Here is a 144,179-nt window from a genome sequence, read left to right as displayed (position 1 = left end):
AATGTTTGTAATTTACATTTAAATGCTTTTTCTAAAACAAACAGTCATGCAATTAATACCTTAGGGAATACATCGTCATAGATACTTTACTCAGATAATACCGGAGTATTTATAATACAGAGGCTACATATTTTATTATCTGCTATCAGAAGAAAAGCAAAAACAATACTTTTAATAATAGTTTATTTATTTGGTTCCCCAATTTCTTAAAGTTTCGTTTTGGAAAATTCTTATGGAATTTATCTGGGAATTAAGTCAACAGGGTTTAATAACAAACAAACATGATTATTGTAGGTTTCCCAGGAGAAGTGGCAAACACATGTACCTAAAATATTTTTTATTCAAAGACCTTGAAAAATGTAACAAAGAATGCTTATCTTTTGAATGGAAATTTGAATTTTACCATGAAAGTTATCTTCCTGTAGAGATTTCTGCTAGATTGTTTTTCATGCATAAAAAGTTTATATTTCTCATTGCAAGACCATGAAAATACATTTAGGAGAAGGGATGTGACTGGGTGAATTTGGAACCCAGAAGTAATTTATCTTTTTCATTGCTGAAACATAATTCATACCTCCAAAAAATACCACAGAAGTTCAAAGGAGACTTCCTAGATGCTAATTTTTTAATATGGAGAAATTGAGCCTACTTATTATTTGCCATCTATCCTGACATAATTATAATGAACACTGGAAACTAGGCTGTGATGGATAATGTTAGGTCCATGTAGCTAGAACATTCAAAAATTATTTTCTTTGGAAAAAACAGCTGTATTCTGGGCTAGGCTTTGTTCTGTTATTTGAGAGAAAGCCTCAGACAGCTGACAGACTAAAAAGAAATAGTAACTGTGGCCACTGCCTTCAGCCAAGCTTTTCCTCTGGGAGATGTTTCACAATGAGGAGAGGCTATCTGTCTCCATAACTGTTTGCTAGTATTTGGGAGGCAGAAAAGAGGGACATAATGGCTTCTAGATTTTCTTGCTGCCAGAAGATTTTGTAAAATGTTCCAATTCCCCTAAAAGATATGAAGAAGGAAAAGTGACCATTCTCTTTTATTCACAGTGTGAGCTGTCAGGATTGACCTGTGCTATTCTTGTCAGCTGCCTGTGCATATGTGTGCAAAGAGCAGTGCACTTGTGTCGTCAGTTTTCTAATCCCAGAGACTATAATGCCTGCATATTCTCAGAAGACCCCAGCATAAACCCTGTTTTGTGATATACTGCCACACGTTTGATGGAAAGCAGTTGACCAGATTTATTGTGTAGAAAGCATCTCCCTATTGTGGTCATTCTAGCAAAGTGTTAATACCTGAATGCCAAAACAAGACAGCACAAAACCCTTTCACCCTGCCGATAAAAAGTTCATATGGTTTCTAATTCCCCTTGTATACAACAGGCAAAACAATTATATTACATTTGCATCCTGGACTGGATGTTCACATTCCTTAACTACTCCCAGGGCACTGGGTTGCCCCGTGCTTAGTAAGTCTTGTTCCCATTCTGCCAGGCTATGCACCTGTACACAAGTCATAGAGCTTGCCTACAGGCTATCTGGTGATGCTGTTCTTACCCTCAGCTTAATCAGGAGGCATAACTAGATCTGAATATAGGAATGCACTTCAGATATTTATCAGAAGCAAATAGCCTTTTAATCACAGAAGTGTAGACTCATTCTCAGTATTTCGTAAACTCTGGTTTCATAACTATTCATTTAGTAGCTGTAGAGCACTAATTTATGCATAACTGTCTTATATAAAGTCAGACTTTCTACAGAAAACATGCAATAGTTCTGGAGAAAATAAAAACTTGTCAGTCTATTCCAGTCACGTCATCTGGAAATTTATCTGTAAATACAGTTCAAAACAGGGTCCCCAATGCTCAAGATGTTTCATTCTTCCACTTGAAATTTTTCTAACCTGAATAGTCATCTCTCCCCAGGTTTGACTTTAATGGACAATAAGTTGATGCAGAGAGAGACTAGGCATAATTAAGCTCTGCATTTTTAACAGTTCTCCCCTTCATATCTTCACTTCCAAGCCATTCTTTTTCATTTGTGGTGATTTTCCATTTCATTGCTGTCTGGCTGCAATTTGAACATTATCTGAGATAAGAGTGAAAGGTTTTTCTTGTGATAGTTCCATGAAGCCAAACACTGACTCATTCCTTCTGTATATCAAAGTCTGAAATAGATCAAATAAAAACAGTCTGAGAAATATTTCACTCTCTCTTTTCTCCTCTCTTGGAGACACTGACGTATGTCTCCTGGGAAAAAAAATGTCCTGCTCTCCCGTCCACGCTGCTGACACATTGGCCTTGTCACCACAGAGTGACTGATAATAATGATGGTTGAAATCACTTTCAGATATACTCATGACCAAATATGGTCTCAACTGAGCTTGAAACAATGCTCATGCTATAATTGCCAGAGGAAAATTTTCTTCATTGTCTTCTACTGTTCCTTTTTTTTTTTATATATCCCTGCCCGAACTGTTCAGTGAGGCAGAGACAAGACTATACTAGTGACAACCATGTCAGAAAATTAGTGTCTAGTGCAGATTTATCTGCCATTTTGAGATAGCAATATTTCTCTATATATCTATAAATAGTTGTACCTATGGATATAGCAACTATATTCAGATTGTTTCTCCAGTCTCTAGAAAATCATCTGTGATTTGAGCCTTTACAAGGTCCCATGTTTGTTTTCTGAGTAAGCCATACCAAGCTCCAACTTTTTTTTTTATGCCTTTGGTAATTGCAGCATTGCTGGAGTGCTGATTAATGTGCGTACAGAGGCTTTAGTAAAACATTAAGACAGATCTCCAGAAGCTGACCAACAAGGTACTGGCCAAAACAAGACTTCTTTAGGAGGGCTAGAGGTTGATAAAGGTGCATAGTCTTTCAGACTGTTAGGACGATGATCTCAAGACAACCCCTGGCAAACAGATTTTCAAGATACTATTGGCATGAAAAGAAACCTTTTAAATAGCAGTTGAAGTGCCAAAGCCTGAACAGACATGGGGTTAGAAGTGCCCCTTAGTTTTAATACTAATGCCAGAGGATAAGGGTGCTTTGCTTTTGAAAAAGTGGAGACATAGAAACTTGAGGTTCAACCCCTTCCAGATATGTGTCTCAATTCTGAACATGATTTAAGGGTGCTTTTCTAACAGTAAAATGAAAATAACAGTACTTAGTCTTTGACTTGAAACTGGAACTGGCTATTAAGAGAATCGGAGAGCCTGTCTCTTAAGAGGTGGCTTGAAGAGCCTGGTTTATTCAGAAGAGCAAAAGAAAGGCTCAGAGAGAATATGACTGCTTTCTGAATAGCTTTCTGGGCTAAATGGCAGAATGAGGAAAAATGACTTCAAAGAATATGTTATTGGTACAAGAGCATCTGGGCACTGGAGTGAAATAGATTTAGGCTGGAAATACTCTAGCCTTTATAGCACTGAGGTTGTGGAACAATGTTCCAGTAGGAGGAGCAGTGAAATATTTCATAAGCTCTTAGATGGCATTTGACTGATTTATGAAAAGGAGTATAGAACATAATTTTTCACCATGACAAAGAATGGGATTTGCAAACTTTTCTATTCTTGCACCTGTGGTCCAGGCAGAGCAGTGCAGAGAAGCACTTGCTGGACATCTCATAAGGAAGCTTTTGTCACCACCCTCTGTGATATTGCTGTTTTGGGGACAAACATAGTGTTTCTATTTCTAGTGCTGTTAACCTGACATATTTTATGGATACTAAACTGTGCTTAAAATAAAACAGCATATGCAGAGCTGAGATCAGCTGTTATTCCAATTGCTTATGAGACGAAGAGGTAACTGTAGTCTTGGAGACACAAATATCCAGGAGGCACAAGCAGCCATGAAGTTAAAATTAAAAATAACACACCATTGAAGTGTGATGAAGTTGCAACAGGTTTATGGCCATTTCTCCAGTAGTCTGCCTTTGCTTTACAAGTCTTGGTGTACCATTAAATTCACTATAAAAAGCAAGTTGGAAAAAAACCCAGAGAAAGTTAATGACAATAAATATATGGGGAATTAAAATTGTTCCTTTTGTGGGAGCCAAAGGATTTGGTTAATAGCAATATTAATCATTTTCTAATTCTGCTTTCTTCTTTTCCAGGGAGCATATGGATGTGGTCTTATTTTGATGAAACATTTGCTGTCAGTAGAAAATTTAAAGAAAGCAGATTAGCATTATGTACTGCAAATACTATGTTTTTCGGTGCTTTTATACCTTAAAATATCACTGAGGGAAAACCAAACCAGTCTAAACTCACAGACAGCATGGTAAGGCCCAGATTCAGGAGAATCATTAAGTCAAAGATTTTCTGTTAACTCAGACGTATAAAATTAAATTTTGCCCACACCAAAGATACTATATTTTTTGCTGTTGAGACATACCAGTTTTTCTAATATATATACAGAAGGACTAAGGACAAAAAAGAAGGAACAGTCCCAGTCCATCGCAAGGTGAATAGAGGATAGGTTGCTTCTGGTTATTAATAGAAACTGAAAGAAGAAAAAAAAAAACAACCAACCCCAAACCTGTAGGCCCCAGGTCTATGATCATGTTCCGTGGTCCTGGTTCGTTACTGCCTAAGCATGGGGATTTGCCCTGGGACCTTAAGAGTGGCTGACAATTTTTCAGCTTGACTTTAATATTAGCTTAAATCACTGAAATAATTAATTTTAAGAAATTCTTCATGCTTTGTTTTTGCTGGAAGGGATTTTACTAGACAGGTTTAGTGAAGCTTACCAAGCTTTAGTTTTCAAGAAGAAAATGGCAGTCTGCAAGCAAGGCTTTGCTGCATATCACAGACGTTTTTCACTGGCACTTGACAAATGAGAGTGGAACTGAAGGCGGCTTAAGAACAGGAGGGTTTTTTAAGACATACAGCTAATTGATAATCCAATTTGCTCGTGCTCAAGAGAGATTTTCATCAGGTAGTCACTTTTTTTGCACAAAGCTTGTCATATGTTAAGCCAAAAGATTCCCAAGAAATATAACTCATTTATCTTATTTTATATTACTTTATTGATTTTATGCTGTACCATATCAAATGATATGATTACTGCTTTGAAAAGTATCATAGCTCCGTGGCTTGAAAAAAAAATAATTCTTGAAAGTCCTCCAACAACAAGATAAAGTACGCAGTTGAAACTATATCTGTTACAAAAGATTTCTGATGGCGAGATTACCAAAGTTAGTAAGCAATTTAGCAATTTAGGGTAAAATTACAGTGGCCATCTAGATTAAATCAGTGTGGAATTCTGTATTATAACTGGGATTGCAACACTGCTTTATGTTCTTGTAGTTTTGACCCTTTGAATGATCACCTACTCATATGAGTACAGTTAAGACAATGTTGTGTCCTTGTGAGATACCTATTCTGAAAGGGGACAACAATGCTTCCTGTTAGTATTCTTCACCTATTATTAGTTTCTACACTTCTGTGAATAGTTTCTACACTTCTGTGAATGAAAAGTTATGATTAACAGAGGTCCATGAGTTTATAGTCCACTGTGTAAACCAAGATGCAGTTAGTATCATCTGTGGTATGACAGGTCTTTGTCAACAGACCTTATTGCCTTCTTCAGACATGAACACAGCTGAAAGTGGGTGAAGTTGTCTGTGATACCTGAGTGAGGCAGCTGAAGTCTGTGAAATCGCCTCTTGTACTGCAGAGTGAGAGACAGGAAAGATTCATATTGAGAGACAGCCAATTTCTCTCTATTTGTCAAGAAGGTTGTTAAACAGTATTGATTAAATGTATTTTTAGATGGCTCAAAATAATGCTAATTTCAGATTCCTAAAGCAGCTATAGTTCATGGTAGACACACATCTGGGGTTCAAGGTGATGGTAATTTATTTATAAACAACATAGATGTTCATCAATAGACCAGAATTTAGAGTATGTAATGTAATACTTGTGTCTGTATTACATTTCATTTGTGATGGCAATGTAAGAACTTTGGATATCTCTGCAGTAAAAAATATAAAACTGACCAGCATGACTCTTATAATTATATGCCAGAAACAGATTTCAGTTTAAAAAAAAAAAAAAAACAAACACAAAACCAAACCCCAAAACATTCTGGGGAGAATGAATTGAAAACCTGGTGGTGTTCTTACAAAAATGAAGCAGTTGTGGGGTGAAGGAGATTTGAATCCAAGACTTTGCCATGATTGTGGCACATATTTAAAATAGTCACATCACTATTTCACTACTTCACTGTAAGACAGGACCTCAGATCAGCAGACAGCTGTGATATAACGGGCTGCCTGGAAAGAGATAATTTAGTCATGTAGATTATGGTTTTGTGCTGTGCCACGACTCCCAGATGGAAATAAAGCCATACAGAGCTTTTTGCTTATGGCATGTTATTGGTTGGCATCACATTTAACAAAACACTGCAGTCTCCTTTTAAATTCAATATATGCAATTTCTTCATTGCCTGTTCTCAGACATAGAAACTTTTACAAATTTTTAATGCGATATAGATGATCATTTAATGTGAAGTTAATGTTTTAGTTGATATAGTTAGCTATGTGTCCCCACTAAGTGACAATTAAGCCAGCATATTGCATATTTGGTGTCTTCCAGTGTTTGCTGTGAATGACAACTAATAATAAAGAGGAATAAAGTACTGCCTCTGTCTCCGTTCAGTATTCTGTTTTGCTACAACAGACATGGGGAATAGAAGACGAATTTTAATATACCTACCTGAACAGTAACAATAATTAAATAAATGATTTTTTTGTATTGGAAGGATCAATTCTATAACGAAGCAAAATCCTCCTGCATTACTTATTGATCTTCTCAGGGTTTTTCTGTGCCAAAAATAAAAAAGTTTTTGTTGCAAATTTTCTTCGCTTGCTTTTACTGGGGAATGTTTTTTCCTCAAACCCTTAAATTTTTCTTGGCTGGTCAACAAGTAACACAATCTATAATAAAAAGCAGAACAAAAAAACCACCAAACCCCAAACCACTGGAAATGATGAAAACATAATTTTTATTGTATCTATTATCTTTTCTATAAAAACTATTTTATGCAAACTCAAACATTTCTTAAGTACAATTTTTGTTTGGTGGAAAAAACCTTACAATCTGTCTTTTTGGAAATATAAGTTTTTTGATGACAATCTTTTCTAATTCTGGTCTTTTAGTCAACAAGAAAAGTTCCCTCAGAAAAATATTTTGAGTTCAGCACAGGAAAATATGACCTAGAGGGAAATGATTGAAGCTCAGTGCAAGACTTCTACAAGTGGTACCTTAGTCTTATATCCTTCCAGGATTATTACAGAGATGATGTTGACTTAATCATAACTAAATTTACCTTGAGATGTTTTATTTCAAATAACAGAATACAAGATAGAGCTTAGGCAAAGCTCCTTGCATATCGATGCAGAATTTAGGGGCAACCACTGCTCTGTAAATACGCCTTTTAGAAGTTAGCAAAATACAGGCTCAGAAAGTACTTAGCTCTCAGCCTTCTGTTCTCTCTTTTAAATGTACAAAGTATTGTAGTATATAAAATCTTAAACGAATCTCTATTATTTGGGTGATAGTACCTAATGGCTGTAAAATAGAAAAAATAGTACAGAAAAGGGAAAAAAAGTGATCTAAGCAGCAATGGTCTTTTAGGTTGACTTTAATACTCTGCAAAATCTTAAAACACTTTTTGAAACAAAGAACAATGAAGGACGCAGGTAATTGGGAAGTGGTAGAGTGGGATAAATTGCAATATTGATCATCAAAGATGAATTGTGTCTGACTAATCTGATGTCTTTTCTGCTAAAATGACTAATTTCTTAGATGGAATTAATTCAGAGGGCTTCGTCTGTCTCAAGTAATTCTTTTGCTATAAATTCTATATGAAATTATAATTTAAGGTGGAAATTACAGGGATTAATAAAAGAATTAGGAATTTTATGAGAAACTGGCTAAGGAGGCTATCATAGGTTATGGCAAAAGCCAATTATCAGGAATAATATCCCTCGGAAGTCTGTTCTGGGATTGTCCCTATTTCATATATTCATTACTAACTTCAGGATATGAACTAATACATGTGCCTATGACTTTTTGATTTGGGAGTCCTTGATACTGCCAAGCAGGACCAGAATATTGTACAAGAAGGGTGAAATGTCCTTTCCAACCGAAGGGTTACAAAATTAATGACACAAAGTGCAAAAATCTCGTAGTGCAAGCACTTCTATTCCAAAGTAGAAATTAACTAGCTAGATATAAAGGAGGGGGAAAGAGTCCTACCTGTTTTGACTGATCATATAACAGTTATGAACCATCACAACGAAACAGCTTTGAAAAAGTCTCATGAAGGATGAAGCAGGTGAAAATACTTTTAGGGTCAGCGCTGGAAACAGTATTTCTACAAGACATTGGTTAAGCTTCATCTAGAGCACTGTGCTTCAATGTACCAGAGCAATTTGTAACATTCTAAAAGAGACTAGTAAAATGATTAGAACACTGAAATGACTGCATTATGGAGAAATATTAAAAGAGCTTGATTTATTCAGCCAAGTTCAACTAAATAAAGGCTAAGAAATTATATGATGACTCTTCATATTTGGGGAAAATATCGGGGAAAATATACAATTATTTAAATTAAACTTAATGTTGTAGAAGATCAAATGTTTGTGTATTAGTTGAGAATTAACTTTGACGGAAAGGCTAAATATGACTCCTAAACTTCCAAAGAGGAAAATTTTGAAAAGCAATTTCTCATTTTCCCTTTTTTTTTTAGATTAGTTCATAAGCTTATGGAAAAGAGTACGTAACTAAATGGCATACCTAAATATATGCATTGGATTTAGTAAATCCAGTTTCTGACATGAAACTAAGGGCATCTGATGTGTTGGTATCTCCAAGGGGATCTGAAAGAAGACTAATTCATTGCCTTTTTGTGTTTGTAAGAGTTTCATATTTCAGAGCTTCTGATGGTTGCCTCTGTGGACCAGCAAGGCCCTTCTGACCGTGGACCATCGCTTTGCCCTTCAGCTTTGTTGGTTGTGCTTTGCTTTCCTGGGAAACACAGGAGAGAGGTTATAGCTCAGGGTAGCAAATAGATAGAGGAAACTTACTTTCCTATGCACACTACATTTTCTCAACTGTCTGATGTTTACGTGGTCTGTTCATACAGTCATGACTACACCAAACTGATAAAAAGATTGTGTTAAAATAGAATAGTGGAGATAGATATATTTAGAAAGGAGAAATGGAATTATTCTTTCTCCTTAGTGTAGGACATACTTTGTATTCAAGGATTATCTGGGAATTTTATTTAAAAAATCCCTTCCTATTGCAGAGACCTAGGACATTGGACGGTGGTTGAACATGCCTTTGAATCCAACTGATACTTTCCTATGTTAGACAATGGCTGCAGATTTTGATCATTTTGCAGGAGCTTGAAGTTAGTGAACTTGGATCTTGGAAAGCATTTTGTGGCCAGTGATTTCTGTCATATTCTGTGGACTTCCTGAGGTAGCCAGCTATTACGTGACTACTCACAATGGCAGAGGTCTGTGGCAGAGGACTCGAGTGCCCCCTTTCCATTTTGGGACATATTCAATTCTGCTTTAAAGATACCAACTTGCTTTTAGAGTCACGAACCTTAAAACTGCTGTAGTGGAATCCAGCTCCATTACTGTCTTGTAACCTTTTACTCTTCTTTCAAGGAGTTTTCAAGAGTCTAGAGCAGGTCAGAACAATACCTAGTGAAAATTTCCAAGCAAATTGTAGTTCATGTGTCAATTCAGTATGGTGACTATGATACCATCAAGGTATATTCTCATTTATGCAGTCAGATATGTAAAAGCTTACAAGATTATTTTTTTTTCCTGAGAAATCTTATGCTCCACAGCATGTTCATGACAAATACCTCAGACACTTCCAGAAAGCCATCCTACACTAAGACGCTGCCGCCTCTCTACACTAACTGCAAGGTGGATGTCAGACTCAAGGCTTAAGTTAGAGGACTTAGAGGTCTGTGTCTCACCTTTAGTTGCAGCAACTCAAATCCTAAATAAATATCACTGTTAAAAGTTGATCTCATTACAGAGGCCATCAGGTTCAGTGTATCAAGTCAGCACCATTATTAAATCTACATAGTTTATTATGACAATACCAATTACATTTTGTATTCTTATATACACATTTATTTATAAACTGTATTCACACTGTACCTAAAATAAAATGTAATAGCATATAACAAGCATGCTATATACACAAAATGCTAGTAGACCATATCACACTGCATTGTGTTCCTGTAACAATCTGAATGGATGTTTTTTGATGATGAAAAAAGTATTTTTAAAGCATTAGAGTAATCCATTTATTAAGCACTCAGGACACTACTTTTAGTGGTTCAAATGTTTAGTTAAAAATAGGATGCGCAAATAAATAATTAAAATTAAAATACCTATGCATTCCACATATGGAGGCTATCCTCTTTACAACTTTTATCTCTGTACTCAGCCTTTAATTTTGAAAACTGACTGGCTGAGGTAACAATAAGGTGTTTGTGAGCTAGACTTTCAGGAGGAAACTGCTAGATATTTTTATCTATGTGTATTGTGGCAATAGAGATATTAGAGCTTGAAAAGTACATGCTCTCTTTGGTGGTTTAATTGCAATGAATACAAGCCAGAGAATAAAGCTGTAAGTGGTCTTACTGGTACAAATATATTCAATTTGAATGTCATAGGCCGAGAGCATTATTATTTAGCACAGAGGGTCACAAATCTGCTAAGTGACAATTCAGTCTATCAGCTCATTAAAAATGAAAACAACTACAAGTTTTGCAAAATCTTAAGAGATTTAAGAGCAATTTATTTGTACCTGTTTTTATGGTACGAGACTCAGACTAAAAGGTACAAAAGTATTTCTGTCTCCTATTGATCAGAAACCCAGTAGGTGACTCTGGGTCACCAGACTCTGGATTTGAATGAGCTGATTTGAAGTTCAGCCTTCTCTTCTTGTTCAGTGACAAAATAAAGCTCTGGGTACAACAATGAATTATATTTTACCATGAATTTGTCCAAGATACCCATTCAGTATGGTGTGGCCCCACACAAAGATAAGTGGAGTTGTCTACCGCTGGAATATGATGGACATTTGCAGCTCTAGTTGAGAGTATTTTAAGTATGTTCATAAAATTACCAAAAGGCGTAAACAAAAAGCTATAAATCCATGGGCTAGAGCTTTTTTCTTGGTTTTGGGTTTTTTTTGTTGTTTTTTTTTTTTCATAAATTGCCACATTTGGTCCTCCTCATCATTGAAAAGGAGGCTTTAACTAGGAATATTATTTTAAAATTAGTTACTTCTTTGTCTTTTTGTCAAATATTAGTCTAAATATTTTGCTTTTCCTTCTTGCAAAGTTCTCACTGACTTTAACTGTAGATGTTCAAGTCCTCTTGGCTGAGAGTTTTGCACATACATGCAAAAAACCAACCAACCATCTCAGGTAAGATGAAACAATTGTGACTGTTATTATAACAGCAGTGAGAGCAGTCTCAGGGCACTGGTGGCAGGATTGGGCCCAATGACAAGCTCTGGAGGCAACTGCTCTAAAACATTGCTTCAGGGAAAGGGAAAAATCCTGCTTCCTCTAAAGTTGTTATAGCCATTTGGCTGACGAAGAATTCCTAAAGGAATTATTTTAACTGAAAGGCAAAATATCTTTTTTTTTTCTATTGCTTTTGCCTTAAAAAAAATTTAAACACTTTTTATTAAAGCAAGAGATTCCCTTTGCTTCACATTCCCACATACATACAAATATTTATTCTCCTCAGCTCTCAGGAGCTGATTGATTTCCCTAGCCTCGCGGGGTCTTTTGCTCCTAACACAAACTCTCTTTGTCTTCCATTCCATCAAAAGAAAAAACCTCTGGGAAGTTTGGCAGGCTAGTGCACTACCCCCTAGCCTACCTAGAGTATTCTTTAGGGACAAAGATATTCTGCGTTGTATTTAGACATTCTTTCTCCATACCACTACTGTATGTTAAATATTCAGTGCCTTGAGTAGCTGATTGATAGTAATTACCTGTTTAATATACACTGGGGCTTGGCTGTTGTTTCAAATGACACCTACACCAAATGTATTTCAAGTTCTTTGCTTTACTACCCCTTAATGCATATGTAACTCTTGCAGGTATTTCTCAGTGTGTTTCTGCTTTGAAGAGCACAGCATGTACTAATATGAAGTGGATGGGAGGAGGTTGCTGGAACCAACAGTAACTGAGTCCTGTCTGCTCCTTCTGTCCTTCTCTGCATGGCATTTCCCTTCCTGCCCTTGCTGCTTTTGCAGCTGAAAAGGTTGTGAGGTTGTGTTCTGCTTGTACGTCAGCAGTCACCGTTCCTAGTCTGCCATCACCTCCCTGATATGAAGGCGTAAACAGTGGTGATTGTTGATGTAAAAATAACCATTACTTGTGAACTAATAACAATCATGGTGAGTGTAAGCACAGGGCTAATTTTGGATACCTGAACAAGTACCATTGCACTCAAGTGTATAAGTTACATGGTATTCATGCTGAAAATATTATAAGGCAAAATTGTTTCAGTTTTGTAAATTATACCCTGTTCTTACTTTGCTTGAAATGCTTAGACCAGAAACCTTTTGTGTTTTTAATCATCCTGGAATTACTAACACAATTTTCCTCTCTACATGAACAATTCCATGCAGACAGAACCCTGTTATATTTTGAATTATAGACAGGTTTGGTAGAGAGAGACTGGTAGTTCTGGTCTGTGTCTTATTCTCACTTTTATTTCTTGCAACAGGAGAGAAGAGAATTGAGAAGAAGATTTCTGTTTTATTGGGTTCTTGTTTTCTTTTTAACTTCAAAAAAAGGTAGTTATTTTCAATAGCAATAGCGCTTTTCACTAAAGAAGAGGAATGGGAAAAAGATTATTGCCTAGCAGACATTAACTTGTGTCATGAGGATAATTATCTTTTCTTAAATGTAAGAAATGTTTGGATTTGTGGCTAGCTAAAACTGGCACACTGCAGAAGAGTTCAGTGTGATTTACAGGAGCAGAACACGGAGTCCTCAGAGTTCAACATCTCTTTATTTTGCTCACGATCCTTGTGGAAAAGGTGCCTTTTGAAAGCCAGCATAATCTCCATGAGTAATCTCCTTAAGAAAACTTTGGCAACTGTGGTGGGTTGACTCAGGATGGATGCCAGATGCCCACCAAAGCTGCTCTGTCACTCCCCCTCCTCTGCTATACAGGGGAGAGAAAAACATAACAAGAGGCTCATAGGTTAAATTAAGGACAGGGAGATCACTCAGCAATTACCATCATGGGCAAAATAGAATCAACTTGGGAAAAATTAATTTAATTTATTACCAACCAAATCAGAGTAGGATAATGAAAAATGAAACCAAATCTTAAAAATGCATGGAGAGCAGTTTGGAGAAGGACAAATGTTAGAAACCTTCTCCGTGGCACGCTCTAAGTCACTTTCTTTCAATAATTGTTACCATTTGTATTAAGAACCAATTATAAGCTTTAGCTTGGAATTTTTACTGATCATCCCAAGGAATTCCAATGTCCCCTGGTCGTTGTTCATCCCGACACAAACCCTGCCCAAATGAGGCACATCCTGTATAGGTCTGCCTAATCACAGATAAACCAAAGAAACCTTTAGTAAGTGAGCATATAAGCCCATCTGTATCCTGATGCTCAGCCACTGAAATATTTTCTGAAACACAGCCAGCTAGGTCTGTACTAGCTGCTGTGTTTTCCTTATCTTTACCTTTGCGGCATGCAAGAAAATAAAAACTTTTGATTAGAGGATAAAAATGGAGAACATCAATGACAAAAGATTAAACTAGAAATACCCATTACCCAATAGGAAACAGAACAGGAAAAATGTGTATTGTCTGGATAGATGATCAGAAGAAAATGTTTTAGCTGCACATCTCAAATAAATGTCTGAGCTTATAATATTCCTGCTACAAATGGACTATTTTCTTGTTTCTCAAAGGAAAATCTAAAATTAGACAAATAAAGAAATTCACTGGAATTAAAATTGTGCTATCGTATGTTAAGGCTAGAGCCAGGCCAGATATTGTCCCTTCTCTGATACCGAGTCATGGGCTGATTTTGTTTAGGTACATTGAGGACACTTTCTTTCATATTGAGAGCTTAAAGGCTACCATAAAAGCCAATGCTTTCTTATTATAACACCTGCTCCTCTTACTTTTTTGTGATATATATTGAGTTTGAAGGAGAAAATGTCAAACTGATGTCAGTTGACCATGTCCTTTATTTTATTACCAAATCCTCATAACTGTCCCCTTCTGTCCTCTAAGTGATGAAGTCAGACGTAGAAATATCAGCAACATGTTCAGAAACACAAGTATCTCTTTTATTATAGAGCTTATCTAGAACATAAAAGCTGTGTTATTTTTAGCCATTACAACAATTTTTTTCCCCCAGCTACATGCATTCATTTATCCCATTAGAGATGATAGAGATAAATGAGCATTGGGCCAGAATTTGCCCTCAATGGCCTTTTTTTTTTTTATTTTTTCACTTTCCTTTGAATCTCCTTTCCAATTGGGCTGTACATTCTGTGTTCATTTCATCTTTGCATCTTTTCAAACAGAGACTAAATACTGTGTAACACATTAATGTATCTGATCAGTGATGTTAAATACATGCTGATGTATGAATGACTATGTAGATAGAAAAGTACCAAAGAATTAGTCCTCTTGTTTTTGTGAGCATTTGATTCAGGCTTAAAGTTTATGGCAGTGAGCCAGGAAGGTGAGAAATCGATTAGAACACAATGCTAACTCCAGCAAGAAGATTGAGGATGCAGCAAAGAACAAGGTTTTGCTGGTTTCTCATGACAGAGCTACCAGCCCTATCATGGCATTACCCTCCCTGACTTATGTATGATATCAGTTTATTTTTTTATTTAAAGACAGATAATACATCTATGGTACTCAGAAAGCAAAAGAACTTTAAAACATTCTGCAGAAATAAGCAGAAATGGTGCCATATGAGAAAATTCGCAACTTTCTCCATCTGCTCTGAAACAATGAGAATACCATGAGTTATAATTTCCTGAAACAGAGCCTGTAGTCTGTATGCAGAATACTGGTACGCTCGTCAATGTGGTTCTTTCAAAAAGCTTCATTAGAAGTATTGTTGTTTTCTGTCTCAGTATCCCTCCTTCTATCTCTATAATGTGTTACATTTTGTGAGGAGGAAGAAGAGGAAAGTGTCAAAGATAGTGTACAGTAAAATACTAAATATCCTTATTTTGAGACTCTAAAATCAGGAGGAATACCAGTCAAAATACTTAAAAAAACTGCTATTTTTTGGGATATAGTAAATATACTATATTTCTCAAGTGCTGCTTTGACCTACAATGGGTATTTGGCTGATTTCAGCATAGTTCGTCATTCAGGAAAATATCACGCCAGTGACAGATATCACTACGCCAGTGACAGAATGGACTTAGAGAAAAATCAAATATCTAGTTTCCTTGTTAGGCAGGTTTGTACATGCACCTTAAAACCAGAGAAGAGGGTTAGGGCTAATGGACTTTTCTTATACTTGAATATTCAATGACTTTTTCTTGCTGGAAAAAAAAATACTCTACCAGTGGGAGTTTCTTTTATAATTTTACATATAGTAAATCACACACTTTAGCAGCCTCTTTACTTGGATCAACACAAGTCTATTAAAATAAAGTGTCATGGCTTAACCCCAGTCGGCAACTAGGCACCACAGAGTCACTTGTTCACTCCACTCCTGGTGGGGTGCAGGCAGAATCAGAAGAGTAAAAGTGAGAAAACTCATGGGCTGAGATAAATACAGTTTAAGAGGTAGAGCAAAAGCTGTGCACACGAGCAAAGCAAACCAAAGAATTTATTCACCACTTCCCACTGGCAGGCAGGTGTTCAGCCATCTCCAGGAAAGCAGGGCTCCACCACATGTAATGGTTACTTGGGAAGACAAAACACCGTAACTCTGAACGTCTTCCCCCTTCCTTCTTCTTCTCCCAGCTTTATATGCTGAGGATGACATCATATGGTATAGAATATCCCCTTGGCCAGTTGGGGTCAGCTCTCCCAGCTGTGTCTGCTCCTAACTTTTTGTGCAGTCCTAGCCTACCCATTGGCAGGGCAGTGTGAGGAGCAGAAAAGTCCCGGAGGCAAAGTAAGCACTGTTCAGCATTAACTAAAACATTCCTGTATTATCAACAGCATTTCCAGCACAAATCCAGAACATAGCCCCATATTAGCTACTATGAAAAAGATTAAATCTACCCCAGGCAAAACCAACATATAAGGCAACAGTAAAAGAATGAGATTTCATAGAAAAAAATAATTAACATTAAATTTCCTTAATTTGCCTTTCTTTTTTTCCTCGTTGTTTACAGGAGCCCGCTCTACCTGTCTTGGTACTTCAGGGACACAATCATTTTTAATCAAAGCCAGTTTAGACACCAGAAATTTCATATGAAGACAATCCTATACTTTTGCTATCAGTCAGAACACAACAAATTCAGCTAGAGTTACCCAAAGATGTAGCCTTTTTATGATAACTTTATAGTTCATGAGGTTTTCTGCCCGCAGCTTCCTCTTCTGTCCCTCTCTCGTGAAAATAACCCATGTAAAATACTCTGTGCACACCCACTTCTTAGAGTCACTGGCAGAATTCCAGTCCTGCCATCTTCTGACGTAACCCCTGGGTTCCTTTGATTTATGAAAGCCATAGCTCTTCTGATATGTTTGACAGGTGACAATTTACATAGGCTCCCCATGACTAGACTGAACAAAGAGGTTTAGGAGGCAGAGCAATTTAATAAGTGTATTTAATAAGTATGTAAACAAGCATATTACATAGCTTCACAAATGACTCTTGGGAGACGTGCATGGACAGGAGGTGGGGCTGGACCTGCCATATTTCAGAGGGTCAATCAGTGAGCAATGTCGTGGGGCTGGATACAGCTAACTTACAGTTAAATGTAATTACACTGACACATTGGCAAAGAAAAGACACGCCATTACTACACAAAAAAAAGCTGCAGTATGGGAAAATCTCCTTCCAAAGACCAAAAAACCGAAACTCAAACTCAAAAAAAACCCGACAATGATTTTGGAAATAACACTTTTTCTCTTGTTTACCTCAGTTGTATACTGCAGTAACATTGTGTCTCATCTCTGTTATAGGACCTGTTTTGAAAAGCTAACTAGCTTCATATGTTTTCTAATAAAATATATGAAACTTTTAATGAAAATAGAACGTTTTCAAATTATAAAACCAAGAATGTGTCTGTTGTCTTAATACTTCTTATGAATGTGTTTAGTCCATGATAACTTCTTAGATAAAACTTGGAAACTATACTTGAAGCAATAATGTACTTAAAATATTGATTTTTTTTCTGGGAAAGTGGTTTCCTACCAGTGCCAATCTTCTGCAAAATGTGGCAATAAATTACACTGCTTCCCAAAGCCAGACACTAAGTGGCTCCCTTGAAAGATAGATAGTTCATTGTTGATAGGACAAGACAACAGGAAGTTTACTAAAATAAAACATCGTGACAGCAAGCAGAAAGTCTTTTATTTTGCAGTCTCTTCTCATAATCCTTTATTCACCTTTCCCCTTCTCTGCAGTAGGTGAGTACTAACAGGACCGTGTAATCTGTCCTTTGAGCTCATCTGAATTATCTTCTAAAATTCACTGCACTTCAGGGCTTATCTGTATTTTGCAACACTGTCGGCATCGCAGGAGTGAAAAGTCTTTTAAGGAAAGATAGTAACTGTACAATTTTGCTCTGAATAAGGAGCAGAGAGGAGCCGTGCTAGCCCCGGAGCGTTCCAGGGAATTACCTGTTATTCAGAAAAGCCTAAGTCTGTTTTTCCTTCTTGTGGTCTAGTAGGGAATAATTTTCACCAGCTTATTTATAGGAAAATATTTTTTTTTCCTCCCTTTACTGCATTTGAACTGTGACAATTGCCACAATGGGGAAACAAATTTCTGTCCTTTTAATCTTTGCTGACTGGGTTTCACCATTATTTTTTTCTTTCCTTTTTTTTTTTTTTTCCTATTATGCTTCTTCCTGAATAACTACAGAATTATCCATGTAATGAGTAGGAACCCCAGTGAATTAGTGTGTGCTGTAGTTGAATATGCAGAGGTGCCAAGCAGCAGAAGCAACAACTCTACTTCAGATCTTATATGACTTCTTTCTTAATTACCCTATCTTCCATTTTATGGTTCCTCGTAAAGCCCATGTGACAGAGAGCAGAAATACAACATATAAATCTGTGTGCTCCTGCCCTGGGTACCTGTGCTCAGCATGAGACAAGTCCTTTTGGTCCTTCAGCAGTCTTTGTTTTTATTACTGCTTCTTCCACATAGGCTTTGCAGGTAGAGGGGGGCGTGGGAAAGGACTCCATTTTAAACCGTAGCGGAACAAAGCACTCCATTTTCTCCAATAAATGGTGCAGCCTGACAATACAGAATTGTTGCTATATCTTGGCCTCCTATTTCAGAAGTGCTTTTGTTTTTAACTCCAGCAGTGGCCAGATGGAAAATAGGCACACACATTTCACATGCCAAACTCTGGACCCCAAATCTGACTCCTGGCAGCTCCCTTCGGGTCTCCACTGTATTTACGTTCCTGGCTGCACCAAGGGACAGTGTTTTGGCGTAAGAACCAGGAAACAAGAAGTCAGACCATGCAGAAGGATGCAGATGCCTGAGGCTGCGGTGAGCCCAGAAGCCAGTTTGCCTATTTTGTGGGTGAGAGGGCAGGACCCCGCATTGCCAGGCACTTCTTGTTGGAGGAAAATCTGTATGGTTTTCACAAAAGTTGCATCTCCTTAACAACAAGTCAGCCCTGCAGCTGTGGATAGAAGTGTCTAAAATTCCCTGCAATTCCCTAGGAACCCAGTGGAGAGAGGGTCAAATTGTTAGTCTTACGGAGGCTGCTGTACCTCTAGAGAGGGTAAAGAATATAACTCTTGCGCTGTTCCGATGGGCAGCTTAAGCACCAGCTTTAAGGGATTGTTTTGGCCCTTGCAGGGTGAGGAACGTAAAGCTAGACATATTTGCACCTACATTTGCTATCTAAATTCAGTGACTGGAAAAACTATATGTAGTTAGGAACCATTTGGTTGCGATATGAGCATAAAATTGTACAAAGAGAGTTTTGATCACAGTCCTCTGTAGCCCCACTGAGCCCACTGGTGGGTGAGGGCAGGATTCTGCTCCCAGAACACAGACGCTTCAGGACAGCAGCTAAAACAGGAGTCTCAAATTCCAGTTGATGGGTTGGGATCTTATCACAATTAATAGCAGCCTCAGAATATGTATATTTATTTTTTTTTCATTAGGTTCTTTTTATCCCTTAATTTTGTGACTTAAATGACTTTGGGACAGCTTTGTTCACACACTCAAATGTTCTCATATGTGAGGTTATCTGGCCCAGTGTTCTCAGGAATGTTCACATACAGTGCATACACTATTTTTACTGGAATCAGTGATTTTCAGTAGTTATTAACCTTCATTATTTCCTTATGATTATTTAAGAATTATCAGTGTTTCTAAGTTTTATGAGGATTTTTATATGTTTATATAATAAATCACAGATCACTAACATCAGGAAAAACTGATTTAGTTAAATCAGCTCATACCAGCATGTTTGTTATGGCAGGAGGTAAGGCTGATAACCTTCTTTTAATGTCAGAATGGTAATTACTTGCTGGTTGTGTCAACACCTACTACTTTTTATTGTGGGTTTTTTTTTCTCCGAAAACTTTCTCTTTTTTTATCTTATTTATCAGCTATATTTGCAAAGTAACATGGCAGCTAAAGGACCATTTCAACCTTGAGCTGCATAAAGCAGAGATATTTATGCCTCTCATGGAGCAGGGAAATAATAGACCCTATCTGTACGGTGAGACTGAACCTGGAATATTGCACTGGGAGCTTTAGGCACCTCATTTCCTGAAAAATGTAGACAAACTGGATGGAGTTCAGGGAAGAGCAACGGATAATAATCATGAAGATGGAAGGATTGCTATATAAGGAAAGATTAAAAGAGACTCAGCACTCAGCTGTAACAAACAATAAAAAACTTAGAAGATAAATGCTATAAACCTTACACAAATATAAACCCACATATAAATAACTGCCATAACATTCACAGTATTTTCCATTTAGTATACTAATGGCAAAATAAAATGTATTTTTCTGCAGACTGGAAGTTAAACAGCAGGTAATTCAGGAACTACAGTGGGCATCAGAGTAAACAGCAGGAAGAAAAAACTTCTTTCCTCCATCACTCCATGTTAGTTAACCTCCAAGGAACTATTACAGTGGTTCAGTAACTCATTCCCCAAATAATCTAGAACTTCATGTAAGCTCCACTCATGCAAGCTCTGACACGGATGTAGGCATAGCATTAATATTTCACTTAGTAATTCAGTATCCCAGTGCCCAATAACTGTTTAGAGCTCGTACATGAAGAAAGGACCTCAGGCTGGCTTTTTGAAAAAAACACTCTGCTTCTGCCCTAACATCAAGTTTAAATCAACCTGGAAGTCGAATCTTGAGTTAAGCCTAGCAAAGGTCCATGCTTTTACACAACAGCTGAGAAAGTAGGAGTAGTGAAGGTTTAAATTTGCTTTCTTACCTGTTTTGAAGGGTCTAGTCAAGTCTTGGTACCTTTGCAGCCATTGGCGTTGGCTGTGAATGGGCTCAGACTTCTTAGGCAGAACAGTTATGGGGGAATTCAGCGAGGTGTGAATTTGAAGCGAAATATATCCAAAATGAACTCCACACATACTCATTCTTCATTTGGTGTGTTTTTCCCTAATCTGCTTAAACTCATTTCCACTCTCTTCTGATACAAGAGACAAATGGGAAAATGCACTGCTATCTTGCATTGAGTGTCCACACACAAGTTCACTGCAAGATGGACCTTATGTAAATGAGACTGAGTTTAGGGGGAAGGATAGCCTATTTAAAGACTTTGAGTTTGAACTGATTGTTATTTCCAGGTCTTGATCCTAGCATCTGGGAGGTCTGGAGGCCATAACTGATACAAGTCCCTCATCTGCAGATGCTCTGTGGCATAAATCAGAATAGTTCGTTGAATTTCATAAAAGGACACTGATTTTGCATTGGCTGAGGACTTGATTTCTGCTGAACTTGAATATTCGTAATGACAAATGTGTTGGGGAAATGACTCATGAGAATCATCTAGTGGGAACGAAGCTGGTCACTGCACCTTTAAAATAGAAATGACGGTGACACATGCCGCAGGTTCTGTGATGCAGATGAGCAAGAAGGAGAGACTCAAATGAGACAGTAAATCACTTACATCCTAAACTGTGTACTGAATGCAGGGTTCCAGTGGTGAAAGGGGAATTATGTGTCAAAGTCAGTGTCCTGTGCTTTGTGCTGTAGCTAAATTGTCACTTTAAATACAGAAATCTCATTAAATCTGTAGTGTCAAAACAGTAGCTGAAGGTAGGTAATTGAAATGAAAAATGCAGACTGTTGCACGTTTGTTTGTTTCTTAAGGATTGGGAAAAAATGGTGTGAAGGAAATAGAGCGCTAAAATTTTAGATGTCCACTGGGGACATTATTACTTGGCAGTTGATATGTTGTTCATCTCCTAGAAATAATTATGTATTCAGGCCCCCTCAGTTAAATTGGCACATTAAGATTTCTGACTTAGTGTCACAACTGTAAAGCAGAAATCCTGCAAGCCAGTGGCAGGTCTGCCTTTGGGGCTCTGCCCAAATCAAAATCTCTGCAAGTACAATCCCGGGACCAGATCTGTTGCTAGTGTCACTTAGCATAGCTCCTCCACGGTCAGCAAGGCTATGATGGTTTACAACTGTGAAAGACCTGGCCCCAAAGAGATACTTTCTCACCATTTAGGTCAGATGTAGTCCTGCAGGTGTTCAAAGACACAGGGGAGCACACTGGCTGCTGTGCTGGTGTGGGAATGTGAGTCACTCTCCAGCTGTGGCCTCCTCAGATGCAATGTTCCTTGCAGGGGCTCTTGGCGAAGAGCTGGCTTTCGTGCACCGAGTGGGACAGCTTGAACAGAGGCCTCTGGGCAGGCTGAGAAGCTGTCTCACTAATCACGGCATGTGTATCTGGCACTCGGTTGGAGACAGAGTTAATCACATCAAACATGCATCAGGGAGATGATGCAGAGACTAGTGCTCCCATTTGACTGAGGGAGTGGTAAACAGTGGAGCTTTGCCATTCTGTATTCATCCCCCAGACGCTGCAGAGAGAGAAAACGGCTTCTGGCAGAAGAGCTCTTTCACGTCCTGAAAAAACAAGAGGGTACAGAAAAAACACCCTGCAAAGCAGTAGCTTGAGGGCCCTGAGGCAGGTTCTGCCAAGTCCCAGTATGAACAGCCTACTGCCTCCTCCTCCCCTGGCCTCACGCAGCCATGGAGGCAGACCCTCCTCCCAGCAGCTGCCACTGCAGGGCATGAATGTGGGTCTGTGACTCCAAGCTGGGATATGCTAAGCATGTGTGTATGTCCAAGGCATTTTGTATCAGCCGGCTGTATTGTTGCGCTGTCCTCCAAGGAAAAGGAGCTCAGTTTGAGGAATGGGTAGGGGCAGTGAAGAACCAGGCAGTTAGGGGCAGGAGGTAGGAAAATGTTAGTTCCACTGTAGAAAACATGTCTGGAATGCTGCAGGCATTCCTAGTCACTCATACCACGTAAAAATGTTCTTGAGAACAAAAAGAGTCAAGAAGGGCTGTGATAAGATAAAAGAGGAATAACGAATCTGTCTCATATAGGGCAACTGAAAGACTTAGTCTTCTTTAGCCTGAAGGCTGAGAGGAGATATGGTATCTTTTTATAAGTGCATCAGTGGAGAAAACATTGAGGAGGAAGAAGGACTGAGAATCTGTAAATTGGCTAGGAATTTAAACCTAAACAACAAGCCAGGAAGGTGCATGCTGTGGGAATAATATGGACAAAAAAACCTTTGCTTGTCAGAAATGAAGGCCAAGAAATATGCAGTGTGATGCCTGCTTCGTTAGAGCTCTGAAGTTGAAAACACAGGAGGCTGTGTAGCTTCCAGCTCATTGTTCCTTCAGAAAGAATCACTGAGAAAAGTTGAGAGAAAACAAACACATGTTGTAGAACAACATACAATTTTCTATAAGACTTCTTTCTTATAAGACTTTCTATAAGACAAAATCTTCTACCTTCAATAACATGAAACTTCTGAAAAAGCTCTGGAGGTGGCACAACTAATGACATTGCAACCTTACACAGGTGACATGTACCTTTGATAACAATGACAGAAGTTTTGCCTATGTGAAGAGCATAGAATCAAGTCTGTCCTATTCTGTAATTGAAGGGAGGAGCGTGTATTTCCATTTTTTAACTGTTTCTTTGGTTATACAAGTGATTGCTGAATGCGGAGATTAACATATCAAGCTACCTGTGCCACAGCGCAAGTTTGTGAGTAGAATTGAAAACTGAGCACACTGGAACTTAGGAATCAGATAATACTATTTCCCTGGTGCCTACTTTTTGGATCGAGGAATTGTGCTCTGATCTGAAGATGCTATGTTCATTCCAAGATTTGACGACTTATGAAGTATAGTATTGCAATAGGTAGGAGACATTTGTTTTCTTGTTAAATAATGTAAGAATTATAATCGATGGAAGATGAGAAAAGACAGCAAGTTAGGCTTCAGCTGTTTACTAATGGCCTCAGGGCCTTAGGTTTTAAATTAGTTGTTTTGTGCTAACACCTCTTTGAGTACTGAGGGACAGGTGCAATTTTGGTGTAGTTCAGACTAACTCTATTGAGGTATGGTGACTTACACCAGCTGAGCGTACAGCCCACAATATTTTGGCATTCAGGGCAGGTGGCTCACGGTCACAAGTTAAGCGATTTCTGCATAAAAATTCCATTAGCACCTGCTCATCGTAGAAATCCTGCTAATGCCTCTCTATCCACCTGTGTATTTCTGATGAAGGCTGGACTATGCTGGTAGAACAGCGTGCAGCTCTTTCATGTCCTCAAAGTGGGTCAAATCCTGTAGTCTTTAATCCTTTCAGTTCAATAAGGACCACACCTCAGTAAACTGAAGGAGTTGAACTCATTTGAATACATATTTTTTCTCTCTAATTTCCTTTCATTCACTCACCCTGAGCATTACACCAGAATCCCAGATTAGGATTTGTCAAACACCGTACACAAACATTTTAAAGCCCTTTCACTTCGCTGTGTTTCTTATAAATTTAAAGATCAGCATTTTCCTTATTTTAGTAAAGAAAGAGATTCTGTGCTTTATTCCTTCTTCCTTTTATGTGTCCTCAATATCAATCTTGGTGTTTTCTTCATCACTTCAGGTTTCTTTCCTTCCACTGACAAATTTTTACTCAGATAACCCTTCATATTCAGGACATTATAATTTCATTTATTCCCAGGAGATGCAGAATCCCTTTTTCATTCTGTTGGTAACCCAGATGCTACATTTCCATTGTCCCCTTTATTCTGTCTCTGTAAGTGTCCTGATTGGTGCCAGTGTATTTGTCAGCAATTTGCCATCATATGCTTAGGTGGTCACTCTCACTAAAAGGTTTTTCTTGTCATTCTCAGAAATTCTAATGAAATCCCACCATGTAGGGGAGGATTTAAAACAGTAAGAGACGAAAGTGTGCGGCTTGCTTTCTCATGCATACTACAGGTTCTGTGGGGACACGGCTCTCCATCTGCAGGACAAACACTGAAGATCCACTTTCATGTGACAAAAAGGTAACTCATGGCTATGCTGCCATTGGTGCCCCTTATCTCAGGTGCTGCAGCTGTAACCTACAATTATTTCCCTTTCTCTGCTTGCCACAGAAACACAGGTGCACTTTTGCAGAGATGGGACTCAGTCATCACTGGAGGAGGAAGGAGGATATCTTCTCACAGGCTTTATCTGGGTTGCCAGAAGTATGGCACAGTAGTGGAAAATAAAACTGATCTATCTTACCAGCACGTTATTAGTGCGGTTCCTACAGTGTCTTGCTGCAGAGGGAGTAATATGCTTCATACATTAATAGAGTTGGAGATATTAAGAGCTCAGCATTTGTCATTTAGAGTGTCACTTGACATTCTAAATACAGGAGGATATTGTGGTTATTGCAAGTAGTGGGGTGTTGGCTAAAGAATTTTAATACTGGCTACTATAATGTAGAAAAAGCAGCGAGCCACTTTTTTCATACATAAAACAAGAGGGATGCCTGGCAGTTTCCACATTAGACTGAGCTTTTGGAAAAAAAGATGTAGTGAAAAATGCTCATGCTGAAATATACAAAGTCCAAAATCTCCTACCTTATATTCAGCTGCTATAACTTCTTCTAATGAGAATCTCTGAGGCGTGAGAATATGTCAAGAGACTTCAATCTTGCACTTAAAAAGATAGCTGAAAAAAGCTCCCTCAGAAAAATTCTGGAATGAATCTTAACTCTCAAACAAGTCAGTATTTACATTTTTCAGTACAATGTTTGCAATAAATCAAACATTTTCATTTTAAAACTGTAATCAGTGAAATCGTGAAGAGAATTAATTCATAAAAAAGCCAAAGTGAAATTACCTGTCTCCTAGCTCTCCAGCTTAGTATCTTCAATAAGTCAGAAGTCCTTGTATGAATCCAGAAAAGCAGAAAAGAATATATATGTTAACATTTTGCACAGGAGACATTTTTCTATGGGAGTACCTGCAAGGTGACTCCCTCCTATAGAGTTTCATGTTTCATTTACCAAGGCCTTGGACATAAATTAAGGGAAAGATTTTTTTCTGCCACTCCATTTATGTGCATAATGATTTTTATTGTCTTAGCACAATCCTTACATATACCCATATGTAAAATGCTTAAAGCACTCTGTCAAGTATTCTGTTTTTGCTCAAGTGAGATCTAAGCATGGAGCAAGAAAATGCTGGTTACACAGCAAGAAAATGCTGGTACACAGAGTAGAGTAAGTTGGAGGACAAAGATGGCAGGTTCAGTCTTATATCCACTGTGAATCCCTGACATTTGTTGCAGGTCTTCACGTGACACATCTTGTATCTCTATCAGTAGCTTGTTATGGATCAACGGCAAGTTACATCTTCTGAGAGTCTGCTTACTCCCCCATTAGGATCCCTTAACTGAAAAGAAAGGGATATTCAGCGGGCATCGGAGACCTTGATACAGCTTGTCATTGAGACTGACTTTGCTCTGTTTCCCCGGTTGTTTACAGAGAGCAGAAGCTATCGCAAAAGGTGTGGGTCACAAATTATGTTGGCCACCTCTATGTTTTTTAGTTAGTCAGTAAATCTACGTAATAATCAGATAGGAACACAGCTGAGTTTAAAAAAATCAAGAAATTTTATTAGGGGAGGGCTGGCTTAATGCAGGGGGTTTGCAAACATTTTGAGTTCAGAACAGAAACTAGAAATAGTTTTGAAAACAGACCTCTGGAACTTACTCTCCAAAATGTTGAGGAAATTTTGATGGGGACCTGACAGCCTCTATTTATTTTAAATGAAACTATTCCAGGCACAGGAGAGATTCTGTTTTTACAGCTATGTAAAATATGGCAGTTGCAGCCAGTATTAAACCTGCAGCCAATTTGCATTGTGGTATCTTCTCTGAAGTATATATCGACAGCTGTAGAGTACTTATAGAAATGGCAACATTCAAGAAATCTCAAAGAGGGTGTTGTGCAGAGTAATCAAAATGATTGACCTGACATTAGATCCAAAATCAAGATATCTCAGCTTTTCTTAACTGGTTCTATCCATCTTAAATGGATATATTTTAATATCAGATACTTGAGCTATAAACTTCATTTTAGTACTAGGCTCCATTTAAATAATCTCCTCTACTTTAGAAGACACTTAAAGATATATGCATGTTTAAAGAAAGTTGTGATCGTGTTGAACTTCAATTTATATACATCTCAGAAATAAAGCCAAAGCTTCCCCCCCCCCCCGAAAAAAGGGGGAAAACAAGAAAAAAAAATAAAAGAGAGAGAGAGAAAGAAAGGGATGGTTTTTAACAAAAGATATAGATACGATTGGACAATATCAGTTTTTCGTTCCTTATAAAATCTGCTGAGTTCAACTATGGAAAAGAATAGTTAAGAATACCACACTTCTGCCAGTACTCAAACAAATACAGGGTTTAGGTGATCATGTGATTAGGTTGTTTAAGCCAAGTGAAGGCAGGAAAATTTACAAGCAAAATGCAAAACTTGGACAACAGGACAACTCAGTCTTTATTTTCCAGGGGGCAAAATGTGTGGCTAAGAATAGAGGGAAATGGCTAAGGATGCATTTGGCATTCTAAGATATTGCAGCATCTCTCTAGGATGATTGATGTTATTTATTGGACAAATAAAAAATTGAATGAAACTACAATAATGTTAATTACATGAAATAAAGCAATTTCATTTAGTTATTAGACCAAGGAGTGAAAGAATTGCTCCTTATAATAGGAATACCTGTAGGCATATCATCTAACTTGTAGGAGATTCTAAAATTAAATCTGTACCATAAATCAGTCAAATTAAAAAGCTGAACTTTTGTTTCTGATATTTAATATAGTATACAGATGACTCTGGAGGGCAAAAAGCAAAATCTGTCTCAGACATTCTCACTAAGTACGAACCGGTACATTCTACACTGGATCACTGGATCTTAGAGTACCTTATAATCCTCCTCATCATCTTTCACTAATTGCTACTGGTTTTCAGACAATTCTACTTTTCATAGTAATTTGCAAACAGCCCTTTGTAATTGAGCAGCCCGGAATCTTATTAATAACACAGTCACCACTTTATTCACAGGTACCCAAGTTTCTCCACACCGACGTGCTCCCTCTCTCCCATCCGTGCCTAGCTTACCTCTGCAGATAAAATGAACAAAACATCAATAGCAAATTAATTAAGTTATTTACTTTTACTTTTATTTACATCAGATGTGAAAGGGCTCCAAATTTCATTAAGGAGAATATGCAATTTCATGGTATTCTGCTTGAGTACCTTCAACAGGCTTAAAGAAATGCACAAACAACTATCAGTTTGATAACTGTAATGATTCCAAGTCTACCGAAACAAACAGAGATTTGTGATTTTCTAGCCAATATATTTATTCCACGATGAACAATCTAATATGAAGATCTGATTATAGGGCTCTCTTTGTTCATTGTCAATTGTGCAGTCCTTGAAATAGTAGTACTATGATGAAATAAATTCCTTCCACTGGAGCTAAGTACTGCCTTGGTGCTTCTTTGATCCTGATTCAAAATGTGATGCTCATATTGTTAATATTACTACTGTAGAAGGACTAGAGCAAAGATGGATGAATATTGCTGAAGAATATTCACAAAAAATGCATTCCTACAAAAATAAATAAAAAACCCCCACAAAAATCACTTTGACGACATTAGGAACCCTTTTAATCTATTCTCTAGAAACAGCTGTTTGCAGAAATGTTGTGGAAAGCGAAGTTGTTGTATGTACTCACTGATGTAGGCTCCCCTAGGCAAATTGGTTAACGTGTAACTCACATCACAACTTTCAAACATGTTTAAATCCATTTCTTCTCAATGATTAAGTGGGACTGCATGCTTTACTTTATATAATGCAACAGGGCTAATCACAAATGGAAAGTTACACAAATGCTTAGGAGCTTTGCTGAGTCAGGTGGGAGATATTAATGCTACACAGGGTTAAGCCAGAGCTGTGGAAGATTCCTCCCCCCTAGCTAAAAGGATCCTGTAACACACACCATTAAATAACACTTTGAACGACAGTATATTTACTGAATCGTTGTTCAGATAAATTTGACCGCTGTTTCTTTTCAAATATTGCAGAAGAAGAAAGTTAGTGCTCTTATAGAATTAATACATCATTACAGATAGCTTAAAAATTATGTGAAAAGTCACAGATGACTGAGAGCATAACTCATCCCATTCTGATAGTGGGGGAACTGTCCTTTAGCACAGAGATTACAGCCTTAAAAAAAAATGCAACAGAACATACAATGGTATTAGTAGAAGGCACGTTTTTCCACGGCACCCTGAAAGAATAATTAGCAATCAATAAGCACATGTCATATATTTGGTAAAAAAGGGTTCAAATAAACAAAATGGTGGTTGAAATGGTCTTCTAAACTCAACAAAAATATAAACCTTGAAATGACAACAAAGAGATCTCAACCTTGTATTAACAAATATATTTGTCTACTTGTCTTTCCACTATTGAGCTCTTGTACTGAATAGTTACAGAGCAGTAGCATGATCTGAAAATTTGTTGGCAGCATTGAGAAGACTTTTGGTTCCACAGTGCACATGCAGTGCAAATTGAACAATGCATATTAATATAAATCAATTTAAGAATTTACAGACAATGAATATGTGCCAAATGATGCAATAATCTATTTTACTTATTGGAAAGAAAAGAAGCAATGAAAAAATATTGCTTTCATTATGTTTTTTGAAGATGACTAATGCATTATTTCCTTTCATATTATATGAATAAAATTTTTTTGTTTAATTCAGGAAGCTAAAGAATGCTACAGACTATGTATGAGCAAAAAGCCATGTCTGGTGTGGGAATAGATACAAAATAGTGTCTTGCTTAGCATGTCTGACTTGTTTGTGTTTGAATACAACTTTTCCATAAAGGTGGACTGAGTGGTCAGGGAAACTTGGAATTTATTACTTATTCTGGCATAGGAACTGGGAAATGCACGTATGGCTAAGTCTAAGCAAGAACTTTATTATCTCCTACCTCAGCATTACCCTCAGAGAACCTACCCTCAAGACAGACTATATCTCACATACCCTCACATATCTCACAGACCCTCAGCCCAGAGTTGACTTCTTTGAAGTGCCTCATATCACCAGGTACAGGCTTTGTGTCTGTCCTGCTCGGAACAAAGGCGTACCTTGTGAGGGTTTCTCACAATGAGCAGCATTGTCAGACAGCACCACCATTGGGCTTGTTAGAAATGTTGTACATAACAACCACCCAGCCCCAGGATCCTGCTGGGACAACGGCAGACAGCAGCAGGGAGTGAGCAGATTAAGAGTTATACACTCCCCATTCTCCGTGACTTGCTGCTCAAAGATGGATGGAGTTAGGGGTGGTGTCTTCGGCTACGTCAATAGTAGTTAACAGTCGTTGAGTGCACACGCCAGGTGATAGCACTTGTCCGTAAAGCTGGGCTTTCTCTCCCTCCAGAGCAGGAGGGCAGCTTCCAAGTTGCAGCACATCTTCTCCATGTCAGTTCTTGCACTATGTCCAGGCATTGCCTGGGGCAGTTCTAGCTTTCTCAGTCCTGAACTGTGCGGGAGACCAAGTTAACAATTGAACAGTGTGAGATGTCTCATGCTGGTACTCAAAACCTGAGCTCCCTCTCTTTGTTTAGTTTACTGCTGCAGACAAAGACATAGTGTTTAATAGCCCACAAGTAGATTTATCATCCTGGTATTTGTCTAAATGCACTTTGAACACGTGCAAATTTGTAGCTTCCAGAACTGATGGGAATTTTACAGTTAATTTCAGTGAGAAAAGACTCAAACCAATGCCAAGTGTCTTCAAATCCCACCATTCATCTTCTTGAAATGTTAAAGAACTCAAGCGCTGTACGCAGATTGTTTAGCAGGTCTTTTATTATACATGTGAGAAAAATAAACAATACCTGATAGTACTGTATTAGTTAATAACGTAGTACTTGTATATACGGTAAATCAAATTTTTAAAAAATATAAGCCCAACAGTTGCTATGAAAAGGCTATGTAAACATGTATAGATTTTCACTAATTATAGAAGACATCAGTATGTTAATTTGTCACATGCCATCAGCAGATTGATATCTTACGGGAAAATGTTGAAATTCGTACAGCACATGATATTTTACAGATAATTATATAAACATTAAGCAGATTGGTTTAGATTTTAAAGCATTTTGCTATATCGTTTACCATATTTTACACTAAATTAGTAGTTATGTAATATTTAAAATATGCCAACTGCAATCTGAAATCTGTTAAATAATTACATAAATATTATCTATTAATTATTTCCGTTAAGTAAAGCATGCAAAATGCTATTTCATGAATTAGTACCATAGATTTAATTTTTTCTTGTATGTTTGCCCCCATCAAAAACATGACTTAGTAAAAGCATTAGCTTTCTAAAATATGAGACTGCCTTTGTTGTGACAGCTGCCGCATTAGCGTAACAGTACAAGAATGAATTTAAACAAGTGTTCAAATATTTGAACAGTCACAGCAAAGTATATAGAACATCTTTGTGTCTGAAGTTAAGTTGATGCCCAAGTGCTTTGCTTGATCTCAGCCTACAGATTGACAATTCAATTAAAATTATTTGCATCAGAAAACCCAAAGGTCCAGCATCTTGACACTATCTGAGGAAAGTGTGCTTGAAAAAAACCCTTACAGGTAGTTATACACATCTAGAATAGTCTCCTAGCTTCCACCAGTCCATAGCCAAGAGAATTCCTCAACGAGAGATGGTGTTTTTGCAATAAGTTTTCATTGATGGGTTTTTGTTCCGTTGACTTATCTGGTCATTTTTGGAACCTGCATAAACTTTTATCGTCATTTAATAAAAGAAAAGAAGGAAGAGAATGATATCAATTTTGCATTCTTAAAACCACCATAGTCTGTAAGGTATTAATCAAGTTGTAAAATGTTGTATTCAAAACATTACATTAAAAAATAGCAAGAACAAAATTATACAGCAGAAGGAATACTGTGCTATGAGCTTATGCTGTCTTTATTTTTCAGCAGTACTCTTTTTATTTCTTTAGTTTTCCTACTCTCCTTTCTTCTCCCAACCACGTTCTCTTTTTCACCTATATTTTAACAATCTATTGTCCCCATCCTCCATCCTTTCCTTCAGCCATCTTCAAGCTCTTTTCATGGTTGTTGATCTCTACTTCTCTTGCTTCCTTGCAGCCCAAATAGTTACTAGTTTTGGCTAATACACTTCCTTGATACAGAATTAATGCCTTAACTGTACCTTTAGGGTATATTTTTCACGCCGAGCACCTCAGGTAATGGGGAACTTAAGACCTAAAGTTGTGACTGATCCCAATTTCAGTTAATATCAGTGATGAGTATTTTCATACATGTATGACCCTTTTTAAGTTTAAAGATCCTTTTTAATGTAAGCACAACAGAACATATGATGGAGTTTCACTGCTGTAGATCAAGGGAGCCATCTGCATCACGATTCCCATAAAATGTGTGGTGCATGGTGAAGTCTGGAACCATCTGTCAGGCAGAAGACCTGAAAACGCTGAAAAGGAGAAAGGACTTGACCTCTCTGGACAACCCTTGAAAACTCCGATATAACAAAAGGGTGCTAAAAATGGCTAGTAAGTAATCTTTCACTGTTTTCTCAGTAATAGGAATGGAAGCACAATGAACAGGATGTCAAAGACTATTTTTATGGGCCCTACTAATGCCAGAAGTACTAATTTCTTGCTCTGCTATTGCATATTTAATAATAATAAAAAGGATTAAGCCGCAGAGGCTTAATGCAATCCAGCTGTTGCTACCAAGCTGTTGCTTGGTGTCCTGAGCACTGGCCCATTGCACTGTTTACTGGGTGATATGGCCACTCACTTACGCAGGCTTGCCGAGAGGTCACTTTCCCAGAAAGCATTTGCAAGGTCTGTTATAACTCTAGGTAGTTGCATTTATTCACGCTGCCATGCAGACAGGGCAAATGTGCCATAACTTACCACCAATAAAGAATTCCTTGAGGAAGTCAAAAGAATGGCTGTTGTGTGGTTGAAATCAATGCATTAGTGCATGCATGGTACTATAAAGCCTGGTGCTGCTTCATTGTTCAACTCTTTTAGAGGTTTGGGGTTTTTTTGGTTTATGTTAATTGTCATCTATTTCAGTCACAGCTTGTGTGGGATTTCCTTTCAGCAGTGAATTTATCACAAATAAACAAGTAATAATTAAGTTATTAATGGGCATGTTGATCACTGCAGACTGGGAAGCTAAATGAAACAGAAGCTCAGAACTGTTGCCTTCCCTCAATGGGTATTAGGCTTTGCCAAGAAAGGGTTTGCAGGAAGATTATTTAGACACAGAGAAACTGTAGTCTTTTCAGTTAATCCTGTCTTCTGAAGCTTTCACCTGTTTTGAAAAAACTTTCCCCTTCTTTCCCTCAAAGTATGTGACGATTTTGTAAGTAGCATTTCCAGTAATACAGGAATAGGGTGGCTTGGATTATTCTTTCAGCAAGTAATTTGCCTTTCCCCGGATCAGGGAGACACCTTCTCCTAAAATGCTGTGTCAGCACCTAAACCAGTGCCTAAATTGTTTCTGGTTACTTAGGCATCAAAAAAGAAAAGGAAACTGGGTAAACAGCTTTTGGCCTAGTACAATTTCCTTCAGTTGCATCCTCTTCACACCCCCAGACAAATTACTTCATTTTGAATGTAACTGGAAAGAAACAGGAGTATATAAGGCTAACTGGGAGGAGCTGAAAGGTCACAACTATGTGCAGCTCTACTGTGTATGATAGTGGTAGGTAAGCACTTCTCTTATTGAGAGCAGCTTTGCTTGCTTCGTGGGTGATGTTACACATTGAACAAGCAAGCCTCATTTCAGGGAATTTGGCTTATTTACTGTTTTTCAGAACTCGGGCAGCCCATTGTTCATTCATGTTATGAGTAAATTGCTCTGTTGACAACTCACACACAGTGAGTCATCTCACCCAACTTTAATCTCTTCAGTATGACTATCTAAATCAGAGCTGGTAAAGTACATTTTCTTATTATCAGTTACGAAAAATGGGCACTGACAGGTGTGATTCTTTTGCCGCTAATGAGGTCAGATGAATCCTAGAAAAGGCCATTTCTCTCTCTTGACTAAAAAAACAATTGAGGGTGAATAATTTAGCCAAGACTTAATCTACATTGTAGATATCTGAAATAAGGAAGGGTGAATGCCTTGGGCTTCAGAATGAAAGCCATGGGCTTTTTCTTAAAACACAATGCAATTCCCTCTCTCCCAGAAAAATGGTCAAAAATGCCAGACAAATACAGTATATCTACTGTTTGGTGAGGAGATCAGAGCTGTGAGATGAGAGAAAAGTCAACTGTAAAAATATGCCTTTAGGTTTTGTTTTCTATTGTTCTTGCCATGTTTCAAATCAGTATTCAGTGTTAAACATCAGTTCAGAACAAATCGTGCCTTGCAAGTCTCTACCAGGTTTGAGGAGGGTCCACAGAGAGTTCCCCAACCTAAGCTCAACCCATCTCAAATGGGCAATACAGCTGTGGAAAGAGCTGTTTGGCAGACTTTCAAATATCTTTTGAACAAGCTCCTTTATGCTCATGCACTCATTGTTTCTGTTCAAAGCTCATCATGAAAACTAATCCTGAAGGCAGCCAATATTTGTATTGATTCAGTTGTTTCATTCGACAAAGAGAGCAGTCAAGGAGAAAAAAAGACTTTCTATACCTACAACAAAATTAGCATCTTCAGTGTCTGGGAGAAAACTTCAAAGGCACCCATGCTCCAGCACTATCAGAGAATTTCTGATTTATGGTCCTACAACGCTATTTAAAGGCTTGATCCAAAACTCACTGCAACTGAATGAGTTTTCCCAGGGATTTCCACAGGTTTAAATAAGGACTTAAGATCATGTTCCTAATCACATTTTGCATTGAGAATTTAGTCTACCATTGTTTTTTAGTCTTGCAGAGACTCTCTTAGTTTACTACAGAAGTTAACACTAAGCTCATAGTTTTTAAGGAGCTATACAGTGAATAATTTGTGGGAAATCGCTGAGGAACATAAAAAAACCACAAGAAGTGTGACAGTTTAGTATCCTCATGTGACCAACTGTTTCCTTCTAATTTGATTCTTTTCTGTGCTTTTATACCTTAGCTCAGAAAAGTGCAAATTCATGACCTGGCACCTGTGAGTTATTTTTGTTAAAGTCAGGGGATCATTAATCAATTGAAAAAAGAGTTTAATTAAAGATCACATAACAATCCACAGTGATAATCTTCCTATAGAAGCCTCAACTAGCCACATCATCCCACTATTATCCAAAATGCCACCTTCAAAAATGTACGATTGTGTCTAACAGTATACCTGTTGTATAACCGGTCTTGGCAGATCAGGTCCAAATTGGGTTCACAAGATTTCCTAGTACCCTTTCCTTTCTTTCCTCTGACCAATGACTCTGAACAGTTACTGACTCTGTGACTCCCTGATAATGTTGATGACTAATTTAAACTTCAAATACAATAAAATGCAGATTTAGACCATATATTTGATTATCTGGTAGCTTTCTGGCAAAGATCTTACCTAATATATGCAAGGTGTTGCTATATTGCAGCACAGTGTTGAGAAACTCGGAAAATAATGATGCTTCATGGAGGCGATTTAAAAATTGGCAGCTTCAGAAAAAAATAGGTGATCATTTTTGTATGTAGATGGAAACGCTTTACTTAAGAATTGGAAAATAATCCTGGATTTAATGGTCCATAAACATGGAATGGCTCTAAGTTACAAGTTCCATTGGTTGTGAATCTATCCATGAAGCCATGGAGTGAGTTGGCTGGTAAAAGAGATTGGGGGAAAAAAAAAAAAGAAATATTTTTGATATTTTTATGGAGTATTACCCATTTTTTTCCTAAACTCTTTATAGCTAGCTTCTATCCATCGAAACTATGACTCAGTCACATTTGGGAACTGGTGAGCTGGGTGTTTTTCAGAAGTTCATTAGCATATATCTAATATATTGTCCCATAGAATAAACTATGTGATTTAGCAAGCAAATAATTTTCCAAAAATTCCACTCTGTAGCAGTACGTCTCTTATAATCACTGCAGCAGGAACTCACTTGCAAAGCTTCTACGAAGGCAGCCAGAGCTAAACTTGAAGCATTCCACCATGCTTCATCTAAGGGGCAGGACAGACACTGAGGCTGCTCTGTGGGATCATGCATAAAGCAATCAGATGATAGAACTGCTCTCCTAAATAACTATAACTTCTCTCATTTTACACACCCTAAGTTAAAGTCATCCTCAGTTTTCTGTTGCTTGGAAGAATGTCCAGGAAAACTTAAGGTCCTGAGGTACTTCGTATGTGTAACACAGATTAACTCATTAGACATACCTGACCATCACATTTCATACTCAGAGATTCCTGTTACCTTATGCAGGATTTGGTCCAGGGTTTTGTTTAGGCTGTGCTGCTTTGTCTATCCTTCTGTCTCTTTTTGTCCCATTTCACTGACATGCCAAGATTAGTCGTTGATTAGATGAGGGAACATGGTTAGCACAAACAGGTCCTTTCAGCAGGGTCATGCATTTACTAGTCTCTGACCCTGTTTGTTAATTCTCTTCCATGGTGGAATACATCGAATACTTTCTGTTCCTTCTTATAATAGAGACTATATGCATTTTCATAAAACCTTCAGGCAGTATCTCGGTGAAATATAAAGTGATGGCAAGACACTGATGATATATATATATATATTACAACGATACAACCCAAAGATAAATTGGCAACGCGATGCTAGCTTCACATTAGCCATTTTCTCAGAAATTGGCTAAGCAGTGATTATAGCAGAAACAGAATGTGTTCAGCGAGGGATAACAAAGAGGGAAGAAACACTAAGAAATTCCTTCATACTGCAGGCATGAAGAAATCAGGTTTGTTTAGTATAGACAGAGGCACCATTCTCCCTCCATTCCCAGGAAGTAATGCCATAAGACTGAATTAAAAACCATAAAATTTACTCAGGTGATTACAGGAGAGGTGGGCATTGGTTTTACTTAAAGTACACCTAAGTCCTATTTACAAAGTTTTTTCCACAAACAGAACGTACAACAAATCTGACGTTTTCCACATGAACCTATAGCCCATGGAAGTTAAGGAAGGAAATACTACAAATATCATTTTAAAATCACAAGGGACAGAAACACTAGAGCAGAAAATGTATCTGTACAAGGAGAGAAGGGGAAAAATAGTCAAATGAGATTCCATTTAACCTTTCTGGTAATGCATGAGGCTGGCATAAAAGAGAAAGGTTATTCAAAATGCACAAATAAGATTCCTTTCACAAGAGATATCTTTAAATCACAGGACTCATGATCACTTCAAATTATTTTATGCAAGGCATTGATTAAGTTCACAAAAGAATTAACCATCTATAGAGAAAATTAACATCTACAGCTACAATGTATTTTAAAATAAATACAGATTTATTCAGTTAGTTAAAGAGGCAGATGGTTATCCATGCTTCAGGACAGCTTCTCAGTATTAAGACTTAGGATGAAACTTGGCCTACAAGCAAGCATATACATGATGAATGCTGAAAAAATAATGTTAGTTTAGTATTCAGATGTGTGGCTTTAACATACGGACATACCATATCTGCATTTATTCATTCTGTATGGTATGAGAGGAGCAGATGTCCAGAGTAGAACGCTCACTAATGGAAAGTAGGGATGTATTTGGGTCACGACTTGTTGAAAAGTCCTGTGTAAGAGATGCCAGATCCATACAATATGGATGTGTCATTGGCTTCAAACAAAGAGTATAACCATGGTGCTTCATTCAGGCTAATTGGCTGTGCAGAAAAACGTCCAGGCTAATTAACTTTGTCAGAGTGCTGTTTGAATGTGACTACACTGCTCTGGGAGTCTAGTTAGTGTATCTATACTAAGTAGATGTAAGATCTGCTTAATGTTTATGACTCATCATTAGCCTTTCCTACTATCTGGTTGCCAAGAACTTGTCTTTTTACGGAATTTGTTTTACTGCCGTTAAGTGTGTGTACTGTGGTATGTGTGATCCAGAGGTTCCCATCACAGAACATGGGATGATCTGCACTAAACCAAGATCTTTCAAAGTGTGGTCTGACCCACCAGGCCAACTCCAGACCAACTCTGAAATATCCATGAAAGACAATGAGGAAAATCATTTTGATAGCTACTTAGAGCTACAAAAATCTGAGAAATTTGTCATGGGGCCTGAATCTTCATTGGCAATCTTTTAGCAAGCAAGTTAAATCTGGAAAAGGTTGAAATGTCCTGCTCTGGATTTCAGACCTTCTCATTTGAAAGCTGAACTTCTTTCAAACTTTCAGCACTCCTTCATTCTTGGAATATATTGCTGTAGTGATAGGCCAGTGGCAGAAGTAATTCTTCAAAACAACCATTACACTACGTAACATAGATGACAGTGCAATTTAAGATGTGAATATTCTTTTTCTTCCTCTAGTGAATCTGTGGTGTAGGTAATAGGTAGTTTTGTCACTGCCAGACAAGTGGTTTCCCCTCTAGGATATCTCTCTCTGCACTTAGAAATTCATTCTTTGAATTACTTTCTTCTTGGGGGGTGAACCCTAGTAAAACTGAAATGTCAAACACTAGTAAGAAGAGATGTTATTTTATTAGGCACTTACATCACAGTGACTGAGTAAAACTGAATCAAGTATATTATTCACTGAAGTACAGATTGTTGGCAACTTGGTATTAAGAAAGGCTAAAGATGAATCATAATTTAAACAGATCTTACAGCTACCCACAAGCTACTGCTAAGACAGCAACAAACTGGTACATAAGAGCTGGAAAAGACCTGTATGGGCACGGAGGTCATCTTTCTACCAATGCAAAATTATTCTCTATGTTGCAAAGGCTAAAGAGGTAAAATTTCAAGGGAAGATAATGGTTTACCTAGACCATGTGACAACAATAGAAGTATTACATTCATTTGTCAGGTTTCTGTCTCGGCTAATTGTATGTGTCAGTGCAGTGATCTGGTTTTATTTGAGGCAAGTTCTAATGAGGCTAGCATCAATGGAGCTCCATATATGTGTTAAGGCTAGGGAGGTTACTGCTTGGAAGTGGGAAAACCTAAATGTTTGAGAACTACTTTTTTCAAGTAAACAAAAAAAGAGGTGTGCAGCTCTGTTTCCATGTTCCTGTCACCTTCCTAATATGCTGCATGGTATCTAAAGGCCACGACTTTGATGTGACCCTGCCATGCTTATTGTTCAGAATTGCCAGGGATTCCAGTTATCCTGGTTTCCTTGGTAAATAAGCAGGAACAGGTCAGCCTTGGAGATTCTTGGCTACTGGAATCCATAATATAAACATTGTGACCTGGAAGCAGGCCTTACCCCAAGGATGGTCAAAATGTTTATTTGTGATATTTTTGACAGACATGCAATAGTTTCTGGTTACATTTCCAGGCAAATCCAGACACTGGTGGGCTGGTAACCAGAAATAATATTCTTATTTTACAAATGGTCTCAGTCAGAAGTTAAATGCAGCCATTTTAATGGCATTTTAATCCAGCAATCTGTAAGACAATGTCCTGAAAAACCAAGAACAAGAGTTAGAGCAAGAGGATGAGTCTTTCTTGGAAAGCAGGGATTCACAGAAGAGCTTAGACACCTCAACATGATCACTTTGAATATTTCTATGGCAAGAAAGGCTAATGATACTTTTTCATTTATGTAAAGAGGGAAGATGAAGTAGAACTGAGAAGGTCAGAAGTCATCTCATCAAACCCAAGTCATCCAGAAGTCAGGAATCAAGCCTGAGATAGTCAGCTTGGTTCATAATAAGTGGAGGCAGGTAGGCACTTCTAGAGGGGCAAACAGAGCATACAAAATTTGTATATACTGACTTATTGGAAACTGCGAGGGACTAAATAGGGAATCTGAACAATTATTGTACACAAGGGTGTTAAAACTAGCTGATTCTACCAAAAGGTCCTGAAGTGTATACAATCTTATATGCAGTTTTGATAAAATCAAACCTATAACAGAACTGTGAGCTGATTTTTCATACTTCAGGGAGAATACAGAAATACAGCTTCAAAAAGTGACAGAAGGTGTAAAGCAGCTCCCATGTGACAGGGGAAGCATGGTGAGTAATTTCGCTTACCAAACAAGAAGGTAAATTTGATAAGGTACGTTGCAGTATATGAGGAATATAATTGCAAATTGGTAGATGTAGAAGTCCTAGACTCACTGACTAGGATTTAGCAGCTTCTGTCACTGGAAGTAAAAATTTTTTTAAAAGATGTAATATTGATATTTCTTAGTTTTGAGGCACGTCTCTTAGGCAAGCATGGAATAGTTTGTTAGGACAGACAATAAGACTTACCATCTGAAGTACTAAAACAAGAATAAGTAATTCATTTAAAGATACCCTTTAGTCAAATCTGGGAGAAGTCCTGTGATCTGTGTCAAACTATATGACAAACCTGTTCCTTCTAACCATATTGTCTGTGCAGCGGGTCCTGCATATTTGTGTTCTTTTATGGGACCTGTAAGGAACTGTATTCCCTTAGCAAATTCATACCTTTTCCACAGTCCTTTTTCAGAGCTTCAGATAGATACTTCCAAAGGGAGGATTTTTTTTTTCCTGAGAATGTACAGTTACATCAATATTTTCTACTTTGCTTCATTCTACCATCTTCAAGGCGAGTAGTCACAGAGGCAGGACTACTGTACTTTGAAGACTTGTGCAGCTGGAGATAACATATTTAACATCATTGGGTCAAATGCTCAGATGAAGATGCAGATTGTGATCCAGAAAAGGAATTTCCCTGGGTCAGACTGTCAGGGAGGTTGCTGTTGTTTCTGTTTTGTTCTGCAGCCAGGGATTTGTTCATTAGTTCACCTGTTCTCCATTACCATCTCTATCCTGTGATGGAGTTGCCAATTATGCAGACTTCCTGCAGACATCCAAGTCCTTTTCAAAGTGTTATGTGAGATGCATCAGATGCTCTTACATGAGATGCATCAGAATCACTGTTTTTGGAGTTGCCAGAGGAGGCAGGTCTGTCACTGTACGTTAGATTTCTAATCCAGCATAAATGTGGAGAGAGAAGATATGACTGAGGCCACATCCAAAAAGGATTTTGTAGTCTATCAAAAGTACATGGTACTGCAGCTTCACTCTTGGGTGAAATGTAATAATCTTGATGGAACTCAAGCTGGATCACCTGACTGTTATTCCTATCCTTAAATTCAGGTTAAAAACTCAAGGCAGAAAAGCTCTGTTCTTAGAGCTTCCAGAAACATTTTCGGGAATAGAATTTTGCTTATGCTGTAGCCTTGCGGGTCTATTCAGTGGGATTATAGAATGATAGATACAGAAGATGTTAGGTTGCAATCCTTTAAAATTTTTAGCCATTGTCATAAATTTAAAGGGTAAATACATCAACAGGTTGGGCAGGGAATAAGCACAGCTGACTTTATCTCTTTGACACATTAGGGAATGCAGAGCAAGAAATTCAAAATGAAAGCCAGAACCATTTAGACCAAGATTCATTCTTTTTGGATCAATATGTAACTCCATTTTAAATGCCTCGCTCTCAATAGAATGCATTTTGCAAAGTATTACCTCAATAAATACCATTGGTAGTATGAGCATGCAGCTTTTGGGGATTCGTTCTCTTATCTGCAACAACTTGATTTTTGATTCATGTATTGAATATTTTTATTGATTCCACTAGTTACATTACACTTTTCACATTAGAATGAGAGATGAAAATACTGCCTCCACTCTAGGCCATGGGACAAATGACCAAGTATTGTCACTTATTTGGTGAAAAAACTTCATGAATGAAAAAAGCAATAATGAAATATTTCAAAGGTGGAAGATAACTAATGAGAGCTATTAAATGTCTTGTCAGAATGATGACATAATATCGTTTACTACCATCACCCCGAATAGTGGTCTCAACCACTGCAAACCACTAACCCTTTAAAAAGAAATGCAGAAAAAGAGCAAACAACAAAAAGAAAATAATCTGAATCAGTTTGTAGCTTAAACATTTATATTGAAAAGCTTTCAACTATTTTCTCTGAAGTTCCAGCAAGTAAAGTTGAACACAATTTTGAGAAGTAGCATTTTCTTTTGAGTTTGCTTTTATTCGGTCTTGCTGCAAAGAAGGTGAGAACATACAGAGCACTTCAATGAGACTGACTACATTTACAGATGGGAAAAAAGGATGATAATTAGTGAGCTTGCTGCATTCCAAAACATGAGACAAATAAATTGAATTCTGCCTTTTGGTGGTGTCAGTAATATGCCAGTAGCACAACTATTTCCATAATAATTAAATGAAGAAATAGTCAAAATATGAACAAAAGAGGGGATGTATGTGATGTAATTAAAATGTGCTGTGTGGGTGGTGTGCAGAAAGAACGCTTACGCGTCATAGGTTCATGAGTAATGTGACAAAAATCTAGCCTACATGGTAAGCACAACTTTGTACAAACATTTACAGATTTGTTAGATGAGAATAGCTAGTAAATAACTTTAACTGTACAGAGAGAATATGAGCTTTTAATAGAAGTGCTCAGGCACAGATAATATGAAAGTGTTTTGCTCAGGAGAAACTGTGTATTATTATTGCTTTCCAAAAGTGACCAAAGCAGGAGACTGTACGGCCATTCTGTGCATCAAAATTCTACTTTGAACCTGCTTAAAGAGATTTCTGCCCCCAGACTAGAATAATTCATCTGTGTCCCTGCTGCAATAAGTGACAGAGATGCACAGTGATGGACTGTGTCAGGATTGTACAGTATGAGTAGCCTGACAGTGAGGCTTTACAGATCCCAGTTAAAAATTATTCTACTGGAAAAAGCCACACTGAAGGTACCAAAAAAATCAAAGATATTGTTTGCTGTTGTATTACAATGGGAAGCCCGAGAAAGAATTAGTGCACTCACCTTCCTGCCTTCTAACCTCACAAGATACAAGAAGTTAAAGATTGCATCTCATATTCCAGTAGGATTGACTCCATTTTCTTTGGCCTCTCTCTTTTCTCACTGCTATTTTAACACTTTCTTTCATTCAGTTGGACCTTTATTTACAATGGGAAATAAAATAAACCACAGTGGAGAAATAAAGAAATAAACAAGCAATAAAGACCAGCTAGCTGTTGTAGGGAGCTATAGCACTAGCTTCTTATTGAATCTTCATTTCCTTTACTTCACCTCCAAAAGTGTAAAGAGGTGTAATGTTCTCAGTAAATGGAAAGATGAAAAGTAAACTGAGGCCATGCTGGAGCAAGATATGAGATGGAAGGGGCTACAAGTTGTCTATCTTTGACTTAAAACTTGGCAATCGCAGAATTGCCAAGAACAAGTAAGACTGAGTGGCTGGAAGGGCAGCGAGAAGTCCGGGGGGAAAACAGTTAATGTGTGTCTTTGGTTATTTGCAAAGTTTGTTAACTAGGACTACTTTTCAACAAGGGAAAACACATTTATATGGCATAAATTTGTGAAGGTAAAATGGAAAAATGGATTTCTTTTATTTTCAAGCCAAAGGCTGGTTGGTTAGCCATATTCCAGGTACTGCTTGAAAAACAATTTTAAAGAAAATGGCAGATCCATAACAGCATAGATGCATTTTGCCCTAACCCCAGAATATTGTATTCTAAGGCTGATGAGAAATGGAAGTGCTTGATTTAGTAAGTGGCATAGCATAACATTTTCAGAAAGGAATTTTGGATTTTGTATACCATCTCGTGCTCAAGCTGGCAATGACTTTGGAGAAAATCTAAACAGCTTAAATAAAACATTTATTGTCTCTAATCATTGTACAAAACCATCCAAACAAATGAAGAAACAAATTAAAAAAAAAGTTTAAATGCTATGATTTTGGTTACAAGAGGAAGGTAATGTGATTTTTGAGGTCCCATTTTCCTTTGGTCCAAACCATAGAAAAATTGGCACTACCAGAAGACCCTTAGCTTCTCCAACAAAAATGAATATCCAGACTTTATGAAATCTTCCAAGGATGCTACAATCCCAACTGCAAAGCAAAAGTGCGCATTCTGACCGTATTTCCAGGCGTTGTGGTGTTGCAGTTGCTGGTCATAACAGCTTTACTACCTGAAAATATAGAGAGCGGTGTTCTTAAGTCACATAAATCGTAAGTTTCATCTATGTTCTGCACTGGATGTTGGCAGAAAGGTGACATTGTGCAACAAGCATTTTCTTGTAGAAGTTTAGGTTTTCTTAAGTACCCAGAGGTCTCTACTGAAGAGTTAAAGATGTTATTTTGGGTTTGATTTTTTTTACATTTATTTTTCTATAAATACCTGTTTTCTTTAAAGCCAAACGGTCCCTTTTGTTCTGATCAGCAATTCCTTAGACATTCTAATTAAATCTAGTCCATTACAGCCCATTAGGTGGTGTTAAAAAGCAATTTGGTTTCCCTTCCCCGGTCCATGCCATCATCCTTACCCAATTACTTCTACAGTGCTTTACAGATGAGATTTTCAAAAGCAGCGGCATTGGCAAAATGCTGTTTTCAGTAAGTCAGTGGTCATCCCATTGACTTCAAATCTACAAGAAACAAAATAGCAAATGTTCAAGTATCTTTTAAAGACCCCAAACTGTCTAAATTATGGGATAGCACTGTAATACATCACAGCAACACCACTAAGCTAATTAGTTTGTGCTTTCAGTGCCTTCTTATGTCAATATAATTCAATTGCTTAAGAGCCTTTTCCCCATTCTGGTTTTGGGCAGTAATGGGGACATTTTTATTATAACTGACACTAGCAATTAGATTTCAGAGATTACTTTATGAACCTCATTTCTTTTTTGCTCTAGAAACTCTACTTTTCAGTTACAGAAAAACAAATTTTGGAACTTATGAGCCTGTCTATCAGGATGGAAAGGAAAGTAGAGGCAGTCAGAGAACACCTGAATTCATTCTGTATTTAATAATTCACAAACCATCAGTATGAAAGGACAGCAAACAGCTGAGACTGCAGTCATCTGGCTGCAGAATATAGAAATTTGGGTCCCAAACGCTCATCTGAGTGTCAGGGGTATTGTCCTTCTGAAGGTCCTTCAGTGCTTTCCTCATTTTTGTTCTTGTTTTTAGGTTATGTACCATTGTGAAATGTTTCTTCTCCCACAGTTTTAACTTCCAAAATGTGCGGCATTCCTTTAATGAGGGAAGTGAAGTACTCCAAAGTTTGTTTTTGTATTATGAATATTATTATTGTTATTATTTTGAAAGCAAAAGAGAAACATTTTTGATAACCAACATTAGAGCCTGGAGGTAGGTGTCACGCAGCTAGGATACAGAATTTAAGTTAATCTGATTCTCATGGTTGTATAACATCTCTTAGGAAGACATCACAAGTGAAAAGCAGGTTATTAGTCTCTCTTCTGGGAAGAAACTCAGAGCCCTCAGTCAGCCCCTTATTGTTATTAAGCTTTCCTGCGAGGTGCCTCCTATTGGATTTAATAAATACTGACAAATTAACCAATTTTTAGTCTGTGTCAGAGTGGCAAGGAACAAGCTATCTAAAGGGCTGAAAAGTATTAATCAATCACATATACTGAACTAAGAGAAGAGGGACCAGTTCTCGTCTGGGTTTACCTCCATGGGTGGTAATCCCTTCCACTGCAACTGCTATTATCCAAGCCTTGGAGTCTTCAGTTACCTTGTAGGCTAGTGTATTAATGCAAAACTGAAAATCATGGTAGGTCATGCTGATATGCTAAGCAGTGAAAAGCAGCAAGAGAAGACCAGAGACAGCAGCTACGGCCCTGGCAGGGCATCCTGTGGCAGCACGGAGGGATGGAGGCAGCCGCCGCATGGCTCCGGGCAGGCATCAGCTCCCCGCTCTGAGCCCCAGGGAAGCAGCTGAGCATTCACCTGCGAGGGACCTTGTTGCCCATTTGGTTATACGTGATTTACAAAGCTGGAAGAACAATCTTGTTAAGAGGAAAGGAGGGAAATAAAGACAAAATAGCTTTTCAATTATAGGTACAAGGTGCTAGGCAGTGCGCCAATTGCTCTCCATCTGTATTCTGCATCTGTTGACTTTTGCACATTTTGTTGTGTGTCTTCAGCATTTTTCATTGATTATAGATTTAGATACTGTAATTTCTACCAACTATGATACCAGAAAACTGTCAAAATATTTGCAGCCAAATGCAAACCTGCTCAAAATTCCACTGCCTTTAAACGCCAAAGCTTACAGGCAGAATAAAAAAAAAAAAAATATATTGCTTAGATTAATAATTTTCTTCAGAAAATAAAGGTTCATTTTGCAGAGCAAGATGATGACTTTTAGATCAAAACTTTTTCACTGCTTGATACTGGTATTAGAATTACCCAAACCAAACATTTTTACTGACATACATTTTAAAGAAGTGCTTTTTCAGATTTTCCAAATTTGATCAATGAATTTTTTAATTTTTTTTTTCCATTTTGGAGGGGAGCTAAATTGTTCTTTGGTAACGGACAAACTAAATGAGAAGGGAAAATCTCCTTCACTGGTAAAGACAGGCAGGGTGAAAATAAATTGACAGAGTGCCTGGATTGCAGTGACCATTAGAGCACTTTTGGAGGACAAAACAAGGGAAAAGGCGAAGGGAAGACAGTAACTGCAGAGTATGCTGGCTAGCTCTTTGCTCCAACATTAACCAAAGTTTCAGAGAAAAATAAAAGATTTTAGGTGAAAATCACATGTGCACACACAAAAAAAGAAGTACAGCTTCTTTTTTTTTTTCTGTTGAACTTTTCTTTCTTGTGAATATTCTGGCAGAGGACATGAATCCTCAGCTTTCAGGTTTTTCAGTAGTTATAAAGATACAGCAACAGACAATGGAGGAGGAGCAGACTGTTAGGTCATTTAAATGTGGACAGAGAAATGTAGGTTCTAGTCCACTTAATAAGTGAGTTCAACAGGGAAAATCCAGCATGATTTATTTCAGGTTTAATTTCTTCCTTCTTAAGCTTTTAATGTTTTGTTGCTATTGTTTTCTGTCTATGAGGCCAAGCAAGAGCCTCAGTGAGAATTGAAGTCTCTGTAGATTTTCCTGCTGGCTCCTAAACTGCGTATAAATACAATATTCCCAGGTTTATCCAGCTCTGCTTTAGAATCCATTTGTAATCCACACAAGAGCAGTAAAGAAGAAACATACACCATATTATTACTGGGATAATTGCTGGCTGGCTAATCTCACGTTTCATTGCTGCTGGGCCTCTTTTCTTATTAGCTGTGAATGTTTACAGTTTCGAGTGATTGTGTAAGTCCTTCTTGCTTCATCTAGCCCCTCTGCAGAACCGACAGTTGTCCTTGACTTTAAAGCATGATATATTCTGCTTCATTTACAATACATCCAAATCCACTCTAAACAGACTTTCCACTTCTTGGTGAGGTGCCAGTGATTCTGAATAGTCAGATCCTGCCAGCTATTACTATTGTCAATAGCCGACTTTTGGGAGGAAAGACATGGTATGAGGCTTTGAAGTAGTTGATCAGCTATGCTCAAGTGACCACCGCTAGCTATATGGCTGTAGTTTGGATTCATTGTACCCTGGTACTTCTCATTTCAGTCCAAAGTCAAAGGAATAGATCTGAGAAATGTGTCTGCATCTGCAAAAGCTGAAAACAAGGTCTGCCTTCTGTTGCTTTGCAGATGTAGCTGACCTCAAAGCTATGTATGATCATATCACTTCCAAGAATGGGCAAAAGGGGGTTAAAAGAAAAATAATAGGATATATATTTATCCTAAAAAAAAGCTCTGGTAGGTTCCATATACTCCAGTATTTTCTGTTTTTCATAAAGCCACATGGCTTTAGCCTTTTCTTTGTTTACTTTCTCATTTTTAATACCCCAAGACAGAAATGGTAAAGGATCAATTAGTAGTTGCAGTGCTCCATTTTTGTGAAAATCAAGTTTGTTGCTGTTTGGTCAGGTCTTCAACCAGCAGTAAATGCAAGTTCAATTTGCCAGCTATTTCTGGTTTGGGAAGGGAACAATAGCTGCCACACCACATCTGTGACCGTCCTCCAGTACACCAGGAGATCACATTTCCTCTCTGCTTGAGGAGAGCAGACACTGTGCTGCTTGTCTCCCTCCCCCTTCAATGTCCCCTTTCCAGTAAACCTGCATCCAGCAGTGCCTGAAATCCAGGAATCCTGTCTCTCAAGTGAGTCCTCAATCACTAGTCTGGAAGCTTTTCCGTTTCTTACTTTCTAGATCAATGAATATTTAATTATTTTAAAGCTGGAAAAGTTCCAGATGGAGAGGTGCCTATTGCAAACAACTCTATAGCTGCCAGTTGGTACATGCTCCCCAAGGACAGGACACCACAAGACCTGTTCCAGGACCAACTTCCACATTAGAAAGTGGTGTGTCCTCCATATTCCTACCTTGCTCTAGCAGCCACCTGTACAGATAACATGGGTATCTCTCAGGCATCTGCAATGGCACAAGACACCTATATCTAGGCACCTGAAACACTTCCTTAAATACATAAAGCAATTTTCTGCTGAATGTAACTACCAATCATAGAAAGTGAGTGTTAAAATCTTGTCATGGGGAGTATGGAGACAAATATAGTGATTCAACATCCCACTTGATTGCTCTAACCACTGTGTTGTAAGAACAAAACTTCCCTTCCCTTCCCTTCCCTTCCCTTCCCTTCCCTTCCCTTCCCTTCCCTTCCCTTCCCCCTTCCCCTCTCCTGTCTCTTACTAGGGCTCTAACATTTGAGTGTTAACCCAGAATTGTCACATTCTTTTTATGAGGAAAGAGTGAGAAAAGAGTGAAATCAAGCTCATTTTCATTCAGACATCATTGATATTTTTGTCTTGGCAGGCTTCCTCACTAGCTGCAAGCACGCCTGTATTGCAAGATGCTGCACTAATAATCCTGACACATTTCCCATCTCCTTAATTGCATCTAAGCGTTCACTGCAGCACTAATAACGCGATAGTGGGGAGTTTACGTATAGTTCAGGGAATGTGATAAACATTCCAAAATTTGGTATCCCATACTGTCCTTTCATCTGTATGGAGCATAGCAGAAATCTGTCTTTTCTACTGGAAACTCTTTGGGGAAGGATTGTCTTTAAACTCATTAATTTTGAGTGTTTAAATGCCTTGCTGGTTTGAAAACAAACAGTAACAAGCAAGGCAAATGCATTCCTGAGAGGAAGAGTGTCTGTGAGTACTCTGACACTGAAAATCCAAACTTTGATTCTAATTGTTCTCCTTTCTACACATCTCTGTTAGATATAAAATCCTAAATTTTAATAGCACTAAGGCATTTCTCCATTGTCCTTTCTTGTTTCTCCTTTGAGAGGCTAAGGGCTTGTCTATTTTTGCATCTCTTTTACTCCCATCTTGTCAATGCTATCCTCTACTAGTGGCAGTATTAATTCAGAGTCCTTTGACAGGATGTTTTAAAGACGCAGATGTCACAGAAAGCTGAAGCATCACCATAGCATTATGCAAAAAATGTCTATTGTAATATAAATCCCTATGCCACAGCAATTTTAGCTTCTCATTTAGTCACTTATACAAGATGTGCTATAATCATGGTGAAGGCATAACTTATTGTTGCACTGATAGATTCTATACAATCAGTGCATTGTAAAATATGATGAAAATCAAGTTTTATTCTGGCAATTCAGCATTACATGACAATAGAGTCACTGCTCCCTTAAATCCTCCGCAGTTCTCAGTCCATTCTTTTTCTGCTGGCTGAATCTGCTTTTCCCTGAAGCTTTGAGATGCAGCCAAGTTTCACCGACAGTCCTTCTCAGGAGCTATTCTCCATCTGACTAACAGAGCATCAGCTGGCTCCCTGACCCTTGCATGAGGAATTCCCCCGATGGATCTAAAAGAATGAGTCACGCAAAAACTCTAGCCCGTTGTAAAACAGTATTCTTTTTTTTTCCTATCTGAGCAGAGAGTACAGGCCACAGATGCCAAGCTGGGGAAGGTTCTTCTCTGAGAAGACACGTCTGCCCCTTTGGCAAGCTCCATAGGCTGCTGTCCTGGCACCGCGGCAGCCACCGCTGGCTCTCACGCCGGGCTGCTGAGCCGCTGCCTGCTGGCCTCGTTCAGCCTCCCACCTGACACCTCCTGCTTACCTTCCCAAGGCTGAATCTTCAAGATACCAGGTCAAGACAACCCCTGTAGCCTTTCACCTTGAAAAAATTTTTTTTTCATAATATTCCTGGCCTCATTTCAGGGAAAGAATTGTCTTTTGTAGGATCTGTCCTTTGGCTTCAGGAAGAGAGACAGCAGCTCCCTTACTGTTTTTCTGCACAATAACCTTGGATTTTTTGTGATGCTAAATAACTCTTTCATACTGACAAGTAGTAACATGGAAAAGTTTCAGAGCAGGAGTAAAAAGCGGTTTCAGTGAACATGCAGATGCAATATGACAAATGGAATCTACTGAAGACAGGCACCTATTTGAAGATGCTACCTTTGTAAAACAAACCAAACCTTCCCAAAACAATTTATACTGTTAGATGATAGCACATTGCAAAAGCTATGTACAGCTCTATTTTATCAGAAAAACAATAAATGACATTTTTGTTGTGATTTTTTTTTTAAACCCTGAAGTTTTGGTTTGTTTTTTTTTTTTTTTTTTTCTGTGTTATAGTTACCAAGCCCCAGAGATGGTTCAGAACAACATGGGGGCAATCTACTTTTACAAGGACCTCTGTCTACACGAATACACATTTCTTAAGGAACAGCTTAGCACCAAGAACAGATCACAGGTAGAATGATTAAAGCAGTGTATGGATTCTCCAGGTCCCCTCCTTAGCTCCCCCAAAGAACTGAGGGTCACTACAGCATTTCTTCATAGATGCTGTCCTGTTTTTCCACCAAAATGTTCACCGCATTCAGTTTAATTACATAATCATTTTCTGCTGTCCAAAATCCAAATTTCTCGGGCCAAAATATGTATCACAATGTATCATATCAATCATATCGTATCATATCATATCATACTTTGAATATTAAATACATGCAGGAAAATCTCTGCAGCTTTTCCTTCATCCTTCATTCTCAGAAAAGTGGTTTATAGAATGATTTTTATGACATTATTACTATATAGTTAGGATAAAAAATGGATTTAACATTTAACAGTGCTGGTGAAGTTTGAGGTCATCTATCATGGAAGCAAGTTCTAAAATCATGGCCCAGTTGCAGGTTTTCTGTACATAAACTTCACTTTTGAGATTAACAATTGCATTGTTATAGCCATGGGATATCACAACCACACAGCAAGCAAGTGACTTTGTAATTTAGGTCAACCCCATTGAAGGATTTGAAGATTAATTGAGGACAGTCAGAACATTGTCTTTGGGTATTTTTTTTTATACTGCAAGTTGAAATGTTGTGAAATCAATCATCCAGAAGAATCCCACTTTGGGGTGTAATTTAAACTGACTAACAAAGCCTTCAAAAGCCACGAAACCTTCTCTCACACTAGTGCTACCTAATGATTTAAATGGGTGCAGCACCAACAAAATTAAGGGCATAAATGAGAACTAGTATGCCAAGTCAAAAACCAGTGAACCCACAGTACTTATGCTTATAGTATCACTAAGACATGGCAGCATGCTTTAAAAGCACCCACACATGGAATTCCACAGATAGTTCACAAAGAATTTTTGTGGTTGGAAAAGAAATCCAGTATGTCAGAGCGATCCAGGTCAAATCACAGTCCCTTGAATCAGGAAGACTGCAATCACTTATCAGCTGCAGACTTTGTTTTCAAGGCAAAGGAAACACTATGCTCTAGCCACATTTTTGAGCGAAAAAAACCATCCAGACCTAAACCACTGACATATTTGCAAAGCCAATGAGTTGTAATGTACTCTAGTAAAGGGAAAAAAAAAGAAGAGTCAAGCTTATTTTAAATCAGAAGAGCAAGCTGAAAACCTTGTAACCAGCTCCACCTGACACCATTTTGTCCAAAGTATTTAAGTCTTTGATAACCTGATAACACTGATGTACCATTCCAAGAAATATTATGGTTTTGGGGGCTATTTTTTACTGAAAAAAAAAGCTTAAATGGTTTGACTTTTATCAAGATCAAATGAAATTACAGAAGGAGACACCATATGTGAAGAATCTTGAGTGATTGTTGGGAAAAAAGGCATTTCTTTCAAGCTGAGTGACAGGTTGTAGGAGGTCGAATAACATGGTCAAGCATTTAGAGTTTAGTTGGCTGAAAGAGAGAACAACATTATCAGAGAAAAAAATCTTTCTTTCCCATCACTTTTAATTAACTCAGAACACTTCATCAAATACTGTGACTTGGCAGCATGACTTGAAATTGATAGAAACATAGATGATTCAAAGTCTGGTTGAGTTTTTGTGGTTCATGTCCACGCTTACCAGTTTATGACAAAAAATGACGGTATTCAGCTTTTATTTATAGGCACTTTAAAAACAGCAAGCTGAATTCTAGTGCTGTGTTGCCGTGCTTCTGATATGAATAAGGCAGGACCCAGAACAACTCCCTGAGAAATTTGTTTTATGGACGTCCCTGAGAAGTTTCTTTTACACTGCACAGGGTCGACAGAAGCAGCCCTAATCTGCCTTTGTGCACAGTCCCAGTAGAGGTCGTCAGTGGGAGCATGTGAGACTGTCGGGGTGTGAAGCCGTCTGAGCTACCCTGGAATGCCTGGGGTCTAGGCTTCTAGGACTCCCCCTCCCCTTATTTTTAACACAAGATGATACCAGAGTCCTACAAACTGCAAGGAGAGAGCAACCATATACTGCTCCTTCCCCAGAATACTCTTCCAGAAAGTTGGGGTTCAGGAACTTTAAAAAAACAGAAGTTGTATTTTTTTTATCTAATGAGCTTAGATGATTTCTATTGCACCTAAGAAACCCAGAATGCTTAATTTCTGACCTGGACTGCAAGTCCCTGAGCAGATTGAATAGGTTTTTTAATGATACAACCCAGAACACAGAATATACAGAAATTTGATCTGACATAATCCTCATACTCACATTGTGGGTAGTGGTGTCAATAGTCAAACAAACAGTAAATCAGAAGGTTGGAGAGAGGACTGGAATGCTTTGCCATTTTCAGCAGAGAAACGCTCAGGAGGCTGAATAATACTGACAATGACTTGGGATTCCGTGCCAGTAAAGAAAAGAGATGTTCTTCCCACCTGTACCAGATGGCTACGTAGCCAAAATTCTTCTTGTGCACTTCTCTATAGAAGAAAAACATGGCCAGAGAAGCCCAATTTCAAAAATATCTTCACATGTAACACTGTTTTTCTGTATTTTAATTAAAGTAAGGTCCTTGCTGTACAGTGTGGTATGTGCTCATGATCACTCTTCTGTATATTAGTACAAGGGCAGTAAGCCACGCTTTTTACTGAAGCTCAATTTAAATGGAAAGCTAATGTCATATTTTGCTTTTGCTAAAAGACTAATTCCTTACCTAGTGCCTCATACATGCTCATCAGTGAAGCAAAGGAGGAGGGCTTTGCTGTCGTCTTCCCCTCCTTGTAGACAGAAAGAGTGGAATTCAGACAGAAAGACAGAAAGAGTGGAATTCATTTAACCAAATCCATATGTCTACAATGTAGGTGTCTACATCTGAGCTCTCTCCCTTTGTAATTGCTGGAGAAAAATAAGCACTTTCTGTGTATCATTCATCTCATCCTAAAGTCTAAAACAGATGAAGTTCCCCCTAAATGTGTTTTTTTCTCTCCACTGAGCCTTGCCTGATTAGATGTCTATGTTGTAGAAATCCAAAGTTAGACAAATTGATTCCCACCTAAAATGCCTCAAATAAGTGAATAATAGTGGAAAGTTCACCCAGACCATTTGTTTTCAGTCTCATTTCAATGTATAAAGTCCCAGCGTATAGAAGAAGCCCAACAAAAGTATGAGTTTAATGTCTACCCACAGGAAACTGGTATCTTTCTTTCACCACTCAATATCAGAGTTCTGCACTGGGTTTTCTGGAGTAACTGGTGATATCCTGGTACCCTACTTCTTTAATGTTCGTCACTTTAAACACCTGACAGCTAAAGCATACTGAGATGCCACCTGCTGCAGCCCTCTGATACATCATTGACCAGTGTTTCTTAAGGCATAACTGGGCCATTGCTAATTAGTCCTATATATAATTGCACATGTTATTAAATACTCAAAAGGATTTTACGTAACACCAAAAAAAAAAAACAAACAAGATTCTGTTTATTAAATATATTAGCTATGTAATTTGTAGTCAAAGCTTGACTTAACAGAATTAACTAAAAATATCCAAATAATTGGTGTTTAACTTTTGTATTTCAGTATCAGGGAACTTGATTTTGGCCAAAGCTTTAATTTGCTGGCTGTCTAGTGTATGTGAATGTTTAGTAACTTCTTTAAGTCTGTGACATGAAGCATCAGGAGCCTATGCATCAGTTGTTCTGGTAATACCAGTCACTCATGAAGTCTAATAAATCTCACACGGAACAGGTGAAGGAGAATAAGGGAGATTATATTTAAATAAGGAAAGCCTGACTAAATCAGTGTCTCCACTTACCAGGGAGCAAGGGGACATTTTAATTCTCTGTAAAGTTTCCTTTATGAAATAACATGCTATCAAAAACTGATTTAGAGCTAAATATTGTGAGACGGTCTGACATCCTTGGAATAATAAATTAGTTGCATATTCTATGTCTTGCCCTCACTTCCCCTCTGCCCCATAGATACTCCCCTTTGACTGACTGTCATTTTGGATGCTGAAAAGATGTATTAACTGAGGAGTCTGCTGATCGCAGATTGTTTGCAGAATAAAAGATACCTTTATTTTCTACAAAGCTGAATGGTGAAACGGGTGTGCATAGCAGATCTTTGAGGTCTAAAGACGATTCTGCTCCACATTCTCAATTCTAAGGAAAAAATACCACCATAGGTATCACAGTGTTTGCACCTTTTTCTGTAACTTTCAGTGATTTTGCTTTTTAGCACCTTTATCAGCCATGGCTCTCAGACACTTTTTTATTTCACTAGAATCATTACAGTTCTATGCACCAATAGTGCTTTTATCACCCATGAATGTACTAGTTCTACAATGAGCATGAAATTCCAAGCAGAAATCTAAAACACCTTTTTGCAATTTAATAATACTGAAGGTGTGCATTTATGAATAGACATTTGCACTAACAATCTAAGATTCAATTGTAGCTTGGTCACAAATCCTAAAGATGAAAAAAACACAGAATTGCACCTGCTGCCAGAGCAGAATAGAAACCAATTTGTTAGTAATTTGGAGTCCTGAGCCTGCTGTTAGCTTCCCTTTTGTCTCACAAAAGACAAAGCATGGAACTAAATGCTTTTCTAGTTTATGTTCTTGGTTCGGTCTTGCTTGTTGATACACTGAAATCCCAGATTCGACTCGCAAAATTTAAACCAGTGCTGTGGGTCAGGTTGAAGAGATTCATGGGAAGCAGGAGAGTGACTACCTAAGATGGTTTCCTCTGTCTTGTGACCCAAGAGGAGAATATGACGTGATGCAGAGAGGTTCTCCCTTACCATTGATACCAAGGTGGCAATTCCTCCTTTACTTTGCAAAGTAGGAGTTATCAGAAAAAAAATCAATAAAATTGTTAATACAGCCAAATGTTGATGCAGCCTGTGCTCAGAAAAAGATGTATTCTGCACCAATGAGTCTGTATAGATTTTAAATTTCTTCATGGACAAATAACTCAACATAACTGCCCAGTGTACTTCTGAGACAAAAAGAGGCTAATGCAATCTTTGGATCTTTAAAAAATAAATAAGTGCAAGGAGTTGACTTGACTTACATACAAATTTGATGGAATACTGTGTACGGTTCTGGTACACTTGTTTTTAAGATGATTTTGCACAAGTTGCAGCATAACAGCTTTTGTACTGTTCTGAACCTAGCTATTAAGAAATGCGTGATAGGAAGTTACACTATTTGCATGTCTTCAGAGCTGAAAATGGACAGAAAACAATTGTTTTATATAACCAAACCCTCTGCTGATAGGGCTTTTGTACAGAAATCTGGGTAGTAAACGCAGCTCATTATTACTCTGAAAGCCCGAGTTAAGCCAGAAAATGGCTGACATACATAGGAATGACAAGGGCTCTACACCTCAACTGCTTTCAGCCTGGTGGTGATACAAAGATGACCAAAGTGTGTGGAAATGGATGCTTGTGATTATAATACGTAATTCTAATATACAGAATGAGAGTAATAAGCTAGTAAACTTCAGATGCAGCTCAGCAACACAGGCCAGGAGAACGTTAGTGACTTTCTTAAAGTTTTAGTATCTTAGGAGCAGCATAGTTTGAGGACTAGACAAAAATCTCTAGAGTGATGTATTGGGTTTGCATGTCAAGATTTTGGTAGCAAGGGAGCTGCAGGGGTGGCTTCTGTGAGAAGCTGCTGGAAGCTTCCCCTGTATCCGACAGAGCCAATGCCAGCTGTCTCCAAGAGAGACTCACCACTGGCCAAAACTGAGCCCATCAGTGATGGTGGTAGCACCTCTGTGATAACATACAGAAGAAGGGGGAAAACAACCTCGTGCAACAGCAATTGCAGCCAGAGATGGAAGTGAGAATATCTGAGAGCAACAACTCTGCAGAAAAGAACGTCAGTGAAGAATGAGAGAGAGGAGGTGCTCCAGGTGCTGGAGCAGAAATTCCCCTGCAGCCCGTGGTGAAGACCATGGTGATGTAGGCTGTCCCCCTGCAGTCCACAGAGGTTAACGGTGGAGCAGATATCCACCTGCAGCCCATGGAGGACCTCATGCCAGAGCAGGTGGACGCCTGAAGGAGGCTGTGACCCCATGGAGAGCCCGCGCTGGAGCAGGTTTGCTGCCAGGACTTGTGATCCAGTGGGGAACCCACGTCGGAGCAGTCTGTTCCTGAAGGGCAGCACCACGTGGTAAAGACCCAAGCTGGAGCAGTTTGAGAAGAACTGCAGCCTGTGGGAAGGACTCATGTTGGAGTAGTTCATGGAAGGCTGTCTCCTGTGGGGAGGGACCACATGCTGGAGCAAGGCAATAGTGTGAGGAGTCCTCCCCCTGAGGAGGAAGGAGCAGCAGCAACAACGTGTGATGAACTGATCGCAACCCCATTCCCTGTTTCACTATGCTGCTCAGGGGGGAGGAGGCAGAGGATTCAGGAGTAGAGTTGAGCCTGGGAAGAAGGGAGGGGTAGGGGGAAGGTGTTTTTAAGATTTGGTTTTATTTCTCATTATCCTACTCTGATTTGATTTGTAATAAATTAAACTAATTTCCCCAAGTCGAGTCTGTTTTGCCAGTGACAGTAATTGGTGAGTGATCTCCCTGTTCTTACCTCGACCCATGAGGCTTTCATTATATTTTCTTTCCCCCATCCGGCTGAGAAGGGGGAGTGACTGAGCGGCGTTGGTGGGCACCTGGCATCCATCCAGGGTCAACCCACCACAAACGACCATCTGAAAGAACCGAGTCTGCTTTAGTTCATCATAAATATATGGTAATAAGTTTAAGTGTGTAAATATTCATGTGGGCTGAAAATACTGCAAAGGACAATCATGCCTCAAGCGTGAATGGATAGAATGCAAAGTCAGGTAAGTTCTAGTTCAAAATTAAGCATAAATTTACACCCTTAATAATCAATCACTGGAACAGATAATCAAAAGGAAGTAATAGGTAGTTTGCCCCTTGTATTCAAATCAAACCACATTGAGGCAGGCAGATTTTGACTAAGGTACAGCTTTAGCTTAAAGCTAACTTATTATGGCAATAGCAGAATGAAAGACAAATAGGAGGGAATACAGTTGAGAAGGCTGAATTATTCAATCTGGGTTTAAACTACATGAATTCCAATTAAAATAAGGTGGAAAAGGAAAATCCTCTGTCAAAAAATAAAGAAAATAGAAAGCAGTTTTCAGGGGCAAAAGTTACAATACATGCATAAGGGTGTCTTTTTAATTTTTTTCCCCCAATTAAATATTATTTTACAGAATAACATAAGAGAGTGTGTTTGTCTTCCTGCTGTTCCCCTCAGTTCTGGTTTACCTTGTTTCCTTAAAAAAGTAAAAAAGAAATTACACATTTCCTCAAAACCTCAGTTTGGTCAAGTCAGCATTTTTTGACAGAATATGCTTTGCCCAATTTTTTCCAATGATAATATTGGACCCACTGCAGTGCTGACTGCATCACCAAAACCTGATAAAAGGGGGGAAAAAAGGAGGCATTATTGCTAGTAGTACCAGTCAAAAAGCATAGACTGGATTATGGTTTGTATTTATGTGAGGTGACGTGATTTGGAGTGGCTGGATTTTGTTTCTGTTTGCTGAAGTAGATTGGTACACAAAGTGTCTGACTTTTGCATAATATCAGAGTTTTAAAATCATGTAGTATTTTAAGGATTTGTGACTTCTGGTCAGACTTTGCCTGCAAATACATTAATGCCTCTGACCTTCTACTTCTGCACATTAACACACTGTTAATTAAGACTGTATTGCACTTTATGCAGAGATTCTTTTCAACTCCATTCATTTGAATCAAATTACATTTTTAATAGCATTATCTTGAAGGTCAATACTTTTTCTTTGGCATAAACTTTTAAATCCTTGATAATGGGATGGTGGTTTGCAGACCAGGGAGGGGCAGCAAAAAGCGCTATTTGCAAATAATGCCATTTCCATTCCAAAATGTGTTGGCTTTATCAGCTGCATAATTTAGCTCCTTTTTTTTTGCCTTTACAATGCTGTTCTGTAGAACCTGCTGAAATCTGTTAGTACCATGTGCCTGTGGGTGACCCAGGGCCAGGCTTTGCGTGAAAAGAGGTGTCAAACATCACACCTGCCAGTGAGAAGTTAAACATTATCACAGTTTAAAGAGCACATCCCAGAAGATAATCCTGCTTGCTCTCATGACCTGTTGGCATTCCTTTCTGTGGTCTTCCGTCATCACCCCATAAAGCCTCTGAGCCTTCCACAGAGGTGGAGAGTTTATTTTTCTTTCATTTTAAGATGTCTCATGAACTAGCCTTCCAGTTGTGAATCTGTAGTCCACAGTAATTTAGGGTTATTTATTCAGATAAAAAAGCCAGCCAGGGTCATTAGAAAGGTAGTGCATTTGAACAGCTCTTTTATTTTTATATTATTATTCCAAGGAGAGCGTACCGTCATTTCTGTTCAAAGACACTCTTTTCAATTTGAGCCATACAAGCCATTACCACAGCATCTTAAAGGTTCACTTTCCCAAAACAGAAAAATAGTGGTCATGCCACAAATGTGCCTCTTTTGATTATTGCTATAGAAACAAAAACATGAAAACCTTTACTTGTGCGTATTTGTAGACACAGGTATGTGTGCATACTTTTAAAGGGAAAGGACTCCCTTCTCATATTTAGAACTGACAATTCTGAGATTTCTGCAAAGAATCCCCCAGAAAAGGATGAAAAAGACCCTGCTGGGGAGAGAAAAGATGAAGAAAGCATGTGCACATTTCAGAAGGAAAGTAGAATTTCACAGAGTTGTGTAAGCCTTTTATGGTGAACACTATTTTTGATAGCATAAGCTAATATCCAGGCCAGTAAACAACACGGGTCTGACTGTGCAATTGATATTTGATGTTGGGCTGGGGAGAGGAAGGAGGCTGTCATTGGAAAGGAAGACGAATGTCAGTTTAACAAAGATGTTGATGCTGATTCCCTCCATGTGTACATGTGATTCTGAGCACAAGCACCAGCGGTCACCCTTTAGAAAGGGAACTCACTATTTTGCCTGAATATAACCCTGCCCCTGTTTTTACCAGCTTGAGGGAAAAATAGACAGAATCTGCAGAGTCAAACGTATGAAGTACTATTTTCCCAACACACATTTTTATATCTGGACAGCTTTCCTACATTGCCATGGCAAGACAGGGCTTGTTTGCTGGGGGAGTTTGTCTAAGCATAGGACAAGCTGTCAGAGTAAAAAAGCGTCAGTGAAATGAGGCCTGACAAAAGGTTTTATGATCACCTGGAGACCATCAACGATTCTAAAGATGTTATCTGAAGAAGGAATGCCTGAAGATGGAGAGAAAGGAACTGAAGAGGAAGCAGCTAGGATAATCCAAGAGGCAGTCCTGACCCTATCTGGAAAGACTACATCCAGGTGCAGAAATGAATGATGTAGGATAATAGGGAAGGGAAAGGAAAACCAAAAAACCCTACAAATTTGAGAAAATGGAGGCAACTGGGTGGTAAGAACAAAAATGCTGTTCTGCAGTCAGAGCCTAAAGGTGAGGCGGGACTCAGAGATAATCCTGTAGGTCAGGATCCTGCCAGTATGACAGAACGTGAAAAGGAAATTGCAATGGCAACTTTCAAAACCAACAGAAATAGAGAGTAAGCTTTTGATTGACTTTGTGTTTAGAAATGTTTGAAACTGTACAGGGTTGGTAGATGATAGCTGGTGGACAGAAACCTTTTGGGGATACATATGCATGGCAAATAGGAGAAACTATAGAGAATAGAAGAATTTGTGGAGGAAATGGAAACAAAAGGATGAATTCAGCAGAGAAATGCATGAGAGAGTTATTACATGTGCCTCAAGAAAATGTCAAGAGATGGGTTGCTTTGTCTTAGGGATATTGGGAACAGTACTTCATCATTGGTGTTATTACCTACCTTCAGGCAGACAAGTTTGAGAGTTTTGGTCTCAGTGTTTACAATCATAAGTTAGGAGTAAAATCCAGAAAGCTTTGAAAAGGATTCCAGTAAGGTCAGGATTCTTCCCAGTCAGCAAATCTTGTAATTACTTCTGACACTGAGCAGAGCATCCTTAAGAGCACCCACCACTTCCTTCTATGGCTAAAGTTAGAGGAAGGGAGCTGGGCTATGTGAACTTACGAGTCAGAGGTAATATAGATCCTCATAGTGTCTTATGTTCAAGGTATTATGTATTCGAGGTATTAGGCAGAATGAAAACCATTGAACCATTGCATATAAAGCATAGTGCTGGAGAGGGCGTTATGATGAGATGTCAACTTCTGGTTCTTTCATCAGGAGGCATATGGTGTTGATAGTTTCTTCTTTCCTCTCACTCTAGGATTCACTTAAGGTAATTTAATACATTTGGCAACATGCTTTTACACCCTTGTTCTTCTTTGATCTGCAGCTGCATTTTGCATTCAAATTTACTATATATGGTAACTTTTATGTATTAGATGCTCTTTCTTTTTTTTCTTTGTTACCTGTAAAATCGGTTTTGTCCAGCTCCAGGCATGCGTTTCTTCAACTGATCATTGGTGAGTTGTTTATAAGCGTGGGGTTTCCCATGTCAAGCCCATACCCTGTCTCTTACCATCCCATGCCTGTACCTCTCTATGCCACACACATCCTGTGGCCTCACTTCTCAAAGCTTCTGCTATCATACCAAAGCTCCTGCTATGTCCACACTACTTCATTAGGTTAGAGGTGATACCACACAAAGATAAACAGAGCTAAAACAAATTCACCTTAGACATCTGGTCAATTAGACAAAATGCTGTTAGAGCTAAACCAAGTAAAACAAAACTGCAGGCAGGTGAAGAAAAGCTCAGGCAGAGTGGAACTGACAGGCTTTGTCCCAAGGCCTTGCAAACTGTGTACAGAGCTTATCACCTGTTACTCGCAATGGCAAGGTGATATTACAGGTTGACACAGTTACAAAAGAAGTTAAAAGGAAGGAAAGTTAAATTTGTTCCTGTTAGAATTTCTTCAAGTTTTCTACTTCTGGAATCTAGAGCTTTTCCAGCTGCAACATTGAGAAAGTAGAAATACTCACTAACTGAAACTTATTTCTGTACTTGATCCAGTTTATAGTGTTATATAAGAAAGCAACCCCTGAGATTTTTTGTCCAAAATCAATAAAGGGCACAAACTCTTCTCATCACCCTTACTTATGGGTCTCCTTATCAGAAATACTTTGTTCCCTCTTCAATCTCTCTTTTGTCTTTTTTCCACACAGGTGAATCTGGTTTCCATGAAATGCCCCAGGTAACATAGGAATGGAACATTTCCTATCTATTGCATATCAATATCTTTTTTTATGAGATTGTTTCTTTCTGCTATGTTAGAAAACAAAACGTAGTAAAAACTACGTCTGTCTCCTCTTACCAAAGATCAGGTATTTCACAGCTCTGATTCATTTCAGTTTGAACTGCCACCATCAGGGGAGGGCACCAAACACTCCTGTATTTGATGTCTGCAGATTCTTTAGATTTTATGCTGAAATAAAAATTTCAGCATATGGATTAGAAATTGCAAAGTAACAACCTATTCTCTGTTTTATCCTAATGCACAATGCTCCTGAAAACAGACGTTGTTCTCTGTTTTCTCTCTGATGCCAATGACCTTTCTTCTAATCCTTTCCTGCAACTCTTCCTGGATTATAAACCCCTTGGAAACTGCTGCCTCACCAACTCAGGTCTTCAAGCAATACAAAATATTACTGATGTAACACAGCATTAATGTTCATAGTGGAGCTGATGATAAAACAGATTATTTTTCTACTGACAAGAAGTTTCAGACAGAAAATCTGATCACCTCCTCTCTACCCCCACCTCTCCAAACTCACACAGAAATACATTGTGGATTTTTTTGTTTGGTTGGTTGGGATTTTTTAAATAAAGGATTATTTACATAATTATTTCCCCTGATTACAATTGGAAGTGATATTTTCCTAAGGAGAATGTTGATTTGAATAGGACTATCTATCTATCTTCTTCACTGAAAAATCTTCACAGTAAAATTTCTACCACATCCAGTTTGTACATTTTTGCTGCTCTTATTTACGTCAGAGTATCTTCAACACACGCCAAGTTTGTGAGAATCTGAACCATCACCCACAAATCTGCTTTTGAGGGAATTTTTATTTTTAATTCTTCTCTGAGTCTACTCCCACCTGCAGACTCTATCAGTAAGCAACAAAAGCCATCTCATTTCTACTATCAGTGAGAATAAAATTTTATTTGTGTCTGAGTATATTATTAGAAGTTCAAGAATACCTTCATTTTCCTGGGTAAAACATATAATAGCAAAACTGAATCATTACTACTAAGTTATGTTCATCCTCTACTTAAATGAGTTGAATTACAGAAAACAAACAAAAATCTCAACCAATCAAAAAGCCACCAGTTTCATTCAGATACCAAAAGAAGAGTAACTCCAAACTTCCTTGAATTTGAATACTCATAACAAAAATAACATTTAGGTGATTTCCAATATGAACTCTAAGTTTTTTGACCTTGTATTGGCTAAATTTAAATTTCTCAAAACCTTAGCTGAGTTGACTTAGAAGCGGGCACCATTTAAGAGCCTTTAACATAAAGCTTCAAAATTTATCATGGAAGGATACAACTTTAAAGCCCTCTCCTAGTTGACATGCCTACAGCTAGTGTAAATTCAAGTGGTATATTATGTGCAATTTTGGTAAGAGAAAAATTAGAGCATGTGGTTTTATGAAAAGTCAGAGAATTATGAATCTTCTGTGCTTAGTGGCCAAGAACCCAAAGCACTTGTTTATAATTCAGGGAAGATGTTGACGTATTTTTTTCAACACTAAAAAATTCATCTTGTTGAGAAAAAAAAGAAAGCTTTGTGGACTTGCATCCTTTTCTGAAAACTGATATTTGGTACATTCTTATCACATTAATAATGGAAATAAGCATTTTGATTTGCAAAATAAATTAGTACAATACATTTTTGTCTATAGTTTAAAATGACTTATTAGTTAGCGAATACTGTGTGATAAGATCTTCAGCCTGCAAACATGTAAGTGTAAAAAAGAATAAAAGTTTAAGCCTTAATTTGTTTGTTCTTTGTGAAGAAATTCTTGTTTGGGACTACTGCTTTTTGGCTGAGGGTTTTTTTGGAATAAAAAAAGTAATGTAGACCACTTGAGCAAGTGTATTGCTTAATGCATAGGCTAACCAAAAGGTTTCAAAATCCCTGAATAATTAACAGGTATTTATAAAAAGTAGCTCTACAAGGAGTAGATTCACTAAAGGAGGTTTAGTCAGCCTTAATAAAGGCAGGGACCTTCGAGGGTGGTTGCAAGTCAAGTAGAACATTCAAACAAGGGCAGAAAGGGAAACAGCAGACCAAAGCTGACTGCCAACCCCTACTGAACCTTGCAGGAGAGAGCCCACATGCTTCTGCCAGTCCCAGCATCACTCTTGTTGTAAGTACCTAATCAAAGGACTTATAACTGTATTCCTTTGTGGAAAGAAACTGCTTCATTATAAGTGGTGGTAAAGCTCAAAATACTATATGAATGTTAATTAGTCTTAAGTTTTAACAACATTTCTTCCCAGCTAAATTGCTTAAGTAGTCTATGAGCCTATTCAATTTCCAAGCTCAGGTTTTTAACTCCAGTACTCAGGCTGTGTTGATTTGGTTGTTCGATATGACGCTGCTCAAGATTATACCTAGCAAGAACTACATGCATTGTAAGCAAATCTGTAACATGTGTCTGTGTCTACTCAATTCCCTCATAAAAAGAAAATAACCTGTTCTTTGTGCTTAAGGCATTCCGACTGTTCCAAATTCCTGACAGTGTAATTTACTTTGGCTGATCTTTGTAATGCTTGTTCGGTTCACACCACTTGGTAAAACGTCTCTGCAAGGCGCTGTGAAGAATTGCACCCACATCAGCAACGTGTGGCTCACGAATTTATGAGAAATGTGATAGCCCTGAGATTGGCTTCTTATTTACATTCTCTTATGAAGTAGGCGATAAACTAGAAGCTAAATGAAATCAAATGTCTCGTCCTTTTTTCTGTCCATTATCTTTTATGAGATTCAGAAAAGCACAGCAATGAGTGATTTACTTGATTAATTTGTCAGACTACTAGAAGCAATGGCTAGTTAGCTATACATAATGTGATGGTAAAGGTAGGGTTTCAGGACATCTCTTCTGTGAAAGAACTACTGTTATTTCAGAAACTATTAATTCTGAGATATTTCTAATATCATGCATATACAGAAGTAATAGAGCTATTAAAGAAAATGATGTGAAGAAAAGACCTTGACCCAAATTCATCCCTGGGGTAGTTTCAACGATTAGAGAGGAGTCATGGTAGGAATATAGCTGACCCTCATGTCAGTATTTTAAATCTCAGTGATTTTTAAAGGTAGTAGAAAGGAATTAGTGAAATTACAGATGTTATTTAAATAACAGCTTGATTCAAGAGGATGTGAACATATGCTCAAGCCTTCAGCTAATATGACGGAGTTCAAGACCCTGAACCAAATGAGCACTTTAACCACTGCGAGTATTTTGATATTTTATTGAGGAGTTACCCAGTAGACTGTGGTGAATAACAGGCAAGGAAATGGTTGCCTGGGCTTGTTTGAGAGCAAATTAAAAATAATATAATTCTGAAGTAAATTGTAACAGGGAGGGTTATATATTACAGATGCAATCTCAAACAAAATACCATTCAAAGTGCTTCAGAAATAATTATTATGTTTTCGCATTGGCTGATCTTGCATGTGGGCAGGGTAAGAGGCCTTCAGGAGGAGTCAGAGGTGGAATGATTCTGGTAAGGGCCGACAAAGTGGAAACTGAAAACCAGTAAGGGACTGTCATGAAGAACAGAATGGAGGCTGCAAAGCACAGGTAACTTTTCTTTCTTTGTTTGCATGGCAAAAAGCTTAAGGCAAGGAAGAGGATGGTTCGTAACTACATTCGTATATCACAAATGTAAAATGCAGAGTGCTCTCAAGCTCCCTGGCCAAGTGCAGATCCCTTGCAGATCTTCCACCTGGACATACCCCTCTTCTGGATATTTGTCTAGTCCTGACGAGCACGTCTGAGTTTAAGAGTTGTGGGTTTTTTTGTGTCTTCCCTGCAGTGTGGCAGCAGCAATCACCCAGCAGTGGAAGCTGATGCTCTGGGAACAGTGAGCTGCAGTGCCATCGGTCCGAGGGCCAGCTGCTCTGACGTTGAGTCCCCCAGAGGGACCTGGTTACTCTACCCTTTATGTGGGGATATATGGGTTGGCAAACACGACTGCTTCCCTCTGGTTAGTGCAGAAGGTGAGTCCCATCTGAGAAGCACAGCAGTTGGCACATTGTTCATGCATCCTCCTGTTGCTGGGAAAATATTGCACTTTGCTGCTGTGGCTTTTTTTTTTCTTTCTTTCTTTTTTTTTTTTTAATAATTAATTTTCCACTGTATCTCCACCTTGCTGGTGGGAAAGTCCCAGATCATAAGCTTCATAATAAACTTCTTACACATCCTATTTCAGCTTTTAGGATGGAGAAATACCCTCAGGACAGGGGCAATTCCTGAGTCACTAAACTTACCTCTTAAAGACATACAATTCATGGAAGATGCTGCATTTCAGAGATGGAGAGGGTGGTACCACTTCCTGAGGAATTTTGCCAGTGATCTCAAACCAATGTAATGAAAACAAGATTTGGAAGAACTCAAACCAAATGAGAGAAAACCAATAATGGAGTAAAACAAGACTCTATGAAATCCAGCACTGACAGGAACTGGAATTTCAGAAACAGTTGTAAGAAATTTCATACACATGCAGATGGAAAATAAGCTGCATAAAGGCTCTGTTTTATCATAACCCCTGGTAGGTACTGGCAAACTTAATTCTTCAATTATCAGTTTCTATTCCTCATAATTACCAAATAACGGTGCCAGTGCCGTGACCACTTTCTGCACCAAGGTTCAAAGTTATTAGTGTAACTAGGTAAGAGGAGACTGCACTAATATCTATAAATCCAGAGATGTTCAACACTGTGAAGCAATGCAGACCATGGAGCCCAGAGCAAAACTGTAGGAGGTGCAGATAAAATAACTTGCAGCTGACAAGATCTACTGCTGCAATTAATTTCTGGACCAAACTGAACATATCAGGAATCTAAACATGTTTAGGTGAGGTCTTTTCAGTACAGAGCTTGTTAGAGGCTATTCACTTTAGAAGGTCATGTAAAAAAGGCTGCTATTTGTTTCCCATTGGACAAGGCCGTACCATAAATAGGATTTTCTATTTAGCCTGTAAGAAAGAAATTCCAAAGAATGAATAAAGCCCAGCAGAATTTCTGCTTTTGATGATCTATTTTACGAAAAGTTGCTCAATTGGAACCTACAAAAATATCCATTAATACAGACAGAGGAGCTGTACAGAGTTATGTTCAAAAATAAAGTCCTATCTCTTATAAAAAGAGATAATAATCTGCTGCTTAGAAATAAAAGAAAAAAATCCAAAACAAAACCCAAACTGAAACCTACAGTTCCTACTGTAGAGAAAAAAGAATCACAGCAGCCAATCTCTGTGAATGTCTGTCAGCTTAAGGTTGAAGATGAGTAAGAGGAAATGCTGTCTGGGCTGAGCAGGCGTGTCGGAAGTGACCATTAAAAAGATCTCAGATAATGAAGTATCCTCTTCCCCTTGACAGAGATGACGAACGCGGATGAATGACCTGGCTAATATTACTTGGTCTGAAAGAGGTCAGAGCTGCTTGCTGAGCTATTACTTGTTAGTGGATGTCATGCAGAAAAACAGGATCAAATACATCATCCCTGTTCATCATAGGGTTGTGCTGAGAGCATTTGAAATACCTCTAAATGCACCAGATAGATACTTCAATTTTAACACTTTATATGCTACTTTTTTGTAAGTAATGAATAGCCTATTGACCACACAGTTATTTGATGACATCCCAAAAGTGATAACAGAAATCTGGAATTACTCCTAATCAAAAAGTGTGGTACTCTGGCTGCTCCACATACAAGAGAAAAAAAAGTGTTCATACATATTTTGACAAAACTCCTATTCACTCTTCTCCTACAAGCTTTTAGCATTTTGTTGTACTGAAGAGAAAAGAAAAACATAGCATGTCAGGGAATGTTATTAAAAAAATCTGGTAAAAGATTTGATGTCAAAAGGGAAAGCTTGTGAATTTATGTATACAATTTTCCATCTGAAATTCTATTTAGACATCTTTGGTTCATTCTGGAAAGAACTAAATGAAATGTGTTGCCTTTACTTGCCTATCAGCTCTGCTGAAACAATTAAACACTTGCATTATGGAATGAAAAGGAAAAAGTACAATTCGTTTTCACTTCACAGAGAAAGTCGAAGATTTAAATTTATGGACCATCACTTAAATAGGTCTCATGTTTAAAATATGGCTTTTGCATATTTTGGGTGAAATTTATGTGTCAATATACTATTCCCCAAAACAGATAGAAGACCATTCCACACAAAGAAATGGCTGGTGGTAGAAATGTCCAATAAATATCTAGGAACTGAAAATAGCAAGAACATTTTTTATGTGTAATGTAGTACATTTTATGAGGGAAAGTTTTTGTAACATATACAGAATTACACACTATTTGCCCCTTAGTGTTAATGGAAGCTGTTCATATCACTCCCTGCATGCCACGCTGAAAGCAGTTTGCTCCCCCAGGTCTAGCAGTTAAAAAGTATTTGGTATTGCAGACTTTTGACTGATTCAGAACAACAGAGAGATAAATGGATGTTTAACACACAGGCATTGCAAGTCACATTGGAGGCCTGATCCTAAAACCCACTGAAGTCTGTGGGAAGCTTTCCATTGCTGTAAATGGGCTTCAGATCAGGTTCCCAGGCATCGCTTGGCAAAGCCGCAGTTAAAACATCTGACAGCGTTTGTATTACAAGCCTCTACTTTCACTGGGTTATAATCTCAGTCATAAATATTCACTCTGGAACTCAGCTCTTGCCATATTCTTGAGACCAGTTTTCAAAAGTGGGTTTAATAGTTCACAAATTATTATCTGCACAGGTTGCATTCTTTTAATGGGAATACATACATGGGTCCATACAGACTACTTATCCGTGTGTATATATATGTGTGTGTGTATGCATACTGAATGCAGAACAGCATGCTGAACAACTCAGCACAGTGTGGGCAGGTTTGCCACCACAGTCCCTTTGGAGCCTCTTCCCATTTCTTTGTCATACCACCCCTTTGGCCACCCCTGCATGCCAGTGCCCCTCCACTCCAGCTCTCCTCTGAACTTGAGACATGGGAAGAAATTTGCCCTCTAAAGGCACCTATAACAGGTGCATCAGTACCCACCTGAGACTGAGCTCCCAAGGCTCCCGCTGTAGGCAAAGGAGATCTAGTCAATACAGTCCATCACACCTGGGGTGATCCATCTCAGCCTGAGATACCAGAGAGCAAACTGCTCCCTAGCCCTCACAGACTGTATTGGCTAGTTCTCCACTGGCTGTAATGGGATCTTAGAAAATTAGCTCACATTAAAACTCTAATTTACATGTTTTAATCTTAAAGGACTTCCAGCTGTGATGTTTGCATCTGCTGCCAGAAAACTGGCTGGAGCTATCCACGCTCATTGTAGAGGCACAAAAAAAATTGAAACCAGTGCAATGAGTAACCTTTTACTGTCTTCTCCATTCCCCATGTTTTTGTGAATTCCCATTCTCTCATCCTCTCCACCTCACTGCGATCTTTCCTAGGAAGCACTGGGGTGTTGCTATTGCTTCATCCCTGACATTCATTTCATAAAATCCGTCATCCAATTTGGATGATGGACTCCAAAAGCTCATAATCCACCAGAGTCAGGCAAGAGTAATGAGCTGTCAAACCCGAGGATGTGAGATATTAATCTTTGATACCCTGTGTCAAGAATGGGCATCCACAGTGCAGCAGTACCTTGCCCCTGAGCGGACCCTCAGGTCTCAGAGGGAGGGGAAGAATTGTTCTGTTTCTGCTAAGCAAGCTGTACCCATCTGCTTATGTCACCCCCTCTGATTTGCAAGTAGCTTCCTACCTCTTCAAGAGCTCCCTGGAAACTTGAGTGGGAATCCAGGAGCAGTGGCTGCCTGTTAAACAGCGGACAGCTGCCCAAGAGCGTGCTGTTCCTCAGGGGTGGGAAGCATTTGATCACCTCAGCTGCCCACAGTGGTCCAGAATTACTTGGCAGATTGGCTGTGCAAGATATGGTGAAATGTCCATCTGAGAGCCTGGGTAGCTCAGCATCTGGGACCAAGTAGCAGGCTGTCTTAGTTTGGTAGATCCATGACAGATACCAGCCTGCAGCTCTGGCACACTGATGTCCTCTTGTCCCTCTATCCACAGCTTGTCCTGTGTGAAGAAGTAAGGACGTCCCACAGGGCCTGGAAATCCTTCTCCTATGTTGGACTACCAGGATTAGGTGAAGGGGAAACACAGAAAATTAAGCCCAGCTGAGACCTACATAGCTCAGAAGATATCGTGACAGTTAAAATAGAAGTATCATTGGACCCAGCTGCTGCCTTAGTTTACTCCCTCAGTCAGTCAAGAACAGGTGACTTGGGTTTCTTTTTCACATTTTGTTGTGAGAACAAACCTTCCTCCAATAGACTTTGGCATCACCTGTTTCATCTGGCCTCTGCTTCACTGGCGCATTGACTTTATCAGTCCTTTATCAAGTATCAGTACCCTTATGAACACTTTCCAGATAAATCCATCAAGCTCCTTTTCTCTTTCATGTCTCGCTAACTCTGTCCCTGGGATACAACCACCCTGTTCTCTCCTCAGTCAGTTCTGGGAATGCATATTAGCACAAAATTGCATGACCTGTGCTGTTGTCACCTACCTGGTTAAACGACGTACAGGTTAGTTTAATTGCAAATCTTTGAGGGAAGAGCCTTGAAGCACACACCTTGGCATGTGTAAGCTCTCAAGGTTTAATGCTCTTTACAGCCTTTCAGTAAGGCCTGTAAGAATGACTTTGAATTAGCTGACAATAATATAACCTGCACAACACAAATAAAAGTGCTGCAAAATTATTTTCTTGTTTTACTTTTAAACTGCTTGTTGGGTAAAATGGAAATATTTAATGTAAAAATACTTTAATCCTTTGATACTTATGGTGATTAAAATATATAAAGTTGAGTTTTAAAAGGCCAGATTTCCCTTAAGAAAAACGGGCTTAAAGTCGCAGGGGGTGAGGGTTGGGTTATTGTTTTGGTTTTTGTCATTTACTTGAAGGAAATGTATGACTTCTATGATGATTCTATACACAAAACTAGGGCAGAAAGCAAACTTTAAGGATTTCAGACATCTCATGGTTTAATGTAATAGATGATATTGTACTCTGCATGATTAAGAAAAAACAACCCTAAGGTTCTTTAGTGCTCATATAGTGCTATCTATTCTGCATCAGCAAATGATTTAATCAACTGTGACTATAGCCAGACAGTAAACATATGTTACTCCTCCCTCAAGAAGCAGTAGATCTACCCTTGTTTGTTGATTCAAGCATGGTGTACACTTCAACGTTATTAGCCAGTCACCCATGCTCTTAAATACAGAGAATAAGATCTATCTGCTTGCAGGGAGAACTGTGAGTACTTGCAGGGTAGAGAAGAAAAGTCCTGAAGAAGCAAGGTGGCAATTATCCACCTGAGAATGGGAATTATTTGCCAGCCTGTAACTTTACTGCTAGATTTTTACAAGAACACTCTTGGCAAGAAAACAGTGCCTTGTTTTGCTCCCAGAAGCACAGGCTGCTGAAAATGACACTGTGGAGCAACGAAGCCATTGATGCACCGATGCTGTAACATCATTTTCTGGGGAGTCACTTGCTTGAGGGCATGTTTCACAGCACGGCACTACAAAGCAGTGGTTACTTTTGGTGATATGAGTATTACATATAAATACACTCAGCATGTAACTAACTAACCACAAAGATGATAGACATGTTTGTTCTCCTTTAATATTTTTCTGCTTTTTTTCCTTACTGTTTCTCCAATGCACTGAGGCACTTGATGCTCCCCTTATTACACAATTTGTATTCCTTTCTCACACTTGTCTAAATGTACTGTCACTTAATTGGTGGCTCTGCCGTAAACAGGGACCAACGGTAGGATTTTCCAGGGCTGAAACACCTAACTCAATGTTAATTATAGGTTATATCCTTGCAGTGAACTCCATGTCCCGCATTTGATACCAGCACTGCCAGTGCTCAAGGTCATGCAAAAAGTTGTGGGGATCTTATGTCACACCAAATCCTGGGAGCACCCAATCCACCCTCTCTTTTACAGTACTTTTAGTACCACTGGCTTCACCCTCTTGTTCTTTGAACCAAAAAGGGAGGCTTTTTCTCACAATTTCTCTGAGAAGCAAGGAGAGGAAACTGTTAAAACAGAATCCCCAACACCAACGAAGTATCAGACTTAAAAGCGCTGTTGTGTCCCAGTTGCCGCATCATTTCAGAGGCGTGTTACCATTTTCCCTCCCTCTGCCTCAGTGGGCCTGACAAAGCTAGGATCCCCCTTTGTCAGAGACTGGAAGAGAGCAGCCATAGTCTTGTACCTGCAAAATGTGACCCTCAGTAGCCTGTTCCTTAGAGGTATTCAGTCCTGCACTCTGATTCTTCATCTGCTGGCCCCGGTGAAGGTCCAGGCAGCAGCTCCATTACCCAGGTGCCATCTCAATGAGTGCTCTGTATCCCACTTACCAGGAGAATTTCCTGGGTTGCTATTTTGGCTTAGCCTTTAAGGTGAAGCTTGTCAGCCTCACGTCAATCCCTGGGAAGGTAATGGAGCAAATCCTCTTGAAAACCATCTCCAAGGATATTAAGAACAAGAAGGTGATTGAGAGTAGGCAGTATGGATTTACAAAGGGGAAATCATGCTTGACCAACCTAATAGCCTCCTGTGATGAAATTACTAGCCTGGTGAATGAAGGGAGAGCAATGGATATTGTTTATCTTGAATTCAGCAGCGATTTCAACATTGGACACTGTCTCCTGTAGCATCTTCACAGAAAAATTGATGAAGTACAGACTAAATAAATGGAATAGTAAACTGAACTGAAAATAACTGCTGACCTCAAAAGGTTGTGATCAACAGCACAAAGTCCAGCTTGAAGCCAGTCACTGGTGGTGTACCCCAGGGGTCAATACTGTGATGAATACATTTCAACATCTTTATTATTGACCCAGATGATGGGACAGAGCACACCCTCAGCAAGTTTGCAGGTGATACAAAATTGGGGTGGAGTGGCTGATATGCCAGATGGCTGTAGTGCCATTCAGAGGGACCTTTATGAGCTGGAGAAATGAGTGAGCAGGAACTTCATGAAGTTCATCAATGGGAAACACAAAACCCTGTACCTGGAGAGGAATGAGCTCATGCACCAGTGCACACTGGAGGGTGACTGACTGGAAACCAACTTTGTGAGAAAAGCCCAGGGGTCCTGGTGGAAACCAAGCCAGCAATGCATTCTCACAGCAAAGAAGTCCAGCAGCAACCTGGGCCATATCAGGAAGAGTGTTGCCAGTGGATCAAGGGAAGTGATCCTTCCCTTCTGCTCAGCCCTGGTCAGACACATCTAGAGTGCTGAGTCCATTCCTGGGCTCCCCAGTATGAGAGGGACATAGAGATACTGGAACAGGTTCAGTGAAGGGCCACAAAGGTGATTAAAGTGTGGAGCATCTGATATGAGGAAAGGCTGAGATAGCTGGGACTCTTTGGCCTGGAGAAGGGAAGGCTCAGGAGACCTTATCAATGTGTACAAATACCTGATGGGAGTAAGGAAGCAAGGAAGACAAAGCAAGGCTCTTTTCTATGGTGCCAAGTGACAGGACAGGAGGTAATGAGCACAAACCGAAACAAAGGAGATTCCTTCTGAACATGAGAAAACACTTTCTTTTTTTTTTTTTTTTTTTTTACTGTCAGGATAGCCACGCACTGGCACAGGTTGCCCAGAGAGGCTGTGAAGTCTCCATTCTTGGAGATACTCAAAACCTGACTGGACATGGCCCTGAGAAACCTGCTGTTGGTGACCTTGCTCCGAGCAGGGGATTGGACTAGAAGATCTCTAGAGACTCCTTCCTACCTCAACTGTTCTCTGACTGGTTTTGATTTGAGGAGCTAGAAACCCTGTTCTGCTTTGAATAAGCCATATCCACTCTTCTGGTCTTCACTGTTAGGGAAGGAAAAATAGGTTTAAGTACTTTTACTACCAGGAACTGTAATTATTGTGTAATATAAGCAATACTTGCCTCTTCTGTGGTTGTGTTAAAGGCCGTCCATCACCAAAAAAAACCCCATGCAACAAAAACAAAAAAACCCCAAACCCCCAGAAAATTGTATCTGCTTTGGGAAAAGTCACTGCTCCTGAAGGTGTACATTTCTTCTGCGTTTGGCAACCTATAGTATCAAGTCCACAGACCACTTAGGGGAAGAAACAACAAGTTTGTAAATGTCTTTCAGGTTTTGGCAGGAAATCAATGCCAAACTGCTGTCCTGTGACAGCTGTAGTACTTGTCCAGGTATGCTGAAAGAGCTGTGAGTGGTTGAAGAACATTTGAGTGAAAAGTGTGGAGCCTATAAAGATTATCTACTTGCAGGGTTGCTTGCTGTCTATAGGCACCTCTTTTGGCTGTAGCTCTTTACCTCCCTCATTCTGAAAAAGTGCAAGGCACTTTGTGAAATCCCTGATTTGCCAGGGGATGATGGCAAGTTTGTATCTCAGGAGTGGAAGAAGAGTCTTCCAGGCTGCGGAAATTAGCATCATGCCCAGGATCGGAGCTCTCAGCTGGGCTGCAGGAGTCTGTGCTGGAGCAGCAGTTGCTACCCATCCATACCAAGTGTTTACAGTCCCTGGCTCCCTGTGTCTCTGTAAATATAACTCTGCTGACCCTTCTTCTGACCCTGCTGCTTTCCATATTTATTATGTGTTAGCGAGGAGACTCTTTCAGCAGTTTTTCTGGAAGGCTCAAGCAATCCATAGTGTTGCTACAAGGGCTTCAACAGCGCAAAGCTGACTTTTTGTAGTACTAAGAAGTTTCATCCAGAAGAAATGTTTATGGCCACCTTAACGACTTTGAATCTTTTGGTTGTTGAACCAAGTCTTGCTCCTGAGTTACAAATTACTTTTCTCCAGTGTCTTTCCTATGAATGTAACAGCAAATGGCTCTGTTCTGAGAAGTTTAGTATATGGCCAGCTAAGATTTGCTCTCTCAACGCCTAGTGGAAATGATGATAGATAAATCTCCAGCCACCTGGAATAATTGAAGTCTTACATGGAAGTTAAATATATTACCAAAATGTTAGATAAGGCCAATCAATATCAAGTAAGAATAAAAGTGTCGTTTGAATGACATTCATAATGCTCCATCACAGGCAGGGAAGAAAGGGGAAAATGTGTAATAAACAATTTCCCCCTTAAACTGAAAGATTAATTGTACCGTTAAGCAAAACTGTGTGTGCCAGAATGACTCATTCCTTTCTATTGTTAAGAGCACATTAATCATTGCAGATACTGGAATTTTGGGGAGTCTAATTAGCAAGTAGATGGTGTTTCCAATGTATTTTCTTCAAAATCCCATTGCTTTCCTTCCTACCTTTTCAACTGTATACATACATTTTTCAGTGCAATATGGTATACGGTATTAAATCAGATAAAGTGTAGATGACAGTCACAGCTGGTTATTAATATTGATGTTCACCTAATTAAACATTATAACCCTGAGGTGTTAATTTATAGCATCTTCAGTAAAAAAATCTAACAGATTTGAATGTATTATCTACATGATAGAAATAAATCATCCTGGCAACAGTTCTGTAGCGCTTAGTCATTTGAGAAAAATCATTTTCTTAAAAATACATAGCTTTACACCAATTAATTAACTTTATACCTTTGAATTGAGAAAGTAATCTTCTTTCTCTGCTGCTGTGCTACTTCACTGTAGAAATCAGATACTTTTGTGGTTGATGGTTAGTAGGAAATTCTACAGCTTACAAGTTACAAATAATATTAGATCCCAGAAATGATTTAGCACTTCGTCATTAGCAAGTTTCATATCTGACGTTAGGTAATCCATATGTTTGTAGGAATATTTTTTCCCCTATCTTATTTCCTTCTCTGTAATACCAGACATCAGCTCGTCTGTAACCAGTCATTTACCAGGCCTATTTACATAGCCTAAAACTAGGCATGATCTATTATATCTGAAATGTAATTCAGTGCAGCTACAGAAAATGCTTTTTCATTGGGAATAGTAGATTGAGAATGCTGCATGTTGTGATGCAACAGTTTTTATTTTTAATCAAAAGGTTGAGACTGGCAGTTCAGATTCAAGCTAAACATATTTCATTCAGCCTCCATTCCCTGGTGTAACACAACAAAGTCAATAGCAATGTTCTAACTGATCTCCCTCCTCCTCTTCCTACGAATCCATTGTGTTTGTTCACTTATCACCTTCTGGATCATATTTCATTTCTATTTTGGGGCATCAAATGTGATACAGAATAGCTGCTGCCTATTTGCTGTAAATTGCTTCTTGCTGCAGATTCTTATTCCTTTGCTGTGTAATTCATATCAGTTTTAATCTCGGGGTCTAATAACACATCAAAGCTTTTCAAAGACACTAGACCAAACGTGTAGTCTGCCTCAGGAGTCTGGCTGGGATCTGATCCTCTTAAATACCATCTAAATACAGACAGCAGTTGAGTCCATCTTTCCAGGATCATCTGTCTGAGCGAGATTTACATTCATTATGCATTTTCCTATTTGGCCTGAAAGTTTATAAGTGCCCCCGTAGGTGATGACCCCAATGATCTGTTGTGATCATTTTTAGGTAGGCAGGCACTTGAAATCTTCTTTTATTCCCTAAGAGAGCAGAAAAATTACAAGAGCAGGAATATAATTAGCTTCACCTGCCAGTGATAGGAGACTGCAGTTATGGAGATTTGACAGCAAGGACTTCTATCCCTGCTCGCAAAGCAAGGCTGCTTAGGTGGTTTTTTTTTTTCAGACTAATGGTAATCTAATGCATTTTAATGCAGCTGGTTCTGGAAGGCTGGGTCTGTCTTCTAACAAACATAACAACTAAGATATAGTCAGACTTCTTTTATCTGACTTGCTGACATTATGAACACACGGAAGGCTGAAGATTAACAAGAATTCTAAGCAACATATCAATCAGTTGAATATTTAGTTTGCACAAATCATATTTAAGGAATTTTGGAACCAGATTTCCAGGTGTGGAAGAAATAGTTGTCAAGAAAAGCATTTAAATGGCCACTTTTTTTTTTCTTTTCCTGTAATCTTTTTTTTTTTTTTCCTGTAGGGGAAAAAAAAAAAGGTAAAGCAAACCCATAAAATTATTTCAGATTTCTCTGTTATGACCTTTTTTGGTGATTTTTTTTTCATTTCAAGACAATGAGAGAGAAAAACTTTTTAATATAAAAAATAGCCTTCTCATACAGTATTTTCCACACACACATGCTGTTCTGAGACTGAATATGTTGTCTCAGTAATGTCATTGTCAATCTGAAAATTCAATACAGAACCCGTTCAACCCATGGACCTATGAGTCAGACCACACACTAACTAAAATAAAACCAAGCTGAATATTGAGCTGAGACGCTATGATGCTCAGCATTACAATCTCCACCTTGCAAGTGTCTGGCTACAGAATGGAATGATTTCAGCATCTTTTTTGTCATTATTATAATTTGGTACATCCAGACACCCTGAAAGAAGCTCAAAAAACACCACACATGTTTAGGAAAGAGAAACTTAAATGTAAGACAATGTTTAAAGATTTTTAATGAGAAGCACTAGGCATATGGCATAAATATAGACTCTCACAACAATTTAGAGGCACCACACTCTCACTGGTATTTGTAACTTTGAAACCTCCTCCAAAGGAAGGTCTCCTTCTCCTTTCAAAACTCCTTTCCCAAACAGAGAAGAAACCTGTCTTTCCCTTTTAGACCCTGCAGCAAAGTGTTCTTTCTCCTTACACACAAGGACTGAATATCCCGGTATTTGAATTTTTTTAAGTATATGACCAGAAAAAAGAACCCATTCCTGTGTCCAGGGGCTGGAACCCAGCCTGCCCCTCCTGCAGGTGTATCCCCCTTGGTAAGGGAAAGGCTCTTCCTCTATTTATTCAAAGTGTGACAACTTATCCTCCTCCTCATTCACTCCAAAGCACACCCACAGCTGCACACCCAGTCTTGTGGTGAGCAGCTTTGAGAGGGACTGAGGAGCTGCTGGATCTGAAGCCCCACAGCAGGTGGTAGAAGAAAGTCTAATAGCCACTCTGCTGTTCTATTAAGCACTTCCTCAGACTGTTTTCTTTTTCTCTTTTGAAGAGACATCTCCCACTTCATTTTATAAAAATCACAGATTTGCACTGCTATGGTGATAATCTCTGTAAGAATCAGTCCCTCAGCAAACCTAATGCCCCAGGATGACTGGCAAATGAAACCTAATTTAACGCAGTGCTGCTCTTTTTGACCTGCTAAGATAAAGGCACATCTCTGACTCTTTGGTGTCAGTGAAATTAAATATTGGAAAAAGGTGCATAGGGAACATAAATTCCTCCAGGGCATTTTGGACACTGATACTGTTTAGGATTTAGAGAGTTAGTTCCCAGTTTAGGCCAATAATCATATTTCGGATGCAGCCCATTGAGTCTTTTCTACACACAGTATCTTGAATTGAAAGGAAGCCTAACACTACTTAAGGTTTCTGAGAGGATTGCTGTCAACTCCCAGAGAATAGATAGCAAAAATGTTTTTTACTCCTCTAAGAACTTCTTTGCTTTATGAACAACACAACATTTTCAGTAGATGAGTGCTGAAAATGATAGGGACAAGATATTGATAGTTCAGAAAATGAATCCAGAGCAATGACCAGCTAAACAATCAAAGCGTGGTTTCAGGAGCCTGGAGTTCATTCTCTCTGTCAAAGTGGCAAGCAGCTCCCTGTACAAAGAATGGGGATTACAGCATATTCTCTTATCTGTCAATGTACGGGAGGAGGAGGCTTTCACAAAGACATTTTTAGTAAGCCCACCAGGACAGAATTACAATTACCCATTGTGGGCAGATCAAATGAGAAAACCATCACTGATGCAGTGTTTCTGCTGTGACAGCACTTGGGATCTAGACAACAATTCTGAATGCAGAGCCTTAACTGAGTGAGCTCAATTACAACTTCTATACATTTCCTTGATTACATCAGGCATTAAAATACACTGAATAACATTTTATAAAAGCTGATTTTCAGGAGAAGACAAAGAAGGGACAGGAGAAAGAGAGTCTCCTTTTCAGGAGACAGCTAGAAATCATTGTCTCGGAGTCAAAAGCCAGAATGTCACAGATAACTTTTATGTTTGTTTTATATATTTTTATAAATGGATCTCAAATAAAGCAGGAAATTCATATCAAAGCAGACAACCATTCCATTAACGCCCAACAGAATTTTTTCTTTTCTTTGAGACTAGAAAACCTACGATTTAAAAATATTATGACAGGCTAGGGTGCTGCTGTTAATGGGGAGAGAGGGAGCTATGTAACAAAGAGGCAACACATTGCACCAGATACTGACAAAGAAGAAACAGACTTTTAAGGAGACACCGAGCCAGCATTATGGTTTTCATTAGAGATTAAAGGTGCTGCTGTTTGCTTAAAGCACTTACCTTCAGATAAAATCCCAGAAAAAAATCTGATGTCGGCAAAAATAGCGAGCAGATTTTAGCGTGGGATTCACTAGTAGATGTGCTAGAGCTGAAACTCACTCATGGAAGCATTTCTGTCTTTATCTTTACCAGCCAGTGACGAACTGTAATTGTGGTCACTGTGTACATGACTATCAGGCAAATTAGTTTGAATAATCTCAGCTGTGAAGACTCTGACCTGAAACAATGCATATTGATGTCAGCCTACCTGGTCTTATCATAAGAATTTTTTCGTTGATGTGTGGTGACCTGGACAGACTCTAAGGCAGGTGAGTTGGCAGTGAGTGAAAGTCTTTCAGTAAGCCATGAAGCAGATGTCCCGTCCACTTCCCTCATTTTCATATGATGCTAATTTCTCCCGTATTTACACATGTCATAGGAGCAGTGCAAGGCACATTCTGGGACTCTTAAAAGTCATGTTCTTCCTTCAAAACATAGATAGATTAATGAGCACTTGCAATAATCTTTTGAGTGAGAGTTTAACCTCTAATGTGCCTTGTAAATAGCCTTCCACTTTCTCCATAGAGGCTGTAAAGTGCTGAGTCTTACCTGCACACATTTTAAAAAAATTAAAATATGATACCTTCCATGTTTTCTCTCTAAGCTTGTAATGGCTGTTTGAGGTTGAAATGCAACTTGAACACCCAAGCAACAGAGTTAGCAAAAGTTTAATATCCAAACCACAGTACTTAACACGATTTAATTGAGAGAATCGCACCTCCCTTGCCTGAATGACAACACAGAGGAACCCAAGCCCTCCTAAAGCCCTCTCCCCACCACCTTCCATGGCCTCCTTCACTCAGCCTCCCCACAGGTAGCAGGTGAACCCGTTGATGGGCTTTTGATATGCCAGGCCTGTGTCTTGTATGACATTCAGTATAATGTCTCTCCAGGAAAAGTGATAGCAGCTGGCCACTATTAGCTTGGAAGAAGCTATACTCCCACAGCAATGTCATCTTTTTTGGCATCAGTGTTTTAAAATCACAGTGCCTGTTCTTATTACACATATTTTAAAAAGCTCTATAGAACCAAAGCAAAATGTAACTCAATCTCTAAAATAGCTGTCTCAAAGGTGTTTTAAATCCTAAATTGAATAAAACAGAGATCAACGAGGCATTCAGAGAAATGTAGTGGTAAAAGGAGGGCCTGGGTTCAAACAAAAGCAGCCTATGTAACAGTGAGTCACCAGCTCTGATAGTCTCACACAGAACTGTGTAAGAGAGGCAGATTTTATGCTAGTAACAAAATAATTCAGTTAGGAAATTCTGGTTATTGTAACAGCCTGCAATCTAGCCCACAAAGCTAGATTGTTGAGGCAGAAACTCTCTTTCACCACATATATACAGCTCCCAACATAAATGTATTTCTGTCCTGATTCAGGCCGTTGCCCTTTGCCAAAATAAGGTAGCAAGCAAAACTGAAATCACTGGGTTTGCTCCCTTGTGGTAATCTTTACCTCTTGTATGGTCTAATCAGTGCTGGGAACTTGTTCAGACAGTTCTCATCAAGACCTGCTGCATATTAGAAAAGGCTGCAACATCATCTTTCATGCTTTATCCTTTACGGCTACTGCAGTCACGCCAAATGTCGTCGGCCTCTGCTGACCCCAGTTTTTAGTAGAACAATGAGCATAATGCATTGGCTAATAATCTAAAGTGTTTTTCAAAGTCCCAGGTCACTTACCATAAATCTGTGCCCCAGCTCCGTTTGTAATCCTCCCGGGTGTTTTCAGGTCAACCTGTTGCCATCTTGAGTAGTGGCTGTATAAAATAGGTCAAGTGGTTAATATTCTAATGAATCCATTGCAAATGAGTCAGACCTATAATAAACCTCTGCGAAGGTCCACTTGTCAGTAGAAAACAAAAATCATTCAAGGTAAGAAAGATTTTTGCTTTAGATCATCTCAGGATATCCTTTCTTATTGGGTTTGCAGTAGTGCTTTCATCCCAAGGTGAGGAGACTTTCCTTTGAAATAGGTCAGTGCCAAAGAGAAAATTGTGTGAAGACAAAACAATTTCAGAAATCTATAGGAATTCAAGAAATAACTTGTAAGAATAACATAAGCAGTTAGATAGCTACCATGGTATACACCAGTGCAGTACAGTTTGTTCTATAGTACCTGTTCAGGAGTGCAATACCCGCAATAAATATGAGAGAAGTCCTCTACAAAAATTGTCTGATAGCACTTAGTGCTTCAGGATGGAAGGAACCCTTGAAGACTTTCAGAAGAGGAAAGCAGTTCCCTGAAGATCTGCAGAAGGATTTTGTCAGAAACTTTCGCTACCAATAGGAAAGAAAAAGCTTAGAAAGTTCAGAAAAGGCTTAAGAAGAAGCGCTGTAGGGTATCGCTTAGCCAGAAATGGTACCTTTGTGTTCTGAAGAAAAAAAAACGTCTTCAAACAAAGAGTTAGGAAGCAGTTTGTTGACACCTGCAAAGAGACCCTGTGGGGTGGCATCTGAAGCCTGTCATGTCTAGTGACTCCCCATGAGAATCCCTCCACCCATCTCCTAAACATGCAGAGATAAGTAACAAAAATTGAACTAGTATAAACAGTAAAGAGTGAAATTGGGGTGATATCTCATTAGGAAACCTCAAGCCAAGTGTGGAAATATAAATAATCAGAAGGTAAACCATAGTGAAGCAGTATATGTATTAACAGGCAAATTGTCAGAGGTCTTCCAACCCAGAGTATGCTGCTAATCCAATTACAAGAAACTGATTGCCAATCCAATTTGTGAATGTCAGGATTACCGCTCCATTAAATCTAATGGCTCCCTGAAGCAGGAAATGAGGTGGGTTAACAACTATTAAATTTTGGTAGTCCAATCAAAAATGTGATGACATCACCCTGCCCACATCAAAAATGATTAGAAATGTGATTATGAAGAAACTCTGCACTGTACAGCAAAGAAGTTCAGAGAGAAACACCAGGGGGTTAATATATGGATCTTTGAAAAAATCCCTTTCTCCAAAAGATTTCTTGGCACAGCAAATTAACAGGTGTTTTGTAAATAGTCTAGTAAATTTGTTCCCATTACAACTGAGAAAGTACATTTTTCCCCATTACAAGGAAAGCAAGAAATCACTTCCGAATGAGTGAAGAGCAAAGGGTGTGGTTTTTCTCTGTGGCTTTATTTTTAGTGCTTACTCTTATTGTGAATGACAGATTAACACATCAGCGGAAGACCTGAAAATAATTAGAGAAAAGGTGTACTATAATTACCGTTCAGCATGAAAGTACCAAAATAGTGCACACACAGGTTGACAGGGTACAGAGCGTATGGTGGATAGCTTTTCTGACACCATCAAGTCCTGTGTTATTCCAGTTTTGGGACAGTGTAGTTCCGCTAAAACCAGTGGACTTGAGCTCAACAAAATACACAGGCAGAAGGAATTAGAGGCACCACAGTGCACGTGCAACATAACACAGGTATTAAAGTCTCCTTGTAAAGAGCTGGAAATGCCTGGCCTTAGACAAATCAGACATTAAATAATTGCCCTAAACAATTTGATATAAAAGGCCCTGTTCAGTGCCAAACAATAAAATTGATCCCTCTCTCCTTTCCTTCCTGGGAAGAGTTCATTCCGGCTGCCCAAGCTGGCATCATTCTTACTTACAACATACTTTCAGCTCTCCAGCACCATAGATTTTCTCCCTGATGTCCCTTATTCCTACCTCATATTTCCACCTGGAGATACAGATGACAGAATTGCCCCTGGTGTTGCCAAATGTGGAGGGGATCAGGCACGGCAGCATTACCATCAGTCATTTGCCCCGAGTTCTCCTCTGATCTCTAGCATAGATTTTAAAACAGGGTTTTTTTGGTAAAACATTTCCTTCCTTTGGGCCTCTTCCTTGCCCTGGAGAAGCCACTCTTTCATGACATGTCTGGATGGTATTTGGGGAAGCAGGGTGTTCTGTGCTACAGCAGTGACAGAAATAATTCTAAAGGACAGGTGACCTGAAACATTAAATAGTGGGCAGATGCAGGCAAATTGCCTCAGTAAGCACTGTGATTGTGTATGATCCTTTCCACCTGCTAATGAATATGCATGTGGAAAATAAGAAACTAATTTTTTTTTTTAACTATGTTGAGTTTGCACTGGTGGTGAATAAATCAGGATGATAAAATGTGTAGTCATCCATATTTAAGATTTAACAGAAAAGGACAGTTATAATCTGCCTGGGAGTAAATATAGGTTCAGAACTAGAAAGTTCCTGAATGTCAGAGGAAGGAGATCTGTAACACGCAGTAAGCATTCAGGTCTGGGACAGGGGAAAGGGTAGTTTTCAGGTAAATTTACAGATGGGACCCAGTTGTCTGATGCCATAATTTCCAGAATGTCAATGGTCCTGATGCTGCTTTTCAATCCCACAGACTACTTTGGCAGGCTGAAAAGAACTGTGTGTAATTAGCACCAAAAAGAAATTAATCTGAGAAGACAAAGGCTATCATCAAACGATAACATGGTAAGGAAAAAGACAGGGCTGATGATAAAACTATAATGGGAACTGGCAGAAGAGAACCTCCACAGCTGTAAATTTTGGCATAATCTTGGGTGTTATTAGGAGAGCAGAGTCAGGCTGTGCTATGTTAAGAAATTTGCTTCTCTTAGATTTCCTAGAATAAGGATCATAAATAGCTGATAGCACCAAATTAATAAATAACATAGTTGTATACACTGTCAGCTACTACATAATCCTGGGCATGAATAAAACACTTTGATACTTAAATGTAGACCCTTTCCTAATGGCAGCTCTGTTTCTGCCACTCAGCGTACCATGTAAAGCACAAGCTCTGGCTCTACTCACTCCGCTGTAATGTAAACCCAGTTAGATCTTCAAATTGAATATTCTCTTGATTATTGCACTAGTGGAGTCCTATTCAGAGCAGTTTTCACACCAGCACGACCAGACCAAGACTTTTACAAAACACAGGAGTCCTGGTTGCTATGTGATGTGTACCCTCCTCCCAGCTGTATACCTGAATTGTTTAATGTATGGATTTACTTGTTACCATGGCTGGCTTGAAATAAAGCCTGAAATCCAGATACATCTGTGTCCTGGATTATTCTGATTTCAGTAGCTCTCTCTTTTATTTAAATATTTAGCAGTTGTTACATTTAAATATTATTTTACTTAGCAATATAAATATCCCTAAATCTAATGGTTAAGAGACTTGTATAAAATAGGGAGAAAACAGTTTCAGGTCCTTCCTCAAATTAAGGAAAACAGCAATTTTAACCTGAACTGCTAATTGGTTACTGCTAATTTAGTCACAAAACTGGCCTCAGAAAGATAAAGCTTCTTGTTTGAGAAAAGTGAGCTTTACATGATGTGCTATACTTCCTCCAGTTTGGAGACAAGCAGACAACTATTTCTAAGACTCATGATTTAATGCCCTTTTTTTCTTTTTCTTTTTTTTCTTTTCTTTTTTTCTCCCTGTTTTCTATTAGTTCTCCTGCACTGTCTTTTTGATGTCCCTTCCCCTTTTTCGGATCCTGGTTTCAGATAATAAATCTGGGTAGCAGAGGGGCTCAGCCACAGATGGCACAGCTCTGTGTCTTACTGAGCCTTGCTTTAGGAGTTTTGCCGACAGTTTTACAAGTACAAACAGAGAAGGATAAAGGGCCAAATTTCCTACCCTGTGCATCAGGGCTGTGTCTTGCTGTAGCTACAATTTGAGCTGCAATATTGAATGTTACAGTGGTTTCGCTGCGTGACATCAAGCTGACAAAGTGCACACAGCAGCTGTCATTGTTAAAATCAGTGATTCACTGTGAAGATCAAAAATTACTTTTCCTTTGTCGCAGGATCTTATTTCACCCGCATGTCCCAGTGTGAAATTGTGTAAAGATGCTTTGCCCTAACTCCATCAGACCAAAGTCTACAACCAAAAGTGATATTGTTGTACATAGTGATTCTTCAGTAGGGATAATGAACCAAGCTTGCCTTGATGTGATCAGTCAAAATAATCTGTGAGATCTCTGCCCAGTAGTGCATTATTTCTTATAAGCTGCTTCTAGTGTATTTTAGCCATGGGGTTGATTTACAGTTGAACTAAAAGTAGGATTTAGAAGCCTTGAAATGGGCAAGCCCTTCAAGGAAACCAAGGATGCCTCTTTTCCAGCCCTGTAACCTCCACTGTTCGCACTCATTGGGCATTTGCCTACTCATCTCAAAGGTCTTTAGGTGATCCTGAGTCTCAGGAGCTTGCACTGGCCATGCAGTTACTTATAACCCACTAAAAAAACTCTGCTATGATCCAGGCTTAAGCTGACCTACATAATACCCACAGCTCCACCCTTCCTGAAGTTAAAACTTTCCTGGGTTTAAGATGAATGGTTATTGACCTGGCAGGGAGTAAAAGCACCCTGGCATGCAAATAAATTTTGTCTTAGCACACAACTGACTGCAAAACAAAAATGGCAAAGTTCTAGGAATAGCTGCCAGAACCCTTAGTTCCTTAGCTGAAGTCTCCTTCTCTGGAGATATTCAAAACCTGCATGGAGGTGTTCCTGTCCAGCTTGTTCTAGGTGAACCTGCTTTGTCAGGGGGGTTAGACTAGATGATGTCTGAAGGTCCCTTCCAGCCCCTACCATTCTGTGATTCTGTGATTGCCCCTTGTTCCCAAGCAAGTGTCCTAGTTACCATGTTGGGATGAGGTTCATTGGTACCTGTTGCTTGACTGGCCTCATAAAGGTCATGTTACGTGCAGTGCCTTTTTCTCTATGAGGAAGAAAGCTGGGGAGAGAGCATACACTCATGCTGGAGACTAGAGTTGCCTTCTGGGTGATGGCAGATGCTTGCTCAGCACTCTGAGGGGATGCCCTGATCTCTGGGACCGAGGAATCCCCAGTTCTGGCCGAGCGCTGTAATGCGTGAGACCAGTATTGAAAATGCAGCATCACTCTTTTCATTTAATGGGTCTGAGCAGATTGGATCAGCAATTTCCTATTCATCCTGTAAGCTCTTGATGAAAGACATGTTCATGATAAATACCCTTGATCTCTCTAAAGAAGCACTGCTCCCAAATTAACTAAAGGAGAGAAGGAGGTCCCCAAAACAGGAATTTCTACCTATGGCCTACGTGGGAGTCCACTTTATGCGGGAAACACGGGTGGTCAACATGGGAGGTTAAGGAGATTCCTCACTGGTTGTCCAGGGATACAATTTTTGTTAAAACAGGATTTAAACTAGGCATCTAAATAAGGCAGGGTTGGCCTTAATCTAAGTTTGTATCCCTATGAAGTATTAAGCATAACATGAGCATACGGTAGGTCTATTTTTAATATCCAAGTCTGTGCAGGTTTGCTTCTATTGAGTCATAGCTAATTAAAATAGCTTTGCTCTTCACCTTTAAATAACATGATTTATTTATTTATATATTTATTTAAGCAAACAAATCATACCAGCTTTCAAAAAAAACCCACCAAATATCTTTTGAAAAATTTGACACAGGGAAATAGATCTCTTCATGTTCATTTAATGATCTAAACATTACTCAGAGAAAGTCCAAAAATCTGGTGAAGCACCAGTTAATTTTTATTATCTGGAGAGGAGGAAGGAGAAATTTTTTAGCATCAATATTTAAAGTGAAACTGTGGACCTGAACACCTGTTCAACTTTTTAAATTTTTTTTTTTTTATTTTATTTCAAGAGTACTAATTTTCTGTGCATGACACAACTTGGAACAGATGCAGCAAAGCAGAAGTTAGAAGAATCTGTTTGCTCTGATTGCTGGCCAGAGGGCAATACAGGGCTACGTAGCAATGCTGAGGGTGAATGAAAAGCTCTTTCAAACTGATCAAAGTCTGCAAACCACACAACTTTTCCTTCCTGCTTATTTGTTTGTTTGGTTTTTTTCCCGAAGAGCTGAACATATCAATATGTTTTCAAACTTTCTGGTTTTAACAGCGAGTCAGTGAAAGGTCAGGTTTATTCTAAGCACACGTGCATTTTATGTAAAGAGTAGAACAGTGCATATGCAGATGAAATAAATGATGTCATAACAGGCTACATAGCTCACACGCAGGCATAAAGAATGAAACTCTATTAAGTGCTGTATTAAACAGCTTCATGGAAGTTTGCGTGCATAATTTCTTTAATTTACATTTTTATAATCACTCATTCTTTATAACAGTACGGATTTTGCCTTCTAACTCAGCGTACTAAAGTGCATTTCAAACATTTTGTGAATTAAATCTTGTAACACCACAGTAAGGTAGGAAACCAGAGACAGCACCATATTTATGGTTGATGGAAAACAAACCAAAAACCACAATTTTGCTGGCTCTCCTGAATTTTTCATGTCTCAGATTACTTGGTATTTTTCTTTAAAAAAAATCTTAGATTCTCATGGCCTTTTTGCTTGGTGATGAAGCTGTCCCAGGAGTTTCTCCCTCTGGTCCTGCCAATATACAGTCTACAGCTGTCCTCAGCTACACTTGTGCAACTGTTAACGGGGATGCACTGTAAAATTGGGATGGCGAAATTATCTGGGTTTAAAGCAGTCCCGATACCTGCTCCCTCCCTAAATTGTTCCCATAACATGGATTATATTCCTAACCCACTTCCTAGCACAGTGACCCCGTGGTGGTGCTGAGGCAGGTGAAGGGGAAGTGAACCATAGGGAAGGGACAGGACCAGGCAGACAGAGGGGGACCCCTCTAACAAGCTGTATGGTACTGCACACAATGGCTTTCAACTACCTTGCTTTCCTAAAAGGCACAAGTAAGAAGGCAAAACCTGTCTCAAACCTGGACTTCGTGGGGAAATGGGGGGTTATGTGACTGCCTATGTTTTATGCATAAAAATGCAATGGATTCCGGGCAATAAGGAAACCTCCTAAGTGAGCTCTGGTGTTACACTTCTCTCACAGCCAGGGAAACGAACTGGACTACTAGGATAAAACCACAATTAAAACTTTGTGCAAATTTTCTTAACTCCTGGGGGTGAACTGCAGTGCACTCTTTAGTAATGCATACCGTCCCCGCCCTTCCAGGTCCTTGGCAATACTTGCCTTCTACACTGCAGAGGAAAGGATGATTTAATGTTGTCACAGTACACTGAGTATCTCTGGTATGTGTGATTGTGTAGAATGGCCTCTACTTTGGCTCTGTAAAGAGCTTTCATCATGCAGTATAATAGCCACAGGTAAATAAGTGGAAATGATCACCACTTTCCTAGGAAGAGGAGAAAGAGAGATAAAGGGTGAAGCTATGGCTGTACTGAAACTGAGCACAGGCATGCTATTAAGTTCAAAGGACCCAGGATTTCAACCAAGAAATCAAAAGGCCTCTTACCTCTTCCAGAACAGAGCAAAGCCAAGGTGAGGGAAAATGTGAATCATTTAAAAGAACTAGTCAAAGAGGTCTCATCAAGGTTCTTAAAAAATACATGTTCTGAAAAGTAGATTATAAGCAGAATATTAGATAATAGTAGAAAAGCCAGAAAAAAAAGATTAAATCTGGTCAGAACTACACATCAGTCAGATTTGCTTACTTTTAAATATTGTTGAGATCTGACAGGAGAATGTAAATTTTGTGAAAACTTTGAAGATTTTTTTTTTTAATTTCTGGGGAGAAGATTACTTGCAAACTCTTAAAAAAATAATCACAAAATGAAGCTTAGTTTAAATGTCCAGTTTGAGATAGGAAAGACGAGGTTTCTGACTCAGTCTTTTACTGGAGACTTCATCCCACACCTCAGAAACATGTCCATGGGTAAAGCCATTAAAAGTAAGTTCACAGTTCTCTGTTTTGAACAAGAAGGTTTTTCCTGACATGAAATGATCAGTTCAAAGTGTTCTCACCAGCTCTCATCACTGTTACTGTTCAGGTTCGCCAGCGGCACTGAATGCATTGCACGCAAGGGAACTCCTTGCATGTGCTCCAGGACCTCATAATCTTAACAAGCCAACAAACAAGCAGAATACCCTGAAAAACTAAGACAGATAAAGAAACAAAGAAAAAAGAAAAATGAAAATAGTCATGGAACAAGGAATTATGTGCCAGGGAAGGAAAGGTGGGAGAAACTAAAGAAAATTAGCCGATCGGTGGTAGGTTAACATGTCATTAGCAACCCCTGAGAAGTTTTGTGTTAGACTAATAACATTCATACTGCCAGTCTCTCTCACTAAGCCTGTACTTTTCCTCTCCAGCTGTTTGCAGTATGTTTTCAGCTTTTTCCCTTACCTTTCTCTGATAGACAGGTAGGGAACCAATATGTAAAGCAGACCTGAAAGACCGAATTGATTACTTTTCTGCAGGTCCAAAGGAAAAAGGGGAATATTTTGGCAGAATCAGAACAGAAGATAAATATATTTGTAGGTCACCTCAGGAACAGCTTGCCCTCCATAAAACCCAAGAAAACACAGATGGCTGAGGGCAAAGATAGGCTAAGACCCCCTTTTTACTGAACTCCTGACAAAGGGTAGGGGGCAAACCACTATGTGAAAGGATGAGAAAGAAGGGGCAGGATGTTGAGTAAGACTCCTTCACCTTAGGTCACTGGTTTCCATTAAGTGCACATTAGTAATTAAACACCCTATGACTAGATAGCTGTTTAATGATCTACAGTCACTGCTCCCATTTGTTCTTGAAGACACTAAGATGTGCCACAGTAGGAAGCCAAAATACATTACATACTGCAATAGGGCTTTTACTGCACAGCACTGAAGGGCTGCTTTAGTGCTCAGGTGCTACACTTCGAAAAACAAGAGCACAATCTGAGAAAAGTTGAGGTTAACACTTATGAAGACTGTTCTTTGTTCTAAACTATAATGGATGGAAGTGGCCTTCAATAACAGAGTAATAATGACGCTTAGAGGAAAACAAGTTGAAAAGAGATGGCACTGCTGCCAGAGGTTACCCTGCATGCATTTTCATGATGAGCAGAGCAAAAACTTATCATCTTTGTTTTCATTTTACCTTCCAGATTGGTCCCAATTCACAGTAGGGAAGGGGAGGTGGGATGGTGAGGAAGGAGAGTAGTAGGAGAATGGCTTTAGATGTTATTATTTCTGACATTTCAATTGCTGCATCTAAATATATTAATTATTTCCTTTAGTGCTCTAGATCCATAGCCTTATGATCCCTTCTGAAGAATGGCAATATTCAGAGGTGTGTCGCTTAGTGTACTTGCACAATACATTTGATAACCGTTCTTGTTCATCTTACACCAATGATGTACTTGGATCTACAGAAGAAGACAACAGTGCCTACAATAGTCTGTGGTAGAAGAAAGAGCTTTCGCTTCATTTCAGAGTAGCATTCCTGTTTAAAAGCGAATTGTAAGTTGCTTAAAATCTGGCCAGCTGGCAGATGACTCTACTTGATGGCAATAACCTGGAGCTAAACTGCTTGGTGCCCAAAGTCCAGTTGGTGACATTATAGATGGAACGTGCTGAGAAACTAAGCACTGTGGAATTGCTTGTTAAGGTAATTTGGGACGACAAGAACGTGAACTGACCTATAGCCACCTGTTTTGTGTTTCTACAGCCAAATGCTGTGTTTTTCCACTGAACTCATTCCCATGCTCAGAGATGGTGGTATAAGGCCTTGTTGGTATTTTTCCACTTTATCTGTGATTTATTTTCTGGAAGAATGAGATGGTTATAAGAGGCTAAAGAAATGTCACTGTGAAGCATTATGGAAATTCAATATAATTGAAAAGGAAGCAATAACAAAGAAAGTACAAATGTTGGATGAATGCCCTCCATGCTTCAAAAGGTTAAGGCATGGGTAGAAAATAGCTGTTTTCTGCTCCTAAGATTTTCTTTCTGCATTAGATGGCAAGGAAACTTACATGCTTTAATCTTTTCCTACAGAAGTTCAGTCTGATGCAACTCTTCTTTATACTTTATGGTTCTAAATGGTTTATGTATTATTGCCCCCACCTGTTAATTTCCAGCTTGTAACATGCTAAAATTTAGCTAGTCAAGAGGGAGTTGTTTGGAAGACTGTCTCTGAAAATTATATTGCTCAAGTGTACCACTCATCAGTGGAGGAGTGTTATTGCAAAGAGGCGGTTATTTTACTTCTTATGTATTTAATTGTGTTAATATATAGTAATGAATTTTTTGCCTGTCAGCCCAAAATATACAACGCCCCACTACTTTCAGCTGTTAGAGGAAGGAGCCTTAAGTACTCAACTTGTCAAAAAATGTTAAACTCTATCCTTTCAAATGATTCAATGTAAGATTTATTTCAATGGAAAAAGAAACAAGACAGAAAGGAAGCATCTCTACACAAAGAATGACTTAGCTGTTGATGTCAGAGTTGGCCATACAATCTGAAATTAAAAAGGAAGCTGACGGAAGGGATGCATTTTTGTGAAAATTTTCATGACAAAGGTTCTCATTTTTCACCTTTTTTTGTTTATATTTTTCACAAAAGCTGGCACTGTCATAATCCTTAGCAATTCTAACTGCAAGTCGGCACACGGAACAGAGATTGCTTTCAGGAATGGCCGTTATCAGATACATGAATTTGAAGAAATATCAGTGCCATTGCTTTCACTTGAAACATACACATTCTTCCCAAGATTTTTTTTTTTCCTCCCAAGCCCTTATATTTTCACCTTTAATTCCATTAATTATTATCCAGTGTCATACACTTAGCAGGTGCAGTGTCTTTTTTTTTTTTTTGAGGCTATTTCATAATATCTGAAATTCCTGAAACTTTATGTCTAAAAGAACAAATTCTCTCTTGCCATTTAAAGAGACTACCTACTTTAAAGAGGGTCCATTTATACACATACAAAGACTGTGTCAAAAAGGATACAACAGACAGTTACAAACCAGATTCAGATGAGAGATGGCTCCTCCTCTTTTCTCAGGAGGTGAAGAAGGGATGTGCCTTGCTAAAAAGGATCTCCTGGGAAATCCTAGATGAGCCGCCTGTGCCTCTCCTGTGACAATTGCATTCCTGCTCATATCAGTATAATGCCCAGGCATGACCAAGCAGCTTAAGTCCATGCAGCACCAGGGAGAACCTGCTTGCAATGTTGCTGGCAGAATCAAAGATTAAGTTTTGTAATTCTGGACTATTTTTATCACTGCGTAATCTTAAATTATGAACCCTTTCCTAAGGTTTGTCACCTGTTCAAATTCTTTCTCTCAAAATATTTTCTGAAGAGGGGAAAAGGTACTGAGCCTGATAACTCAATAATTCTCTCTCTCATACAAGGTTTTGCCTATGCAAGTTTGATTTCTCATCAGTTTGGAGTAACTTGATCTTTTGTTTCTCACATGCCCGAGAGCTCTGCTGTAAAGTATAGCCACGACATAGCTCACTCCAGATATGGTCGAAGTTGATTGTCCAACAAACATGACTAATAGAGAATTGTATGATTTTTCATACTACATGAGAGCTGCTGGTGAAAGCTGCTCTCTGGGAGCCACTGATCTGGAATTTAATTTCAGTACCGAGAAAAAAAATCCAAGTCAGGACTGCGACTAAACCAGAGTCTGACTGTGATTAAACCAGTTTCTGGTATTACAAGTGTTACTACTGCACTGAAGTGATCTGTTTCCCAGCATTGTGTCCATTTTTTCTAGTTGGAATTCCCTCTCCTCCTGTGATCAGGCTGGCAGGCAGCCCATCCATTGCCTCCTTACCTGTCCTGGCACAAGAAATCCCTGCCCCATCCCTTCCCTCCTGTGGTAGGACCCTCACATTGCTCTCAACCCTATCCTATTAATCTACTTCATGGCTGCCAACTCTGAACTTGATGTCTTTGAAAAAGCAACTCAGCTTGGAAAAGAGGTCATAAATCATGAAAAAAGAGAGAAAACTATAAATCTGAAATCCTTGGCATCGGAGGGAGTTGGTGCAGATAAAAAGTGTTTACGAAAAAAAGGAAGAATCTCAGCTCCTCAGGCAGCAGTAAAGATAAACACTTAGGGGAGGTGATGCTCATGAGATCATATTTTACAGAGAACATAGTATCCAGGTAGGCATCGAGGCATCATATTCCTGGTCTCAGAATAGTTTGTCAGTCAGTCATTGCCCCAGTGAAGAAAGCAGGACAAAAATATTTTGCATTCAGAGAGTAATTAGCTGAATACCAACCACTTATTCTTTGTGGCAGGTGTCACAGAGGCGTATGACACACCAGTGCCATGTCAAAGGAACATATAACAACATTGAATGAGTATTGAGACATGGATATTGTTGGCCAAATCATGGGTTTTTTCTAGTTGTTCCCACACAGGAAAACACAAAACTCTTCAGATGCCACGGTAAAAAAAAATTGGATAAACCACATTTGCACGAACACACAATTCAGATCCTCTGTCTAAGACTCAAGATCATGTAGGGAAGCAAGAAACAGCAGCTGTCACAGCCCTTCCATGCCAAAATGCATATAAATTTCAGGAGCAAAGAGAAGCTGGAAAAAAAAAAGAACAGTTCAAATCTAAACTCAGACCTTTACTCTATGAAATTCCATTTTGAACTGAGGGACAGATTAGGCAGTCAGAAAGGCCTGAACTAGAGATTGGAACTGAAGAAAAAAATAGTAGCACTTGGAGGCAATGTGTTTGAAGTCACAGCAATCACAACTGGATTTCAGCAGAAAGGGAGCAAAAACTGCAGAACTGCAGAAGAAATATCATACCTCAAGGAAATATAGAAGATCCCAGGGAGGAAATTTTCTTGAATGCTAATTACAGTAAAATATTGGAAGGAGGAGAAGGAAAGGAGCATGAAATAGCAGAAAAGCCCTGCAAGAAAAGATAATCATAGGTTTCTTGAAGGTTTGGCGGGAGCTGCTTCTTTTACGATAGGAACAGGAAAAGGTAATGAACACTAGGATTAATCTATCCTAATCTCACCTAGTTTCCTCTCTAGGCAATACAGAGAAATAAGCACTCCTAAATTGCAGCTCATCCCATCTTCTATAAGTCTTCTAAAGTAAATCAGGTTAGTGGTGGCTTAAAAGTTCCTGTTTCTCTTCATTTACTGAAAGAGTCTAAAGTGACTAGCTCAGATGAAGGTATCTAGATTGTAGATGTCTACGTATCGTTTCCCAAAGTGGCCAAAACTCCACAGGAAAATTTCAGAACAAAAAATGGAAAACTGTGGAGACACCACAAACTATGAGATAGAACAGTTCACAAAAGTCTTCACAATGTCCCACTTCAACGTCACGTACTGACATGTAAATTCAAACAGTTTGATATTTATATTGGATAAACTTTGGTGTTTGAAGTACAGGTAGAAATCAGAAGTTGAAAAAAGCAAAAAAGGCAACAAACCCACAACAGAGGTGCTAAAAAGCACCTGACATCACTGTCCTAATGAAACCAACAGAGTAGTCCAGTACAGTCCGGAGAATACAAGATTTCTCCTGTTCATTAAAAATACAAAATTATCATAGAACCCAACCATGCTCTGGAGAAGTGAAGGTCATTTGAAACATGACTGTAAGGTACAAAAGAAGATAACGGTGCAAAAATTAAGGAATAACAGACTAGATTCAAGGCTAAAGTGCCCTATGAAATCCAGGTGTCACAAAGAAGGACCTTTGGGAGTATTCACTTCTTTCATTCAGGAAAGAAGTTAGGAAGTTTTCTTGGCTAATGATAATCATTATCTCTTTTCCCTTACAGGCTGTTATTACTATCTCTAAAACCAGATCTATGCAGCATTATACCCTGCTATCTTCAGAAAATTTTTGTGTAATATGTTAAGGAACTGAACTCCATGAAACCCTCTGTAGGACTGAGGAACCAGAAAGCAAAGCAGTTCAATGTGGAACCTCATAGGAGGCAGAACTGGTTAGTACTGCCTTTTAGAAACATAGTCACACAAGAAACACTGGTGCAGCAGATCCCTTCTACTCAAACTTTGATTACAGAAATGCATCACTGATCAATTACTTTGGAGACTACAAAGACAGACAACCTGGCAAAGGTTAGCTAATATGAAGGATTCTAAAAAAAAGACCTTTCAATTCTCCATCTCAACAGACACCAGAGTATTTTCCTAGTATTACCTTATGAAAAAAAAAAAAAAAAACAACACCAAAACATTAGAGACAGGACTTACATCTACCTCGCAAACTCAGTCTAACATCCGCACAGAAACAGGAAATTTCCAGCAGCAGAAGCAAGCTGAAATTTTTTACCTCTAACCTTAAAGCTAATATGTATCTGAGGGAACTGAAGATCAACCAAGCATTAATATGGTGGGAAGTATTAAGCCCTTCTGTTATTTGAGGGAAAGACCAATATGGAGAGTGCAGACATCACTGGCTGCAGCCCAGCTTCAGCTGAATCAGAAGGGAGTGTATAACATATCAGAAACCTGTGTCCTGGATAACGACATGTAGATGCCCAGATGAAGCTACCGAGTGAAAATTAACTGCTGTCAGGAAAACATTAAGAAAAATGCTTAGCAGAGCAGTCAAACCACTTATTAAAAACTAAGTGGCAGCAAAGGACTGAGAGGAGATTCTCTGTTTTCACTAGTCGTACCTCTAATTGTGACAGCAGGGGCCTGTAAGCTATACTTGCTTTCTCTCCAGTGGGCATCCTAACCACAAAACACTGTGGTCACGATTTCTGTCGGACACAATAAGTATTTTATGAACCCCTACAAAACAGAATAGCTTTAGCTGGGAAGAGTCAGAGAAGTTATGTCCAAAGCATTTATCTGAGAGGCAGGTAATGCAGGTCAGAATATTTTCAGAGCTGAGCCTAAATTTACTACATTCACAACCAGTGGCCTTAAAGCGGGACTCAGGGGTTTAGGCCAGGTACTGCATGACGTCAGACCTGAAAAGTGTATTCTGGGCCTTCTGAATGGAGCAACTTCTAGATGTAAAAATAAACAGGACTTCAACCCTATTTTCAGATCTCAGTAGAGATCCAGTGCAAGCAGGGCATGGAGCTGCTCAAAGTTTTGACCTTTCCTAGCAAAGTATTTAGGGAACATTAAGGAAACATGGTTTATTGATTTCAGTTGCCTCCAGACCTAGTCAGTAACTAAGTACAAATACTGTGAATCTACACTTTTTTACACAGTGACTGCTGTGATAAGTGGTTAGCTTTCAGGTACCCGATTTCTGTGGAGGAACTGCTAAGGGACTGTAGCACAGGGCAGATTCCCAACACACAGTGGGTAAGTGTGACTCTTCAAAGCAGGAGATCCAGAAGTTTGGGAAAAGGAGAGAAGAGGACCGGAGGGCATGTCACCCTGACTTGAGGAAGAAAAGTGATGTTGCAAGTGGCAAAAAAGAAGGATGTGCGAACCAGTGATGAGAAGAGTTGCCTGAATTGCATCTGTGTGCCTCAAGAATTTCTCCTTTTCTGAGACATCACTAGTACCATGCTCTGAGGATGTGCCAGAGCCAAAGATTGCTCAAAGCTGGACTGTTTTCACTGTTCAGGGAAATTATCCCTGCCTGTATTCTTGTGCTGCTTCATGCTGCTCTCTGGGCATCTGTTTTTGGCCACCATCAGAGACAAGATGCTGAACTACACAGACCTTTCAGGTGACCTTGGACAGATGCTCTAATGCCCATAGTTTAACTCCAGCACTACCTCTGTTTTCACATACATTTGTTGCTACCCATTATTCTTCCCAGGAGGAAGGCAGTTTCAGTGATTTATCCTGCGAAGAATATCAGAACATTAGCCTTCCTTCATTACTTGGTTTATGCATTTCTTTCGTGCCCTTCATTTAGTCTTTTGCACATTGATTCTCACTGCCTTTGCAGGTTGAAAGGAAAAAGTACTTATGGAAGACATAAGGCAGGAACACATACTGAAAACTGAGAAAACAATATATACCCTGAATGAAACTTCTGCCCTCAGTGCGTGCTCCTCTACACTCCCAAACTCCCTATTAATAGTGGTTTAAGCGTTGCCTGAATTGCTAACTGAAAGGCAGTTTGTGAGATGCAGTAGAGTCAATGGAATCTTTATTTTAAATGTTATAATTAAATAAATGCTTTGTTTTTACCACTGCCGGAAGTAATCAGATGAAAGAAGGATCTTTTCATAAGTGGGAAGATCATTATAGGTCGAACTTCTTTGTACACGAGTTTTAGAAGCTGTCCATAGCTGAATAAATACTAAATACTCTTTTATAATGCGAGGTAGGATGTGTGTTTCAGCTTTAATAGCTACTAACTCATTTAGCTGGAGGGTAACACCAGGCTAATCAAAGGTCACCCAAGTCCTGGTTGATGTTGAATGGGAGTTGACAGCTTTCTAGAGTAGCACACAATTCATGGGGATTTTTTTTTCTGCAGGAGCAATATTCATCTGGGATTGACACAATGCTGACTTTGAAAACGATTAATTCAAATCCTTAAAGACTCTGCAAAATCAGACAAAGTTTCAGGATTTTTTTCCCAGGGAAGAAGTGTTCATCTGACAAGGAAATTCTGGTCCCAGGCAAATGAGTGAATTCCAACAGCAATATGTGTCATAAACAGCAGCAGGAATCAGGGACCTGCTCAGACAACAAATTTCAGGTGGTGTAGTTTCAGTTTAAAGTGACACAGGCCACAGAGTCTAAGCATAATTCATGGAAGAGAAGCACGTATTTTTGCATCCACGGGGGCAAAACAATAGAAAACACACGAAACAACAAGGAAGGTAAAAGAATGTTTATTTGTAAGATTAAATAAGATATACTTGAAGTGTGCACAGTCTTTTCACAGGCACAAAACCCCTCCCGTGACATGGTAAATGAAAAAGAATATGTTAAAACGCCAGCTGTTATTGTTGAAAGGCACTGTGTCTGGCTGCATCATAAGCTTGAATTCATGTGGTATATTTTACTGCCTTTAAGAGTCAAAGTTCATTGTTCAAATGTGTGCATGTACACATGGTCTGGCAGATGCAACTCTTCTGATTGTGCATGCAAACTGATTTTCCTCCCCTGCAGACATGCTGAGTGCAATTGAGTGTACATGTGAAGGCATGCAGCCTATTTTACCATTGTAAATTGTTGCCTAGGACAAAAATGCACTTTTTCAATACTACTTGAAGTAGTTACCTGTAATGCACTCTTACAACCAAGATTACCCCTTTCAGTACATCACACGCACGCGCACACGCATGTTCTCTTATAATGTACCTTGGCAAATACTTTAATACAATGTAGCATTATATAAATAATTATAGTGGATTTAAGATCAGGTCAAGAGGAAATGTGAAACTCATCAGTTAGGGAAAAAAATGAGAGGAAATATCATACAATTAGAAAATAATTACAATTTTAATCAACCTGTCTCTGACAAGGATGTTTGTCCGTGAACCCATGGAGAGAGGGGATGTTCTTTGAAAAGATAATGAAGTAGAGAAAAATGCTCTTCCATGTGGCTACAATGGAAATTAAAAAGATTATATATCAACGTGTAATAAATGTAATTACATAGGTTATGCAACTGCAGGGTAGAATATACCCATAAATTGTAAAGTCTGAGACCTACAGCTGTCTAAACAGCGTACCGAAATTCCTTAATCCTCACCAAATCCTGCCTCTGTCAGGCAGTAAGAATTGTTTTCCAGAACAAGAGCTCCAGGACTGTGACTACAATCACTGTGGAGGTGGCCACTGTACAGACCATACCTTCAGAGATGTTCCTCTGTGTCTGTGACTCCATTTATAGCACCAGTCTGTATTTCCACAGCACTGGATTTGACAAAATTAGTAAACTGAAATACAATATGTAAGCTTCACAGCTGCCGGTCTCCACCTTTACAACCAGGTATCATGAGCAGGGTACCATACCTTTCTGTAGGAGAGAACACAGAAGGTCATTAAATTGCTTGGGTAGAGGGAAGCAGTGATTTTACTTTTATTTTGTCTTCTAAATAAATCTGTTATTGTGTTTAATTGAAGTTCTCAGTCATATTTAGAATTTCTAAATGCTTGTACCAAGGAGAGAAAAAGAAAACAACTGAAACTAGTTCTGATTCAGAAAGGTAGAGATGTCACTAAAAAATCTTAACAAATCTTTCTGTTCCATTTTAACAATTTTTTTTCAAATTAATTATAGATGGCTAAAATATTTAATCTTTTACAGCTTAAAATTTCAGCTTTTGAAAGTACTGAGGTTGAGTGGTAGGGGTTGTGAAAATTTGTCCTGTAGAATTGTCTGGGTTTTGCTTCCTTCCCAGCATCCTCTCTTCACTTGCTCTCTATTTTGTGTCATTTTCACTTGTTCCTTTTTTTATAACTACACTTCTCTTTAGTATATATCCTCTCAAATTCTGATATCATCTCTCTCTGTTTTGCATGACACCCAGAACACTTGACTGCAATGGGCCTCCCTGAATCCTTCAGTATCACCATGACTGACATCATGGAACCTTGGAACATTGGGAAGCTCAAAGTATCAGGAACAATGTCAGAACAGAAGTTCTTTCTTTTCCATTTTCCTTTCTTCCCCACCTTCTCTCTTACCTTTTCTTTTGGCTTCTCATTGCTGATTAAGTAGAAATGTTGTTTCAGAAAAGAGAACATTTCCTCCCTCAAGTATTTGTGCTGGTAGTTAATGCATATTAAAACGAAAGTATCTTCAAATAGTTCTCCTTTGCCTTTCCCCTTCCCCAGTATATTAGAAAGCTGCACTAAAACAATTTGTAGACTAGTTTGCAAAGGGCAAAGTCTCACTCAGGACTCTTTTATTCCTGATTAGCCTGACCACGCGTTCAATGAAGTGCAATTATAGATCTGCTCAGCAGTGAGACTGTGGGAACTCAAGGGAGGAAGTCATGACTTGATTTTTTTTCTCTCAAGTATTTTTCCATTGCAGTAATCAACAGTATTCAGGTTATCCTAAGAAAAAAAGAAATCAGCAGCATTCTAGTTTTCTTCAAATCTTTACTTTTCACTACTTGCCCTAGTTTGGGTCTTGATGGTGGTGTTTTGGTTTTGCACTTTCAATATTTTTGTTGGGAAATTTTTTGATATAAATCTCAAGGCTGTGAGTGGAGAGGAAATGTTTTCTTGCACAAATGGGTTGCTGCATTAATCCTTTCTAGTGGTACCTCTTCTGAGTTAGATGGATTGAACTCGCAGAGACATAGTCAATTCCAAACACAGCAGGCACCTGAATTTCTAGACAAGGGATTTGTCCTACTTGTCCTCCTCTGCTGTAGTCAAGTAGAGTTAAAATAAGAAGAATGTGCAAAAATTAGTCTACTGTCAGTGGATTTATGTGCTCCTTAAGTAGTAGAAAACAATTAGTAGTAGACAAGTGTACTCTTCACTGGGTAAAACACTGGCTGGATGGCCGTGCCCAGAGAGCTGTGATTAATGGGGTGAAATCTTCTTGGCAGCCGGTCACCAGTGGTGTCCCTCAGGGCTCAGTTTTGGGGCCAGTTTTGTTTAATATCTTTATCAATGATGTGGATGAGGGGATTGAGTGCACTCTCAGTAAGTTTGCAGATGACACCAAACTAGGTGGGAGTGTTGATCTGCTTGAGGGTAGGAGGGCTCTACAGAGGGACCTGGACAGGCTGGATCGATGGGCCAAGGCCAACTGTATGAGGTTTAATAAGGCCAAGTGCCAGGTCCTGCATTTCGGTCACATCAACCCCAAGCAATGCTACAGGCTTGGGGAAGAGTGGCTGGAAAGCTGCCCAGCAGAGAAGGACCTGGGGGTGCTGGTGGACGGCCAGCTTAACATGAGCCAGCAGTGTGCCCAGGTGGCCAAGAAAGCCAACAGCATTCTGGCTTGTATCAGGAATAGCGTGGCCAGCAGGAGCAGGGATGATGGTGCCTCTGTACTCGGCACTGGTGAGGCCTCACCTCGAGTGCTGTGTTCAGTTCTGGGCCCCTCTGTACAAGAGGGACATGGAAGCACTGGAGCGTGTCCAGAGGAGAGCTACCAGGCTGGTGAGGGGTCTGGAGACCAGGTCATATGAGGAGAGGCTGAGGGAGCTGGGCATGTTTAGCTTGCAGAAGAGGAGGCTGAGGGGAGACCTCATCGCCCTCTACAGCTACCTGAAAGGAGGTTGGAAAGAGGGGAGTGTTGGCCTCTTCTCCCAGGTGAACAATGACAGGACCAGAGGAAATGGTCTGAAGTTGCAGCAGGGGAGGTTTAGATTAGATATTAGGAGGAATTACTTTACTGAAAGAGTGGTCAGGCACTGGAAGAGCCTGCCCAGGGAGGTGGTTGAGTCACCATCCCTAGAAGTATTTAAGAAACGTCTAGATGTGGCACTTCAGGGCATGCTCTAGTGGCAGAGATTGTAGGGGTGTTTGTGTGTGTGTGTGGTTGGACTCGATGATCTCAAAGGTCCTTTCCAACCATGAAGATTCTATGATTCTCCCTTTTACATAAGTTTATTTCAGCGTTTTGACAGAAAAATAGCAGAGTCCACCAAAATGGAAAGTACAACTTATCAGTCATTTAGCACAAGAAAAGCATACCTTGATTTTCAATAATTTGTGAAGATCTGTTGTAAGTCATAACTAATGAACGAACATTATTCCCTAAACTACCATCTGCTGAGGGTGGTAATTATGTAAGAATAGCATCCCCAGTATGGTGGGACTTTAGCCAGTTAGTATGCAGGTAGTGTGGGAAGCAGCCCTTCACACAGATGTTAAGTAAAAAATAGACTGTTTAGAGTTATGTGTGATGATTAGGATCACAATAAGATGACAACCCTATTCAAATAAATAACAGAAGTCTTTTAAGGCTATTGCCCAAGAATAGTTATGCTAAATATGTACCCGAGGTATTTGAGCCAGGAAGGCAATACAACACAGCAAGAATAGGACAGCAGGTTTGGTACCGAGGTAGAGATGAAAGGAGCTGTTGGTTCTTTTAGCTTGCAGCTCATCTGTCCCGAGATCAGCTGTACCTCAGCAAGTTACTTGAACAGTACATCCCTTTATTACTTCCATTTGCTTGCCCAGGGATTCTTGCACTTTTTCAACACCAAATGTTATCAATTTAACCTAATCTGAGCAATCAAAATAAAGTCCTAGGCCTGGGGCCAGGGGTATATATTAATTTGCACTTGAGCAACACTTGCTGTAATGCAATTATGCCGGTATTGTCTAGTGGACAGCTCTGGTGGCAGATGCAAAGGAGCCCTGCTGGCCTGATAGCCAGCCTCGTCATTGCCAGCAACACGCAGACTAGTCAGAGCCAGACGCTGTTAAGCGTAGCAGACAGCTGATGGTAGCAACGCTTGGTCCTGTGGTCTGTTTTGCCCACAGCCGCTCCCTGGAAAGCTGAGCTGACTGCTGCTGATGCTGGGAGAAAAGACGAGGTATGTAGCATGCAGGCATCTGCAACTGAGATCTCTCTCTTATAGCCCTTCCTCCTTGGGGCCCTTTGTTTGGGCACCTTGAGCAATGCACAAACAGACTTTGTAAACAGGGTATGTACTACATAAAAGTATAAACCATTTATTTATGAGTTTATGATTTATGAACTCTACACCCAGTAGACCTAGGATTAAGGAGCTACTTCTAGGCTTAGCATTAGTATGCTCATCATGAGATCTGTGGAGGCCAGGCAGAGCTCTCTCAGCAGCAGGAGGGTTGGCCCCTGCTGCTCCCTGGAGTTGACCCTCGGTGTTGCTGACTTGCCATGTTCCAACCTCTTGTTATTTTCCTGTAATATTTTCTACTTTTCATGTTCATGTTTTTCCTCTTGAATTTTTGAGCTGTGACCTACCCCTGTCTCAACAATCTTGTCTCTCCAATTTTACCTTTCTTATCTCACATGGCTCTGCTCTACAGACCATTTCACTGCTCTTTTGCACAACTTCACAATTTCTTCGGCAGCCTCAGCGGAGGTTATGCAGCTGGTTCATACTAGACCTGAGCTGAATCATGGGGAGGGAGGTGGTGTTACAGAGGGGGCTACAGAGCAAGTGGCTACAGTTACCCAGCTGTACCATATCAAAAGTAGACTTAGACCACAGACACTGAACTTTTTATCTCTTTGTGGAAACAGAAGCCTTTACGCCTCCCTCTCTCCCACCAACAACTGCCCTCCAAGGCCCTCTAATGACAGCAGCAGCAAGCTGGTCCCATGAAACAGACAGCAAAATCCTCTTTTTATCACTAGTGCTGAAAAAACATTAGCTGCTGTGCTTGGAGCTTATCTTGGCTATGAGAGCTCCAGTCACTAGCAAGGCAGTACGGTCAACGTGCCCTATGACAGCATACAGGAAGCTTAGAGATGACTTGGTGTTTGAGGTCCAAGATTATGTAGGGATGATACAAAAATAATCAGCCTCCTCTTGTTCTCCAAGTATCTCTGAAACCTACCTCCTGCAAAGAGCCCTTTTATCAAAGTTCCTCCAGCTGAGCACAATTGTATGCAGACAAAAAGTAGTTCAAATGCTGTTTCTTTTTCTTGGGAAACTGCTTGCCAGCTGGGTGTGGATGATCATCTTTTCTACCATCCCGGTTACTTAAGCACCTCTTCTTATCAGTGAACAGGCAGAGCAGAGTTCCCTTTGCAGGACTGGAAAAAAAAGAAGGAAAGACTCAAGTCTTTGTCCAGAGTCAGCTTCTGAGCTCCAGTGTTATAGGATGCCAGAGTCAAACTCTCTAGCCTCTGGTTTTAGATGTCCTAAATGGGTTTATGGATAAACATGATTTTTGTTGTGTGAATTAAACTTAAATATAATCATATCTTTTGCTTCAAGGCATAAACTGATTATTGAACGAAGGAAGGAAAAATTTCTGTGCCTCAGTCCATGCATTACATAATGCTGTTGCCTAAATATAATTAATGAAGTCTTTAAAGCACCAGATGCTAGTTGCTTCAAGAGACAGAGAATAAAACAATAATCTACTACCATTTGCCTAAAACTAATTTCTTTATAATTGGTGGGTTCAGAAGAGTTTTCTTAGGTGGTTATTTACCCAAGGAGGTCAAAAAAGTCAAAATACCTTTATTAATCTAGCATAATACAAACATTTGAGCTTCACTTTACAGTCACTGAAGCTGATGGGAAGTTTGCCAATTACTCCAGCGGCAACAGAATAAGGCTTTTAATTGGAAACATAAAACCATGATAAGAAAATCCCAATCTTTAACATGCAATTCACTGAAAATTCTCTTAGGTTTTAGAAATAATCTGATCAAGACTTGGAAGAGAACAAGCTATCGAAAGTCAAAATGTCTATATCACAAGCTTCTTCTGCTTCATTTGTTTCCTCAAACAATTAATTTAGTAAAAAAGTATTATTCAGCATAAGTGGATACAAGGATTTATTTTAATATCTTATCTAATCATTAAAAAACCCAGTGAAACATAGCAAATTTTGCTAGTTTAAGGCTGATGCCAACAGCAAGTCCATCCAAAGCCCGTATGCATTTTTCCTTGTTAATATAAGGGATATAAATGTAATGTCCCCAGCAAGAACAAAGGTATGAAAACAACGGATAGAAGTGCTTTACTGCTGGGAGGTTTAAGTAAAGTGCTACTGAGTTCCCAGACCTTTGCATCTCACCCGACAGGGGTCCAGTGCCTCACCTCCCCCGAGGCCCCTTTGCACCACACAGCTGGGAAGGTGACTGGATTTGGATGCCCTGCATTTTGTATTCTCAGTAGGTTTTGGAACAATCTTTTTTATCTCTTTCCTTCCCTTTTCCTGAGCTGGAGGCAACAATGTCAGAAGGATTTAGATGAGAACATAAGGAGCAGAAATTTTGGGTTCACATGCATCTTGGCACACCTTCACAATTTGCTTTGGGCAGACATTACTGATTTTCAGCACCTAGAAATTAAAGATTGCATATGCGCACAGTTAGTATTTGACAAATAAGAGATAGCTGAACTAGACTTAAAATATTTTTATGCTTTGGCACCTCAAATGTCAGTGGTATAAAAAACATATTCAGAGCTGTAAATCCAGCCTTCTCAACCCCCACCGCTGACAGCCCCCCAACTTGTTCTACCATTCAGAAACAGCGATATTATACATCTCCTGGAGACCAACTGGTATCCAGAAATATTTTCTGAAATATTGGAGCCATATGTGCAGGTGCTGAAAGGCATTTCAGTAGGGCAAAAGTAAACTTCATGAATGACCCATGGGCTTTCTTTTGTTCAGCCTTGCTGCACAGGGAAGGCCAGGGCCAACACTGACACCTTCTGATAAGAGGTGGGTACATCCATTCCCTTGCTATTGCAGAACAGCGGGATGCTCACTCTGCATCTGCAGGAGTGGGTGGTTCTCACATATATTTATATTCTATTTCTGCAGTTTCAGGCATCTCCCCAAGTCCTTTCAAGCATTGCACCTTTTCAGTGTTCAGCTTGATGCAAGTTTCAGCTAAAAAGAGATGGCAGAGAAGGAAATCAGGGGGCTGGGGGCTGGCAAAGGCATCCCCTGGCAGAATCTGTAAGAAAAAAATGCAACTGTGTTGTTTCTATGGCGAGGTCTTCTCATTTTGAGAAGTTAAGGTGCAAAATAAAGCCAAATGTAGGTATTAGATGCAGTAAGTCATCAGGTCATCAGTCTCTGCAGACAAAAACCCTGCAGAAATAGGCTTACGTTTGTTTTTCTTAAAGAATCATTTATAAGGAGACACAGATTTAACTGCAGAGAGAGATATACACGATGGTTAAAGGAGCAGATAATAAACACAAAGGCTTGGGCTAAGCGAAGAAAATTTTACTTAACACAGATGAGTCGTATCACATTGCTTACGGGGAGAAAACCTCAAATAAAAGACCTGCCTGTTCAAGAATCTAAAAACCGATGTTCACTGAAGTGAGTGTAATGGGATTCCAGGAAATCTGGATAAAATACAAGGCACTGATTTTCCATTCATATTACCATAGCCACAAAATCCACTTAGCGTCAGGGACAACATTTTGAGTCTCCTGTCTGTGTTTTGTCCAGGCAAAGCACAGGTCTGACATCAGTGCGTGATAGAAGTATACATTATAAATTATAGTAAGACCAAGTAACCAGAGGTGGATTAAGAGTAAATGGGACTTGATAGGCTCAGATCAATGTCCTGCCCTTGTTCTCCCTACACACGCATATCACAACAGGTCAGACTGCATACACCCTTCGGATTCCTGCCAGGATGGTTTCCTTCAGAAGCTGTCCATTCCCGAGGTGGACACCCAGGGGATGTGTTAAGGGACACTGGTCATCTTTCAGTCCATGCACCAGAGATGCGTTCCAAAGGAAAGCACAGGAAGGGATGGTACATGCTGCATTTCATCCTGACATTGTATCAGGGCTCAGCTGCAGTATATATATATCTGTATCTGGCAGCTGCAAAACACTTCTTTCTATCCCATACAAGAAATAAATAACCTTATTTCTAGTATGAGGCATTGCAATTATGTTTCTCCACAGATAATCTAGGTTTTAGGAGCCCTAGAGAGCAGGGGTTCTGAACAACATCAGATAATTACCTCTTTCTTCAGCTAAATTGCCATAGTAGCCATGAAAACTATTTTAGTTAACTGAAGGGGTCTAAGTTTTTTTAAGAGTGCCTATCTATCTTTAATAGCCGAAATCCAGAATTTGTGTCTATTGACATCTCACAGCTAAAACTTGCTGGAACTGCAAATTTCTGTGTCAGCCTTAATCTCTCTGCAAGATGAAAATTCATCAGTGTTATTAATCATAAACAAAAGATTAATAATTTGACTATTTGCTACTGAATAGCAATATAGGTATACACAGATACCAAACCTCAGCCTGGCTACTAAGGCTCCTCTTGAAAGTAATTTTTTTAAAAATCTTGAAAATTTTTTATTTCCTTAAGGGTTTTCTTCTTGCAAAATCACAGAAATAAATACAAAATATTTATTTAAATAAGAACATTTCTCAGCTACAGAGGTAACTAAATCACTACACTTTCCCATTAGTATTTAAGCAATGTATCAAGACTTAATAGGCTCAGTGTATTTAGAGTTCAAATTTATGTATAGATTAAATGCTTCTTTTAGCTATTGATCATTCCCCATTACCTGGGAACCCTCTGCAAGTGTGGGAAAAGTAGATCTTTTACACCCTGATGAAAAATCACATTTTTAGGGTGTAGACCACACTATAAACAGCTTCAAAATCAGAGGCATATTTTGCATCCCCCAGGCTTTCTGCATTTAGTGCATTTGGCAATCACGCCACAGTATTTTCATTTAACGGCGAGAGCCATATGACAAACATGGTAGCATGGATTTATTAAAACTAGCTTTAAACTCACTAGCTCTGGTCTAGGGGCCCCATGTGCCTCCCTTCTTGGTCAGGTTGTGGTGTCTAGTTTGAGCACCCTGTGGCCACTGATGGGTGCCTGTCCGTACCCAGGCCAGGAAGGGCAAAGCTAGCTTTGGTAACACACAGTTATCTCCAGTTTGTGACCAGTTAAGATTCTTCCTCTCTTTTCTATCATGTTATTTTTGCCTGCTTTTGCCAGCAGTTTTGCCACATCAGTACTTATGACTAGTGTCTGATCATTTTCTTCATGCCGTTTTCTTTCAGAAGTCTGAGCTTCATTCTGGCCTGGATCAGAAACTGGTGTTCTCTTAGCCAGCATCTAAGCATATTACAATCAATAAACACACTTTTGCTGAAGAAAAGTGTTTGTGATGGAACCAGGACAATTTTAGCAAAAGGACAGACAATACTAGATGGAGAGCAGCTGGATGCATCATTCCCAGGAGTTCCTGGGAAGTGACCAGAAATTACAAATATTTACTCTAAGTTTTGAGTTTTCATTGAAACGTTGCAGTAGTGGTACTGGCGAGCCATGAAACAAGAAAGCACTCGTGTTCAAGTATCACATACTCTGTAATAGCCAATGTTGTCTGCATTAAAGTCCAACATTTCTAGACTTCACCCTTGCAGACTTCTTTGAGGTTCAACACAGGAAAAGAGGAGGTCTTGCGGCTTCAGTGCTTGCCTTTTGTTACTCTGAAAAAAAAGGGATAAATAATCTTTCAGTTTCATTTCTCTCATTTTTTGCCACTTCACCGCCACGCCAGACTTCCTCCTTCTTCCACTTTCCCCTCTCCCAAACCTCTTTCAACTGCTTTTTTCATGGAACTGCCACAGGTCACTCCTTAACAGAAAGTCTGAATACTGTTCCCTGTGAATAGGCCACCAGAATAGACAAAGGACCTAGGCAAGAGCTCCCTAAGCATGGCATTGCCAGGCTGTATTACGTCTCTGCAGCCCTGCAGGAGAATCACAGAATGGTACGGATCACATTCCCCTTCTGGATTTTTTGCTGTTTTTTTGTTTTGTTTTGTTTTTGTTTTTTTAAAAAGAAGATGACAAACAGGGGTTTTTTTTCCTTCACTAAGTCAAGTTTAAAAGCAGGACTTGATTGGCAAGGAGGAAAATGAAATGCACTAGAATATATATAATCAAGATACAGAAACTATTTCACTACATCGGTTCATGTTTAGCCTTCTTAGGCTTTTCTTTTTCACATCATTCATCTATATCATTATTTCCCATAATTAATTTGTACTGAAGCACTGATTTTGCTTTGCTTGTGCACATGGTAACTCCGGTACTGCCTAGAACTGGGAAAGAAACATCCTTCTAAAGAACAGTTAGAGTCAAACTCCAGCTGTTCAGCCTTGCTTAGGACTGCCTCAGCAACATCTCCCCAAACTGCAGTATCAGCAGCAGGGTATACATTCTGCTATTTGTTAATTGTTTCTGTGAAGAAAATCACTAATCCTCATTGCAGGAATTTCAGAGCGAAGCCATCTAACAGGAAAAGCATTGGGAACCTACCAAATGGGCCTGATTTGTGCGGTAAACTATATTCACTAACAATTTTAACACAAGGAGTTTGCTTTTTATGTGGGTGCTCTGCCTTAGTTTGGCTTCCATTCTTTCCTATACAGCTTTTATATGAATTAAGTCTGGATATGAAAAGCAAGCTTTGCCATTTCACGGATTGGTTTTTATGACACACTTGCATCACTGACTCTGCTACAATTACTGCAGCTGTATGCAGTTTCACCACCAACAACTTTTTTTTTTTTTGCACAACTGGCATTACTTCCTTATTATTCTAATGAATACAGTACATACAATCATATATACCAGAAACTTAGAAATGGATATTAGCTTCTCCAAGTTTTTCCACATAGTCTGTTTAATGTTATTAAACCATGAGGAGTCAGTTTATTCTCTGGTGTAAACTTGCATTTTTTAGGGTGTAAAGGCTGTAAGAAAACATTCATAGTCCATAATTATCTCTATCAACATTTTTAAAAACTTTTTTAAATGGTCCGGAACATCACAGGCACTCTATCAAAAATTCCTTTATCTAAGTCCAGTATCGCATCAAATAAAGAGAAAAGTAGATGATGTGTCTCATAGACAGTATTTCACACATTAGTAATTATTTAGTTTTCAATTTACATAACATTTTGTTTCTATGAAATCATTCAAAAGGAGAAGCAAGTAAGTTTCCAATATTAACAGATGCAAATCTTTAAATCAAAGCACCCAGCATTACACCCTATGAAAAATCCGGCCATTTTTTGTACCCAAAAGTTAGAATGACAATGATTATGAATCAGAGCTGCCTGCCTGTGATGTTTGGAGACTGCCACATGATAATGAAAGATGTCAGACAAAGGTAACAGTTAAGGAAAAAAAAAAAAATAGAGCAGGAACTAACCCCAGGAGAAAGCTCAAAGTATCATGTAAAGCAGCACGCCGTAAAAATTACCAAAGTCAGGAGAGCACTAGAAAGATCACAGAATCACAGAATCACAGAATCTTCATGGTTGGAAAGGACCTTTGAGATCATCGAGTCCAACCAAACAACCTACAATCTCTGTCACTAGAGCATGCCCTGAAGTGCCACATCTAGACATTTCTTAAATACCTCTAGGGATGGTGACTCAACCACCTCCCTGGGCAGGCTCTTCCAGTGCCTGACCACTCTTTCAGTAAAGTAATTCTTCCTAATATCTAATCTAAACCTCCCCTGCCGCAACTTCAGACCATTTCCTCTGGTCCTGTCATTGTTCACCTGGGAGAAGAGGCCAACACTCCCCTCTCTCCAACTTCCTTTCCGGTAGCTGTAGAGGGCGATGAGGTCTCCACTCAGCGTCCTCTTCTCCAAGTTAAGCATGCCCAGCTCCCTCAGCCTCTCCTCATATGACCTGGTCTCCAGACCCCTTACCAGCCTGGTAGCTCTCCTCTGGACACGCTCCAGTACACAACTATTGGATTAGGCAGGATTCCAGTGGGCCAGAACATAGTGTCCGTTGCTGGGGTCATTGTAAAACTGGGATGATGTCGATATAACAAAACTGAGCCAACTTGGGGATAGAGTACACTAAGCAGTATATAGCCAGGCCTTTCCATTCCGTTTCCTACTTTGTACCTTCTCCAGAAATGCAATGACATTTGTATGTGACATAGAAGAATTCAGCATCCATTAGTCTGCCATCATAGACTCCCAGGTTGGCAGGATAGAGCAATGCCCCTTCTAGGGTCATATATTTTTCATTCCTTTTTTAATTATCATAAATGCTTTCATACATTTATGACATTGACAGAGAAAAACTGCAATCTCAATAAAAGTATTGAACCCTGAAAATTAGACTCAAATTTATGTGGCAATTTAGGAACATGATACCTCATTCCAACAGACGCACATTTCGGAAGCGTTGGCAAGCCATTACCTGATTAGGTTTCTCACAATTACAACACACTGCTGCACCATCTAGAAAGAGTTCAAAATGACTCAGTCTCCTCATTTTTATGATGCATCATAAAATATTTTTTTCTTTTGTTGCTGTGCCTCCGATATTCTTATAGCCTAATGTTTCTTAATTTGAACTTATTTTCCAGGTCGTCAATTCAGTTGTCCAATGCTACTGTCCTAAGAATTTACAACCAGATGATTGTTTTTCAAGTACTGTTTTTCTCTTCTTTTAGTCTTGCCTCATATTTCTGCATTCTGAAACCAATATTTCTATTGTGGTTGAATAAACTGTATCACTCAATGTAATCCTGTCACACTGAGCAAGCCCAGTTTTAATTGATAAATGCTCAGATATTTTACATAATGGAAAAAAATGAAATCAAATCGAATCAGATCGAATCAAATTGAATGAGAGGGCCACCAACTTCAGAAGGGATTGAGCTCTGGAGTATTTCTCTGCCCAGAAACTAATCCTTACTGCATAGTTTCATACCAGGAATAACATAAAAAGTTTAAAGTCCAAAACGAGTAAGTCGGAGCCTTGGCTTTTACTCTCAGCTCTTACCATAACAAACTCCATCACTACCCCAATTCTATGTCCCTCAAAGCCTTGAAGTCAGAACAGGGTGCAGAGGGGTCCCTCCAGGGACACTGGTGCAGTCACTGCTCACAGGACAGAGGAGCTGTTGTTTTGCAGTCTGTCATCTTCTGGGACATGCACAGGTGAGGGATGCTGCCTTCTCAGCAGTACCCAAAGGGCTTTTCCAGAAGTACCCATAAGACTTCCAAGCTGCTTGTATCAGTGTACTGGTTTTGGCTGGGATAGAGTTGATTTTCTTCATGGTAGCTTGTTTGGGGTTATGTTTTGGATTTGTGACCACAACAATGTTGGTAACACACACAGGTTTTAGCTGTTGCTGAGCAGTGCTTACACAGCGTCAAGGCCTTTTCTGTTTCTCGTGCCGCCCCACCAGTGAGCAGGCTGCGAGAGCACAAGAAGTTGGGAGGGAACTCAGTCAGGACAGCTGACCCCAGCTGACCAGAGAGATATCCCATATTGTATGACATTGTGCTCAGCAATAAAACCTGAGGAAAGAAAGAGGAAGGGGGGACATTCGGAGTTATGGCATTTGTCTTCCCAAGTAACCATTATGCGGGATGGAGCCCTGCTTTCTATAAATGGCTGAACACCTGCTTGCCGGTGGGAAGCAGTGAATGAATTCCTTATTTTTCTTTGCTTGGGTGCACAGCTTTTGCTTTACCTATTAAACCATCTTTATCTCAACCCACGCAATTTCTCAGTTTTACTCTTGTGATTCTCCTCCCCATCCCACTGAAGGGCAACAGGATATGTGGGGCTTTGCTGTGTGCCAGGGTTGAACCACAATAATCAGGGGCAAAAAAGATTCACATTTAAATTTCTTTTAGGGGGAAGAAAAAAAAAAAAAACCAAAACCCAAGTTCACAAACTTTTAGCCTCAATGTGACAAATTCAAATGTTAGGACACAGAAAGAAACAGAAAAAATACTGTGGAGAATCTAAAGGATCACTGTAGGTGAGGAGAAAGATTCTGAAATTTAGAAAATAATTCTTTCTAAAGAGAAACACTCTTCCAAGTATAAAGGAGAAGAAGATCTAATTCTGTAAGTTCGTCATTTCATCCATGACAGGTATAAGTGGAGACTAGACAGAGGAGATGGTCCTCTGCTGGATTTCTTGCAACTAAATTTTTTAAAAAGTACATTACAAACCTTGCTGCTATCAGCAAGTAAGTAGTATCCAAGTGACTACGAGATACCCCTACATGTATGATCCTTAAATCTGTATGCAACCCCTCGGTCATCTGAGAACACCAAACTGTGCAAAAATGCTGTGCTACAGAGAGATGGTAAATACCAACATACACAGGTGCTGCTTTACTCTGGCCAAAGCTCTGGAGCCAGAATTTTGATTTCAAAGTTGGAAAAAAAAATTGCAGTTAAAATGTTATTTTCTGGGCGTTTTCAGACTGGGCCTTGTCTTCTTCTCCTTGCCCTTGAACCCATCGATCTCTTTCAACAGCCACGTCTGTTTTAAGTAGCTCCCTCTTCAGCCACCGCTGCTGGGAGTCTGTGCCTTTATGGACACAGTGGCACCAAACTAACGTTTTTTCTCCAGTGGCAGGGAAGGGGAATAAGGAAGTAAAGGTAAGGGGAAGAACCTGGAGCAAGCACTTGATGGTTCAAGCCTGTGGGTGCCGGGAAGGCTGCCTGACATGTAAAGCACCAGCAGCAAAGCTCCCAGACAACCCTGGAGCAACAATGAGGAAGGAGCTGGGCAGACAGCTTTTAACAGACGGTTCTGCTGAAGCAGATTGAGCTTCACAGACTTGATATCTCACATAGATGTAACATGAAAATTAATCCAAAGGCATACAAGAAATTAATGAAGTTGGAGGAGAAAAGGCTCTTATTTCTATGTGGTGGCGAGGTAATGATATGTTGTCTTCTGGGTAGCTAGGATGAGACAGATTGAGAACTACAGCAATGAAACTGAAATGCAGTTGGATCATAAATAAGAGTTTTGGCAGAGGAATCACTGAGAATTCTGGTAGTCTTTTGGGTACAATTGCTGATAGATTTACAAGCAGAAGTGAAATGAAGATTATGAAATCAAAGTTGTGTCAGATGTCAGATGTCAGCTAGACATGAACTGAGGATAATGGCGCTGTGTCTATGCTCTCAAATAAAATTATATACTCCCAGAATATATAAGAATTGAGTTATAGTGACCTTTCTATGTGACATTATCTCATCTACTGTAGTCTCATTTCCAGAAAGTAATAGTTCTATTTTCTTTAGTCTTCTGTAATCAGTTATAAAGTGCTGGACTACAAATTGGATAGACTGCTACGTGATCAAGATTTCTTTGGCATAGTTTTTCTTCCTAGTGTTTCTGAATGCCTTATTAATAGCTTTTAGCTCGTTTACATTTAAATTTAAGTCATATTAAAATTCATGTATTCCATTGATATACTAATCTGTTTCTCAGTTTATGTCAATTTGGGAACTTGCTACATCCCTGAATACTTTGCGCTCAAATTAAAACAGTTTAAACACGACAATATTTTATGACATGTTTAACAAATTAATTGCAGAAGTTTAGTAATTTCATCGTGAACTGCTGAATTAATTTATCAATACAATTTTGCTAGTACTATTATTTATATTCCACATTTTTTATAAATATACACAGAAAAGATAGTGGGAAATTAAAAACAAAGACCTGGAGTCAAGCTTCATTTACTGCAGCACGTTCAGGCGGTCTGTGTTTCGCCAGTATGATGTGGATGGAATAAGCTCAGTTAGGACAGTCCGGTTTCATCCCCTGGTTGGGTGCTGCTCGGTTGTGAGCAGAGTCAGGCGCGGCACCCCACGTGCTTTCAAATTCCCTGGGTTCGGGAGGGGATTGCTCTCACCTCCTGGCTCTGGGGATGAGCACAGACATTCACAGGTGATGGAGCTACTACAGTGGCAGGTCTTGTGGTGCCAGGCTGCTGGATTTGGGGACTTCTAAGACTGGCCGTGTTTGCCCTCCAGTTGCTCTATGCTTTCTATGCTACAGAAAGGTGTGTTACTGGGGAATGTTGCAGAAAGGTAATCTGGCAGCCAAAGCTCCCTTTCTCAATTCACACCTTCAAAGTTAAGGTAGCTACTTTGAAACAAAGCAAAAAGCTTTGTCTTATGGGGAAAAAAAGGAAAAAAAAAAAGTCTCTTATTAAAAAAACCCCCGCATACGTATCTTTCACATCTCCACGCACAAGCATACAGAAACTGTTGTATCCCATTGTGCAAGTGGTTTAGTATCCACAGCTGCATCTGAGGAAAGTACAAGGGACCCTACCTTATCAGCCCAAACTGGAGAGGAGGTTTGCTTTCAGATTTGTTTCTAATCTTGATTTTTCTTATGTTAGAAAGGTTTGCTCATTCTGTTTAAAATATCCTATCCAACACCACTGATCTGGTAAAGCGGAAGGGGAGGTGTGGGTGTAAAGGCTTATTCCAGGAAGCCGGTCCGGTGGCTGCAAGACATTGTGCCCTGAGGGGTTTACCATTCCTTCAATCAGTTGCTTTTAAAGCCTGACAAATTCACAAACATTGTACAAGAAGGACTCGGCATACCCTCTGAGTAACTTTCTATTTTATTTTTAGTGCCCCTGAATCAAGTGACAGGTGGGAAGTGGGAAAGGAAGTTGTTACACTGGGGGAATATTTTAGAAATGTCAATAGGCTGTCAGTAATGCCCTAGAAACCAAAACTGTGCACTACTTGCATTCCGCACCCCTCCTCTGAGCCCTTCTATGTACCAATCATCATACACAAAATTCCCACTTACTTAGAAGAAAAAATTTGTGGCAAAAATCCTAAGGCCGCTGCAGGCAATAGGAAAAATGTGGGTTGCTTGGGGCCAGGAGGCGACCTCTGGTACTCGACCCACTTCACCTGCCCAGCAACTCCATAGGTAGAGAGCAGTGCAGAAGAAAACCAAGTAGTGCTTCAACAACTGCACAGTCATAACAAAGGGTTAATAAGTAATTAATAGTTACAGGTATGAACAATACTTGCTGTAGGCAGCTATAAGCCCACCACTTCAAGGTTATAAACTACACTGATAAGTAACCTAACAGCCTGCTGGGATTTTTAACAACTGATTAAAGATTTATTGAAAGAGTTATTCATAATTTATTAACTCTATATAAACTGTTATATGTACTTTTAGATTAAAAGTGTGATAGAATAAGCTTATGATAGAAAAACAATTTCAGCACTTACCTTAAAAAAACACTCTGTTTAAGTAATACCAGTAAAAACTAAAGCTTGTTTTGTTTCAAGGGAGGGAGATGAGGGGGAGAAACTGTTCTGTCTTGTTGAAGTAAAATGCAATATGACATTTACAAAATCCTCTTATTTTGAATAAAAGGATATTTTAAAACCAGTCTTTGAAATGGGAGGAACATTGACTATAAAGAAAGAGATTAAGCTTTTGAAGAGAGGTGGGTGGCTGACAGCTCTGGAAGGCCTGTCCGAAAGGGGTAGGATGGACGTGATTTGCTGTACGGTGCTGAGACAGCACTGCTTCATTTCTGCACTTCAAAAGCAAGTTCCTCACTTGGTCTTTGGTTTCACCCAGGAAAGAGATAATACAAGCAGCAGTGTCACTCATTGTTTCACAAAACAATGTATAAAAATATCTGTCAGTAAAATATCTTACTGTAAGATGTCTTTTCTTCTGTTGGCCGACTTACACAAGAGCTGGAAGAGAACAAATTGTTTTACCGCTCGTCAGCTCCTGACATTTATTGTAGTTGTATATGAAGAGTGATAACAAAAGGAGAGGAAAAACTTTACGTACCAGGACAAGAGGAAGGTCAGATTAATATTATCTGCCATATGGTTCCTGCCCAAGAAAAGGAGAGAAGGAGCTGAGGGAAAAGGGGACAAACGCGATTTTTTGTGTCAGAAAGACAAGTCTGAAATAAATCTACTGGTATTGTTCAGCACAGAGACGAGTTGTGACACTGAAAAAATTACTTTCAGAAACAAATCTGGGGGTTTTGTTGTTGTGGGTTTTCTTGGAGCCAGGAGGTATCTTGTCTCTGTCGTGTAAAACATTATCTAGTAAATCAGCTGTTGATTTTTAAAAAGTATGTTCTTGAAAAGTGACTTTGCTCTACAATGTGATATGGCTGTATACTTTCAGTATTTATTGCAACCAACAAAATACATTCTTACGTTTAAAAAAGACAATTCAGCGGCGGTTGCAGAAAGGCCTGAACACCTGTAAGGTGAGCCCTCTCTCATAGGCCAGCCATGACTGTGCTGATGCATCCTCCACGGGCACAGCAGTTGCAGGACAAAGCCCACTGTGTGCAAATGTGCCTACCAGTGGAAACCTTTCCAAGCACCTGCCCCCATCAAAGGTGCACTCCCCCAGGCCGTGCAGTTCTGCAGCCCCTTTACTGCTCTGCAGCCCCAAACCCGCCTGTGGTTGCTACTGGCACTGCTGGCCACAGAGCAGGAAAGACACCAGAATATTATGCTGTGAATGCATGGTAATCTTCACAGTGACCACACAGAAGGCTGGCACCAGTCTTATGCGGGATAAAAAAATGTGTGATACCCAGCTGGTGTGGCTAGGTGCAGAGGTGCCAGAGGAAGGAAGAGCAGAGGAAGGAAAGGCAGGAGGGCAGGAGCAGAGCAGAAGGTGACATAGCTGCAAACAGTCATCTTGCCTTGGCCGAGTAGGAGAAGCGATGAAAAATGGAGCTAGTTCCCAGGCACCTGAGCTCTCAGTATTGCCTTATTTCATTTAGATAAAAAGCTACTTCATAGTTAAGGAAGATAACTAACTCCAGAAGCACCTCTAACCTATCTTTTAATCTTTCTTAGCGTTAGATGTTTACAAGATCTAAGAAGGGTCTAATGCTCGTAAGAGTCCATGGTGACTAGCTTCAGTGCAGACAATTACCTTCCAGACTTTCACATCTGGGGTGCATATTGATCACACACAGAGCCATAACCCCTGCTATTTCTCAGTAAATAACATAAGTGGCAATCCCAGTGTGTCCCTTTGAATGCAGGGCCTCAGTGAGTCAAACCAATCAAACTTGTTTAAATCTGTCTCTGGTTTGTGCTTTCAAATATCCTCATATACTTCCACTGCTAAATGCAGCTGTTCAAACTGCAGTTTTACAAATACACGAGAATGCTTTGTCTCTCTGAAAAGCTGGGTAAAAAATAAGATAATGAAAAGTTGCTCCCATGATGAGCAGTTTAGATACATATTACCTGCTTTTTCCTCCATTCTTCTAGCTTCCTATTCTCAGTTTATGGACAGAATGAATAAATGTGATTTTTTTTTTAGATTGGTTAATGAAATGAAGTCGGAATATGCATGTAGTGTTTCTGTCATATAAACAGTCACCACTTTCCACGTCCTTTTAGTCTTATAGCTACAATGCAACCAATGCAGTTATTTTTAATCATGTTTATTATCCCACTCAGCTGTGACATGTAAGAACTCAGTTTCAAATGACATCTTACCACTATCCAAGTGTGTTAGTTTACCTTTAAATTTGCTAAAGAAAATTAATGTATTATTAGTACAAAATGGATCAGAGCATAACTCTGGTGCTCTGGAGCCGTAAGAGATTTGATTCTGCACCACTGAAGTCAATATGACTGCTGCTGTGTACTTAAATAAGAACAGGAGTGGGCCTCTGGTCATTTGGGGCTTTAGTAGAAAGAGAGATTAGAATAAGGTTAATTAAACACAAGATAAATCATTGAACCAAAATATAAAGAAAGGTAGACAAGAGAGAGCTTAGAGAAACACAAAGTGTGAGAACAGAATTGAATTAATACAAGTAAAAAAGGAGGAAAATCATGTTTTCTACCATTTTGAATTGAAAATACAGATGTATAATACTTATGTATTTATTACATACCTGAACTACCAATGGTTTTCTTTTGAAAATCTTTGGTCAGAAAGAAATGAAGCAGTGAGTATAAAAATCACAGGCATTCCCATTTCCCAGAATCAATGACAAATGTGAAGACATTGACACTGAGTGCTAAGGGGCAAGGTTCTCCTCCTCCTCAACTTTAGCTAGTTTATTTTCTTTCTTCTTCAACCTCCCACCCCCATCCCCCCACCCCGATACATGCCTGATAGTGTGATATCCTGAAATTTTGGGGAAGAGATACTGAGTGACGCCTAGTAAACCAGGCTCAAGTCCCATCTCTAATCAATGGTCCATTGCATGTACAAAGGGCAAGGTTGTTCCACTGTCCCCTGAACAGGACAGGACAAGAAACACCAGCATCAAAGTCTGCATTGGGCTGCAGTCAGGGCAGCCCTGTGTGATGTGGAAGAATAGAAAGCAAGAACCCAAAATCAAGTAATCTGTCACAGAAACACCGTGCCAAATTACCAATATCATGTCTGTTGTCCTTCCTGTCTTCGTCTCTCTCTGACTTAAAAAAAACACAGTAAGCCTAGACCTGGAGTAAATTTATGGTCACTCAGATTTTGCACTGAGTCATTTCAGAGATTTTTTTGGTGGGTTTTCATTTTTCAGTGAAAAAAACTTCCAATTGGAAAATTCCTGGCCAGTGGCAGCCTTAATAGGAAAAGCTCCTCCCTGGAACTTGTGAGTAAAGATTGGAATAATCAGGTAAGGGCAAAAGTTAAGCTTTTTGTTCAGTAGTTTCCCTGCAAACTGTTCGCATAAGAAAACACAAATGGGGAATCATGTCTTCACGTGACAATGTTCTGTTGCTCCGTATTCCTATGTCTGAGCAAACAAACATACATGTACACTCCTCCTACTGCCACACACACATATTTTTCTATCCATTAATCTAAAGAGAGGTATATATAGCAGCCTTTATGCCTCGTATCTAGCTACAGGAAAAAAATAAGGATTTTTTACAAAAGGGGACTTAGGACTCCTAACTGTATCAGGTTTCCTTCCTAGAGGCATCGAATCCATCTGCACATTTGTCACACTTTTCTGATCAGTTTTGCGCTCCACACTTTCCCATTGGTCTCCAGTTACCACTGGGGTGGAAGCCAGAGCTCTGCTATGCTTTTGCTCTTCTGGCCCCACTGGGCTGTCTTCAATTCGCAACCTGGAAAATAGGAGAGTCTCTATGAATATATTTTACAACCAACCATGATACAGAAGTATAGGACGTCTGTTTAGGTGGACTGAAGACAAAATAATAAAAAATAGGGTTGGAAAAGAGATAAAGAGATCATCTACACTGCAGAAAGTCCAGAGCAGTCTACATCTGGCTAGACCTTAGAAAGTCACCTGACTTGTTCTAGCCACCTTTCAAGGAGAAAAAACCACAACCCACCACCACAAACAATAAAAAAAAAACCAACACAATCACAAACTTCTCCAGACGGCATTTTACTATATTCTGCCTGCTATAATGCATTTCCTAATCCCTAATCATTTTGCAAATTAAGCCTATTGCTTCTTATTGTAGCTAAAGTGAATATGACAAGACAGTTTATCATCATAATCTTTGAAACTAACCTTCCATGTATTTAAAATCTGCTGCCATGACTTCTTTACTCTAAATCAGATAACTCAGCTACTTTAGATTTTCCTCGGAAACCATGTTATTTAGTTCTCTGATCATTCTTGTTCTTGTTGTTTTTCTCCAACTGGATCTTGTGCTGCAGAGTTCTTCCATTGCATCTTTATCAGATCCAAATAAGAGGATTATTCCACGTCTTAAAGTATAGATAATTGTCCATATCAGTGTGATATTCATAGGTTGGTTTTATTTTGCTTTGGTTTTGTTTTCTTTTTTTTTCTCAAAAGCATGATGCTTTAGATGTGTTAACTCTGTCATCCACTACACCTCCAAGCTCCTAGACAGATGCTCCCCATTCTGTATTCGTACAGGTGATTATTCCTACCTAGTATAAAATGTCACACTTATCTTTATTGAATTACATCCATTTTCCCAAGCCACTTGTCCAATTTGTCAAAATTAGTTTGAATTCTAATCCTGTCCTTCAAAGTGTTTGCACTCCCCAGCATGAAGTGATTCTCAAGTTTAAAGAGCTGTGTTCTCTACTCCACTATCCAAGCTCATTAATTAAAGTACTGAATAGTACCAGCCCAGAACAGGCAACTCACTATTTGCTTCAGTTTGGAAACGTACCATCGATTTTACCATTGAATTTTGCAATCTGTGGGTCCTCCACCGGATTTTTTCTAATTCATAAAGTTTGGTTTGTAGATGAGACTAAAGCAGGAACTCAGAGATAACAGCTGATTACAGCAAGGGGTTATTTATTTCTAAGAAAGGGTGTGAAAAACAAGGGAATGAGAAGAAGCTCCAAAGAAGCTAGACGATCTCTTCAAACCTTCATGCTTAATATCCTGCCAGTGTATCAAATTTTTGGTCCCATTTTTTATCTGTGGCTCTTCCTGACAGGGTATTTGTCCCAATGTGCTCGGGACGCACCAATCATCCCATGGGTGCTAGAATGATGTAATCATTACCAATAATATTGAAGTAATACTATGTGATAGATTCATTAATTTATTTTCTGCATGGCATCAATAGACTCTGATGCTTGGTAAATAGAGTCAGCCAAGTTCTTCATTTAGACAGTATTTTTTTTTTCATATTTTAATTCACAACAAGTTATTTGTACTGAGAAAGAAAGACAGAGAGATCTGTCATCTGGAAATTAAAAAAAAATTAAAGATCACCAACCCTGGAACTGAATTTCCTTGGTTGCCTTGTTTATGACCAATTCTATCATGAGCATGTCAGATAAAAATAACAGGATATTTCAGGTTTTTTGTCAGGAATCATTCCTTTAAAGTATTTTTGTTTTGAGTTTGTTTTCATTCCACATATATATTTCAAACAGAAAGTCATAAATAGCACTTCATATCATAGAAGCACTGTTATGTACAAATGGAGAAAACAAAATGAAACAGATGGATATACCAGGCATGAGATTCTGATCAGTATCTGTGTCTTACTCTATATTTCCTGCAGTAAATCAATCACCTTTGACAACAGTTAGGTAGGCCATTGAAAATGGTGGACATATAATTTTAAAAACGCATTCAGCTGATGCAGAAGCATGAAGCAGCGCAGACTAGTGACCAGCATAAATGCAAGGTTTTGTTACTGCTTCCTTCAGTCTCGCAGCCCCTTCACCCTCTGGTATTTGCAACAGTTGCTTTACGATATCCTGTTATAAATTAAGTTGAAGGCACTTCTCTGCAGAGAACTGTTTTTTTTTTTTTCCTTTGTTCCTACAGTAGTTAACATAATGTAATCAGAGCCTAAAATGGAGTCAGTTGGGAATCAGAACCAGTGAAATAACAATATCAATAATAATAATATTTTCAATAATTGTTAGAAGTTAAATATATGGCACTCTCATGGTTTAGGACTGGAGAAATTCTGTGCCAAAGGAAGCTTCGCATAAAGAATGACCCAAATTCAGTGATGAGTCAAACGTGGTTATACCGAATCCAGAAAGTCTAAAGGGCTTTGAGTTTGGCACATGGCTCAGTTTGCACCGGTTAATCCCACCACTTAATATAAATCTCCATCTATTTCTTCTACGCTGATGGTACTGAGTGCTAATTATGACTTCTCTTTCACAGAACCCTTATGTTTTGCAAAAGAACTTAGACTTCAGTTTGTAATTTTTTTATTATTATTTCTTCACTGCATCTCAGACTATTTCTGTGGACATAAGAAGCAGCTTGCTAAAAGAGCTGGATGAGTAGAAGACTGTAAAATATATCTCAGTCTGTAATACTTCTCCCGTTTATAGCAGCTGGATTGACAGAAAGATTCTCTGTTAAGCTTCGAATGAATTCACTAACAGTTATCATAGCTATTAACAAGGTGACTGGTTCCAGCTTTGCACAGAAATAGCTACTACAGCTTCTTCTTCCCAGAACAGTTTTCTCATCTCACGAGCGAAAGGGGTAAACAGTAGTTTTGAACACCTCTGTAACACACCCGGGGTACCTCTCTCTCTCTATCAAGTGAGACCAATTTTCAGGGCGGTGTGCTTCCAAACCTCATAAATATGGCCAGAAAGGATGCTTGTTTAATCACTAAATGGTAAAGGATATCATAAGTCTGCCGACATATTTTAACAGCTTTCCAGTTCACAGCTGGCTTTCTTGTCCTTCTTTATAGGGTATATCACCAATTGTGAGTATTGTTACAAGGAAACTGTCTAGCTAGGTGCTTCTTAGCCCTGGTATGCTTCCGGAAGATAAAAACCCAGATTAAAATGTTTGAGGGGGCGGATTCCCCCCCCAGAATTAATTCTTCTGTGACTGCTAAGGCAGCCAAAACGTGAATAATCCAGCAGTGTAATGTCCAAGACCAAAATGTACTATAACATTTTGTAAAGATTGAGGCATTTTGTGTTGATAGGTCCCCCATAGGACAGCTCTTTCTTTGCAGTATGTGACCTCCTCTATAAAATGTTGGTTTTGAAGAGCCATTGTGTAGCGTGCCTTTCAGTACACAAAGAGGGATGGCACAGGCCACAGGGGGCTGCAACCCACTCCTGTATTTTATAAAAGCAATCTCATTACTGTTATGTACTTCCCTACGTCGTGTTCCAATTCTGAAACAGTGAAAGCTATCCCTATTTTGCTCACCCTAGCAGCCTGAAATTTCAGAAGACGTTAAAAACTTCCTCAAGTTGAATGTTTTGTGAAAATTTAATTTTCCCATTTTCTTAGTGAAAGTGAAAATAAGAGCTTTTGAATAATTTCTAAGACATGCTGCTTATATTTGCCAAGTTTTAGTCTCTTTGGTGGATCAGTGTGCATATTGTTTTCTCTTATATGAAATGAGAAATATTATTGGCACTAGTTTATATCTGTCAGGGTTAAAAATACTATATTTATGTCTCATTATAATCCATTCACCAGCTTCCAGACCCTGGGTGCCCTGGGAATGTCAAAAATCCACATGATTTCTCTGAATGCTGGATTTTGCATTTGGATATCTGGAGTAGCTGAAAAAGTGCTAAACCACATCTGTTATAACAAGAAAACTCCCTGTTGACTGCATAGCTGCAGGGGTTAGCTCAGAAGAACACATTTTCCCCAAATGCATGGCATAAATTAAACTCAACAAATTACTTCTGTATCTGCTTTTCTATTTGTTTGGTTGTTGGGGTTTTTTTTTTGGTTTTTTCTTTTCCCACAGAGGAGAAGTGAAATGTACTCTTTGTTTAAAATACCAAGTTTTGGCTGAATCACAAACACCCATAACAGAGGATGAACCATTGCCAATGGGTCTTGCACATCTGAGGATCTGAACTCCTCATGAAACAGGAAAGATTAGAAGAAATGCTTAGACTGGACATTGATAACAGTGCCTCAATTACAGTTTATAGTTTATGATGTATTCATAATTTCTGCAAATTTTGATGCTCAGAAGAGAGTTTAGAGCTTAGAATTCAAGAGTGGTTTTTTTTTTTTTCTTCTTGGAAGCCAGGATTTTGTTTTGGGAATGTCTGATCTGTTTTCATTTGCTTGAGATGGCACACTATTTTAATACTGAACTCATTCAGATAACGACAAATAAAATAAAGGTCAATATCTTTGGCAATATTTAGGAAAATCATTTTCTGGCAAACTTCTTACTAATACCTGCATTTGATAGGACTATGGACTAAATTTACGTTCATAAATCCTATTGACTAGAGTAAGATTAGAATTCAGCAACCTCTATAAGAAATCAGAAATAATTACATTTGCAGTGGGGGAAAAAGGGAGTAATACATTGTAGAAACATAGCTAAGAATTTAGAAATGCATAAGCTTTTAGCAGTGGAGATGATGAAACATGGGACAAAGCTGTCCATGGGAAAGGACAGCTTCTCTCCTGAGTAGGGCAAGAATGGATGCAGTTGTAGAAACTCTCTGCAATGCAGCATAAATCCGAATTATCGAGCTCAGCACTGGGGTAACTGGATGAAATTCCAGGGTTAGCAACAGACCAAGTGTCTGACTAGATGACGAACTGGTGCTTTCCAGACTGAGAATATAAAAATTTAAGAAATCCACAAGCCGCATACTCTCATAGGAAATGAATGCCATTTACCCAGCATGGGCTCGTGTGTCTAGAAGTTATCCCCCCATGGGCAATGGCTAAAGGTTCCTATTTCATTTTGTTTACAGTCAAATGCATTGTGAGTTAAAAGCCCATTCAGAAATGTACTTCATTCTCAAATAAATTGTGCTATCTCCCTGGCAGATGAACATTGTAAGTGCATGCAAACACTAAAGGACAAATTGTGATCCATAATTTGTCCTACCGCAGATAAAGCAAAGTGGCAGCAGATTATCTACTGCCACTTGATAGTGCTAAAGACTACTGCAAGCGTAGCTCTTCATTTGACAAGAAAGATGTTTTTAGTTTTATGTTCTGTACGTCTTGCACAGAAGCCCAGTACTGTGTAAACGTAACAGGGATAATTATATAATCTGAGGGGTAGACAGTGAAATACATTAATGTTTTACACATCACATGGTGATAGCTCCAAAAAAGCAAGACTTTATGTTAAAAGCAATGAAGTAAAGGGGAAAAAAAAAATAATATGTGAAGATATTTTTATGCAGCAGTCGGTGTTTTAAGGTATTTAATACAGATGCACAACGATGTATTTTGAAGTGACTCAGACATCTCCTCAAAACTTACAGCGCTGCCAGCTGCCTTCGGAACACCGCGAACCTACGGAATGTAAAAAGCTTTTTTATAAATAACCCTAAATCTGAAAACCTATCCATTTTTATTTTACGAAACTATTTTTCCAGACTGAAAGATTAGTCCCAAATGGAGAGGAGAAGTATTCAATTCCTCTCACCAAGCGTATTTCACATCGCTCACCCATACACATTTTTGAAGAGAATCTAGGTGACAAACTCTTACCCTGTGAGACTGTCAATTCTAATCTATCATCTGAAATACGTATATACTTTATAAAGAGAGATTCAGAAACCTTTTTCTTCCTTTTTTCCTTTTTAAAACTCTAGAGTTACACTGGAGTTTAGTGAAACTTAAATCTATCAAGTTTTTTCAGTGTGAATCTGTTTCTTAGGGACAAGATGATACAGATTTCTCCCTCCACAATCCTAAATTCCAATTCATTAAAGGGGAAGACCATACAGTTTCCAAAGTAAGGAATAGGAATGGCAATATCCATTTTATACCATACAGCAGGTATTCAGGTATTTGTGCTATTTTAAATTTAATTGATTTTTTTTTTTTAAAAAGTACACCGACCTTGATGCTTCCTGATTGAAAACTCAGCTCTACTGAAGTCAATGGAAAAAATTCAGCCAAGTCTCCACAGACCTAAAGGTCCTTATGTCCATTTCACAGTACATATGGTAGAAATTCACAAATAATGACACTGAACTTCTCCAGAATTCTGAAGCCAATCCTGTGCCATGCTAAAATCACTCTCGAACCTTAATTTGAAGATTTGATAAAACTGTGTGAACATGTCCAATAGAATTCTGTGAATGTTTTCATATTCTCATTCTAGAAAAAGCAGATTTCTCACAACTTTGAGGCTCATAAAATATTCCAAATTTTGTGTTGATGTTCCGTGCATGTTCTTGACTGTGAGATTAGCAACTGAGTAAATCATAGGAACAAAAGCAGAGTCTTTTCAAAAAGCAAATATCCTTATTTGTATCCCTGGCTATTTTCATTGGAAAGAAGAATAAGCTTCAATCAGGGATAGTCATTCTTTCAGCATTTTCAGAACCAAACACTGCCTACAATGGACTTGACATGAAGAGGCGTCCAGAAAATAAAAACAGACCTCTGCACGTTCCCTGCTCAATTGTTGCAGAAGTTGATATACAGTGAAAGAAGCAAGTCACTTACAGAAGAAGAAGATCATTCTTTAGTAGGCAAAGGCGGTCTTGCAGAACTGTGTTCAATCTTTGATTTTATGGAAAGCTTCTATGTCCAGACTCCAGAGTTTTGCACAGAGAGCCACTGCTTCCATGTGTCTCATGTTCCATGCCATCTCTCCCAGCACTTTTCGGTTCACAAGCATAGAGTCAGAAGTAACTAGTTGTTACCTGGAGCAGAATGATGGGGGCAATAAAATGATAGCAGAAGAAGAGTTTAACTTCTTTGCCCATAGCTGGCATAGGACTGGGGATCTGGCAAAGGGGGCACAGAGTGTCCCTTTCCGGGTCAACGCCTTCCAAGGTACTCTGTGAGCCGTCAACTCCCCTTCAAGCGTAACACAGAAATTAAGGGAAGGGATACTGTGATGGGAAGAAAAAAAGACTTCGCTGAGAGGTTCAAATTAACAATTTATTTGGACTGCACTCACAGGTCCGATACGCCACTATTGCAAGATCTTATGGATACAATGGAAGAATGCACTATTGCAATTTAAAGGGAAAAGAACAAAAGAATTCACAGAATACGCTATTATCACATAACAAGTGATCCCGAAAAGTAACAACACAAACCACCAGCGCGCTAGATACGAATACCTTAAACGAGTGCACAAATCACCATCTTAGAGCGTGCTAGACATCATACGTATGTTATTAAATCACTTACCCTCTCTCTCTCTCTCAGGTAAGGTCACTCAATCCCGGGAAGTCACCTTGCACAGCGTCCTGGACAAGGACGTCCTGGACAAGGTGGGGGGGGGGGGGGGAGATTTTTCTCCCCAAAACTTTGGACTTAAATATCCTTTATCCGGGGCTGTGCTTGAATGAATTACACTATCTGGGATGGTTCTCTCCAGCGGTTTGATGGCCCCTCAGATAGCAATGTTTATTTTGTGATGTCTGGTCTCACACTCACTGAATAGCGGTGGGACTCGACTCAGGGCATTTTGTTTGTTAAAGGCACCTTTCGGGTTTCGGTTCTGGTTTCGGTTCTCATTGTAATGCAGCGTTGAGACCACCTCGGGCTGAGCCATTTCCACAGCTCCCCCCAGGTTACCTCTGCATAGATAGGGATTGATAGGCGTCTGCCGAGGCGAGATGGAGCTGAGTCGAATGACAACTCTCACCTTTTGTGTTCTGAAACCGGTTTAGCCGGGTGCTCCCATTCAGATACTCAGCAGTTTATGTGTGGTGGTCAGTGAATCACCCCCTCTACAAGCTCGTTCATTTTGCCCTTCTTTTTTTCTTCTCTTGCATTCTGAACTCTGTGGGTCCTTTTCCGATGAGCTGCTACTCTAGCTGCGACGCATGTAAACACTCCCAGGCCACCCTGCTGTTGTGAATGGAGAAGACCCGAACGCACAGAGGAAGCGAAAGACTGGCCTCCAGCAGGGCCAGAGGGATAAGTTGTTTGGAGAGCATGGGAGGCTGCGGATGAGGCAGCATGTCACCCGGGAAAGGGGCAGGGGGAGCGGGACAGTTAGCACTGCTTGTTCTGTGGGCTGGTGGCACGGGCTCCGCTTTTCCCTGCAACTTCGGGGCTGCCTTTTCCCACCTTACTGAAGGAGGCAGGATATCTGCTGACACGAACCAATGCTGATAAGCGGGGAGGCAGGAAAAGGGAGATGGTGCCACTGTTGACAGGAAATTAGAGGGCTTGGCATTGCCTCTCAAGAATTGCCACTGATCCCTAAAGCAAGGGTTGTGCGACAGCACTGTGAGCCAGGTAATTTGGTCTGCGCTCGGAGGGAGGGTGAGCCAGCTCTGATCACTCCCATCAACAGCTGACAGTGATGCAAAGTGGTGTCAGCGACTGCAGACAGCATATTGGTGAGCACCATAACCCAGCCAAAAAGAAACGAAGAATTCTGACGCAGGAATGGGCTTGGATCAGGCATAGTAAAAAAATCCTGTGTGCAAATACAGAACAAAAGAAAACACTGAGCTGAGCCAAGTATTAACCCTTCTATGCCCTACACAGGGGAGAGTTCTGGTGGAGGCCAAAAGGTGATCATGATCATGCAGCTGAAGAATGAAATAAGCAGAGGCAATGAAGATGGGGTTATACTAAGGCTGCAAAAGCAGATTTAATTCTGGCATTTTGCTTCTTTGGGGAGATTGGTTTTGCAAGCTTAATGATGTTCTTCGAATGTAGTTGTTCATAGGAGTGTTGTATGATAATAAAACACGGGATAGTGTGAAGTACTACCTTGTTAATGAGTATCTGCTTATAGCAAGTACTTAGCTCAGTGACCCATTTTCTCATTAATTTCCCAACAGGCTCAGCAACTATGCCCATAGTAGTGTGATTTATTGTAGAGAAGAAGTCTTATTGTGCAGGACCTTTTTCCAGGCAATTTCAATAAGTGATTTTATTTTATACCATTAAATTAGTTTAACTCCCAGCATAGAAGGAACTCTTCATACCCTGTAGAACTGGTACTGTATTTTAAGATCGTTTTACCTTCTGAATAAAAGACACAGCAAATTGATACTATTTTGCCTGTGTTTCAAACTATGGCTAGGTAGGTATGTCCGTATCTGAAGGTGGTCTATATGCTGCGGAGGTCCACACTTAGTATTGTGATGTTGTGACGATGACATATAACCCAGAACCAGAACTCTCAACCTGTTTGAGTGACCGTTTGACCATGGCAGGTTGGTCCGTACATTTCTAGTGTGGATTCATTTCATTCCAGAAAAAAAACTCAACCAAAACAGGTGTATTTAATTAATCATCTATATTTCAAACATTCTAAAGTTTTCATTTTGCCTGTCTTTTGTTGCTACATTTTGGGAAACAGTGTGCATTTGACTAATTTCCCACAGCCTCTTCTTTTCTGTTTTGTGTTTTCCCCTGCTTTTCTCATCATGCTCATCCCCATGGTGAAACTGCTTGTAGTCAAAGCACTGAACTTCATGTTACAAGGATCATGAATTCCTCAGTGGATAAATGCAAACTGTTGTTCTCACTTTTGTCTCTATTTCCCTGTTTTATTATAAAACCGTATTTTCATGTACAAGTTCAGCACAGGCTTGTATGCGGAGATTAGATCGAATCCAATTTGGTTTTGTAGCATTCTGCATACAACATTTGAATATCAAGGATTTGTTTGAATGCTAGCTGTTTAAATATAGTCAATATCTGTGCAGCATTTCAGAAAACTCCTGATCTATCTAAGGGCATGTGTAAACCTACTACTGAATTGTCGCTTTTTCAGCTGCTGATTTTCAGGCAGGATGTAATTAACTCTTAAGAGGAAAACTCTATAAGAGAACAAAACCCAAGGAGTTTTAAAATTAACAGAAATATTTCAGACTTTTCACTTATAATACTTCCTAGAAAATGTTTCCAGGGGGAATTGTCATGAAGTAGTCACAAAGGGGTCTATTAAGTGGAAAAATGTGATGACTTTGGAACTTTAGGATCTCAGTAACTGAAACTAAATTTCAAACATTTTATTAAAATTCCTTTAAAATTGACTTGAGTTATATACCTCCACTGCAGGTACAACTAACTATTTTACTGCCAAAAAAAGGGGCTAATCTTGCTATTATTCAAAACAACTTGTCATTCTTTAGTTCTGTGAGATGTGGGGAGCTCAACAGTGTTCTTTGTTGTAGCTCAGGGTTACTAGGCCTTCCTTTCTAGGGAAAAAAATAAGAATGGAAGGGAAAAGTTTAGAAATAATTGCTACTTTGAAAAGACAATGAATTGAGCTACTTAATACCACAAAAAACATCAGTTAATAGAGTCCAGTGGTAAATATTCAAAATTTCCACTCAAGCTCTTGCAAAATGATTGTATATCAAATTTGTCAGCGATATAGCACTCTCCAAAATACATGTATTGGATTATAGAAAAAACCTTAAAAGGATGCCCATGTGTATACCTGGTCCTACATTTTTGTGAGCCATCTGATATTAACATGTCCCTTGTATTTTTTTATCTGAAAAATAACACCATCTTGAAGGTAGGAAAATAACCCTGCAATAGCCAACATTGGGAAAGTTGGGATCTGCTCTTGGCTTTGTGATTGACTGAGGCTTTGTTGCTTGAAGTCTTTGTTTCCCAATCTGAAACAAAGGAAAATCAATATGTCCCCACCTCACAGGGGTGTTGCAAACCTAAATTCATTCATATGTGGCAACTAGTACAACATGATGGAAACTCAATACAAATTGTTACATATATTCTGTTACCCCCAGTGGAAGGCTTTGGTCCATGAAATTGCTGCCGTATGAGCAGAGCTGGACAAATTGCAATGGGGAAAGAAAAAAAAAAAAAAAAGCAGCATAAAATAAAAAGTTTTAGCCCTGAAAAGTGAGGCTAAATCCTGAAGGTTACAAAAACTATGACTAGAATTTAAAAAACCTCTCCTCTCTCCAGAGGAGATGCATGGTGCCCATAGGCACGGAGACAACTAAAAAGTAACAGAAGTAGGAAAAAAAAAAAGCTACATGATATTTACTACTGGATAATTTACTCAGACTAATTTCATATTCATTGTTAAGAAAATATGAATGCTTAGCTGAGGATTATAGTCAGCTGGCATGGGTAAGCTACATCTCTAAAAGGAGTACATTTTAACATTCATGTTTATATAGCATCCTCCCCAAGAACCACCTTAGCTGAGCCCTTCCACTGGGAAGAATCACTGCAGTTGCCACTGTAACATATGGGAAGAATTTTTGGCCCATTTCCATAGAATTTTCTTTTTGGTTACATCTGCCAGGGTCTCTCTGTGGATGCCCTCCTAGCTTTGCTGCAGCACTTTCTCCTTGACATTCTTTATGCTTCTTATCCATGCTTTTTGTGAGAATATTGTGGAGAATGTGGTTTAGAGGCTTGGAGTGGGCAATGTTCCTGTCAGGGTTATGGGCTATCTGTGCAAAGGAGACAATATTTATAAATATTATGTCTACAAATGCCCTTGGCGGGTTTTCAGGAGAACTAATAAAACTAACTCACAGGAGAGATCAACCTCTTCCAGCTATTGTCTGTAAACCCCTTGCAGATATTGCCTGCTAGAGCCTTTGAATCTCATGTCTTTTTCTCTCACTTTGATCCTGTCCTAAAGGTGGATCAGTCCCCTTGTAATTTTCTCACTCTGCAAAGTTTTGTTGTGGATGTTCCTGCCAATGCCTTTTAAAGTTCTTTGCGTCATGAGATGGCCATTGGTCCTTTGGTCACACAGTTTTGGGAAGGGGATACTTTGCAGGACCTGCAGGAGCAGGGTGGTTTTCCATGTGGCGATGAGCAGCTGTACGTCCCTGCTGAGGGCACAGGTCCTTCAGCTGGGGATGCAGATCCTTCAGTGCTGTCGTGATGGGCCGACAGTGGGACATGGTGGTTGTCTGAAGACTCTGCATTGAGTCATACCAACCTCCTGGTGGCCTTTGGTCTATGCAAAGGTTGCGACCTATGCTTGGCCTTACCGTGTCTATGCCCAGGCCAAGAGACCAACGCAGAGTCTGTCCCGACCCTTACTAATTCCTGAGCAGCCATGGCAAATTATTTCAGTGGATTTCACTGTGGACATGCCTGTGTCCCAGGGACGTGAAGCAGTGCTTGTGGTGGTAGACATGTTTACAAAGGTGGATATTTTTGTTCCACTGACGAGGTTGCCCCTGGCCCCTTGGAGCTGGCGCTTGTTTTCGCAGCATATATTTTGCTGCCATGGGCTGCGTGGGGACATACTGAGGGACCCAGCTCACTTTCTGCTGGAGGCAACTTTTGTGTCTGCTGGGGTGCGATGCAGTCTTTACAACCGACATCACCCACAGTCAAAAAGACAGACCAAACAAGTGAACCAGATCACGCACCACTATATCTGTTGTTATATTGTCATCAGGATGACTGGGTTTACCTGCTGCCACTGACAGAATTTGCCTATAACATCTGTGTCTGCTCTTCCAAGCAGCAGACCCCTTTTTATGTGCAATATGGTCCATCCCTGTGACCATCCAGCTATGCTGGGGCAGCTGTCCAGGGGTTTTCCCTTGAGGACTCCCATCAGCAGTTGCAGCATATACATTTGTTTCCTCAGGAGCAGCTGGGAAAAGCACTGGCAGATAGCAAAGGCTATGCAGATAGACATCTGCCACCAGCAATGGACTTTGTGGCTGGAGTCTATGATTGGTTGTCCAGTCAACAAGTTGTGCAGTGCATTCTTCTGGCTTTGACCACTGTTACCTGGACCCATATAAGTCATGGACTGGGTTAGTCCAGTTGTGGTTCATCTGCAGCTTCCACATGGTCTCAAGAGTTACCCTGATGTTCACACCTCCCTGTTAAAAGCTGTTCACCCAAACCCCTTCCAGCAGCAACTTTGACCTCTGCCTCCTGTGATGGTGGTCAGAGGGAATACGACATCTGGGTTATTTTGGATTCCAGGGTGTTGTGGGGTACCCTGCAACATTTGATTGATTGGGCCAGGGTACAACCATAGTGGGAATTGCATATAAATGTATAAGCAGGAATCATCCAAAACTGAAATCTAGCTGTGATTAGAAACTATAGAACTTTTTGTAAGATGTAATTGACCCTTGACATAATGTGATAGAATTTATATATTTAAAATCTGATCAAAGAACTGATCAGCTGTGCTGCAGAGAACAGCCACGTTACATTAGGCATGCAAAGAAGATTCTTGCATTTCAAGGGACAAGTGGCAACACTATCTGGCAGAACTATCAGTAGTTATTACAGTAGTAAATGCAATGGAAATAGACAGAAATTATCCATATGTTGCACAGCAGAAATTAACAAGAGCGTTGCATCCAAAATGGTAATTGACAAGCAGGGAAAGGCTGAAAAAGTGATGCATATTACCCTGTTTAAGGTGTATTTTTTAGTGTTATGAGCAAATTCAGTGTCAAGTAAACAACACAGAAATAAAGGGAGGAAAAAAGACCAAAAAGTAACAACCAATGAGAAGGTGTTGTAATTACTGTAATTTAAACATCTGAAGATGACATTGCATCTTTGAGATATCCCAAAGTTAATTTTCAACTAGCAAAAGGCTACAGAGAAAATAAATATGTACTATTTGCAATATTGTACAGATCATTCTGAAAAGGAAAAAAAAAAAACCAACCCAGAGGTGAGTATAGATGTGAGCTATTATTTTAGAAAGGTTTTAAAAAGCATTGCTCTGCAGTTGTGTAATATTCTTATTCTTAATAATACTTGTGGAGGTTGGTTCTTAAAAAAACTCCACAACTTGCAACCAAAAAGGCCTAATTGTCCTATCACATCCCACTTATTTGAGCTTCTGCTGTGCTGTGAAATGAGGAAAGAGAACAACTTTTCCCTCACTTGAATTACCTTGTCAGGTGAAAAAGCCTCCCTTGGTTATGATTTAAAATGACAAAAAGGGGAAATGCTCATTCAATAAAGGCTCTCCCATCGCCTATTTTTGCAATACATATTGGAATATGAAAATAATTTTTCATTTCTTTTGAGCCATGGTATCCACTATTGAGATGCAAACTTCATCTGTGGACCGTTTGAATCCGGTAACGATGTTGTTGACAGAAAATGGCCTCTTTTGCTGTCATCTCTTGTTGACTCCAAAGCCATCTTTAGCAGAGATGTGTTTGTCATTCCTACATTTTCAGAGGGCAAAATCTATGCCAGTCCCACCAAATTGTTCAATATTAAACACTGGGGTCAAGGTTGTTTCTTTTATCTATCTAATACATTCTTACAAAGGTAGGCATGGTAAATATCTAACATCTTCCTCTTCTTTATAAAATTCCTTAGAATTGTAACATCTCACACAGATTTTTGGAAAAAAAAATCCAAAATATTTAATCTTCTCTTTATATTATTTATGCAAAGTTAAAAAGTGCAGGTCCAGAATAAATGTGTTGATGCACTTGTGCATACACAAAACCTCATCAGTGATTTTTTTAACATTTTTTGCCTCACTTGTTCTTCAGTTTTGTGAAAACTTTTACTAATGCAGTATTTATTTAATCTAAGAGATCAGGTTTTCTCTCCATTTTTATTTTTTCATAGCTAATCTTAAAGAAAGAGTTGATCATTTAAAGATTCTAATATTTTGAGGGATAGTGAAGATTTCCTATTTTAGCCATTCATTATTCCCATTTCTAATTTTATTTTTTTTTCCCTCTACAGCAGACATGATGCTGTCAGAGCCATCAATATTCACCACAATACCCAAAGTCTAATTGTTTTCAGAGCAGATGACTCATGAAAATAGTAGAGAAGTAATTTTTCCATTGTCAAAAAACAGATTACGGGGATATTTGCTTGTATTCTAATTACAGATTCCTCTTCTCAGGTTATCTGTAAATCAGGCAGTGATTTCCGCTTTTCCTCTGAGCCATGTTGCTTCCCTTACCACAGCAGTTTGCTGCTTATTCACCTCCTGTGTCCTTTGTTTGTGTCCCCTCTCTGATGCATGGATCTATCTCTTCTGCTGCTGTACAGTAACTTGCATAACTGTTCCTTCATAGTCTTTAGGCTATCCTGCACCATTAAATACGTACAAAACAAATTACCAAATACAGCACGTTTTTATTTATCTTTCTGAAATCCTGTCTGCACATTTGGAAAGCTCTATTTGGTATTTATTATAAGGGTAAAAGTGTAATAATTTATTTCTACCATCCATACTGATGTTTATATGGAAAACTGCAATAATGCTAGAATCGGGTGATTTTTTTTCATCAAAACTGTATTTTGGTAGGTATTTAGGTTTTAGAATAAATGATACTTTTTTCTAAATATCGAAAATCCAAAAGCGAAGAAATACGTAGTTGTTTCTGCTTTTCCTGTCCTTTTTTTAAATGTTTTTTAAAATTTCTTCTATAGGAAAATGCAGTAAAGGCAAATAGTTTTTTTATAAAAATACAGTATTTTCATAGCGGAAGCAAACATTTTCCATTCATCACTGAAAACAGTCTCTTGGATAAGCCTAGTCAAGGTTATGGATTTATTTCTTGTCTACAATTTCCTCGCTAAATCTTTTGTCCGTACCTTGCTCTTAACTGCAATTCTATGGTCTTTGAGAGGCTCGTATAAACAGGGTATGAATGTGAATGCTAAGCTGAGGAAATCATGGAAACCTTACCCTTGATATTCAGCTACTTGAATGTCCTGCAGGACTGCAGGAGCAATGACTGTGGAAAAGAAAATATACAGAAGACTAATAGAAACAAGTTTACAGGTGAAAGGATTTAGCTGGACTCAGGTGTTTGGGATGAGCCCCCTCCTTGTTCTTTCAGAGGATCCACGGGGACATTTCCTGCCTTTGTAGTCTGGTTCCTGGGGATGTTCATACCTCCTTCAGGGATACTAGACAACAATTCTGTAACCTGCCTTTACTTCCGCCGTTTTGTTGCTGTCACCTGGAGATAAATACATGTTTTTAAAACGAGAGTTACAGGTTGGTATGAGAGTAAAAACAGTAGGAGGAATAAAAATCTGCTTCTGAAATATTCTAAGTGTTTATCATCAGAAAGATTTTATGTCTAACTTTTCAAGCTCATAAGCTGTGAATTTTAAAAAAGAATCTAGATATTGTCTGTAGCTATTATAAATCCAGGTAGCAGGAGCATTTATTTTGTGTTTATATCAACATACATTAATCCTACATTTCACAAAATTGGGTCTTTTGTGAGCTTAATTAAGAAGAAATCAGACGTAGTAAGAATAAGTTTATGCTTTGTCTCCTAGGCACAACTGTATTTTTTCGACCCTTTCAGTCACTTGCATAGAAACAGCAGAGACCGTGTTAAATATGCAACCCCAACTCTGTCAAATTTTTATTGCCATGTACATAACTGCCAGCTTATGAAATATTTTTAAGATGTTTTAAAATGGAACGGTAAAATAGCCACTGTTAATTAAAACTGGTGTTTATTTCATGTTGTTGTAGCCATGCTCATTTCAATTTGTGAAGTGAGACTTATAAATACATGATAAACTACCATACTAGTAAAAAGTAGGCAATCTTTCAGACACCTAAGCCTTTCCTGAGTTCTACTTACAAACCTTCATTTACTTGTGTTCCGAGTCTATAACGCATGTCCTTCTGAGTATGAAATACGTCCTTTATAATGCATTCCTCCAACCTCCTCCCCAGCCCTTTTCTGCAGATATGTGGTGTTCTCTTCAAGCTTTAAAAAAGATTTCCCATTTAAATCATCATCCGTCAGTGGTTTGGAACCCCTCTCTGCTGCGGGATTTTGTCCTTTCCTTCTGGTTAGTGTTATGTACAGACGAAGAACAGAACAAGGACACCATGTTAGATTTATAAGGAAATAATGTCAAAATGGTTAATGCAATTCACCAGTTCAATAAACTGGATTACATTTTAGTAGGACAAAAGATCAACGAAAGCCTATTTATATTCATTGGGTGAAGGCTGTAACAGCAACCACATAATGCATTCCCCGTCTTTGGGCTCATTAGCTGTGCCTATTAGATTTGTTAGGTATCATAACATCCAGATGTTTCTGGACAGCTCAGATGACATTTTATCCATGTGCAGATTAAATATTAATGGATAGCAGGTGAAGAAGTGCAATAACCAGTCTTGGGTTTGGAGCATTTTCAACGCTGTCGGGGTTTGGGGTTTGTTTTTTTCCTCCCTTCTTCACATGTTTCTCTTTCAGAATGCATGAAAAGACAGAGAGTCATTTTTAGGAAGCATAATTCTTGTGGAAGTAAGAGGCAGAGAGCCGTTTGCCTTCTCTTTATCTACAGTATCTTTGTATACTGAGGATTCGTATGCAGGGTCCACATTATCCAACAAAAAAGCTGCCAGGTTTTACCTAGAAACCTCACTAAGCTCAGGTTGAGCTTTCATTTAAGCAATTGAACTTTTACTAGTCTCTTCAAGGTTCCCTTTCAAACCTTTAATGCAGGATGCTTGTAGCTTGTGCTTGTAGACAGGTGATTTTGAATGATGACATGTTCTTGCCATTCTTCATTGGGATGATGTGTAAGCAGTTTGGGAGCGCTCCCGCCGTTCCCTCTTTGCTGAGTACCAAACACTCAGTTATGGCAATTCTGCTCTTCCTTTCTCTTCCAAAGCGTCATAGTTAGTGAAAGGCTATGGAAAGTGTGAGATTTCACCTCTACTGGTATTCTTGCTACTGTTGAATAAGTGCTATACACAAGGCACATTTTAAGCCTTGATGACTCCCTTTCCTGTTTTCTTCAAATGTTTCTATGGGAAAAACTCTGATCCTAAGTCATTAACATAGAAAGAGCCTTTTGCCTCCTTTTCTGTCTTCTGCAATATTTTACTCCTCAAGTTTCCTCTCTGGGATATATCTGCAATTGTTATGCACCTATACTGTTTAACTGAAACCAGTGGAACTATTCCAATTTACAGCAGTTATAGAGTTAACCCATTAATTTGCTATAAGAAGGAAGAATCAATTAAGGCAAGTTCTGATGGCAGAATCTGTTCGTTAGCATCTTGTGGTTCTTACAACTCCTCTGCAGTATGAGTAGTCCAAAGAGAATATAAGGAAGATGGCAGAATCTGTCCCAGTAATTATTTCGGTGTTCTCCAAAGCAAAAATGATCCTGCCTGTTCTTTAATAGACGATATTTTGCTGTCAGACATGCCCCAAGACGTTTTCTGAAAGAATTGTAGCTCCTTCAGACCAAAAGAAAACAGTCAGGAAATTCTTCAGAGAGTTCAAGTGAATTTCTTTGAATTCCCAAGCCTTAATTAGTGCATTTGCATAAGTTTGCTGCCATGTGGGTTCTGTGTAGACTTTTTTTTTTTTTGTCAGCTGTAAGAGCTTGGGGACTGAGCTTTGTTGTACTGATGAGTACTACTGCTCTCCGACACTCACATTTTAGAGATTAAATGTGGTGCATCATGGTTTAAACATTTTACTGAGTGTCCGTGGTCAATACTCACAGTAAATGTCACCCAGGTGTCTGCTTTGAATGACAGTGTAAATCCCCAGATGAACCAAAAAATAACGGTTCAGAATGAGGAAAGCGGTGGTGTAGTCCCAGCTAAAGCAAAATGAAGTCACTGCATTTCCCAGAAACAGTCATCCTTGGACACTTAGGGATGAGCAATGAGTTTACCTAGTCATGGATCTGCTGTTTGGGCCAATAAATGAATTCTGAGATCATCAGCCAGTCAGAGCTATAAGAGCAGCCAAAGTAACTTTTGTCTAATTTTGAAACCTACTCAAATACAGTTTTGACATTTTGTCTTGAATGCTAACGTTTTGGCTTTGGAGTGATTTGCTTTGCTTTGCTTCGCTTCGTTGTTGTTTTCCCCTGCTAGGCAAATGAATAGAGAATAAAAAGAAATAATCCAGTGGGGGTAAAAAAGAGAGCAGAGTGAAAACCAGAATGGAAAAACCTACAGAAAAAGGATCAGTGATATGAAGAACAAATTTGAATATAAAAAGATCTATCCTGTTGTTTTTTTTCCATATCAAAACTGAATATGCTTCTAAAATATAAGTTGCAACACAAACAGAAGATACAGATATGATGCAGAAACATGTGCTTTATATTGTGTAATGAAAACCAAATTTTATGATTGTAAAGATGCCTTTATCTGTGACCCCACAGAAAGCACATAAAAGATAACATTTTCTCCAACGTGACTCTTGGGGTACTTCTACCCTAAATCCATAACAAAGGCTTTCTTTTAACAGTGTAAACTTCTTTGAAACAGAACTGCTATGAGGTCAGAGCAACACATTTCAGTAAAAGAAACATGATCTTTTCATTTTTATTTGAGTTCTATTTTACACTGTAAACAAGAGTTGAAAAATTTGAAAACTTGATGAAGTCTGTTTTTGACCTGGATTGCTGAAACAGGTTACATCAGCCCAACAAAATGTTTTCCTCTCAGGCAGGTAAAATGTTTCACAACCTTCTAACCCGTCTTTGCTTAAACCACTAGAATTACATTGAAGACAGTTTTATTTTAAGTTTTCAGAAGAAGAGCAACTCCTTTCCTAATGTAAATTATTCCAAATTTCCTTATAGCTCATATACGGAGGGGGGGAAAAAAGTAAGGGGGGAAAGAAAAAGAAGAAAGTAACATTGGTTATTATTAACTGGTGGTCAATGAAAGTGGGTTATAATAGGTCAACATTTCCAAATGCATCACAAATCTGGATCAGATGGTCATGCTGCAGACAGCAACGTGTAGTGAATTTTATTTTTAGGTATTCTCTTCTGACCACATTTAAGATCGATCAGTCCTTTGCTGTTCTAAAGTCTTCTTGATGTTTTTTAACTTTCTAAATCTCAAACCTTTGGAGGGGGAGCAAAACGATAAAAGCTGACAAAATTAATTACAGTGTATTACTCATCTAAGATGTTTAATTAGTCATATTGTACCTGATTAGGTGCAAAATCTTCAGCATTCTCTTAACCAATAAAAATTGTAGTACAAAGTGACTTTTAACACAGAAGACAATTCCAGTTGCAGTGATTTTTTGCTCCTTTTATAGAAATCAGCTGTCTCTGTAAATGCTACCTCCCAGTAACCATAGGAACAATGTCCACTGTAATTTCTTAAAGTGGAAGCGCAGACAAAGTAATTTCATCTATAGGAAAATATATGAATACAGTTATATCCTAATTATCGTATATGATATCTCACATTGCCTCTTACATTTTAATATTCCCCGTGCCTGAATGAAGAGTTAGACCAGTGACCTTTTCTTCCACTGGTGATTGTGATACATGAGACTCCAAGCAGGTTCAAGAATATTATTTTTTTTTAAAAGGAAACTGATATTGGCCATGAAGCTTTTGAATCCTCATCACACAGGAGACTGCAAACTTCAGCACCTCCTCTGATCCTGCTTTCTCTACATCTCTTTACCTTTGCAAAGGCTTTGATGTCTGTCCCCATGGTGGAGGAGGAGCTTGGTCTGGTGATGAGAAATTCCCGGGAACTGGGACAGGGTCTGTCCTTGAACCTGCACTTGATACTGTTTGGGTTCAGCTGCTCCACTTCAACTCTTCCACGTGCTGCTGCTTCACTTTCCTCTCGTGATACTGTCTAGAAAGAGCCAGACAGACACATCCCTCTCATAGCATCTCCAGTAGATGGGTTTTGATTTACTTTGTCAATTGAAGAGCAACATTCGGTAAATAAAATGTCGCAAAGATTCAGCCTGAAGATTCACCTAAATTGGCTCTCAACGGACAGAAGTCATACACCTTGCTTAACCATAAGCTTCCTCCCAGGTCTCCTTTGGTTTCATTATTTCTCTTGCAGTCTAGTGCAAGATGGGGAAAAGAAGCTATTTTCCTGCTGGACTTCTGAGCCTCTTCTCTGGTCCCTATTTCCCTGTTCCCCCATTTAAATTCTCAATAATTCCTCTGAGCCTCGAAGTACAGATTCTAGTATATAAGCCAAGGAGATCTTGATGAGAATTGATTTTTAGCCAGCAAATGTCACTCCTTAAATGCCCAAAGGCTGTTTAAACTCAGACAGAATGTTAGTCATGGCAGAAAAATCTGACCCAACTTACCTTAAAGTGCTGTATGTAGTTTCTGCTCCAGAAGTTAGCACAGATAAATGCATGGTAGGTTTTCTCAGAATCAGAAAAGGCTTTATAGAACTTCACAGTTGTCTCCTCATAATGCATGTGGCACTCCCACAACACTCTAACTATTTATTCTTTTGCAGTGTATTGGCACCATATTCTGTTCTATTTCCTAACCATAAACTGGTAGCTTTTTTTTGATTCTGCTTCTTTCCCAAACTGTCAGAGTGCTTTTTACTTCTTCCTGTTACCAGTGAGACATATGCTACTACGTTTGAACTGCCCTCCAAAAATTAAAATATTCTCATCACTGTAAACTATTTGAATACATTTGCAATAACATCCTACAATGGAATGGTTTCCAGCTTTAAAAATACAGAATATTCCAGCATGCTGGATTTTCAGCTTCAGAAAGATATGCATGTCCCTGCTCTCCTCTCATTCAGAGCATAAAATCAAAAAAAAGAACTTGAGAAAGACGGGGTGGGTGTTAATGAGAAATAGGAATACTTCAACTTAGAGAATATATGTACAGAAGGAAGGAGGATACATGAAATATTGCAAAACTATAAGGTAGATCTGAACAGAGATGTAAGGGGTTTTTTTTGTGTTTCAGCTGTCACCATTGGCACCAGCACTCACGGATGGCAGAGATTTTTTCTTGTGTTTCCCCTGTGGCTGCACAGTGTCCTTTTGGAGGCTGACCTACACCGTTGTGAACCAGCCCATTCATACCCCAGGATGCCATGGGTAACCCCGAGCAGCATGGTAGGGAGGTGTTCTCCTCTTAGACTGTCTCAGTAGAGTATCTGGAAGGACCCTAACTACTAGGAATACCACGTTTGCTGTCAGGTTATTCACAATATGGTAAGATGAGACATAAGGGTAATAGAATAAATGGTTTGCTTAAAATCATAGCACTGAAGTATTGGAACAACCATCACAAAATAAAACAGATTGTTAACATTAGCATTTACACTAAAATTATCTATTGACTTTCTCAGTGTCCCAATGGATTTCCACCTCACTGTGTCTTAGACTAAGATGGAATCTCCTGTTCTTTCTTAAGATGAAGTCTCTTCTGCCTTGGTCATCGAAGATGTCTTTTGGCACCACTTTCACTTCCCAAAGGGTCAGTAAAAGCCAAGGAGATCAAACTGTGGTCTTTTTATGCCTTAGTGTTGTCTGAACTCCTCCTGGAAGAATGTACTTCCATGTTTCTTGTGACCAGCCATGGGAACACTTCCAAGGAAAAGCATCTTTTTCTTCTACATGTTTCTTTAAGGGTGAATTAATATTTCTATTGAATGCTTTAATTGGCACATTCATGGCTTCAGGTTGCTTTTCTTTGTAGCAGTCTTCTGTTAATACATTTGTGAAAGCTCATAGCTCCTATTATGAGAAATAAAAAGTACAGAGTCATCTGATTCAATTTCTAAGTATTTTCTCTCTGTGCGTTTTACAGAAATACTAAACGGAATGCTGTCTTTAAAAAAAAACAACTGGGAATGAGATGGTTTGCCTGAGTACTAAACATCCCCTCTACCCCCAATTTTTGGGGAACTGTGTCTGGAGACTTCATCATGGCAGCCTTATGATGGAAGGAAACAAAACCCCAACATACAGGTCTCCAAATTTTTCACAGCAGGGTGTCTGTGCCAGTATTATGTTTGCAGAAGGCAAATGCCTTTTATGAAAACTTTTGTTTAGCCAAAATTTTGAAAATTATTTCTAAATGGGAAAAATAATTCACAGCAGTTATGAGCACAAAAGAATATTGTTTAGCATTCCCCTTCCTTTTCCTTACACAGCCTCATCTGCCACTTCACAGATTTCTCTGTGATAGGAGACACCATCTCAACTGCATATATTTTTTTTTCCTTCCAGATTTACTTTAATAGCATTTCAGTTTAAAGAGTGAAAGAAGGAGCAAATGGCTGCCCCTGTATCTCTTAAGTAACAGCCTCAATAACCACGTTTGTCTGGTAGCTAACCTTTTGCTTTACACCTAGCTTCATCGGCCGGTCATTCCCCTTCCTCCTGCCGGCATCTCCCCCTCCCATTTTATTAGAAGCTAATGAAACAGTCACAACAGAAATGTTATTTGCAGTTATTATGTCTTGAAGGATACAGATCTGAAATGACTAGTTCGAAGACAGCTACACGTGTTGTAGCACTGGTATCTTTGCAAGCTCCTTAGAGGGTACACGTGACATTTGATCCTCTTACTTTCTTTATGTGGGAGTTTTCATTACTAAAGCCTCTTGCCTTTTATGCATATCCCCTAAGCCAAACAACCCTGCTGTATTTCCTCTCCAGAGGCAGGGAATTCTGTTTGCAAGGTGTCCTTATTCTTTGAGCTGTTTCTTCATTTACTGGCTTAATAACCTTCTCTCTCTGCTGGTTGTACTTTTCATTCAGATTTTTTATCCACAGCAGAACAGGACTCTGCAAAGAAAATATGTAGAGTACAGAAGACAGCAGGGATTAAGGAAAAAAATGAAGAAGACTTCCTTTTTTTCACTACCTTTTTAATTAGTTATGCAAATGTTTTCATTTATTTCATTTGTTTATTTTCATGTAGAAAAACACAGGAAGGGGAAAACAGTCTAATTCTCTAGATGCCCTAATTCTCTAGATGCCCTCAATGTAATTTAGCGGGGTGGGGGAAGAATCAGATCAGGTTTTGTTTCATCAGCCAGTTAATAGATATAAAATATTTTTGACGAATGTAGAAGACTGGATTATTCTTTCCTTTGCGGGACTCTTATTTTCCATCTCCTTGGTTTAGGTTGTGCTAGCAAGAGCCATTTGTTGCATTATTCTCTTTCGTGCCTGCATGGCTATTTTAATTTTGAGATGGATTTTTTTCCTTCCATTCAAATAAAAATTTATAATCAATCTTTTATTTTGCTAGAGGATACGTAACTAAATCTAATTAGCATTATTTCTGCTATCTGTATCTGTATAGATATTTCTTAATGGTTTTCCTCAGCTCTGTTTTTTAGAGTTTTGGCCATATTTGTATAAAACACAGTATCCTGAAGTTGCGATTTATTTATAATTAAGGATAATATCAGATTTACTCGATAAAATATTTTATTTAGCTTTTTTTTAATGTTTCATT

This window comes from Rissa tridactyla, chromosome 1 (genome assembly GCF_028500815.1).
Source record: "Rissa tridactyla isolate bRisTri1 chromosome 1, bRisTri1.patW.cur.20221130, whole genome shotgun sequence".
Classification (NCBI taxonomy): domain Eukaryota; kingdom Metazoa; phylum Chordata; class Aves; order Charadriiformes; family Laridae; genus Rissa; species Rissa tridactyla.
This window is presented reverse-complemented; position numbering follows the sequence as displayed.